The sequence below is a fragment of the Balaenoptera ricei genome, chromosome X (genome assembly GCF_028023285.1).
Source record: "Balaenoptera ricei isolate mBalRic1 chromosome X, mBalRic1.hap2, whole genome shotgun sequence".
NCBI classification, from domain to species: domain Eukaryota; kingdom Metazoa; phylum Chordata; class Mammalia; order Artiodactyla; family Balaenopteridae; genus Balaenoptera; species Balaenoptera ricei.
Genome location: NC_082660.1, coordinates 10,318,279 through 10,462,457, shown reverse-complemented (window position 1 = coordinate 10,462,457; position 144,179 = coordinate 10,318,279). Strand labels below are relative to the sequence as shown.

Genomic DNA, 144,179 nt, shown 5'->3' with positions numbered 1-144,179 from the left:
AATTTTTATTTCCAGGGTCCTACGTTTGGCCAATATTCAGAGATACAGTCTAAAGTCTACAAACAGGGATGCCCATTACAGTGTTGTTATCCTGGAGAAAAACTGTAGACCTTTGAAGCGTCCCTCCATAGTAATTTTTAAATATATATGGCATGTTCTTACAATGAACATAGCCATTAATAAACCACGTTGTAGGAGAATGGGGGTAATGTAGCTAAATTACCACATAACATGAAAAAAGAAAGGAAACAAAATTGAATATCCAGAATGACCTAGGTTTGTAAAAAAAAAAAAAAAAAAAAAAGGGACATGTGTTTATGAAAATATGCAGAGGTAGAGAGAAAACCACTACAAGGAAAGACATCAAAATATTAACAGCAACTGCAGCTTGGCTGAGGATGAAATTCATAAGGGCTTTTTGGTTTTGTTTTCACCATCGTGCTCTTCTGTATGTTTCAAATTCCCTACAGGTCTCAAGTATTGTTTAAAAATCCATTTAGGAAAAGAATATCGTTCGTTAATTAATTAATAACAGGAAAATGAGAGAAAAGCAAGGTGCTAATAGTCCGGTGGACATGACGGAGGTCCTGAGGCCACGTGTACTCGCCACTCTGCTGCTTACAACAGGGTCATCCTGATTCCACAGAACCTGTGCGGGGGGGACGGGGGGAGGCCCTCCTTTCACACTCAGATACGGAGACTGAAAGCTCGCCCAGGCCTGTGGAGCAGGAGGCAGCTGCTGTTGCATGTGAACTGAGGGACAATGGGACGTAAGCATCCTCCCAGCTGACTGAGAACAGGCAGGAGTTCCAAGCCGACTAGCAGAGAGGGCTGAGAAACAAGGCCAGGGCAGCTGGTATCCGGCTGAGACAGTCTTCTGTTTCCTTGAGTTCACACAGGCGAAGAGGAAGCCTTCATCAACCGCAGAGCACAGTTAAGCAAACTCTGTGCAGAGCGCAAGGAGGGGCCCCAGAGGCCCCAGAGAACCCCGATTTGGGGACCCGTAGCCGTGGCTACAGCGCTCTCTTATCTTCAGGAAACTGCTCACGCTGCGCTCAGAACTCTGACACCACTGGTCACTGGTCGCCAGATGCTTGTCCTTAACGGCACTGAATACGTGTCCGTTGTCGTTTACAAGAAGAGAAGTCTCTGCCATTCCTTGGGGGATATGCTGAGCTGACTTGGGAGGTCTGATGTGAACGTTACACAAAGCCATGCTCTCCTCCGTGCTCTCAAGTAGTCTTTGGTGGGTACCGGACTCAGCAGGAGAAGCTGCCAGCCTCCTTGCCTCACAAACCAACCTGCCCATGCCAGTCCCATCGACTCCATCTTGGAGAACTATCTCGCCATCGGTCAATCATGTTCCCTTATCTCAGCCCCATGCTTCCTTGGAGGTCCCCCTGCCAAAGTGCACTGCTTTTAGCCCCAGAGATGTCCCAACTCCTCCCTAAGGCCTCGATGGAATGGCTACGCTGGATCTACAATTTCCTCTGTATTGTCTTGTGGTATCTGTGTGCTGATGGGGAGACTGATTGGTGGAAAGTATTCATAAATATCTTAAAATACAAAGTACAAGTTCTTCTTTCTCCTAGCTTGGAAACAACACACAGGCAGTGCAACTTGTACTGTACTATGCAATCCTTCTCAGGAGACACATGAAACAGGAAGCTTCTGTGGGTTCCTGCAAACATGTGATAGATGGTCGTAGTTTGAGGGCAACAGTCAGGTAGATCTTGCAGCCGGAAACGTTCACACCAGACACCCTTTCTGGCTTCTGTCTAACTCTAGTGTTAAGATAGACACTGTCCTTTTGCCACTTGGACAGAAGTCGTTTGATTTCTCACACTGTATTTATTTTTTCTGATTGCAGCCATGAAAAGGACGGCAAACTGGATCCAGCTGAGGAGAGGCCTGGGTCTGGGGCCTTTTCTCAGCTTCTCTTAAAGAATTCCTCAGATTGAGTCATTTTTCCTTGAACCACAATCCCTCAAAAACTTCTAAAGAGACCACTTAGAGAAGGAAGAGCCCCGCTCTACTAAGGCAGCTGAGTGAGCCCTCCTGGGAAATGAAGCTAAAAGAGAATACCTTTTAGCTGCCTTCTCTTAGGAATCTGGTCTCAGTGCCAATCGTTGTTATTTATCACTACTGAAGACGCATTAATGGTGAGCCTGAGAGGCCCAAAGATGATCAGACTCCTAGGAACCACATGTTCAGATCCCAGTGGCATCTGGTCAAGTTTTCCCCTTCCGAGGAAGATGAAGTCCATAATTTAGGAGGCAGGCTCACAAGCTTTGCAAGCAGGTTACACTTCCATTACGAAGAAAAAAAACCAACCAAACAAAAAAACCCCTCTTGCACCACTGATTTTAAATACAACCACACTGCAAGACTGCAAGATGATGGACCTTGCACAAGGGTACCGAAGATAGAGGGGAGACTTTGTAAATATTTATATATTTCTCCATTGAGGGTTTTTGTTTTTTTCCTAAACTTTAGACAGAGTTAGCAAAGGAAACAGCTGGTTCACAAAATCTCAAATGGAGGATGGTTTCTCTCCCTCCCCTTCTGATTTCTCCACTCCTCACTCTAAAAGTCACACACCTTGATAAGCAACCCAAGAGACATTTGTAAATTGATAATGCTCAGTTTTTAACAATTGCCCTAAACAGCCAATGCTCTATTGTCTAGTTAACAGTCGCCGTGGTGGCCTGCTTTCTTAAATGTCACTGATGGTTTTCTAAACCCACATTTCTGTCCTCCTAGTAACCTTCTTTCTTGCTCAACTGTTGCTGAAATGAAAATAAACAAATAAATGAATGAATACATCAAATGGGATGTGGGTTTGGGATTCAGTGCCTTTTGCCCTCATGTCTCATCTAAATTCAAGCCCCAAAACGAAGGAAAAGGCAAGACAAAGTCCTGAGTAAAAGAGAGACTGTGAAACTATTCCTGAAATCATTGAAAGCAGCTGCAGAAGGAGTAACCTAGATAGCCAAGTGTTCTGGGTGGGAGGGTGTGGGCCGGGGAGTGAAACTGATGGAGAAACAAACCAACCCCGCTTTCCCCAGGGGTCCTGCAGGCCCCCCCTCCCCCAGCCCAGGTGGGTTGCTTCGCTCCCTACAGGCTGACTTCCGGTGAGAGACTTCCTGTCGAGGAAAAAGCCCGTGGTGGTTTCTGAGCTCTTGCCCTGTGTATTCTCCTGTTTTCAGCTTTCAAGAGCCTGTCATAGAGAAGGCACTAGACGCTGAAACACTACTCTATTTTGCATACAGATTTGCTTGGAAAATTCTAAATTCATTAACATTCAGACTGATATGAAGATAGACACATTACTGTCTGACCAGGGTCTGCAAGGCCTACTTCGACCTAGAAGTAGCCTACAGTTAGATAAATGCCCAATCCCAACCATTTCAGAATAACAAATAGGTTTAGATGCTGGAGGAATAATCAGTTCTCCATCACAGATGTCCTGGTTTCATTTATCTGGTGAAGGAAAGAAGGTCTTAATTATTATTATTATTATTATTATTATTATTTTAACTCCAAAGCTTGGGATGGGACCTAAGCATGAGTTTTTTTTTTTTTAATTAATTTATTTATTTATTTATTTATTTTTGGCTGTGTTGGGTCTTTGTTTCTGTGCGAGGGCTTTCTCTAGTTGCGGCGAGCGGGGGCCACTCTTCATCGTGGTGCGCGGGCCTCTAACTGTCGCGGCCTCTCTTGTTGAGGAGCACAGGCTCCAGACTCGCAGGCTCAGTAGTTGTGGCTCACGGGCTTAGTTGCTCCGCGGCATGTGGGATCTTCCCAGACCAGGGCTCGAACCCGTGTCCCCTGCATTGGCAGGCGGATTCTCAACCACTGCGCCACCAGGGAAGCCCGGTCTTAATTATTTACAATCTTTCTACAGCAGATACTGATTCCTTTCTCTGTTGGATTAAAGAGTAAATCCAAGAGTTCATGAGCTGTCACTTGACTACTTCTAACTTGGTAAAAATAATTAAATAGAGACTTCTGGTGGTATGGTGAAAATCTCAAGGTCAGGCTGTACTAAACTATTTTTGTCCTATTGTTTCTGTAGTTTAACGTGACCTTGGAGGTCATAACCTTTGTTTTACAGAAGAGAAAACGGAAGACCAAGGTCACACAGATAAATGGTGGCCCCAATTGTCTTAAAAGCCCCAATCTCCCAATTACCGCTCTTTGTACAAAACTCCCCAAACCATGGGCAGGTCTTTCTGTATTCACATTCTCAAAGGATCTTGGGCTTCATATTTCAGTAACAGTCATCAAGTTTCCTAACTGGGAAGAACAACCCACATAGCCAAGTGTTCTGGGTGGGAGGGTGTGGGCCGGGAGTGAAACTGGCGGAGAAACAAACAAACCTCGCTTTCCCCGGGGTCCTGCAGGGCCCCCACCGCCCCCACCAGCCCAGGTGGCTTGCTTCGCTCCCTGCAGGCTGACTTCCGGACAGAGACTTCCTGTCGAGGAAAAACCCATAGTGGTTTCCCTCTTATGGCCAACAAATCAGAAGAACCAAGGGTTCAGGCCGACAGAAGCAGGCAGTGCTTTGTTGGACTTGCATGTATATATATGTCACTTATTGCCCTGCATCTAAAAACAGTTTTAGCATAAATTTCAGTCTTTCTCCTTAAACTGGGGAGCAATGATCAAACAAGCTAGATTTCTTTTTAAAGAATCTTTTTAATGTTTCACCCTCACTTGCCATTTCAACAAGTTTAGCCAGGAGATGCTAATGCAGTTATAAATGTTTATTATTCCAGCGGTTTCGATCATTTTATTGGGAACATAATAGCCTCTAGAGAACGGCGGAAATTGCAGCGAGACATATTTAAGGAGATTGCTTACAGAGTTGTTTTTTCAAAAAGGTCAGGCTTACATTTATTCAATGATTTTCTGTGGGGTGGGAAAGAGGAAGGAGGAAATATTACTAAGTAAGTTGCTTGGTTTTTTGTTTTATCAGACTGTTGTTCTGGTTGATTCCACCAACTGGGGGATGTTTCAAACGGGTTTATATTTAGGATGTGGGCTGGGATGGGGGTTTCTCAACCTTGGAACTAGTGACATTTTGAGTCGGGTCATTATTCGTTCCGGGGCTGCCCTGTGTTTGACAAAACGTTGGCCTGGCCTCTGTCTATTCGATGACAGTAGCAAGGCCCACCTCCACGTGTTATGACAACCGAAAATGTTTCCAGATGTTGTCAAAGGCGCCCCTGCCGATTTGCCCCTGGTTGAGAACCACTGAGTTGGGCAAGTTTTGGAGTCTCCCAGGCAGCTTTCGCTGGACATCATAAGAGCTCTAAGAGGAATTGGCTTCTCTGGATATTTTTCGCTTGGTTTATGCTCCAAGGACACATGAAAAATTCTAAGTGATGATGTCTGCCTCACAGCGTCACTAATCACCCATCCCACTCTCCCTGTGAAAACAGACGCCCGCTATTATTTGAGGAGGCTTCAGCTAATCAGGGAACGCATTCCTATCAACTTGCTTTACATCAAATTAAGAAAAGTCATTTTTCTTTCACCATCAGGCAAGTTTCTGCTCTTGGTTACCAGATGTGGGTTTGCATGTGGTTTTTAGCTCCTGCGTCTTTGCTGGTCTCTGAACTGGCCAGTTCTGCCTCAGAAATGCAGCGTTTCCTACGTGGCTATGGTCAGAGCCCTCTGCAGTACAGGAGTCACTAATATTGGGTCATGCTATTTTTGCATTCTCTGAAATTACAACATTCACAAAAAAATCCCACCTCCCCTCTGCTTCTTGAGCTTTCCCCCCCCCCCCCCTCAAATGGAATCCATATGGGTGGTGTGTCCAAGTCAGTGCCAGGACAATGGAATGTGGATTGGTGAAGCATCCCCCTAAGCCCAATGAGAGTATGGTAACTGATGAGGAGAAATCCTCCCGTGTCCAAAGTTGAAACTTTGCGTTCAAGAGCTCTCCTATCAGAATTCCGCACTAAGTCTTATCTACCTGACACATTCTGGTACTCTGATCCTCAATTTTGTTATGCTTGAGATAAACAGATGCACATAAAAATATGTTTCGGCTTCAATGTCAGTACTGAGAGAAGGAGAGGTAGAATTTCTTGTTTGCTTTTGCATCAGACAGCAGCAATACCAGCCACGATACAGATCCAAATTCATAGAGACGTCCCAGCTGTAAAATGTAATCGCTGTAAGCTCACGATGCTATTTTCTAATCATAGATCTCCTTGTGCAAGGTCTGTGTGCACGAGTCTGCGACCTGGCTTTCCAAAAGCAACTTCCTGCTCAGGGACAAAAATATTTCAGACAGAGATCTATTTCTAAATTCTTGTCCTTTCTTTTCTCTCTGTTCCTTTTTTTTTTTTTTTTTTTTTGTCTTTCTCAAATTTTCACTCCCCTTGTGACAAATCCAGTTGTCTGACTTGAAATGCTAATATGCGTGTTCTTTGGACCTCCCACAATCACCCAGGCCTGGCACAAATGTGATAAATAAATGCAAACACAAAGAGGTTTTATATTCTCCCCTGCCCCTCCCCCCCCCATATAAGCTGTAACAACCCCAATCGGCCCTGAGAAAGAGGATAATGCTATTTGTTGAAAGATGCTATTTGTTAACCTCACCCAGTAGAAAATGTCTTCCAGTTCTACCACCTTCTATAATTAATAACTTTTAATCCAAAGGACCTCCTTCAGGTTCAAAACTCAAGTGGCTTGTGACAAAAGAGAGAAGAGAATAGAGGGAAAGAGGAGCTTCTGGAAGTTTTCACTTCAACCGAAATGCTTTTATGCCTTCATGAAGTAGAAATACCGGCAGAGAAGAAAAAGCCATAAGCGCGCTTTACCATTAGATTTGATGCTTCATTTTCTGTGGATGTTTCCTTCAGAATCCACCTAACTGCATCTGTTTGAACATGTAATTCTTGGTTATTTGATTCTGTGGACCTTTTTAAAAACATCAACACAATGTGAGCCCAGAATGCAGAAGCAGGCTAAAATCCTTAGTGGAGCTACATCCAAATGGTGGGGGGAGGAGGGGGACAGAGAAGAAGCCATAAACCGAATCAATCAGTAATAGTCCATAGTTTGTTCGAAGGCAGTGAGTGGAGCAGAATAAAGGCAAGGGCACTTGGTGCTGGTGTAACTGGAAATAGGATGGTCAGGACAGGCCTCCCTGAGACATCTGAGCAGAGACATGAAGGGGGTGAGGGAGGGAGCGCCGTGGGTGCCGGGAAGAAGCGCCTTCCAGGCCGAGGGAACAGCCAGCGCCAAGGGTGGCAGACGGCCGACACAGAGACGCAGCGTGCGCTGAGGCCAGTGCACGCAGCAGGCGGGGAGGAGACCAGGGGGCAGCAGATCCTGCAGGACTCGGCAGGCCGCTGTAAAGACGTGGCCTCTGCTCTCGAGGAAATAAGGAGCCATTGCAGGTTTTAATGAACAGTTCTTTCTTTTTTCCTCACTGAGGCGAAATTCACATAAGAGAAAGTGACCCACTCAGTGGCATTTAGTACATTCGAAATGCTGTTGCCTAACCCCACCTCTATCTAGTTCCAGGACGTCTTCATCATCTCAAATGGAAACCCCCCTCCCCATTAGCAGTCATTCCCCACTTGATCCTCCCCCTCAGCCCCTAGCAACCACCAATCTGTATTGTATCTCTATGGATTTGCCTCTTCTGGGTGTTTTACATAAATGGAATCGTACAATACATGGTCTTTAGTGACCGGCTTCTTTCACCTGGCATGACGTTTTGGAGGTTCATCCATATTGTAGTATATACGTCAGTACTTCATCCTTTTTTTTATGGCTGAGTAACATTCCATTGTACGGGGAGACTACAATTTGTTTAGCCACTCATCAGCCAATAGACATTTGGGCCATTTCCACCTTTTGGCTATTGTGAGTACGCTGCTATAAACATTGTAGGTTGCTAAGTAACAAAGGGACATGATCTCACTTCCATTTTTATACAGTACATGCAAGGCTATTTTATTCGTAAATTCTATTTTAAATGGCAAAAGTAAATAAGTGAATAAGTGTTTCTCCCACCAGATTCATTAGATCCATCCCTCTGCCATGTGCTACCACCCGCTTGGCTTCTTAAAATGTCATCTAATCCCTCCAGGACCATATTTTTAAAAATAATTTTTCCCTACCATTGGCAATTAAAGGCCGACTGACTGTTAAATACAAGAATCCTCTCATTATCCAAAGAATTAATGTTTTCCAAAATTGACAGGGATTTTTAAGAAGGGCAAACAATGATGATGAAAAATGAAAATTCTCCAGCCGAAAGGGGAAATCATTCTTGCTTGAAAATAAAAATGAACCAAATGCATCATGGTGTCTGGAAATGGGTCCTGAAACGGGAAAAAAAAGGACAGCCTTGGTGTCCCTGAGCTCCTGAGGGCAAGGCAGCGCCTGACTCAGAGGAAGTCTTCATCAGTCGGGCTCACTTTCCCTCCTCCACCAAATAGTTCATGTGTCTATGACCTGCCAGACATTGCTAGGTGGCAGAGAGCAAAGAACAATGACACATTTTCCCCCTCTGTCACAAAGCAGCTGTGAAAACACAATGGGGCCAAGAGGCAAGTACCTGGGGCCCCGGGAAGCCAAGCCCCAGGCATCAAGTCTCTTCCCGAGTTTAGAAGGCGCTTCCGGCTCCCTGGCTCTCCATCTGCCAACCTGTTTTGAGTCACAGAAATCATTCTGATAAGGAAAATGAGCGGTGTTCCGGTGACACCATCTTCCCACTGTGTGTGCGCCTTGGTGTGGCTGGAAAGGCAGTGGTGGGCCTGGCTGATCTCTGAAGTAAAAGCCCAGATTGGAAGCTCTTCCCTTTTCCCGCAGGGAGCCTCCCCCAGATTCCGCCCCGTGAGTGTTGTGAAGAAGCCGAGGCTGGAATAGAAAGAGTCTGCGGCATTTATTGCGCCCAGCGGCGCCTCTCCATCAGCCCCAGAGAAGCAGCGTGTGCCTGTGTGATTCCCAGAACAGGTTGGGCCAGGGGCGAGAGGGATAGTGGGGGGCAGAGAGAGAGAGAACGCCCCCCAACGTTTTTAGCCAGGCACAGTCAGGTTAAAAGCATCCAGCCTTGAAGAAGAAAGAACACCCCTAAACACAATTTCCAGACTCTGCACCGGCTTGGCTGGGGGGAGGGCGGAGGGGGAGGGGGGAGGCAGGAGAAACAGGCCAACGTGAGGTTTAGGGCATCCCTGGCTTCTGACTCCGTCCACATAACCTCTGATGGAAAAAGTGACTCTCAGAGGAATTGGAAATCATCCAGCGCTTGCTTCAGGGGTCCCCTCCCTAATTTCCCCAATTTGGAAGGGGAAGGGCTGCTTAAGAAAGGATTCTTTTCTAAGGATGTGCTGAAAGTTTGCAAAATATAGCAGTCTGCACCATCCTGTATTCTGGGGTCCCCTGTACCACGCCCAGGCCACTTGTTGGGGGAAACGCGGCGCTGAGAAGTCCAAATGCATTGACCCCACTGACAAATAAAGACTCCGGTTTTCTCATGCCTCCCAGCCTTGGCCCCTGCCGTGTCCTGTGCCTGGAACAGTGTCACCTACCCACGCTCCATCCTGGCTTCCAGCAGCACAGCCAGTGCTGGCCGGCAAGTCTCAGCTTTTAAATCAGTTCCTCTTCCCTGTTCCCCCCCATCCACAAACAAACAAAGCCTGCTAATTAGATTAGGCACCCATTCTGAGCCCCCTGCAATCGCCTTTCTCGGAAACTTGATCACAGTCTATTCTAGTGTTATAGCTCCACCAGTGACATAGTACCTGGCGAGAAGTGGGCAGGTAGTCAATAAATGTTTTTTGAATGAATGGATGAATGGAGTTATAAACAATAAGTATCTCAGTGGGCACAATACATATCCCCTTACAAAACAAAGAGCTATATAGATGATAGATAGGTCGAGTTAAATAGACCTCTGATTGGAGTTCATGATCTCCCTCAGAACAAGTATTTAAAGTTTTCATTTTACCAGCAGGCCTCACACCTGTAAATGATTTTCCCAAGTCACAAGCGATAAAGTCAAGTTCTAATTCATGGAGATAATACTCTGTATATTACTATATGTATATTTATAATTTTCAGGTTCATTTTACTTGAAATAAATATTATGCTGCTAGCCTTGGAATTAATTACATTAATCCTATGGAGAATATATATTGAATATAAAAATACAGAATTGTAAAGTCAGAAGAAGCTTGCATGCTCATCTGGGCCAACTCCGTTATTTTACAAATGAGGAAATTGAAGGCCAAAGAGGTTAAGTGACTTGCCCAAAGTCACAGAGCTGCTAGATAAGAGGTGGGAATGGAATCTAGATTTTTCAGATGCTAAATTCAGTATTTTTCCTACCATACAACAAAGACGATTGGTTAGGAACAAATTCTTTGAACACAGCGTATTTATACTTGGGCCTGCTTGTGTTTAGAAAACCACACATACCCAGGCCTCCCAGAATGATTCCTGTTGCAGAAATCCTATGCCAGTTTCAGAGCACAGGGTCCAGTGTGGTGACAGAGTTAAGAGTTAGGTCTGAGGTTGGGGCTTCCCTGGTGGCGCAGTGGTTGAGAATCTGCCTGCCAATGCAGGGGACACGGGTTCGAGCCCTGGTCTGGGAAGATCCCACATGCCGCGGAGCAACTGGGCCCGTGAGCCACAACTACTGAGCCTGCGCGTCTGGAGCCTGTGCTCCGCAACAAGAGAGGCCACGACAGTGAGAGGCCCGCGCACCGCGATGAAGAGTGGCCCCCGCTTGCCACAGCTAGAGAAAGCCCTCGCACAGAAACGAAGACCCAACACAGCCAAAAATTAATTAATTAATTAATTAATTAATTAATAAAAATATCTGTTTCTATTAAAAAAAAAAAAAGAGTTAGCTCTGAGGTCAGAGTACCTGGGTTCAAATTCTAGCTGTGTGACCTCTGACAAATCACTTAGCCTCTCTGTACTTATTTATCACCTGTAAAATGAGTATAATGGTTCTCATCAGAGAGGTTGCTGTGAAGATTAAATTATTTACTACATGTAAAGTGATTAGGGGAGTGCCTGACTCATACTAAGTGCTGGTAAATGTCAGCTTAAATCATCTTGGTTTAGAAAACAACTCACTGCATATACATGAAGTCACTGGTAGTTCACCTGAGCTGAGGAGAGTAGTGATGGGAAACGGTCATGAGAAGGCCTTCTGGGTGCTGATATTATCTTTCCTGATCTGGTAACTGGTTCCATGGTTATGTACAGTATGTAAAAATCTATCAAGTTGATCCCGTATGATTACCAAGAACTGTGAATGGTCTGATTTGCCTCTACTTGCAAGTTGACAAGGTGGCCTGCAGATTCTGATTCTGCATTTAGATCTGGGGTGAGGCCCGAGCCTCTGTATCTCTGGGAGACTCCCAGGAGATGTGGGTGATTCAGCTCATGGAAGACCACACCTTGAGTCATGAGGGGCTGGGAAACTCTCTTTTTCAGGAACTTCTCACAAGACTGGATTCCACCAAACATGCTGTAGCTCTGCTATTGTGTCCTATCTAATATGGGTGGGGGGAACCCACATAAAATTCTCAAAAGCAACCTCTCAGTGATCTGTAATTCTGGTCACTCGAAGCTGAATAAATGTAAAATGTAAAAATACTAGAATTCCTAGGAAGGCCTAAAATGACAGAAGTATTTCCTACATTGTAGGTAAAAATCATGAGTGAGGGCTGAAGAGCAATGAAGTGCTAATTTTGCCATAAATGATAACCAACAAACACTAAAACCAAGTGAATGTGATTTTGCAAAACAGATGAGACCTAAGCTAATGAAGGCCTGACCTGACAGAGGCTAAGTTGCTGGTAGGAAGATTTCCTGAGCTTCAAATGACATGGGGAACTTGAGCCACCCTAATCCTAACTGGGCATTCCCCATAGATGAGCTCCGTGGACAGAAGGCTGTTTCTGGCTTCCACACGGCCCTGGGCAACAGGGCATCAGTAGTGGAGCAGAAATGACTCAGCTGCACTCCCTCCCATGCTTATCTTCCTTAAGAATCCAGTTTCAACCTTGGTTACACTTTAGAATCAATGGAGAAGCTGTGAAAATACTCTTGATTGCCCGGGCTCTTCCAGACCAGTAGACTAGGAATCCCTTGGGGCAGGGCCCACGCATCAGTAGTTGTAAAAATTCCCCCAGTGATTCTGATGGGAACTGTTACCCTTAAGCCTCCGACAGACCTCAGTGAAGGAAGCGAAAGGCATCGCGGAGTGTAGACAGAGCATAAGTCACCCAAGTACACACACTTTCCCCTCTTCCACACCTCTGATTCTGCTACTAAGAACCAGCAGGTTTTGAGAAGAGAGACCAACAGAAGCATGGTTCACTTCCTTCTAGAAATCACCACGTCTCATCTCTCTAGAGCTCATGTTGGCACCAATGTTTGGTCTCATTTTTAGGGAATCTGAGCACAAAATTCCCTATAGGGGACTTTGGAGGATACTTGACTGGGGTGAACTTAATGATAGCTCATATTTATGACAACTTGAGGATGACGTTATCTCCATTATTATGAATGATAAAGGAATTCTGCAGGATCATGCTGTTCGGTGAAGATGTCTGGGTTTGGGTCACAGCTTTCTGTATTTACCAGCTGTGTGACCAATTTGAGCAAGTTACTTCACCCCACAAATCCTAATTTGTTCACACATAGGACTTTGTAAAGTTCATAGAGTCGTGAGGAACATGAATAGAAGGAAATTCGTGAAAAGGACTGTTCACAGTGTCCAGGGCCTAGTAAGCCCTCCATAAATGCCAGCTATTTTTATAAGTTGATTTGATCTCATTCAAATGCATGAGTCATAGACTGGTGCAGGTCTGGGGATTATTTATTACCCTCCTCAATTAGATATGTAAATTGAGAGTAGATGTTGAGAAACTTTCATACTAATTTGGCAGAGAAATTATATGTCTATTAAATCTAATAATGAAACTCTTAGGCTTGTATTTTGTATATCCTTTTATTGAATGTTTGTAAATCATTTTTATTTCACTTTAGGAAAGTATTGCTCTGTGGGCTGGTATTTTGTATGTCTTTTGATTTAATTTTTCTAGTCATTCATTTTTATTTCATTTTATGAAAGTATTTTTCCGTAGATAGACTGGAGATTAAAACACTGCTTCTTCACAGAGAGTTTGAGAATAATTGGTTTAAAAATAAATTTATAAATACTGTGTCATAGAAATTAATGGAAAACCCACTGCATTTGTTTTCTATACTGTATAACAAACTATCACAACTTTACTGGCTCAAAATAACACCCACTTATTAGCTCACAGTTTTCTTGGGTCAGGAACCTGGCCTCAGCATGCCTGGGCTCTCGGCTCAGGGTCTCACAAGGCTGCAATAAAGGTGACAGCTGGCCTTCAGTCAGAGTTTGGTTCCTTGAAGCTATAGGACTGGGATCGCTGTTTTCCTCCTAGTGGTCAGCCAGGGGCTGCTCTCAGCTCCTAGAGGCTGCCCACAGTTCCTCGCCACATGGCCTTCTCACAGACCCTCTCCCGACATGGCAGCTTACTTCTTCAAGACCAGCAAGGGAGAGTCTCTCCCTTCAGTCCCCTAACACAGAGTCTCATGCAATGTAATCAAGAGAGTGCCATCCCCATATATCCGGAAAAGATGAAAACCCTAATTTGAAAAGACACATGCACCCCAACATTCATAGCAGCACTATTTAAAATAGCCAGGGGGCTTCCCTGGTGGCGCAGTGGTTGAGAGTCTGCCTGCCAATGCAGGGGATACGGGTTCGAGCCCTGGTCTGGGAAGATCCCACGTGCTGCGGAGCGACTGGGCCTGTGAGCCGCAATTGCTGGGCCTGCGCGTCTGGAGCCTGTGCTCTGCAACGGGAGGCCGCGGCAGTGAGAGGCCCGCGCGCCGCGATGAGGAGTGGCCCCCGCTTGCCGCAACTGGAGAAAGCCCTTGCACAGAAACGAAGACCCAACACAGCCATAAATAAATAAATAAATAAAATTAAAATAGCCAGGACATGGAAGCAGCCTAAATGGCCATCGACAGATGAATGGATAAAGAAGATGTGGTACATATATACAATGGAATACTACTCAGGCATAAAGAAGAAAGAAATAATGCCATTTGCAGCAACATGGATGGACCTAGAGATTATCATACTAAGTGAAGTAAGTCAGATGGAGAAAGACAAATATCATATGACATCACTTACATGTGGAACCTAAAAAAATGATACAAATGAACTGTTTACAAAACAGAAATAGACCCACAGCCATAGAAAACAAACTTACGGTTATCAAACGGGAAAGGGGGGGAGGGATAAATTAGGAGTTTGGGATTAACATATGCACACTACCATATATAAAATAGATAAACAATAAGGATTTACTATATAGCACATAGCACAGGGAACAATATTCAATATCTTATAATAACCTATAATGGAAAAGAATTTTAAAAAATAACATAGATATATACGTATAACCGAATCACTTTGCTGTACACCTGACACTAACACAATATTGTAAATCAACTACATGCCAAGTAAAAAAAAGAGAGTGAATGCCATCCCATCACCTTTACCATATGCTATTGGCTGGAAGCGGATCACAGTTTTCCCTGGCACTCAAGGGGAGAGGATTATATAAGAATATAACTCATTGGAGGTCACCTTAGGGTGTGTGCACTGCACCCATCTACAGATCATCCTATTTTAATGGGTTGAGGCTTCCAACAGTAAGCCACCAATTACCATATATATGTATATACATATGGCAGCAAGAAGCATGCATCCATTTACGAGGAATAGATTAAACGAATCATAGAGAAGTTGGATAATTTGATACTCAAATAACATTAGACATAAATAAGCCAATCTAAGACTTAGTCCTGCCAACCTGCATGGCACAATTTTCAAATACTACATAAAAAAAGAAATGCTACTTTTGATTTCCACCTTTTATAATGCTGATGCCTCCAAAAAAAAAATTGGCATGTATGGCACATTTTTCTGCAATTATTTTCTGATGAGTATGGAGTTCAACGTAATTGCCCTTGAAATGGGGTATTTAAGAACGTGAAAGCTAATGACCATGTTAATAATGGTGATTCCCAATAAAGATCTACCTATCCTCATAAACTCCCTGAAATATAATGCTGTAGCTGGGGAAATTACTTAAAAAACCTCTTTTAGTCTCGGCTAATTTTTATAGACTATGGGTTAATTGACGGGGACCTTTTTTTTAAAAGCCCAGTCCCCTACCTGAATCTACTTGAAAAATCCAGAAAGGGCCTGCCCTGCTATTTGTTCGCAGCAGGACTGATGTGCTCGTGGAATTACTTTCCTTCAGGAGAAGTCCCAGTTTGACAGAACAACAGCGGGGAGAGCCCGTTTGTATACCTACGAAAGGTACCTCGCAACTTCAAGAACTTTGGGGATGGGCTCGTATATAAATACACAATGAGTGCATGAGAAACACATCCCTCCAAAGGAGAGCGAGCCATCAATAATGGACCACAGCTAAAAACATCGGATGGATGGTTGTGCAACAGAAGTGATCAGGTCAGTAACGGCTCCTTCTGAATTTAAAAAATTTTTAATAGTGGAAGAGGATATGGGGCCAGGGGTGGAGGGGCTGATATGGAAACAGGTAGGGATTGTTTTAGGGGACGTCAGTTTGAGCCATATAATATTGTTTGGAAGACTCCCAACTCTGCCTTCAGCAGAGAGAAGGTTAATCTATTTACAGAATAGCTGTGCATCGCCAAAGCTTGGTTTCAATACACTACTCCCAAATACCTCCCTCCTGACTTTTGGAAATACATCTTTTTACTGGGACACTTTGCCAGAAGTTTTCCCACTGGAGCGCTTCATGATCTCACCTCTAGCGGGGTAATGGAGAGACTGTCTTTTACACTCTCGTGGGAAAGTTTTGAAAGCCCCCATTCTGCTTAACTGTGTGAGATCCCTAGGCTGAGGCGGTGTTAGTTTGGGGGAGATGAAAAAGAAAAAGAATAATGAGCAGCTGCAGAGCTCAGGGAGATGTCTTGGGAAGGGCATTGCTGAGATACTTAAGAACAGCAAATAGTGTCCAGGAGCTGAGAGAGGCACCAAGGAAGGCATCAAAGAACGCACCCCAGTTCTTCCATTCTTGCTCTAGTTCTTAAAGCCCCTGAGGCGAGACACTGTAGAGATTTAATGTTACCAGCTGATGAAACTCACAAAAAGCTGAAGTCAACTCTATAGAATAGTGCTCTCCATTGGAAATATAACGTGAGCCACAAAAGTGAACCATATATATAATTTAAAATTTTCCAGGAGCCACATTTTTTAAAAGTATAAAGAAACAGGTGACATTAATACACTACATTTTCTTTAACTCAATATATCTAAAATATTATCATTTCAACATGAAATCAACAAAAATTACTAGACGTTTTATATTCTTTTTTGTACTAAATCTTCAAAGTTAGGTACGTATGTTACACCTACGGAATATCTGAACTTGGATTTGACACATTTCAGTTACTTAATAGCCACATGTGTATACCGTATAGAAAAGGGCAGCTATAGAGAATGGTTCTAACAGATCTCCGGCTTGATGCGGCATGTTTAAGACCACACATTGGCAAGGTTGCTGGACATCTAAAACACTAGAGAGTAAATCTGGAACATTCTTCATGGTCTTTCATGGAAAAATACAATCATCAAGTAATTTATTCAGGAAGAAAATTGCCGGGACTTCCATCGTGGTCCAGTGGTAAAGAAACCGCCTTTCAATGCAGAGGACACGGGTTCAATCCCTGGTCGGGGAACTAACATCCCACATGCTGCAGGGCAACTCAGCCCGTGTGCCACAACTACTGAGCCCGCGCGCCTCATCTAGAGAGAGAAAGCCCGCACACCGCAAGGAAAGATCCCGCATGCCGCAATGAAGATCCCACATGCCACAGCTAAGACCCGACGCAACCAAGAATAAAATAAATTTTTAAAAAAAGAAGAAAATTGCCTACAAATAAATTAACTATCTTCAACATATGAGGTACATCTGTGCATGCTTATATAAAATAGTTTCTGGGCGCTTACCCTAGAAATACCATATTAATTATGGATATATATGTACATACACACAATGTTCAGATGTCCTGAATTTCACAAACCATAACTGATTTTGGAAAACTGAAGCAATAATCTTCGTCATAGCTTCAGTGTACTAAAGTGACAATTTTTTTTTTTTTCCTTTTGGACAGTTTTGCTTTATGCGTTCAGACAAAGGTGACAATTATTAATGTCCCCATTCTACAAGTGGGTAAGTTGGTACTATTCTCTCCGGGACTCATATGGTTTTTGGCCTCTGCTATGGACTGAATTATGTTCCCCCAAAATTCATACGTTGAAGTCCTAACTCCCCATGTGACTGTATTTGGAGATAGGGCTTTTAGGAAGAAATTAAGGTTAAATGAGGTATAAAGGGTGGGGCCCTAATCCAATAGCATTGGTAGCCTTATAAGGAGAAGAAGAGAGATCTCTCCCATCCCCCACAAATTTGAGGAGAGTGAGAAGGGATCTCACCAGGAACCAAATTGACTGGCACCTTGATGTTGGACTTCCCATCCTCTAGAACCATGAGAAAACACATTTCTGTTTTTTAAGTTGAAACAAGTATTTGTTATGGTAGCTCAAACAGACTAATATAGCTTCTATGCCTTTTTGAGTCAGAATTCAGCACCAGAAGTGGATCTTAACAGTGGACATCTATAGATAAACTGTACATCCATCACTAGAATTACTCTGCACAAGCTGTCTGTGAATTACTCAATTCCAAGTTGGAAAGCTGACTCATCATCAGGGAACTGAAGTCTGCAAAGGCAACTGCATCCTCCAGAAAAGAAGGTCTCCCTGCCTCTCCCAGAGGATATTCCCTTTTGCATTTCTTCAGAAACCATCAGCCTCATTCAAAAGTCATTTGGTTGTAGGGAACCAAAGTCTCTCAAAGTGGTTTAAGAGTAAATGAAGAATTTATTAGAAACAAATGTTCAAGTATTTCATGGAACACAGAGGGTTGCACACAAGGGTTAGAACTAGAATACCAACAGACTCTGGGGAGACTCCCTGTGGGCTGCAGTGTCTCCTTTTGCTCTTCTCTCCCTGTGCCTGCTTCTTCCTTCTTTGTCTCTATAACTGATTTTCTCTTTCTGTTTGCACAGTGTCCAAATGTGGCTACCCTAGTCACAAACATTGACCAGAATCACTTTGTCCCAATTCTACCTTCCTAGGAGGGGGGATCTGATTGGCCCATGTGATAATACGTCCCCACAATCAAATATAGTTATTAAACACAGTCATAGCATTTCGATAAAATGAGAAAATTCATGTTCTACGATGTGAAGTGAAAAGTGCTAAAAACCAATTGTATTGATCGTATGAGTGTGACTCTACTAAAAACACTTTGAAAAAGGATACTAAAAAAACATTCTAAGATATAAAGGGGTTATTGCTTGTCGCCTAAAAACAAACTCAGCAAAATTTAGTGTCATAAAGCAATAATTATTTATTATTTCTCATGATTCTGTGGGTAGGCTGGTCTTGGGTGGTTTTCTGCTCCATGTGACATCAGCTGAGGTCACAAATTCAACTGCACTGAACTGGTGGCTAGGCTAGGCTAGGCTGGAAGGTTCGAGAAGGCTTTCCTCACAGGTCAGACACCTTGGCTCTCCTCTGTGTGGCCTTTCCACATTACTAGCTTGGGCTTCCTCACAGCATAGAGTCTCTACATAGTCAGACTTTTTACACGGCAGCTAGTTTCTAGAGGGAAAGTGAAATTTGCTAGGCCTCTTGAAGTCTGAGCACAGCAGTACCTTTTTAGACTTCTGGTGGTCAGAGCAATGCAGGACATCAGCCCAGATTCCAGGGGAGATAGACGCCACCTCTTGAAAGGCAGAAGAGCATGTGCATACACGGAGAGAAGGAACTGATGGCAGACATCTTGGGAGACCACCAGAGAGGGATCAGAATCTTGGTGTTTGGCATTATAAGTGAGGGGATATTTTCCTGCTTCATTTTGTTTTTCTGTACTTTCAAATTCTTCAATGAGCACCATTTTAATAATAATAGTAGTAGTTTTTCAATGGTGTTAAGTTCGTAATAATAATTTATTAAATGGTGCCACGCTGAATGTCTGGAATAAATAGATCAAGGGGAAGATGTTTCCATGCATTTGAAGACATGACACTTGCTGGGAAATAATGTCTACAAGAAATTCTTGGCTTTGCCTCTCTCCGGAGTAATAAAAACTAGCCACAATGGCAGCTGAAACACAAAAAGGAAAAATGTATTTCTTGCTGTCACCTAAAAATAAATCTCTGCCTTAAGTACTCTGACTCCTAGTCATGTAGCTTCTCTTGTGTTTGTACGAGGACTATGGCCTACGTCCTTGAGAATAAATAGATCTACCCCCCCAGTGGCTGTGAGCATCTTTTACATAAGACCTTGCTCTGATACAACCAGTCTGACAGCCAGTCCGGGGCCAGAAGTTTCCCGAATGTGATGTCTGTTGGCTGCTGCTCAGCAAAAGCAGTTTCATCTCCTCTAAAAGGTCTGGATATTCATTCCCTGCCCTGAGCCTGCATCAGTATTACTGACCGTCCAATTGCTCTGGAACTCACAGGGGGCGAGATCAGATGAGCTCCCTTCATCCAAGGAGCTGTGACTTCTGTACACAGGTGACACTGTGCCCTCTCTCACCTTCCCAGCTTTGTCTTCCACCAGCCCCTTTTCCACAGACCCTCCGACCACATCTATCACTTCACTCTTTCTCCAGGAGATGCCCCTGCCCAGGCTCCGACTTACCCAAATCACAGGATTGCCCTTCCCTCCCCGCTGCCTCCAGACCAGGTCCAATCCCCCTTCTCCAGGAACTTTCCCTCCATCTTCAGGTCAAATTTTTCTCCTCCATCCCCATGTTCCCTAGCACTTTGCTCTGCAACTCTGCCCTCAATGCTGGAAATGGGAAGAGGACAAAATTCTAAACCCCTGCTCCTGGAGAGTGCTCAGTCAGGGGTAGCGAGATGTGATGTAATGTGGTGATGGTCACCATGGAGCTCTATTTGGGGAGCTATGAGCCCAGAAGACGGGGGCACTTGGTCCAGCCTGGGCCTCCAGAAAGCTGCCTGAAGGAAAACAGCATGCTGGGAAGAGGGCACAGCAAGAACACAGGCACAGAGGCAGGAAAGCACACGGACTGGTTTTATGGTCTGTGCCAGGTTAGAGGAGGACGCATCGTTGCTCACCTCTGCAGCATGAAGGCCTCCCGGCCAGCACAGGCTCATTTTTGTGACTCTCAACCCATGCCAGGGCTCACGCAGAAAGGGAGTGACCTACGGTCCCAACTATACCCAGGGGGAGCCCTGGGGATGGCTGAAACCCAAGGTACCGTGTGCCTTATTCTCTCTCATTCTCTTCCAAGCGAACAGCGGAGTTTCCCAGAGGCTCCACGGTGTATGTCAACAGACTGAACGCAGAGCTGATGAGGAGCGAATCCAGCGTCTGCTATGAAGTCAGTCATTAAAGAGATTTGCAGCAGTGTAAAACATGGCCACTCTTCTCATTACATGTTTTTGTGTTTAGGAAAATAGAGCTGGTTTTTTAAAAATAAGAACACGTCACGTTAACACACAATGAGCTTATTGTTATATTTAAATATATTAATAAATAAATATTTTAACATTTCTCAGGTTTAATTTCTACTATGGTCCATTTGGAGAGATTTGGCCCACATAAAGAGAGGCTCTTTGAGGTCCTTGATAAATTGTAAGAGTACAAAGGGGGGGGGCTGAGACCAAAACTTGGGGAATTGCTAGTATGGTCAGCCCTGGAGCCAGATTCCTTTGGTTCCAATCCTGGCTCCTCTAATGACTAGCTGTGTGACCTTGGATTAGGTTCCGAACTTCTCTGTGCCTGTTTCTCCATCTGTAAAGCTGAAATAACAGTAATAATGCCGCTGCGAGGATTAAAGGGTTCATCAGGGAAAGTGCTTTGGAAAGGTGCATGGCGCCTGGTTAGTGCTCAGGAAGCGTTAGAAAACATTAACCTACACTTGCAGGAGCACTAGTGGGCCCTGGGCACCGTGCTAGCCTCCAGTGACATAAAGATGACTAATTCAAGGTCAGCGTCCTCAAGGGACCCACAGCAGGGAGAAAGAGCCCAATGAAACAGATCATATGTGTGCAGACTTCGCCATGACCTTCATAAAAGGAATTTAAACATCTTGCTCCAGCAAGAGATGCTGCTGAGACAAATCCCTCCCTGAGTCCAGAATGTTCTGAACTGACATATTTGTCAAGAACGTTTACAAAGCTGAGATTTAATGAAAGAAGGGCTGCCTGGGAGTCTGGTTACCAGGGACACTCCTTTTATGACTTGCTTTAGCAACTTATTTCATAAACAGCAAACATCTGCTGTGTTCTTGGCACTCTGCTAGGACAGAGGGACATCAAGATGATTAAGATACACCTCTTGCCTTGCAGCAACTCCCAGAACTGAGAGGAACACAACCTGACCATTATTATGCACCACAGAAAGTACATGAAAAGAGGCGGCGAAGACACTTCACCTCGCTGATCCCCGTCCTTCACCTAACGGTCGAGAACAGCACTGCATAACCGAAGTTTCTTCCTGATCTAAGACCCCAGTCCTCCATGCAACCATCATCGATCATCTCAGAAACCACGTTTGGAGTTTGAGGGTCATTTGTCAACATCATTAATTTTGGGGGGAGCTGTGTTCCATGAGTAATAATATTCCCAGTTTATCAATGGAGCGATTGGGACCAGGGCAGGTTAGAATGTTGCCCAAGGTGAGTCTACATGTTTCCTCCTTTGTATATTTCCCCTCCTTGTACATTTCCCCCCTTGTATATTTTATGTGACAAAAATCAGAGGGAGGCACTCCTCCATCTAACACAATGTTACTGCCTTACTTATTTAGTTCATTTCCTCAGATAACCACAAACACTAAGTTTTTTCTTTTAACATAACCTGATATATAAGGGTTACACAATTAGGCAAAATACTACTCAATTTTATTTTAGAATTTGGACTGTTACCTCCTGTATTTTGTAATGGTACTATTGGAAATGTCTGAAATTAGCTAATATTTACAGAAGGATGCCAGAACTTGACTTTATTTCTTTCCTGGATGCAGAGAAACACCTGAGCTATCACTTATTCTTGTATAGAGAACACTGATTCTAATCACTTGAGTATTGTATTTCCAGCTTAAATGTCCCTACACTCACAGGAAGCATTTTGCTAATGTAATGCTTTGGTAATCAGCTAAGGCTAAAAGAAATTTAGGACAATCAAATGGAAGAGAGGCTCAATAGCGGTTTTTAGGCTGTCATTTTTTTTTTTTTTTTAATCAAACAAAATGTATAAATTTGGGGAGACCTGTTTGGGACCTAGTCCCAGCCCCTGGATCATTACTGACTCAATTCCATGACCTGTATAAGGCCTTTTACCTGTCCTTATTCCTATTTCTCCATCACTAAGTAGTCAACATTATATGCGATCACCAATGGCCCACCTTTTTTTTAAGTACTGGAAGATTCTTAAGGTAAAGTCTTCAAGTTGGGAGTACTCAATTTTTACAAGTATCATTGTATTCCCACCTAACATATATCACAATCATGGAATGATGAGCCTCACATAACCAAATTTTCCAGAATTCTAAAGTCTGTCAGTTTTGCCTCTTGCCAAAGTACCTGTGTCTGCTTACTCCCCTTGTTCTTGCAAGTTGCTTTTAATCAGCAGCTTGCCATTTCCAGAGGCCTAAGCAATGTGATAATCCATCTTCTTGGAATTATGCATGACACAAGAGCAATGAGGTCTGAGTCAGGACCAAGCCCCATTCACCTCGGAGGATACACAGGCTATTTTACCGTAATGAGTGGAATCTCAGGGTCAGACAGTGTCCACAGGTAGATAATCAAAGTGCCAGTCTCACCACATCCCTATCAGTAAATCATCGGTTTCATTCTGTCAGTCTTTACTGACCCAAGAGCATGGTTTCACATAGTCAGATTCACAAGGCTGTCTCTCTATCAGCTCAGGCTAGCAGACCTTTTCAACTTTTCCTTGGATGACTCATCCTGTTTACATTTTCTGTCTGAGGCTCAAGATACAAACTCTGAGCTTTAGATAAAAACTGTTTTCTCCCCTCCTCACCACAAAGCTCATATCAAGAGCCTACCTTCCTAGGAAAGCAAACTTGATGATACATGTCTGGGAAGGGAGCTCCCTGGGTGGATAAGACAGAAGATAAGGATGCTGGGGAATTTGCTAGGGGGGAGGTGGGCAGACTCGGGGTTGAAGGTATCAGGCCACAGTTCCCAAACATCAGTACGTCTCAGAATCCCTTGGGACGTTTCGTAGAAATACAGTTTCCTGAACCCCACTCAGAAATTCAAATTCGGAAGATCTGGGGTTCAGCCAGGAAACAGCAATTTTAATTCATACTCTGGGGTTTTTTCTGATGGGAGAGATCTGAGGACGACCCTGGGAATGGAGTACAGAGAGCAAGCAAACAAAATCAGACAATGCTTGGGTCACCCTTGGAAGGAGGTGAGAAGCCCTCGTTCTGACTTGGAGCAGTATTTAGACAAAAGCCGGAAAAATTTGTTGGCTGAAAAGAAAAACATCAAAGGCAGAATAAAGAGCACCTAAATCTGGAGTATTCGAATTTCTTGTAACCTCATTTAATAATAAAATTCTGGCAACAAAGGTAGCTACCAGATTCACTCCCAGATTTGAAATGACACCAAAAAGGGTCTGCATGCCATCTGGGAGATGGCGTTTAAACACACACACACACACACACACACACACGCGCGCGCGCACACACACACACACACACGTATCTCAAAGGGACAAAGTTTTTGTGAGTCTTTAATACATGAATAGCACAAATAGCACCCGAATGGATAGTTTGATCCTTTTGATATGGGGCACATTCAATTTAGCACACTTACTTTAAGTCAGGAGGTTCTTAGCTCAGAAATCATTTTAAAACAGCATATTGGGGACCCCTCACCCGTCTCCCAGCATCCCTGGCCTCTGTCTTATAAATCTCAGTCCCTCCAGGAGCCCCATAACCCAGATTCCCCCTTACTTCTCCTACCTTCACCTCGTCCAGATTCCCATCCCCTGAGAACTGCTCTGCTGTCAGGGAAACAGAATTTAATAAACATCCCCCCACACTACGTGCTAACCCTCCCCAAAATGGGAAAAGCAAGAAATTTGTTAATCCAAAGGAATGACCCATAATGATCACTGCATTTTATGGAAGGGGTCTTTTCTGCCAGACTCTCAAATTGTCTGGCCTAGATGACATTTGCTCTGTCTGGCCAGAAAAGGCTAGTTCTAGCTGAAAGTAACCATCGCCTATTTCAACTCTGTGCCAGGCACCATTCTAAACCCTTTAGTGTACTAACTCATGTAACCCTCACAACAGTTCTAAGAGATGAGCACAATTATTGTCCTGGATTTACAGATGAGGAAACAGAGGTGTAGTGGGGTTCAGTAACCTGCCTTACTAAGGTTAGCATGCCTCCAAAGGGGTGGAATTACATCTCTTAGCTCCACCTTCTACTGTCTTCAAGATTGGAAGTAGCCCTGGACTCTACTAAATCAGTTATAGCTGCATTTTTTTCTCTGCAGGTGAGAATTATGAATTGCCAGTTTCTCTAGACATCACTGATTATTTCCCTTAAATATGAAAAAGAATCACTTTGATATTCTACTGCTCGCCTGCCCAAACTCATCTCTACCACCCGCCCCACATCGTCATCCCCAAAGGACTCCTTAATGGCTCCTGCTCTGTTCTGGATCTCCGCAGTTCTCAGCCTCAAAATAAAGGTTCTGGAAGCTGCTCTGCCTGGTCTCAAGCAAAGTTCCAGTTACGCTTCCCAGGCTGAAAAAAATATCTCAGGCCTAATGGTAATTATGCATTATTAATTGGATCCCCGCTGATATTCCTCGATTTCCAGTCAGGCTAAACCTTCCCCTGCCTCTTTCTCACTGGGCATGGCCATGCCCATGAGACTTATTAATAAGGGAAACCTGTCTCTAAGCAACAGCCCTGAAGGCGGCAGGGCTGAGACACAGCTGCACTGATGCAGACGGCCTACATGAGGAGTGTGCTGGCCACCGGGAGGTCAGAAGTCTTCCACGAGTCATGGAGTTCCAGTCTTCAATTTGGCAAGATGACCAGGGAACAAACAATCATGGTGGCCCGACACCGGCAAGGCTGGTTAAGGAGCTCAGAGTAACCATTCAAAACCCAGTATGTCTCCAGAATGGTCAACATCAGTCAGTCAAGAGTGTGAGTGATATTCCATCTCCTCTATCTTCAGCTCTTAATATTCTCTCCAAAGCAAGACACTCTGCAGGCTAATGGATTTTAAATTGATGCCACTGATGTCTCAAAGCAATGTTTTTGTGTGCTTTTCTTTTAGAGAATTTCTAACATACAAAAGAGTAGTCGTCAAAATAATACAGTGAAGCCCCAGAACTCATCACTCAGCCCAAACAACCATCAGCCCTTGGCCAATCCTACCACATCCACGGCCACATCCTCCACCACCCCCTACCAGACATCCTAGTATCATATCCAAAAATATTTCGGTATGTATCTCTAAAATAGTGGCTCTCAGTTGGGGGTGAAGTTGCCTTCCCCCCTACCCTGGGGACATTTGGCAATGTCTGGAGACATGTTTGGTTGTCACAACTGGGAAAGGGGTCCCACTGGCATCTAGTGGGCGGAGGCCAGGGATGCCACTAAACATCCTACGATGCACAGGACAGCCTCCCCCCTCCCCCAACAAAGAATAATCCCCAAATGTCGGTAGTGCTCAGCTTGAGAAATCCTATTCTAAAAGATAAAAACTTTTTAAAAAGCCTAAACACAATGCCATTCTCACACCTCAAAATAATAATTACTAATATGTTTTAATAAAGCATGGGGTGCCCAAAACAAGAACTGAGCCTTTCATGCTTATGGTTTTTATTGCAAAAAGATCCCCAGGAGATGTATATGAAGGTCTTAAAGTAGCTTACAATGAACTCATGTGGCGTCAACGAACTCATCTACCCACAAGCTACTCCAAAAATATCAATTATGGTTCTCATTTTCAGATAAAGTGAGTAAAATGAGGAGTGCTACTCTATAATGTTGCTTCAAGTCCCCTCCTCTGTCAGCCCCCACTTCTGTTCATGGACTTTTGAAAATTCATGGAAGAGTACAGTTGAAGAAAAAATCGGAAATCATCTGGCCCAACATTCAGCCTTTCAGATGAGACCCAGAGAGCTTCTCTACTTGCCCAAAAAACACACAGCTGGTTGCGTGTAAGTTTTTACAGAATTCACTGAAATATTTTTATTCCATTTCAGCTTTTTTCACAAAAGTTCCTAGAAGAAATATGCAAAATATAAAATATAGGAAATAATTTGCTACTTGCACATTTCTGGAATACTAAAAATTAAAAATAGTACAAATATGGGTATTTTATTCCACTCAAAATGCAGGGTCTTATTTCCGTTTAGGGCAATGGGTAATGTATGCATAAGGACCCCGGATTGGGCAGGAGGGACCCCTCTGGCTGGATGAATGATTTGAGCTGGTGAGCAGTGGTTTGATGGGCAGGAAAAAGTGGGATCAATGAGGGCCCGGAAATATACGGACAAAAGCCCAGTCTTCAGTGCAGTGACTAAAATGGAGCTCTTGAATGTTGCTGAGGACGCAAGTGGGAATGGCAGGTTAGTGTTTGGATAGGGAGAGGGTTTTTAAAAAAAAAACAGGTATGTCAAAAAAAGTAAACATGGGGAGGAATTATTCCTACTACATAGAGGCTAGTTAATTAAATGCCACCCTACATGGAACCTACATTGAGAAAACCACAAGCGCTAGGTGACGATGAAGCATTATTGCTATTGCTGGGAATCATTAAGAAGAATAACAACATACGCCAAGGGATGGAGGTTAGACAAGGTTATAAGGAGCTAACCTGCTGCTTTTAAGGAGGCACCAATAAAGAGAATCATAAATCCTTATAATGTCATTCCAGAAACAGAACTGGAAAACTCACAGTGGCCATCAATTCTCATTACTTGTTTATTTGGCTATGGGGCCTTGAACTCTCTCTCTATTGAGGGACAGTTCCCCATTGTGTGGGTCTTGGTAGATTTCCCAAGCGGAAAGGCAAAGGGTGTCAGATAATTGCCTCTCCCAGAGTCCTCTGTGACTGGCACTTGAGCACGTGACCTAGGCTCAGCCAATCAGAAAGTCCCACCTAGGACTTTGAGTCTTGAGGGAGGCACGCATGAGATGATTCTTGGTGGCAGCGGTGAAGTCGGGAGCCTAAAGGTGCGGGGAGGTCCAGGAGTAGTGGAGTCAGCAGTGAGGCCCTAACCGGAGCACAGCATGACCTTGGCCTTGGCCATCAGGTCCACTGTTGGTTGTTGTTTATTTTCTGTACCTGACCTCTCATTTTCTGGTGATTATAATGAACTACCCATGTCCTTCATCAATTCCTTTTTTGCTTGAGTTATCCAGAGTTGGATTCGATATTTTATAAACAACACTTCTTACAGCCTGTGTCACTGTAGAAAGACCATCCAATGGACATTTAGAATGGCCTGAGTCCTGAGGAATAATCAATAATTTAGGGCAAAGGCTTGCCTGAGTATTTGTAATACTAGTAACAAGACTTATTATTCCATATCTACATACCAAATAAGCAAATTCACGATAGTTTTCGAAATAGCAATCGTTAGCATTTATCTTGTCTCCTCTACGTCCCTGAAATCACCAAGCCCCATCTTCACAATGAAAGTTCAGTGTGTCTGTGAAGAGCTTCCCATAATCAAGGATGGGGATAATAAAATCCAGTAGAATTATAACATGTCGTTTGCCAGCGGGTGCTATAAACACAAAATGTCTGTGAATCAGCTCACACACTGTAGAAGAGCAAAGGCTCTATTCTAAACTATTCCAGGGACACCTCCCCTGATACAGGTACCTTCCCTTCCTAAACATTAGCGCTGGCTTTCACGCCAGTGTGAAACATGCAACAGATCACTAGATTTAAAAATACACGCCAGTTGATCCAGTTTTTTTTACCTCAAGGATTTGCACAACTAAACAATAATATAAAAATACCACATGTTTATACCAGCAAAGGAACAAACAACATAAATAGCCACCAGGAGGGAAATGATGAAAAAATGCTATCTCCATACAATGGAATAGTGTGCAACCATGAAATAAAGCAAATATGCATGTAATCATACATGAGAACACCCAAGGTTCAGCATTAGCTTAAATAAAAGGCAAGTGCAGATGTGCAGTGTGATGCTATTTATTTGAAAACAAAGAAATATCAGGTGGTATGCTTCCATTCACAAGATTGTCGAGGAGGAAACTAACTGATGTCAATCAACTGATGTCATTTACATATAAATTCAGTAAAAAAATAATCTGAATGCTTATAAAAGGCAGTGTTAATATCCCTCTGAAGAATGGGACTAAAAAAGGGTGAACTGTCATTTCTTTATCCTAAGTCCATATTATTTTTAGAATTAAAAAAAAAAAAGATCCCAAATGCCATGATTGTACTAAATAGAAAACATTGATTCAAGGCTGTGGACTATTCAAGAAACTCTTCCAAATGAGTAATTATTATGCATAGGTAGTGTGATGAATGGATTATACTGATTTAGAGCAATACTGATTTGAAGTACACTGTAATTCTGATTATTTACGTAATTATTACTCATAATTAGTGTGATGAATGGATTATGCTGATTTAGAGCAATACTGATTTGAAGTACACTGTAATTCTGATTTTATGGGACTAAGCTAGAAACTCTTGGTTTTTATGATTTTTTTTAACATCTATATTAGAGTATAATTGCTTTACAATGGTGTGTTAGTTTCTGCTTTATAACAAAGCGAATCAGCTATACATATGCATATATCCCCATATCTCCTCCCTCTTGCGTCTCCCTCCCACCCTCCCTATCCCACCCCTCTAGGTGGTCACAAAGCACCGAGCTGATCTCCCTGTGCTATGCGGCTACTTCCCACTAGCTATCTATTTTACATTTGGTAGTGTAGATATGTCCATGCCGCTCTCTCACTTTGTCCCAGCTTACCCTTCCCCCTCCCCGTGTCCTCAAGTCCATTATCTACGTCTGGGTCTCCATTCCCGCCCTACCCCTAGGTTCTTCAGAACCAATTTTTTTTTTTAGATTCCATATATATGTGTTAGCATACAGGATCCGTTTTTCTCTTCCTGACTCACCCCACTCTGCATGACAGACTCCAGGCCCATCCACCTCACTACAAATAACTCAATTTCGTTTCTTTTTATGGCTGAGTAACATTCCATTGTATATATGTGCCACATCTTCTTTATCCCTTCATCTGTCGATGGACACTTAGGTTGCTTCCATGTCCTGGCTATTGTAAATAGAGCTGCAGTGAACACTGGGGAACATGACTCCTTCTGAACTATGGTTTTCTCAGGGAAAATGCCCGGCTGTGGGACTGCTGGGTCACATGGTAGTTCCATTTCTAGTTTTCTAAGGAACCTCCACACTGTTCCCCACAGTGGCTGCACCAATCCACACTCCCACCAACAGTGCAAGAGCCCCCCGCAACACCCTCTCCAGGATTCACCACCTGCAGACCTTTCGATGATGGCCACTCTGACCGGTGTGAGGTGACACCCCACTGCAGCCCTGATCTGCACCTCTCCAACGACCAGCAATGCTGAACATCCCTTCAGGCGTTTGTTGGCAATCTGTGTATCCTCTCTGGAGAAATGTCCATCCAGGTCTTCCGCCCATCCCTGGATTGGGTCGTCCATTCCTTTGACATTGAGCTGCATGAGCTGCCCGTACATTCTGGGGACTAAATCATCTGTCAGCTGCTTCGCCCGCAAATATTTTCTCCCATTCTGAGGGTTGCCTTTTCGTCTTGTTTATGGTTTCTTTTGCTGTGCAAAAGCTTTTAAGTTTCATTAGGTCCCACTGGTTTATTTTTGTTTTTATTTCCATTACTCTAGGAGGTGGGTCAAAAAGGATCTTGCTGCGATTTATGTCATAGAGTGTTCTGCCTATGTTTTCCTCTAAGTGTTTGATAGTGTCTGGATTTACATTTAGGTCTTTGATCCGTTTTGAGTTTATTTTTGTGTATGGTGTTAGGGAGTGTTCTAATTTCATTCTGTTACATGTAGCTGTCCAGTTTTCCCAGCACCACTTACTGAAGAGGCTGTCTTTTCTCCATTGTATATTCTTGCCTCCTTTATCAAAAATAAGGTGACCATATGTGTGTGGGTTTATCTCTGGGCTTTCTATCCTGTTCCATTAATCTATGTTTCTGTTTTTGTGGCAGTACCATACTGTCTTGATTACTGTAGCTTTATAGTAGAGTCTGAAGTCAGGGAGCCTGATTCCTCCAGCTCCGTTTCTCTTTCTCAAGATTGCTTTGGCTATTCGGGGTCTTTTGTGTTTCCATAAAAATTGTGAAATTTTTTGTTCTAGTTCTGTGAAAAATGCCAGTGGTAATTTGATAGGGATTGCATTGAATCTGTAGATTGCTTTCGGTAGTATAGTCATTTTCACAATGTTGATTCTTCCAGTCCAAGAACATGGTATGTCTCTCCATCTGTTTGTATCGTCTTTAATGTCTTTCATCAGTGTCTTATAGTTTTCTGCATACAGGTCTTTTGTCTCCTTGGGTAGGTTTATTCCTAGGCATTTTATTCTTTTTGTTGTAGTGGTAAATGGGAGTGTTTCCTTAACTTCACTTTCAGATTTTTCATCATTAGTGTACAGGAATGCAAGAGATTTCTGTGCATTAATTTTGTATCCTGCTACTTTACCAAATTCATTGATTAGCTCTAGTAGTTTTCTGGTAGCCTCTTTAGGATTCTCTATGTACAGTATCATGTCATCTGCAAACAGTGACAGTTTTACTTCTTCTTTTCCTATTTGGATTCCTTTTATTTCTTTTTCTTCTCTGATTGCTGTGGCTAAAACTTCCAAAACTATGTTAAATAATAGCAGTGGAAGTGGGTAACCTTGTCTTCTTACTGATTGTAGTGGAAATGGTTTCAGTTTTTCACCATTGAGAATGATGTTGGCTGTGGGTTTGTCATATATGGACTTTATTATGTGGAGGTCATTTCCCTCTATGCCTACTTTCTGGAGGGTTTTTATCATAAATAAAAGGTGTTGAATTTTGTCAAAAGCTTTTTCTGCATCTACTGAGAGGATCATATGGTTTTTATCCTTCAATTTGTTAATATGGTGTATCACATTGATTGATTTGTGTATATTGAACAGTCCTTGCATTCCTGGGATAAACCCCACTTGATCATGGTGTATGATCCTTTTAATGTGCTGCTGGATTCTATTTGCTAGTATTTTGTTGAGGATTTTTGCATCTATGTTCATCAGTGATATTGGCCTGAGAGTTTTCTTTCTTTGTGACATCTTTGTCTGGTTTTGGTATCAGGGTGATGGTGGCCTCGTAGAATGAGTTGGGGACTGTTCCTCCCTCTGCAATATTTTGGAAGAGTTTGAGAAGGATAGGTGTTAGCTCTTCTCTAAATGTTTGATGGAATTCGCCTGTGAAGCCATCTGGTCCTGGGCTTTTGTTTGTTGGAAGATTTTTAATCACAGTCTCAATTTCAGTGCTTGTGATTGGTCTGTTTATATTTTCTATTTCTTCCTGGTTCAGTCTCGGAAGGTTGCGTTTTTCTAAGAATTTGTCCATTTCTTCCAGGTTGTCCATTTTATTGGCATAAAGTTGCTTGTAGTAATCTCTCATGATCCTTTGTATTTCTGCTGTGTCAGTTGTTACTTCTCCTTTTTTATTTCTAATTCTGTTGATTTGAATCTTCTCCCTTTTTTTCTTGATGAGTCTGGCTAATGGTTTATCAATTTTGTTTATCTTCTCAAAGAACCAGCTTTTAGTTTTATTGATCTTTGCAATTGTTTCCTTCATTTCTTTTTCATTTATTTCTGCTCTGATCTTTGTGATTTCTTTCCTTCTGCTAACTTTGGGGTTTTTTTGTTCTTCTTTCTCTAATTGCTTTAGGTGTAAGGTTAGGTTGTTTGAGATTTTTCTTGTTTCTTGAGGTAGGACTGTATTGCTATAAACTTCCCTCTTAGAACTGCTTTTGCTGCATTCCATAGGTTTTGGGTCGTTGTGTTTTCATTATCATTTGTTTCTAGGTATTTTTTGATTTCCTCTTTGATTTCTTCAGTGATCTCTTGGTTATTTAGCAGTGTATTGTTTAGCCTCCATGTGTTTGTATTTTTTACAGTTTTTTTTCTGTAATTGATATCTAGTCTCAGAGCACTGTGGTTGGAAAAGATACTTGATATGATTTCAATTTTCTTAAATTTTCCAAGGCTTGATTTATGACCCAAGATATGATCTATCCTGGAGAATGTTCAATGAGCACTTGAGAAGAAAGTGTATTGTTGTTTTTGGATGGAATGTCCTATAAATATCAATTAAGTCCATCTGGTCTAATGTAGGTCTTTTCCTTCTCTTGTGTTTCCTGCCTAGAGAAGTTCTTTTAGCATTTGTTGTAAAGCTGGTTTGGTGGTGCTGAATTCTCTTAGCTTTTGCTTGTCTGTAAAGGTTTTAATTTCTCCATCAAATCTGAATGAGATCCTTGCTGGGTAGAGTAATCTTGGTTGTAGGTTTTTCCCTTTCATCACTTTAAATATGTCCTGCCACTCCCTTCTGGCTTGCAGAGTTTCTGCTGAAAGATCAGCTGTTAACCTTATGGAGATTCCCTTGTACATTATTTGTTGCTTTTCCCTTGCTGCTTTTAATATTTTTTCTTTGTATTTAATTTTTGATAGTTTGATTAATGTGTCTTGGCATGTTTCTCCTTGGATTTATCCTGTATGGAACTCTCTGTGCTTCCTGGACTTGATTGACTATTTCCTTTCCCACATTAGGGAAGTTTTCAACTATAATCTCTTCAAATATTTTCTCAGTCCCTTTCTTTTTCTCTTCTTCTCAGACCCCTATAATTCGAATGTTGGTGCGTTTAATGTTGTCCCAGAGGTCTCTGAGATGGTCTGCAATTCTTTTCATTCTTTTTTCTTTATTCTGCTCTGCAGTAGTTATTTCCACTATTTTATCTTCCAGGTCACTTATCCATTCTTCTGCCTCAGTTATTCTGCTATTGATTCCTTCTAGAGAATTTTTAATTTCATTTATTGTGTTGTTCATCATTGTTTGTTTGCTCTTTCGTTCTTCTAGGTCCTTGTTAAACGTTTCTTGTATTTTCTCCATTCTATTTCCAAGATTTTGGATCATCTTTACTCTCATTACTCTGAATTATTTTTCAGGTAGACTGCCTGTTTCCTCTTCACTTGTTTGGTCTGGTGGGTTTTTACCCTGCTCCTTCATGTGCTGTGTATTTCTCTGTCTTCTCATTTTGCTTAACTTACTGTGCTTGGGGTCTCCTTTTTGTAGGCTGCAGGTTCGTAGTTCCCGTTGTTTTTGCTGTCTCTCCCCAGTGGGTGAGGTTGGTTCAGTGGGTTGTGTAGGCTTCCTGGTGGAGGGGACTAGTGCCTGTGTTCTGGTGGATGAGGCTGCATCTTTTCTTTCTGGTGGGCAGGACTGTGTCCGGTGGTGTGTTTTGGAGTGTCTGTGAACTTATTATGATTTTAGGCAGCCTCTCTGCTCATGGGTGGGGTTGTGTTTTTGTCTTGCTAGTTGTTTGGCATAGGGTGTCCAGCACTGGAGCTTGCTGGTCATTGAGTGGAGCTAGGTCTTAGCATTGAGACGGAGGTCTCTGGGAGAGCTTTCGCCGATTGATATTACGTGGGGCTGGGAGGTCTCTGGTGGTCCAGTGTCCTGAACTTGGCTCTCCCACCTCAGAGTCTCAGGCCTGACACCCGGCCAGAGCACCAAGACCCTGTCAGCCACACGGCTCAGAAGAAAAGGCAGAATAAAAAGAGAGAAAGAAAAATAAAATGAAATAAATTTATTAAATTAAAAAATATATTATTAAAAAAATTTTTAAGTAATAAAAAATAAAATGAAGAGAGCAACCAAACCAATAAACAAATCCACCAATGATAACAAGCGCTAAAAACTATACTGAGATAAACACAAAAATCAGAAACTAGTCAGTCGCATACAGCAAACCGCAAGTCTGCAGTTGCCCCCAAAGTCCACCGCCTCAGTTTTGGGATGATTCGTTGTCTATTCAGGTATTCCACAGACACAGGGTACATCGAGTTGATTGTGGAGATTTAATCCGAGGCTCCTGAGGCTGCATGGAGGAATTTCCCTTTGTCTTCTTTGTTCGCACAGCTCCTGGGGTTCAGTTTTGGATTCGGCCCCTCCTCTACATGTAGGTCACCCTCTGGTGTCTGTTCTTCACCCAGACAGGAGGGGGTTAAAGTAGCAGCTGATTAGGGGGCTCTGGCTCACTCAGGCTAGGGGGAGGGAGGGGTATGGAATGCTGGGTGAGCCTGTAGCGGCAGAGGCCAGTGTGACATTGCAACAGCCTGAGGCGTGCCATGTGTTCTCCTGGGGAAATTTTCCCTGGATCACGGGACCCTGGCAGCGGTGGGCTGCACAGCCTCCCGGGAGGGGAGGTGTGGATAGTGACCTGTGCTTGCACACAGGCTTCTTGGTGGCTGCAGCAGCAGCCTTAGCATTTTATGCCCATCCCTGGTGTCTGTGCTCATCTCTGAAGCTCATTTAGGCGGTGTTCTGAATCTCCTCTCCTAGCGCACGCCAAAACAATGGTCTCTTGACTCTTAGGCAGTTCCAGATATTTTCCTGGACTCCCTCCTGGTTAGCTGTGGTGCACTAGCCCCCTTCAGGCTGTGTTCATGCAGCCAACCCCAGTCCTCTCCCTGGGATCTGAACTCTGAAGCCTGAGCCTCAGCTCCCAGCCACCACCCGCCCCAGCAGGTGAGCAGACAAGCCTCTTGGCCTGGTGAGTGCCGGTCGGCACTGATCCTCTGTGCGGGAATCTCTCCGCTTTGCCCTCCGCACCTGGGTTGCTGTGCTCTCCTCTGTGGCTCCGAAGCTTCCCCCCCACCACCCCCGGTCTCCGCCAGTGAAGGGGCTTCCTACTGTGTGGAAACTTTTCCTCCTTCTCAGCTCCCTCTCAGAGGTGCAGGTCCCGTCCCTATTCTTTTGTCTCTGTTGTTTCTTTTTTCTTTTGTCCTACCCAGTTATGTGGGGAGTTTTTTGCCTTTTGGGAAGTCTGAGGTCTTCTGCTAGCGTTCAGCAGCTGTTCTGTAGGAGTTGTTCCACATGTAGATGTATTTTTTATGTATTTTCGGGGAGGAAGGTGATCTCCATGTCTTACTCCTCTGCCATCTTGAAGGTCCTCTCTATGATGTTTTAAGATTATCACATACCAGCTGACAGGGGATTAATCTCCAGGATTTACAGGCAGCTCATGCAGCTCAATAACAAAAAAACAAACAACCCAATCCAAAGATGGGCAGGGGACCTGAATGGACATTTCTCCAAAGAAGATATACAGATGGCCAACGGACACATGAAAGAATGCTCAACATCATTAGTCATTAGAGAAATGCAAATCAAGGCTACAATGAGGTGTCATCTCGCACCGGTCAGAATGGCCATCATCAAAAAATCTAGAAACAATAAGTGCTGGAGAGGGTGTGGAGAAAAGGGAACACTCTTGTACTGTTGGTGGGAATGTAAATTGATACAGCCACTGTGGAGAACAGTGTGGAGGTTCCTTAAAAAACTGAAAATAGAACTACCATACGACCCAGCAATCCCACTACTGGGCATATACCCTGAGAAAACCATAATTCAAAAAGAGTCATGTACCAAAGTGTTCACTGCAGCTCTATTTGCGGTGGCCAGGACATGGAAGCAACCTAAGTGTCCGTCATCGGATGAATGGATAGAGAAGATGTGGCACATATATACGGTGGAATATTACTCAGCCATAAAAAGAAATGAAATGGAGGTATTTGTAACGAGGTGGATGGAGTTAGAGTCTGTCATACAGAGTGAAGTAAGTCAGAAAGAGAAAAACAAATACAGTATGCTAACACATATATATGGAATCTAAGGAAAAGAAAAAAAAGGCCATGAAGGACCTAGTGGCAAGATGGGAATAAAGACACAGACCTACTAAAGAATGGACTTGAGGATATGGGGAGGGGGAGGGGTGAGATGTGACAGGGTGAGAGAGTGTCATGGACATATATACACTACCAAATGTAAAATAGATAGCTAGTGGGAAGCAGCTGCATAGCACAGGGAGATCAGCTCAGTGCTTTGTGACCGCCTGGGGGGGTGGGATGGGGAGGGTGGGAGGGAGGGAGATGCAGGAGGGAGGAGATGTGGGAACGTGTGTATATGTGTAGCTGATTCACTTTGTTATAAAGCAGAAACTAACACACCATTGTGAAGCAATTATACTTCAATAAAGATGTTTAAAAAAAAAAAAGAAACAGGGAAAAATAAACTTGCAGATTATGATCACATTTATATAAAATTATATATTGCATCTATATGTATAACATATAAAATTATATAAAGACATTAACAAATCAAAATAAATTTAATTTTGAAAAAAAAAAAAAAAAGATTATCACATACCAAAGGGGAAAGGTGGGGGGGAGGGATAAATTAGAAATTTGGGATTAACATATACACACTAGTATATATAAAAGAGATAATCAACAAGGATCTACTGTATAGCACAGGGAACTCTACTCAATATTCTGTAATAACCTATATGGGAAAATAATCTGAAAAAGAATGGATATATGTACATATGTATAACTGAATCACTTTGCTGTACACCTGAAACTAACACAACATTGTAAATCAACTATAATACAAAATAAAAATTAAATTAATAAAGAAAGATTATCCCAGTAATTGCTATGGTGAACGCTAATGGCTGAAGATTATCTCTGCGTCACAGTTCCTTTTGCATTCATGAACTCATATAGGTTCAAAGTTCAAGTGTGTTGATGAATCCTGACTCACCTGAAATTTGAACAGAGAACACTGGTGCTTCAGAGACGGTTCAATACTAAACACTGATTAAGTCTAAATGACTAATGATCAATTATTTTAAATCATAAAGAGGACAGCAAATGTCTATGAATAAAGCACTTTTCAAAAACCATTTCTGGGATGGCCTTAGGTAAACACAGAAAAATTTTCTTAACTAAAATGTCACTGGGGGCCGATAAATGATTACTTATATTCTGGTTGATGGATATTTAGCAAGGAACGAGGAGGCTGAGCCATAACTCTGGCAATCATTCTATTTCAGCTCAAGCTCAATGACTTTCAGATAGGAGGCCACTTCATTGCAGTACGGGGGTTGCATGCCTTTACCCTAGAGCGAGATGGCTAGGGCACTCTGTCCTCCCCTTGAGGCCACCTGTGTGACATCACAGACCCTGGATCTTGTTTCTGAGGTGCATGGATCTTGATCGTCAACCTAGACTGGGATGACCAGGCCCAAGAAAACACTCCTCTCATAGGAGACTTGAGAGTGACAAATTACAGAAATGCCATGTAGCCTGGAAAAAGTCATCTTGGTTTGGAGGCAATAGTGCTTCAGATACTCTACGGATATTTGTTCATGTCTATGGATATTTGTTCATGCCTCCTGCATTTAATTCAGACAATGTGGTCACCATATGCAAAATGGTGCCCAAGGGAAACCTTCAAGGCACTGGATCCAGGCCTAAAGTCCCTACTTCCCAAAGAGACTCTAGAACCTCTTAACCTTCTTCGAGTCTGATTTTCATTTGCGGTGGTCAGAGGTCCAACCATTCAAGTCTATCATGGTCCCATGGATCTGAACCCAAAGCTCAGGACACTGGGACAATTTCATCGTTTCTTTAGCAGTTTGAATTCACATAAAGTAATCTTGGGGGCCCCTCTGGTCAGCGAGTCTTCCAATCCTTCCATGGCTGCCCTACGCACATTCTGTACTGAAAGATGTCATCAAAAATCTACCGTGTCCCTCTGGGTTGGTATAGCAGCCTCACCCCAGAAAAAAAAAAAAAAACTGTCCCTCTTACACATTACTTGGAAGAATTTTCAACCATGCCAAAGCTGAAGCTGTGAGTGTAGATGGCAATGACATGCTAGGTAGCCTGGGAGCATGGCTTTGGCCTTGGAGCCTCCATGACAGGGCCTACATGGGTCCAGTACCATAATTTTAAAATAGTGTGGGGGATGTGTGGGGATGAGCAGGGAGGAAGATGATGGAAGAAGTAGATTACAGCGCCAAGAAGAGGCACCTTTCCCTGTTCAAATGGGGTGAATGGGAGGAATTGTGATGCCAAGATATGTAAATATTGATTGAAAAATCAGTATAAATATCCTTCCTGGGCTTCCCTGGTGGTGCAGTGGTTAAGAATCCGCCTGCCAATGTAGGGGACGCGGGTTCGAGCCCTGGTCCAGGAAGATCCCACATGCCGCGGAGCAACTAAGCCCGTGCGCCACAAGTACTGAGCCTGCACTCTAGAGCCCGCGAGCCACAACTACTGAGCCTGCGTGCTACAACTAATGAAGCCCGCACGCCTAGAGCCCATGCTCTGCAACAAGAGAAGCCACCGCAATGAGAAGTCCGTGCAAGCAACGAAGAGTAGCCCCCGCTCACCACAACTACAGAAAGCCCGCGCGCAGCCACAAAGACCCAACGCAGCCAAAAATAAATAAATAAATTTATTTAAAAAAAAAAAAAAATCTTTCCTTTTTCAAAACTACTGTTCCACCATCTTTGTGTATAGCCAATTGCAAGCTCAAAAAATCCCTGAGTGTCTCAAATCGTTTCTAATTTCTCTATAATCTGTTGCTTGGATCAACAAAGAGGAAATTGGGAAATTTAATTTTCAGCAGGAAATTTAATGCATAACAAAAAAATAGTGGGGGTGGGGAGCAGACAGAGGAACACAATGATGCGGGTGCGTTGACCCATCAAACAATAATGCAAACAAAGGCCATTGGAGCTGGTCTGGCTCTGGCAAACAGCCACTGTTGTCTTTGAAACCCTCAGTGACATTGTTGAAATCATCTTCAGAAACAGGAAACTGTGTGATTTTGATTTTCTGGCAACCTCATCCTTTCTTGTGAACTGGCAACCTGACTGTGAGCTGTTAACTCTGATTCACACTAAATGATGGAGGCAGAAACAAAAGTATTTCCTTTTCACTTAAATCTCCACGTTTTCAGAAACAGCTCTGAAGCTAAGACACTTCTGCTCATTAATGTACCCAAGAAACATTCCTGAAATGAGGCCCATACAGAGGCCAGACATGGCTTTGGCTCTAGTTTCCATTTGTCGCTAGAATGGGAAGGAAAATCTGCCTCAGTGAGAGTGGAAATTCAGTGGATGATGAGGGCTGTACTAGGTAATCAATCACTCCAGGAGGCATTTCTGCTTTGTCAGAACAAGACAGCAGATGGGTATAGAAATATAATGGAGGGTCTGTTTCTTCATCTTTACATCGAGGAAGTTGACCTAGAACAGGGGTTGACGAACTTTCTGTAAAGGGCCTGATGGTAAACATTTTCAGTTTTGCGGGCCAGACGGCCTCTGTCGCAACTACTCCACTCTGCCCTGGTACCACAAAAGCAGCCACAGACAATACATAAACAAATGGGCATGGCTGTGTTCCAATAAAACTTTATTTACAAACATAGGTGGCGGCAGGCTGGAGTTGGTCTCTGAGCCATAGCTTGCTGACCCCTGATCTAGATGATTACATTGATACTTCATTCTCTCTGTTAAAGTGTACTTTTGAGAGACAGAAGTTAAAACACCAGCAATGCTCTCTTCCTCCCTGGCACTGGCTTCTTTTCCAAACTGTCCTGGCCCTAGAGGGAGGAACTCTCTTCCCCTCTCTTTCTCGGTATCATCTATCCACTGCAATCTGACTACTACCTACACAGCCCTTCAGAAACTACCAAGCAAAGACCTCTGGTGACCTCCGGATGGTCAAAGCTGGGGGTGGCCATCCAAGCCTCAACCTCCTTGACCTCTCTGAGGTCTTTGAATTGACTGACCTCTCTGTAACTCTTAGAACTCAGTCCTCTCTAGAACTCTGGACCCAGCTCTCTGGCTTGTCCTCCCGCCTCTGGCTGCTGCGTCATGATCTGTAGTGCTGCTTCCTTTTCCTCCATCTCTGCCAGGGTCAGCCTTAGCCATTTTCCAGCTCATTCTCCCTGACATCTATCAACCATCTCCTCTCTCATGGTATTTGAGATCTCTTAGATAACTGCACCTTCATCTACCCCCATCCCCGAGCTGAGAATCATGGAGTCATCTTTGACCCCTCACCTTTGCCCTGCAAGCTGGTATATGCGACGGTCCAGCCACCGCAGGGGGTCTTCCAGGTCCCGATGGAGAGGGGTAAGGGACTGAATAGCCCCGTGAGTATGGGGTCAGAAGGACCAAGACAACTGATGGTTGCAAGGCACTTTATTTAGAATCTGCTGAATCTTATACAGACAGAAGAGGAACTCATTATTAGACAATGAACCCACAGAATTGCTTATCGACTCAGTTCATTCACCACCATGGACGTCAACATGTTTACAACGACTATCCTTGAACATTATCTTCCCCTAACCAGACACACACACAGCCCCCAAGCCATAAGGAAAAACCAGGACTCTCAGGTCCCTGAGGTCTCCTGGCTTGAGATAGCTTTGCTAATCTCTTTTACATTCCTCAGGCCTGGGAAAAAGAGTGCATTCCAAGGTAAGGGCTTTGCTTTTTGTGAGAGACATACTGTCTCCTCCAGGAGTTACCTCCGGCTAAGACTGCATGCTTCCCACAGGTATATTCCCACTTCATATATTGCCTCTTCCCTCCCCCACTCCCTGAGCCAGTCCATGGATGTAAATATCCTCAGCTGTCAATCACATGGATGTAAATGTCCTCAGCTGTCAATCACCCTCCACTGAAAGACCCAGATAGTCATTCAGACAATCGAATGAAACTCTCTGAAAAACGGAAATCAGAAGCTAGTGAGAAAAACAACGTTTTACTTGAAAAGAGTAGAGTACTGGAGTGTAGGGAGGTGATATCCCAGACCACCGGACAACTTTCATGGGCTGTAGGCACGTGGCCCTTCACAAACTCCTTCCTCAACAAAAAAAATATTAAAAATTATATTTTATGACTACGTTGGTATGAAGGCAAGTACAATCCAGGCTGGATTATATTAATTTTTTTCCTTCTGATTTTTAGAAGAAACTGAAATTATTTTGTGGGCCCTCAGCTCTGTGCCTAATGGAAAAATCGCTCCTGGGGATGTTTGTCAGATGTTCATAAAAGCACAAAAGTTCTTTTAAAAAAACCTAATCATGTCAGATATTTCCTGTTTTAAACTGTTTATCCTTCTTTTAAAGAAAAATGTAATGAATGTCTGCCAAAAGGAAATGTTAATATGAATATCAGGATTATATTCATTCACATCATATAATATTTGGTGACACTGAGATACTGATATCAGGATGAGAAAATCATTTTTTAATATATTAAAATAATTTATTAATGACAGAAGTAAATCAGCATTCTGATGATGCTGTAAGTCATTTCTTTTTTTTCCAGCTTTATAACTGACAAATAAAAATTGTATATATTAAGGAATACAATATGATGTTTTGATATACATATACAGTGTGAAATGATTGCCACATCAAGCTAATTAATATTTCCATCACCTCACAGTTACTACTGTGGTTTTTTTTTCTTTGTTTTTTGTGTTGAAAACAATTGAGATCTACGCAGCAAGTTATAAGTATACAATACAGTATTATTAACTATGGTCACCAAGCTGTACATTAGATCCTCAGAACTTATTCATCCTACATAACTGAAACTTTGCACCCTTTGACCTACATCTCCTCCTTTCTCCTAACACCCATCCCCTGGCAGCTACCATTCTACTCTCTGCTTCTATAAGTTTAACTTTTTTAGATTCCATATGTAAGTGAGATCATGCAGTATTTATCTTTCTGTGTCTGGCTTATCTCACTTAACATTATGTCCTCTAGTTTCATCCACGTTGTCGCAAATGGCACGATTTCCTTCTTTTTTAAGGCTGAATAATATTCATATATATATTCATATATATGAATATATATACATCACATTTTTTGTTTATCCATTTGTCCATCAATGGACATTTAGATTGTTTCCACTTCTCGGCTATTCTGAATTGCGCTGCAATGAACATGGGGTGCAGATATCTCTTCCAGAGTCTTATTTCATTTCCTTTGGCTAAACAGCCAGAAACGGGATTGCTGGATCATATGTTAGTTCTATGTTTAATTTTTTGAGGAATCTCTAGACTGTTTCCATAATGGATGCACCAACTTACATTCCCACCAACAATGCTAAGGGTTCCCTGAGAAAATTAATATTGATATGCTTTATTCATGCTTTAATAATAAAATGAAAGCCAGCTATCACCTCTTTCTGCAACCACTAGAGAAGGCATCAATCTCAAACAAAAACTCTGGCTATTCCATTCTATACATCACTTGAACTTGTTGCGTCTGTTTCATTCAATTACTTCACTGTTTCATCCAGCCAACACTTATTAAGCGTAAACCTTATGTCAGGAATTGTGCTAGGTCCGGCGATACAGCCGTAAGTACTGTACCTTCTATTTTAACTGTGACATTTAACACTGTATTAATAGACCTCTCATCAGATTATTCAGAAGTTGCCATTAGCACAGTCACCTCAATTGTCCATGATAGTAAAGACAAGAAGTGGCTCCGAAAATGCAAAAGTGATTTAGACTTTGCCCTAAAAGGCATTTTTTGGATTCCTAGTGGGATGGAGGAGGGTGGGATTACAAGGAAGGGGCATCAGTGTGCCTTGCTGACGATTAGGCTTATATGGCACCTCAATTCCATTCCGCGAGAGCAGGGAAGATGAAGAATGTTTTAGGCCCGAGTTTCTCAAACAAAGGGGTTTTTGAAACACGGCAGATTATTCATTTTATACTAAGACAACACAGACCTACTGGGGAGCGGAGGCAACTTGTTGTCTTTAAAACGTGGAGCTCACACCCTTCATTAAACGTGTGACGTGTGGAATGAATTGAGCTTTTGCATTTAGAACCTCTGGCTCCCAGGAGAAGCAGATGGCCCTGGGAGGAAGGGCCTGGCACAAAGGGCACACGCGTCACGTGTCAGCTCGCTCATTCGCTGGAGACAATCCCACCTGTAACATCAACAGTTGACTCAGACATACTTTGGAACCAACAGCTGCGCAGTTGTCTGTCTTATCTGGGGCAGGGGCACGGCGTGAGCGGAGGAGTAACAGCAAAGACATGAGTCGAAGATGCCTGAGCTGGACGCAGGTTACCATAGACCAGCGTGGTTCCATCTCAGCCCCTAGTGGCATCTGGGCCGGGTCATCCTTAGAGGGGGACGGTCCTGTGTACTGTAGGATGCTTAGCAGCGTCCCTGGGCTCTACCCGCTAGGTGCCCTCACTCGCAGATGTGACACCCAAAGAAGCCTCCAGACACTGACATCTGTCCGCTGGAGGGCAAAATCGGCCCCAGTTGGGAACCACTGCCCTGGTGACCTGTTAGACCGTCCCGAGAATCAAACGACAGAGAGTAAGTGAAACTATCTGGTAGCCCCAAAAGCCCCAACCCAGGGGTTCTCGGTGCAGCCGGCCCATTTCTGTCCCTGGGGAGATTTTAACGTCCTGAGGCCCAGGAAACATGCCAGCTCAGTTAATCAGAAACTCAGCAGGTAGGACGGAGGCAGCAGTGTGATGTGGCATTCCCCCAGCGATTCCAGGGGACAGCGACGTGGGGACCCTCTGCTCTAAGCAGACGTGTCATTCTCAGGACTGGGTGAGTTAACTCTGCCATTTGATGGGAAAGCCTGGGCCTGCGCCCCTATATGAATACACAGCACTCATCCGCCTACAGACAAAGGCAGCATTTGCTGATGGCCCACGATGGGCCAGCCGTGCACTGAGTGCTGGAGAAGCAAAGTTGACCAAGACTGTTCTTGCCCTCCAGGGAATTCTAATCTACTAGCTGGAGAGACTCCTGAAAAGCCCACTGAGAAGGGCCCTGGCAGAGCTTGCACAAAGGAGCACACAGAAGAGGGGCATCAGTCGGGGAGGGGTGTCAGGGAGAGGAGGCTTTCTGAAAGAGATGAATGCAGACATTTACCCTTAAACAGCCAGAGCCTAAAATGTGCTGTGGCATTCCAGTAAAAACTTTTGCCAAGGTGGGGAGGGATAAATTAGGAGTTTGAGATGAACAGATACACACTACTATACATAAAATAAACAAGGACCTGCTTATAGCACAGGGAACTATATTTAGTATCTTGTAATAACCTATAATGGAAAAGAATCAGAAAAAGAACACACACACACACTATATTGACGCAGGTATACGTATATATGTATAACTGAACCAATTTGCTGTACACCTGAAACTAACACAACATTGTAAATCAACTCTACTTCAATAAAAAGTTTTGCTTTCGGGGGGAAAAAAGAAAGACTTGGTAAAAACAAACAAACAAACAAAAAACACAACTTTTGCCAAGAGTCTAAGAATTGGAGAAAATGCGGAAATTTAAATGAACATGAAACACTCAAGCACCAAGAGGATTATTGGGAGTGAGACCTCCATCTCCTGCACTACCAGCCCCGTAAGATAAATCGGCAATGCTTGCTTAGCCATCAGAGCTTAAATCACTAATTCAGGCTACAGAGCACGGATGTTCCCAGCCTTTAGCCCCACAGGCACATCTAAGACTTCTAGATGTTCTCAAAATGAGCGGTAGGTTTTTTCTAACATTTCTTATTAAAAATTTCAAACATAATACCAGGTGGAAAGAATTTTATAGGGAATACCCATGTTCCCACCACCCAGATTCCACCGTTGACATTTTGCTATACTGGCTTATCCATCCATCCGTCTGTCCCTCTGTCCGTCTACTAATCCAAGTTGTACATTTTTTAAAGTTCATTCTCAATGAGTGCGATAAAAGAGTGAACATGTTAAAAAGCCATTCCTAACTTGTTAGCCAGCATTATTATTATCTGTTGGCCAATTGACATAACCATGTGGAGAACGATGTTGGGCGTGGGAGGAGTCAGGCCTTGAGTTGTTAGAAACCAAGTCACTAAATTACTGTACTTATTCTAATAACTCTTGAGAAATAGCCTTTAAATTTGCTTAAACATTTCCTGTGGTCTTTGCAGATAACCTCTAGTGGAAAAAAAAAAATTGAAGTGACCATGTGCGTCCTAAACGCTTTGGTTAGTTCACAAAACCTATGTGAAAAATGCATTTTCAAGTGTTTTAGCTTCCTTAAGCCAGCGTTGCCTCAAATACACTTCCTCCCTTTACAAAGGCTTAAAGATTTTCATATTGAGTTGTTTCTTTCTGAGAGACAGCTCACAAATACTCCAGCTGAGAAAAGAGATAAATTGCCCCAGCCGAGAAATGAGAATTTCTTCAGGGTTTTCTAGCTTGGACACTTGGAGTTCTTAAAAAAAAGGCTTTGCGCCTGTCAAACACTGCAGAATCCTTCTTTTGGTTGTTTCTAGGTGGTTGTGCCGGAGAAGTAGCTCTGTAATCCTCATTTGTCTCCACCTGACATCTCATCCTGCTTTGTGGCAGAGAATTCTTCCTTGATGTGACATTCCTTTAAAGAAAAAATGAGCTGGCATTGAATTCTTAGCTGAATACCGCTCGTTGGTGTGTGTGCGTGTTTTTCTGATTACAGAACAGGCCTGGAATACCATTTTCAGCCAAACTCCTTGATGAGGCATTTGTAAATTGTATTTCTCCATATGGGCTATAAAATAGTAAGAATGGTTGCACAAAGCAATCAGCAAGATTTTTCTTCTTTCTTAACTGTTCCACATCTGTAGCTTGAAACAGAGGGAAACCTGAGGCCATTATGGCTTAAAATTGTCCAAGATGTCTCAATGGCTAATTGGGGCGTCAAGTGGATGGTGGGGAAATGGGACGAGCTGGTGGGGTTTAGTGTCAGGAGGCTGGGCTTCCCTTCGGGTTACTGAGAACTCCCGCATATAAACGTGGGCTGACTTGAAGGGGGAAGATGGCTTCCAACCCAGCAATGGAAATGATCCTGTCGAGACAAATCTTGACACAAAAGTGTAGAGGTTGAGTTTCAGGTTGGGGCAGAACTTCGCAGGGTGTCACTGTGCCTGTGCTTAGGGCTGGAACCTATGTTGCCACGGGAGTGGGGCTTTTCTGGCATGAGCAAGGGGTTCCGAGTGCTAGGAGCAGACAGTGACAAAGGAGGCACAGGCGCAGTCTTGGGGACCCACATGGAGATGGGGAAAGAGCCGTAGACATGATCGTTCCTGACCTCTGGGGCTAGGCACTCTCACATTTCCGAGCCCATCATTTCAGGCAGAACAGACACTTTGCCCAGTGGAGTACAAAAGGCCTGGATAGATTCAAATCCATCCTTAGCATTGCTGGTCTAGAAGGTGGAAAAGGATTTTGAGAGTTTCTTAGCAGAAGAAATGGGTTTACGTCTGCAGCTAAGGGGCCTCAGGCTGGTTGCTTCTTCCTGCATGACATGAGATGCGGTGGGGGGGGGGGGGGGGGGGGCACCCTCAGCCACCAGAGCCCTGCGGCTGTGCTCTCCGGGCTCCAGTGAGGGTGCAGGCAGAGGTTCAGCACGGGTTGGGGAAGGGCGCCTCAGTGGCAGAGCAGGTGAAGGAGACGTGCCCAGGAGACAGGCAGGGCGAAAGGTGAGCTCTGGGTGCCCCTGTTGTGGTTTCCTGTTCTTTGTTTCCTCCTGAAGCGATGCAGTTCATATCATGGTAAACTCATCACCAGGCTGAAGCAAACCCGAGTTGCAAACAGACAGAGAGCACGTCTCCTAGAACATTCTGCCTGCTCCAAGCCCCTGCAAGCCATTGGTTGGGCAAGTCTTCAGCTTCGCAGATTCACTAGAGAATCATGTCACGCCCGGAATGAGTGAACGAAGTCGGAAAGGACAAAATGAAGCGCCCTGAGTCTGTGTCAGGTCCTCCAACCTGGTACTCAAGCCCTCCCAAGATTTGTGAATCATTTCTAGAAGTAGAGAATTTCTAAAAGCAGAGAATTAATATATCCTTAAAGATACCTTAAAGCAACCAGGCCTCAAACCAGGTGATTATTTTCATTCATCCCACTGTCATGCTGAACACCCTTCATAATCTTTTGACCCCTCTTTTCATGAACTTGAATGTCCAGAAATTGTTGCCTAAGACATCCCTGGAACATATCTTTTTTTTTTTTTTTTTCCTGGAACATATCTTGATCCTGTGTTTATTTATTTATTTATTTAATATTTATTTATTTATTTATTTGGCTGCACCGGGTCTTAATTGCAGCATGCGGGATCTTTGTTGTGGCATGTGGGATCTTTTAGTTGTGGCATGTGGGACCTAGTTCCCTGACCAGGGATTGAACCCGGGCCCCCTGCATTGGGAGCGCAGAGCCTTAACCACTGGACCACCAGGGACGTCCCGATCCTGTGTTTAAAGAAGCCATCTAACATGCAAAAACGCCCACAGAGCAAAGTGGAGATGAGAAAGGCTAAAGCAGCAGAAAAGAGAAAACAAATGAACAATTCTTAAAAGAGACTGGAGAGCTATTGAATAGGTATCATCAAATACACAGCAATTTCCAAAAGGGAAATACAGAAGTTGTGGAAGCCATCCGCTCAGCTATTGCAGTACTGGCTGGGAGTGGAGGTCGGTTCAGAGTGCTGGGGAGCAAAAAGATTCAGCCCCCAGAAAGCCAAGACTTATAGCCGATAAAAACCAGAACTCTAGGAAGGATCAAAATTAATTGATCCTGACCAGCAAGCCTATGCTCTCAAAGGAAAAATTTGCTATCTTGAATTTAATATCATTTTAACCACCCGAGCCAAATTCATCAAGAATGTTCATAAGGGGGACTTCCCTGGTGGCACAGTGGTTAAGACTCCGAGCTCCCAATGCAGGGGGCCCAGGTTCGATCCCTGGTCAGGGAACTAGATCCCACATGCAGGCCGCAACTAAGAGTTCGCATGCCACAACTAAGGAGCCTGCGTGCTGCAACCGAGGAGCCCACGTGCCACAACTAAGGATCTGGTGAGCGACAACTAAGGAGCCCTCAAGCCACAACCAAGGAGCCCGGCTGCCACAAATGAGACCCAGCACAACCAAAATAAATAAATATTTTTTAAAAAAAGTGTTCATAAGGAACAAAACAAAATTTTATGTTGACCTTCCTAAAGAATGTTATCAAAGAACGTTTTCTGTTACCATTCAAAGTTAAAAAGCTTTATTGTCTCTATCTGTTCTCCTCTTGTTCCTAACTCCTCTTACATACATTATTTGTATTGCATGTTTACTTGTTTACTATGGATGTTAAGAAGGAGACTACCATTCATTCTATCACCTCGTTTGAGAAATGGTTCTCAGTAACAAATCCTTGAGGTTTAAAAAGCAGCTACGGTTAGTTTAAGAGCTCTCGGTCCCACCTGATTTCAGCCTGTGCTGCTTTTCCAATTTACTGGGATGTCTATTTCCTTTGTAAATTAGGATGCTTTTCCCTCTGGTGATTATTGGGGCTGACTGGTTTTGCTCTGCATTTCCCTGGAGGACCCTGTCTTTTCTTTGGCTCACCTTCTGTTGCCCTTCCTTATTTGTAGATCACTGAGGGAGACAGGTTTCCTTTGAATGTCATTAACACTTTGTAATTGACCAGGAAGCGAACAAGAATACCCAATGTTCCTTTCCCATCATGCGGCCAGCCCTGTTTTGTTTTTCTATCCTGAACCCCAAGCAGGGAGTGGCCCGGATATAAGGGCCCCTCTAGGCGAAGACTGATTAATATCATGGGGAAGTGAAATTCACACAGTGCTCTAGCAGCTCTTGACCTGTCCGGCTCAGGACTCAGCAAGCTTATCTTGCGAATTGCCATGGTTAATGCCTTCGTCCTGTATATCCCCGTCAATCATCAGCTTCCTCCTCAAACAAAAACCCCAAAAGGATTGTAGGTTCACTGCAGTGACAGCAATGCTACTGAGAGGCAAAACGCAGGAACACGCAGGCTCTGGGTCAAACAGACTCAGGTTCGAGGGGAGGCCTGGATAACATACACTTCTTTTTTTTTTTTTTAAGTCAGGTGGTGACGTATAACTTACATATGGTAAAACTCACCAAGGCCTCCTATTTGGAATCGCACTTTTCTATAATCCTTGGAGGAAACTGCAGCACTTTCAGAGTCAGGAAGCCTAGAACCTGTTCCCATTCCCCTCCGCCCCCCACCAATGTCACTTAATAGCTCTCACCTCTGCGTGGCTTTTTTTTTGTAAAATATGAGTTGAGCCAGGTGCTGGTAAGGCCCCCTGTAGATTTTAAGAAGTCGATAGTTTTATGTTTTACAGTCTTCCCCAAAGATCTTTAAGAATCGCGTGAGTGAAGTTTGCTGTTGAAAGAACGAAGCTTCTAGAGCTCAAACTTTCATTTTTACAGTTGCTGCCGGGAGACTTGCTAAGCGTGTCGGAGCAGAGTTCCCACCTCCTGCTTTGAAACTAACCTGCAGCCCTACTCCCCACCTTAGTCACCCCAGTTCTCCAGTCCGCAGAGGTGGTGGGAACAGGAAGTCAAGTTTCTCAGAAAGTTCAGGTTGCCTTGGATGGGTGCCAGATGGCGCTGGAATCAAAGTGCTGCTGGGAGACATAGAAGGTTCTCCTCCTCTGGTTACAGAAACGCTCTCCTTACATTCCTCCCTTAAACCTTCCTAAGCTTAAATGCGAAAACCTTTCTGCAGCTGGGGAAAGAGTCCAGCATTCTTTGGTTATGGGTTTGGGGCCCTGTTCTACCCATTTCTGAGCAAGACATTCTGGCTTGGCCGAACTTTGTTTGCTCTGCCTTGTCTCTCCTCCCCCCAAACCAAATAAACGAAGCACACACATTCCTGGGTCCAGGTTTACATCCGGAACTGAAATGGGACATTTACTAACACAGCGTGACCAACTTTGAGTTTTTGGAGAGTGTTCCCCCCATTTAAAATGCTCTGGCTTGATTCCCACAGTTGGGGAAGGAGACAACGGCCCCCGTCTCTCCTCTCTCCTCCAGGTGGACACAAATGCTGCATACGTGCCGGCAGTTCCACTGCAGAGATCACATTCTCTGACTCCTGGCCATTTAAGGCAGCCTTAGTTTGGTTTGGTTTGGTTTGCTTTTTACGTCCTATTGGAAAGTTGATTTCCATGGAATCTTGTGAGACTGACGGAGAAAATCACACCAAAGCCTACATTCCGTGCAGTTTATGGAAGCCGGTCCCAATCTGTGCTGCATCGTTAGGATGGTGTCTGATGACATTTTACCTTGTTCTATTATTTCCAATTTGCACGTGTGAACTTCTAACATACTATAAAAATTTTGATTGTGCTTATAAAAAAGGAAATTGAGAATCAAAATGAGGAGACTCAATAACTCCTCAGTAAAGCTGAAAAGTGCAAAATGTCCATCTCCTCTCATTAGAATATAAGGGCGTGAGAGCTGGATTCATGTCTGTTTCCTTTATTTCTATATCACCAGTGCCTAGAACAGTGCCTGAGACCTAGTGTTGAACTGATTAAACAAGGAGGCCCTTAGATGGAGGTGGCTTTAATGCCCTGGTGGCCTACATAAGCAAAACAAAATCTAAGCCTGTAAAGGCCTCAAGGTCACCAAGTTGAAACCTAAGGACAACCAATCCCAAACAGCCAACTAGGCCTGAAGCTACAACCAATCAATCATTTCCTTATTTTGCGTCTGCCTTTTCACTATAAAAGTCTCTCCCTAAGCTGCCGTCAGTGGAGAGCTCCTGACCACTTCTGTTTTGGTGCTGCCCCATCAAATCAATTTTTGCTCAGTTAAACTCAGTTTATCTTTTAACACTAGTAAAGGCTCAGTCGATCTTTGCTGAATGATTGAATACGTGAATGAATTAATAACCTCTCATAGAATCTTCTGGAAGAGATTTTTTTCACCAAATCCTTAAATAATACAAGTATTTATTGAGTCTGTGAGGTGACTCAAACGAACAAAAAAATAGAGTAAACAAACAGAGTAAGAATGTGTCAACTGACTTATCTATCCAGGGAAGTAACAACTAAGTTTCAAAAAATAAATTATATGAAATACCACTCAGGAACAAAGAGAAATGAAATACTGACACTTGAAACATCATGGCTTTCAAAATAATCATGCTGAGTAAAACAGGCTGGGTTTAAAAGAGTATCTACTGTATGATTTAATGTATATAAAATTAGTCTATAAAATACAATTGATAGTAACAGAAAACAGGTCAGTGGTTGCCTGGATACTGAGAGTGGAAGGGGAGGGATTACAGACAGGTATCAGGAAATATTTAGGGATTATGGCAATGTTCATTATCTTGATTGCGGAGATGGTTTTACAGGTGTGTGTATAAATCACAACTTATCATATTGCACATTTTAAATACATGCAGTTTGTTTTATGTCCATTACTCCTCAATAAAGCTGGAAATGCAAAAAGAGTACATTCTAATGTACCAATCAAGAACTACCCACTGAGTAAGTAATTAATTAACTCAACAGAATTAATCCAATAGGCACTCAATGAACCGGTGTAAACGAAGTACGTTTATGCTTGTCATGATACATCTGAGGTGTCTATTTCAGAAGCAAAGGTGCCATAACTATGATCCACAGACCTTTTGCTTTATAACCTGCCTCTCCATCTCCACCTCCACCAGAAGAACTGCCTTGCATTTTAATACTCATTCAACAAGTATCTGTTGTACTGTTTTATTTATGAATTCATTTTCAATATCCTCTGATCTGTTTTGAACCCTTGGCCTGTCTTCCAAGCTGTTAGGTACCCACCTTCACGCCCATCCTCCTCTCCAGAAAGCTTACCTTAAAATCTAGTGATTTTAAAATCTAGGGTTTTCTCTTCCAACCTCCAAATCATTGACAAAACTATGAAGAACACCAGGAAGATGAGGAAGAATTTCCCAGGTTGTTTACTAAGAAAGCAATCTCTGTCACTGAAATCCCGCAGCTTCGCCCCCAAGCTGGAGTCTCACCAGGAGAGGCTCAATCTAAAAAGAATGTCTGTTCCCAACTGGCTCTCCCCTTGTTTTGCACTCAATCAATAAACTTGCGTCAGCTCAGGGAGAAGGGATATGGCGTAAGTAGGAATAACTACTTAAAGTGAAAAGAAACATGAGACGTTGATCTTTGCTTGACACAAACCTCTATCACTTTTCCGCTCAGCATTGCACGTGTTGCTAACCTTGCTAGGCTCCCCCACTTTTCCAGATGGTGCAGCCAGTTGCATCTGGGCCGTTCCCATATGCATTGTGGTTTACTAGTTCACGTTCACGCCCTGGTCATCTCATGACCTGGCATACCAGTGAGCTGGTTTCTCTTTCAGATACTCTTGGGCCACATTTTCATCCCCCCGACATCCTCACTTTTAAAAAATTCCATGTGAAATCATCTTTCCCCAGTGGGGTTAGTTAAGGGGTGACTGCTAAGGACACAACAAATGTTCTAGAGTCCCGGGTCCTGGGTTTGAGTCCTGGCCTTGTAACCTTTGACACTTCAGGATTGCTAATGACCCTCGGAGCCTCCGTTTCTTTATCTGTAAAATGAGGCCATGATACTAACCTGCATTGTATTAAAATACAAGGATTTTACAGCTACCAACCCATGTTTTAGTAAAACAGCAAGAATGAATTGTGCCCAACACTGAGTAAAGGCTGACTAATGGGTTCCTTTCAGTCTCACTGGTGGTGTGGATTCAGCCATTTGCCTTCAGGAAAATCCTAGGTTCATCAGTAGTTTGTTTTTGTTTGGTTTCTTGGGGTTTCTCCCACTTCTTTCCGCTTGGACAGTTACTAAGCCTAAGGGGGTCTTGGTTGGAGAGACAGATAAATCTCAGATGCTAATGGCTTTTACTGCTACTGATGTAATTACACAAAAGCCTCTGGGGCCTGCCAGGCACTTCATTACTTGTGTTATATCTAAGACAGTGGGGAAGTCTGGTGGTTTCCTTGGAAATACCCAAGTTCAGAGATTTAGGTCATGGGTTTTCTGCAACTTTCCTATTGGGAATCAAACATGTCCAAGTGACTGAAGTTCTTGCATTCAAGTCCACTTTTGCCTCGCTCTAATCACTTACTAGTAGCCTAACTAGTGCTTTGTGGCTGTGGTCCAGATTCAATTGCTTTGTGGATAAAATGGTTTCTCATATGTATTTTTTAAATGTATTTTTTAATTGAAGTATAGTTGAATTACAATGTTGTATTACTCCTGTACAGCAAAGTGACTCAGTTATACATATACATACCTTTTGTTTTCATATTCTTTTCCATTATGGTTTATCACAGGATGTTGAATATTTTTCCCTGTGCTCTACAGTAGGACCTTGCTGTTTATCCATTCTCTACATAATAGCTTACATCTGCTAATCCCAACCTCCCACTCTGTCCCTCCCCCACCCTCCCTCCTCCTTGGCAACCACCAGTCTATTCTCTATGTTCCTATATGTATTCTTACATCAAAATCAATCTCTCTCTTTCTGTCTCTTTCTCTCTCTCTTTTTTTTTTTTTTAATAAAATGGCCCACATTCATGATCTGCAGAAGATGGCAAAGGTGACTCTTTTGACCTGCTGTACTATATAATCTGTGCACCTTTCCACTATTAAAAAAGAAGATTCTTGAAAAGACCAAAGAGAGAGGTTGGAACCAACTCCCTTTCCTGCCAACCCAGGCTCTCTCCTAACTATGGCCAGTCAAGACCCTTATTTGGCGCCCAGACCCACTCCCAGCACCCGTGGTTTCACGTCAATAAGGTTTTCTTTTTACACACACAGAATTTTAAATTATTTTTGCAATCTAATCAAACCTTCATAAACAACCATCCATGTACAAGTTCTGAAAGTCTTCTTTGGCAGCGGAAGTATACTCAACCACTTTACATTTGCAAACGCCCACCAGTGGACACAAGAGCCGAGCTCGGAGAGATGGGAAGGAATGGAAAACTCATTAGCTGCCTATTGAATTCAAAGGAAAACAGGCATTTCCCCCAGATGCACGGGCTGAGGAGTGCTATTCCTTTTCATGTGTCAGCACCCAATACTCTTGCTCATTATAAGACTGGAAACACACGGGGTATCCTCCTATTCTCCTCTGGAGGGGAGGAAAAGAGAACAGGTGGGATGAAACGTGGGAGAGGAAAAAGGAAGGACGCCCACAGTGAACTGGAAGGGACCCGCTACACCCCTTGAAGATAAGGTCCCACATTGAGAATGGTGAGTGTGAAGCTGGGAATCTGCTGACTTGGTAAACAGCTGACTCATCCCCCCCCCCCACCCCGAATTGAATAGATTTGATATTTGCTTTTGCCTAGTTGCCCAGCACTGTTCAGCAAACCGTGGAGACCCAAGGGGCATTATCAGTCACTTCCTGTCACCCCACAATCTTCACACCCTCTCTCCATATGGGTCCCACAGGCCCATCCTTTATCAGTGATAGGGTGAGAAAGCTGTTTGACAGAAGTACTCCAGACTCCCCTTTGCTCTGATTTTCCGCAATTCCAACATCTCACATGGGTTGTGGCACGGAGCCAGTGAACACAGCACGGATGAGCCCGCGGAGCAATCCAGAAGGAGAAGAGAGAGGGGTTCTTGGAGAAAGAGGAAAATCCTGCCTGGGCAGGCTGAGCTCTGTCTACACAACAAAGCGACTGGCTAGAAAGGGAAAGATGCGTTCAGTTAAAAGCCTGTTACTCCCAATGCTCACTGCAGCACTATTCACTATAGCCAAGACGTGGAAGCAACCTAAATGTCCATCGACAGATGAAGGGATGAAGAGGGGGTACATATATACAATGGAATATTACTCGGCCATAAAAAAGAATGAAATAATGCCATTTGCAGCAACACGGATGGACCTAGAGGTGATCATACTCAGTGAAGTAAGTCAGACAGAGAAAGACAAATGTCATATGATAGCACGTATATGTGGAATCTAAAATAAAAACCAAAAAAAAGGTACAAATGAACTTACTTACAAAACAGAAATAGACCCACAGACATAGAAAACAAACTTATGGTTACCAAAGGGGAAAGGGGTAGGGAGGGATAAATTAGGAGTTTGAGATTAACATATACACACTACTATATATAAAATAGATAAACAACAAGGATCTACGGTATAGCACAGGGAGCTATACTCAGTATTTTGTAATAACCTATATGGGAAAAGAATCTGAAAAAGTGTGTGTGTGTATATTTATATATATATATACACACACACACACATATACATACACACATATATATGTATATCTGAATCACTGTGCTGTACACCTGAAACTAACACAACATTGTAAATCAACTATACTCCAATAAAACACAGCAACCAAAAAAACCTGTTGCTGTGTTTATTTGACACCAAATCCCTGATTTGACTGGCTTCCGTTCCCTTCTATGGAGCAGTTTTTGACTCAATCGATCCACTGTGGTTTTGCTGTAGAAACAGCTTCATAGCAGAATTTGTGTAGGTAGTCAGGTCGTGGAAATTTGATCCCCAAACCATTACGGAATCATGAGATGAGAAGAACAAGAGCTGCAACAGTTTACAGAAGCTCTAAAGCAAAACTGGAAAGAATCAACACTGAAAATAGGAGCCTTAACTGGCACCCGAGTCTCAGTTTATCCTGATCTTGCTCAGGTTAAAACGCAGGTTGACCTCACAACTTGAGAATCCCTGGGAATCAGTCCTGTTCCAAGGAATTTTCCATTTCAGGTAAACAAGTTGTTGTTCAGGGAGGGGTGAGGGTGCTGTTTCCTTTCAAGTTACTCTTATCTTTTATCAAGGCCAAGGGCAGAGCAGTGGTGACTGTAAAGCAAAGCAAACACAAGAGCGTGCTATCAGAACATGTTCTCACCCAGCAGGCCAGGCCTGCGGTATCTGTGGTCTTCAATCCCCACCCTCCCTTGCTAATCCCATCACCTCTACCTGCTCCCAGCTTGTCTCCCAGTGTAGACATCCAGCCCAAGGCCTCTTTCCCAAACTTATTAGAAGGATGGTATCTCAAAAATGATCCTAATCGTTACACTGTAATATTCTTATTACGAAGCATCAGATCACCCCACACCCTGCTGTTGGCCATCCACTGCCTGAGAATCAGACGGCGCCAGGACAAGGCCCATGGGCTTCTCCCCTGTTGTTCGCACCCCATGCGCCCCCAGCTGTTCACATAGGTCTTCTCTCCTTCCCTGCAGGGCACTGAGCAGTTTCTTGCCCTCCTCCCACTTCCAGGGCCTTTGCACTTGCTGCCCTTCAGTCTGGGACACTTTGGCCCCCAATTTTTCTCATGGCTGGATCACTCCAGTCATCTTGTCCCAGCACAAGCTTTCCTTCTCGAAGCAGGGCTTTCCCAGACTACTCGAAACAAATCTACCGCTCCTCTAATTCCTTCCTTCTCCATCTATTTATCACATTCATTGATATCATCTTCATTCCTTGGTTGACCTGCTGATTGTCTGTCTTAGAATTTATTCTCCTAAGGGCAGAGATCTTGCCTGGCTTTTTCAAGCTATATTTATTGAATGAATAAATATCAACACACACAGGCCGGCCGTCTCCCACTGACTCCCTAACCCAGGATTCAACTTAGAGGTTTTCCATTTCTAGAAACTTCCAACCCACCCCGCCCCCCGCCACCGTTTCCCCCCACACACACATCTCTCACACCACCTCACCCTGCCCCATCGTCCCACTCTCTAGGAGCCCTGGATATACCTAGCTTCGCACTTAGCACAAGGAATTGCAGTCTCTCTCCCCAAATTCCTTGAGCTTCCTTTGAATGTCTGATGCATATGTGAATCTCTGGCATATGCTAGGCCCACATGCTCAATAAACACTTGTCAGATGTACAAATAAACTAATGAATTACTCAAAGGGGCTTATGAGCACAGCTGAGGGCTTATTTTTATGCAGGGTTTTACCGGGAATCAGCAAACTTTTTCCGGGAAGGCCTAGACGGTGAATGTTTGAGGGTTTGCTGTCCGTACAATGTCTGCTGCAGCTACTGCTCTCTGCCCTTGCAGCAGGAAAGCAACCACAGGCACCATGGAAACGGATGAGCAGGGCTGTGTTCCAAGAAAGCTTCACTTACAAAAACAGGTGGTGCGTTGGATTTGGCACCTACCTGGTTGAGACCCTTAAATGTATTGCCTTGCTTAGCCCTACAACACCTTGAGGTAGATTTTAGAATTCTTTCCCTCTTGGAGAGGAAGAAATTGAGATGCAGAGGGGTTGAATAACTTGCTCCAAGTGGTAGAGCTGACCTGTCCTCTCCAGAGCCTATACAAAAAGACCCAAGGAATAATCTAGAAAGAAGGAGGTGCTCATCATCTGGAGAAGACTGAGGAATCAAAGATGATCAGCAAACTGCTATTTTTTTTTTTAACATCTTTATTGGAGTATAATTGCTTTACAATGGTGTGTTAGTTTCTGCTGTATAACAAAGTGAATCAGCTATACGTATACATACATCCCCATATCCCCTCCCTCTTGCATCTCCCTCCCTCCCACCCCTCTAGGTGGTCACAAAGCACCGAGCTGATCTCCCTGTGCTATGCGGCTGCTTCCCACTAGCTAGCTATTTTACATTTGTTAGTGTATATATGTCAATGCTACTCTCACTTCGTCCCAGCTTACCCTTCCCCCTCCCCATATCCTCAAGTCCATTCTCTACATCTGTGTCTTTATTCCTGTCCTGCCCCTAGGTTCTTCAGAACCATTTTCTTTTCTATAGATTCCATATATATGTGTTAGCACATGGTATTTGTTTTTCTCTTTCTGACTTACTTCACTCTGTATGACAGACTCTAGGTCCCTCCACCTCACTACAAATAACTCAATTTCGTTTCTTTTCATGGCTGAGTAATATTCCATTGTATATATGTGCCACATCTTCTTTATCCATTCATCTGTCGATGGACACTTAGGTTGCTTCAATGTCCTGGCTATTGTAAATACTGCTGCAATGAACATTTTGGTACATGACTCTTTTTGAATTATGGTTTTCTCAGGGTATATGCCCAGTAGTGGGATTGCTGGGTCGTATGGTAGTTCTATGTTTAGTTTTTTAAGGAACCTCCATACTGTTCTCCATAGTGGCTGTATCAATTTACATTCCCAACAACAGTGCAAGAGGGTTCCCTTTTCTCCACACCCTCTCCAGCATTTATTGTTTCTAGATTTTTTGATGATGGCCTTTCTGACCGGCGTGAGGTGATAGATACCTCATTGTAGTTTTGATTTGCATTTCTCTAATAATTAGTGATGTTGAGCATTCTTTCATGCGGCTGTTGGCAATCCGTATGTCTTCTTTGGAGAAATGTCTATTTAGGTCTTCTGCCCATTTTTGGATTGGGTTGTTTGTTTTATTGATATTGAGCTGCATGAGCCGCTTGCATATTTTGGAGGTTAATCCTTTGTCAGTTGCTTCGTTTGCAAATATTTTCTCCCATTCTCAAAGTGCTTTATTAAGAACACTTAGGGTCAGCAAGAAAGAAAGTTTAAAATGAAAGATTTGTTGTTGTTGTTGTTGTTTTGGTTTTTTTTTTGATATTTGGAGATGTGGAACATTCAAATGATTTGGAGGAAAAAAACATTTCCAACATCATGTAGATTTGGAGAGAGTCTTAGGCTCTTGCCTGGCACAAAATGCTAAGATGTCCTGAGCCGTCTGTGCCTGGAAGCCTGGAGGGACTGCGGGTGCAGGGAAAGCCAGTGGCCAGCATGTACTGAGACCCCGCCCTGCACACTTAGTCTCACCTGATTCTCAACATTTCCCCACATTCACATCAGCGACGGCCCTTCATTAACAAGAAAAGGGAACCAGTACAGACTTCTCTGTGGACCACGGCAACCTGCCTGTGCGAGCATATTAATTTGGATCTGCCAGAGAGAGTGACTGGATTTGACTTTAAAGAGAGTTCCCTCGTGATTCTTTTCTGCCTTTATTTCGGCATCCTGTAAAAATTATGACATAAAAATAAAAAACATGAAAAGTCTCTTAATCTTAAAGCATAAAGAAGCTAAGCCAAGTTTGGATTTATACATTCAATTGGGTATAACTTGAGAATCTTCTCCCTTGGAACACGAAAATAAACACTGTCTATCTAAGCCAGGGCATGCAATGGTAACAATTCCATAGGGTCTACTTTGACATTGGTTTCTATCTGTTGACTAGAGGGAGGGAAGGGAGGGAAGGAGAAAGAACTTGGCTCTGCTACCCATGGCTCTGTGGCCTCAGGCAAGTTACTTGACCTTTCTGTGCTTCGGTTTCCTCTTTGTAAAATGGATACAATGATATTTAGATTTCAAAAGGCTTTTATGAAGATTAAACAGAACCTGTAATCCAAGATGTCATTCTTATGAGAGCGGCAGTTCTCCTGGTCACTACAATCAGTTGATGAGAGGAACTGTGAAATCATAAAATCGTTAGAGCTACAATGGACCTCAGATTCTAACCCCTCTTTTTAAAAATAAGGAAACTGGGGCCAGAACACATTCGTGACACATAGCATTCAGACACAAAGCTGAACTATCTTTACATAGACCAAACCCTTTAGGATGTTTAAAAAAATGTTTTCAACTCTGTATTGAAACGGCTGTACTTTTGATTAATTCAGTAGCATAATATGCTTTGCATGAATAACTTTACAGATAGCTTCTCCACACATCTTTCCAGTAAAATGATACACATTTGAGTGAAAAGACCAGTTGGTGTTTTAGAGTTTCCTGTAGAGCATTCCAGCTTGTTCCTAGACCAAGACAGATGGATTAAAAATGATCCCTTGGAAAACTCTCATCCAACTGATTATTGCTGTGTGATTATACGTTTGTACAATCTTTTTGAAGTTGTTTTCTTTCCCCCTCCGCAATATCTATTAAATAAAAAATGAGTAAACTTTTTGAACGAGCGATTTCACTCCAGAAAATATATCCTACAGAATTTCTTGCCTAAGTGCACATAATCCAGTACAAGGATGTTTACTGTAGCATTATCAACTTTCCATAACACTAAAATATCCTTCAGACGCCACATTTCAAAATGATGGTTCCTCTCCCATTTTGTCATGCTATCATTGATCTGACTAAGGTCCTTTGCTTGGGCGTTCAGGTTATTTCAAACTTTCTCTTGTTACAGTTGGATACTACAAATATTCTTGTGGGGAATCTTCATGCAGAACAGCTTCTCTGAAGAGAGAAAGATGGTGAGGAGATGAATATCTTATGCTAGAACACACAGCACATCATTCAGAGAATGGAAGAGACAGCACGATTAGTGAGTTAATTAAAACCCACTGCCCACTGCATGGTGTCCTCTGATAACAGAGAGGGTAGCCCCGGGGCATAGAAAGCCACTCCTGAGGAAGAAAGGAATAATCCCAGCACTGGCTGGGAGTCCCACCAGCTGCAGATCTGCCAGAGGCTGATTCTGTGATGATTTATGGAGAGAAAAAAAATGTGCCCGCGGCTCTGATTTTTAAACTACCCAGGGTTAAGCACATATGGAGCTTTTACTGCGCAGAAAACCTCCTATGTTCTTTTTCCAGGGTACAGAAGGAGGAAACGGAGAGGGGAGATCACCTGGTGGTAACTGTCACACAACATCCCAACTGAAGGACTGTGAAGAGGCGAGTGGAAGTGAGGATGAAATCAAATGAAGCCTCTCTTTCCGCCTTGTAAACAAGTTCATGTCCCTCAGAATTGAATCTATGAGTCGACCTTGGTAATGGCATTGCTGGGAACTGAACCACGTGTAGCAAAATAAATGTAAAATTCATTTCAGAACAGAGCCATCCATTGTAATCACTGACGTCATAGTGTAAGTTATTTTTAGGGGGAAACCAGAAATAGATGGATCATTTTTACCTACACCATATCAACTACACCCTCACTGTGCCATTAAGAGCTATGTCAGCCCTGATAGCCCCACTGGGGGAAACGAATACAGGTTATTGGAAGACCAAGTGTGTGGAAAAAGTCAAACTAATTATTGACAATACAGAGTAGGTAGTTAAGTCAACTTTATTGAGTCAATTCATCAATTCATTCATTGGAGAGAGAGAGTTTATACTAATATCTCTGTACCAGTTTAGAGGTAAAATAGAGAAAGGTGAAGAAAGAACTTTTAAACTCAATGTCATTCTGTCTGTCAGTCATAAAAATGACAAAATTTTCAACAGAAATTATATGGTACTCCAGTTTTTAGCAGAGAGGAATTACGGTGGGTGGCTTTAAGATAGTGAGTTTCTCATTCCTTTTCTTTTTTTTTCTTTGGTTGTCATGGAAGTCTGTGTTTGTGGGGCAATTCTGAGAGTATTTGCTCCAAGGAGCTGTGTCTGACTTCTCAGCCCAATATTCTTCCAAGTAGCAAGAGCAGGGAGGGGTGACTTTACTGAATGTGAATTAAGCAAAAGCACATTTCTTAAAATGAGATTCCATCGGAAAGAGATGTATTGGAGATGAACCCCAAGCACTGGGTAAGGCATCAGGTGGCATATTTTCATTCTCTTCAAATGAATCTTTGAAATTGAAAGCCTACCTCAAGCCTTATCATTTTGGAAAGCATGCCATGAATGACTTTTTGACCCACCCAGGGAGGCTAGAGGGAGACGAAAATATGAGCGAAAGCTGTCGTCCAATGGTCTGAGACGGCTCAGAGAGGAGTGATTTATACAGAAGACGAAGCGTACTTTCTGAGCAAGCAATGCTTCCTGCACTTGACTCTGAGACAGCTACTTCATTTTTCCGTATGTGAGTTTCCTCATTAAAATGGAAGACAAAAATTCCTGCCTGAAGGATGGCTGTGTGTGTGGCCAGTGTCGGCTCCGTGATGTCTGCCCAATAAGGGGGACCTACTTCTTTCTGCTCCATCCCTCTGTGCCTCTTCAGGCCCAGCTCCCAGCAGCCCCCAAATGGCTTTGTTCCTGTCCGTGTAGCCCCGAAAGCTCTCCTCAGTATTGTCAATGGAAAACTTGGGGGAGCGGCTCAGTGTGAACACACCTCGATGGCTTATCAGATCACTCTGATAAGGGGTCAGAGTGGTGGAAACTGTCCTCCTGATTATTTCGCATAGGAGACAGTTTGGTTAAATAAAAAATGATCCATTCAGGATGCTATATATTTTCTAACACACGACCATGCATACAGCCGTTTGTCAGACTCTGTGGAATACGTGTCAAAGTGCAATATGGTGGAAACCAGACCAAAAAAACCCAAAATTATGCAGTAACAATGGGATATAATTTGGGCCCCAAAATGGAAGGAGAAAGATGGTGGATTGATGGCAGAGAACGGCATTTACTCTTTCCTAGTGTTTTAACATAACATTGTAAGGATTCACCCAACCAGTTCTTTTTATTTGAAATCCCATAAAAGACACTAATGTTATTAATACAGTAATAATAATGATAATAGCTAAATGCATTCAGTCCTCTGTGTGTGCCAAGCAACGTCCTAGATGCTTTGCCTGCATGACCTCCTTAACGCTCTCTCAACAGCACTTTGAGACTGCCCTTATCATTCCCATTCTAGAGATGAGGAAACTGAGCCTCGGAGAAATAAACTCACTTAACTCCACACAGCCAGGAAGCAGGATCGCTGCCACTGGGACCCAAATCTGATGCCAAATCCAGCTTTCTTTTCCCTGTACCACATCACACCAGAGAAAGGAGATGCATAGGGCTTCGGAACTGATAGGTGTTTGCCACTGAGTCCAACTTTCTCTCTCTAAAGGGATGGGAGGAGATAATATTTCTGATTATATCGTGAGTGTGCCCCTCCTACCATCTCGTTGTGGTTTCTTCTTTATGTCTTCAGTGGTAGAAGATGTTTTTCGGTAGGTTCCAGTCTTTTTTTATCACTGGTTGTTCAGCAGTTAGCTGTGATTTTGTTTTATCACTGGTTGTTCAGCAGTTCGCTGTGATTTTGTTTCATCAATGGTTGTTCAGCAGTTAGTTGTGCTTGTGAGAGGAGATGAGCTCAAGGTCCTTCTATTCTGCCATCTTGCTTGGATGAGGAAATAATATTTCTGAGCTGAGATGGAAAGTGGGACCTGACTTAGCTGGTGAAAGGCTATGAATGGTGGTGGAGAGCCATTCCAAGAAGGCCTGGCTGTGGTTTTCCCCCTTGAAACTGGTGACAACGGCAGAACAATAGTCCCAAGGTATCTGGAATCTGTCAAAGACCAGTCAATATAAATGATGTGACAAGAGTGATATTTAATTCTACCATGAGCGTGCATCAGAGAGAAGGCCCCGAAGGTTTAGATTCCAGTCTGTGAAAGGCAAGTATCATGTGCAACTAATTGAGGCAATAGAGGGAACTTTCCCTCAACAAATGGACCTCTTACGTCTTCAGCGTGAACTTCCTCCAGAAGTAACTGAGACATGGGAAGATACTGTGCTAGTTGCCCCTGCCTGGGCCCTGCACCCCATCATACCAGAGGAGGATCCTGCCTTCCTTACATTTCCGAGACAAGATGCCGAAAGGTGAAACTGTCCTACATTTCCCTACAAAAAGAACTCGGTAGCCACGTTCCCTGGAGTCTACAGAGGAGGCGACATGGTATAATTTGCTGGCCTCCAAAGCCTGCCCCCAATTCTGCAACCCTCCAAACCTGAGGTTAAAGGGAACAAAGCAGGTCTGTTCTCTTTTTGCCTTTTTTTACTTCCTTATCCACTGAATCCCAGCGTGAAAAACGAGCCTACGGTTTCCTTTCCAGTGTGGTCAGTGGGCAGAACGCTAAGGAAAGGGCTTTGTGATGGAGCCAAAGTCTCGGGGAAGAGCCCAGAATGCCACCTGCTGTGATGAAAACAGCCAGAGGTCACAAGAGTCAGGGGCCACTCGAGATTGGTGCACTTTGCAGGGAGGGGAAAAGAGCCCACCGCTTACAGACGTTTGCACTGGAAGAGAATAAGCCACCTCATGGCTGAGTCAATGCAAATGTCAAGAAGGACTTTTCATAAAGATTCTCAACATTTTCAAGGATCTGAACTTTGAAAGATATCCTTGGGAATACAAGGCTTACAACTGATGTCTGGCCTGGAGCAAGCACTTAGATTCCAAAAGAGAAATAAGAAACCAAATCCTGAAGTTTACAGAGGAAAGAAGCTAGCAGGGCAGACTTTGATTGCTAGGAGAGTGGTCCCCTCAATATTTTGTATGACCCGGTGGTTAAGGGAGTTGAAAACCTGGGATTTTGTCCACAGCCCATATCTTCCAAGTACAGAGGTAGAAACTGCCAACCATGCAACTTTTTTGGTCCAGATTTTTTTTTTTTTTTATTTAACATCTTTATTGGAGTATAATTGCTTTACAATGTTGTATTAGTTTCTGCTGTATAACAAAGTGAATCAGCTATATGTATACATATATCCCCATATCTCCTCCCTCTTGGGTCTCCCTCCCACCCTCCCTATCCCACCCCTCTAGGTGGTCACAAAGCACTGAGCTGATCTCCCCGTGCTATGCGACTGCTTCCCACTAGCTATCTATTTCACATTTGGTAGTGTATATATATCCATGCCACTTTCTCACTTCGTCCCAGCTTACCCTTCCCCCTCCCTGTGTCCTCAAGTCCATTCTCTACGTAAGCATCTTTATTCCTGTCCTGCTCCTAGGTTCTTCAGAACCTTTTTATTTTTTTTTAGATTCCATATATATGTGTTAGCATACAGTATTTGTTTTTCTCTTTCTGACTTACTTCACTCTGTATGACAGACTCTAGGTCCATCCACCTCACTACAACTAACTCAATTTCGTTTCTTTTTATGGCTGAGTAATATTCCATTGTATATATGTGCCACATCTTCTTTATCCATTCATCTGTCGATGGACACTTAGGTTGCTTCAATGTCCTGGCTATTGTAAATACTGCTGCAATGAACATTTTGGTACATGACTCTTTTTGAATTATGGTTTTCTCAGGGTATATGCCCAGTAGTGGGATTGCTGGGTCGTATGGTAGTTCTATTTTTAGTTTTTTAAGGAACCTCCATACTGTTCTCCATAGTGGCTGTATCAATTTACATTCCCACCAACAGTGCAAGAGGGTTCCCTTTTCTCCACACCCTCTCCAGCATTTATTGTTTGTAGTTTTTTTGATGATGGCCATTCTGATCAGTGATACCTCACTGTAGTTTTGATTTGCATTTCTCTAATGATTAGTGATGTTGAGCATCCTTTCATGTGTTTGTTGGCAATCTGTATACCTTCTTCGGAGAAATGTCTATTTAGGTCTTCTGCCCATTTTTGGATTGAGTTGTTTGTTTTTTTGATATTGAGCTGCATGAGGTGCTTGTATATTTTGGAGATTAAGCCTTTGCCAGTTGCTTCGTTTGCAAATATTTCTCCCATTCTAAGGGTTGTCTTTTCGTCTTGTTTATGGTTTCCTTTGCTGTGCAAAAGCTTTTAAGTTTCAGTAGGTCCCATTTGTCTATTTTTCTTTTTATTTCCATTTCTCTAGGAGGTGGGTCAAAACTGATCTTACTGTGATTTATGTCATAGAGTGTTCTGCCTATGTTTTCCTCTAAGTGTTTGATAGTGTCTGGCCTTACATTTAGGTCTTTGATCCGTTTTGAGTTTATTTTTGTGTATGGTGTTAGGAAGTGTTCTAATTTCATTCTGTTACATGTAGCTGTCCAGTTTTCCCAGCACCACTTATTGAAGAGGCTGTCTTTTCTCCATTGTATATTCTTGCCTCCTTTATCAAAAATAAGGTGACCATATGTGTGTGGGTTTATCTCTGGGCTTTCTATCCTGTTCCACTGATCTATGTTTCTGTTTTTGTGCCAGTACCATACTGTCTAGATGACTGTAGTTTGTAGTAGGGTCTGAAGGCAGGGAGACTGATTCCTCCAGCTCCGTTTCTCTTTCTCAAGGTTGCTTCAGCTATTTGGGGTCTTTTGTGTTTCCATACAAATCGTGAAACTTTTTGTTCTAGTTCTGTGAAAAATGCCATTGGTAGTTTGATAGGGATTGCGCTGAATCTGTAGATTGCTTTGGGTAGTATAGTCATTTTCACAATGTTGATTATTCCAACCCAAGAACATGGTATCTCTCTCCATCTGTTTGTATCATCTTTAATTTCTTTCATCAGTGTCTTATAGTTTTCTGCATACAGCTCTTTTGTCTCCTTAGGTAGGTTTATTCCTAGGCATTTTATTCTTTTTGTTGCAATGGTAAATGGGAGTGTTTCCTTAAATTCTCTTTCAGATTTTTCATCATTAGTGTACAGGAATGCAAGAGATTTCTGTGCATTAATTTTGTATCCTGCTACTTTACCAAATTCATTGATCAGCTCTAGTAGTTTTCTGGTAGCCTCTTTAGGATTCTCTATGTACAGTATCATGTCATCTGCAAACAGTGACAGCTTTACTTCTTCTTTTCCAATTTGGATTCCTTTTATTTCTTTTTCGTCTCTGATTGCTGTGGCTAAAACTTCCAAAACTATGTTTAATAGCAGTGAGAGTGGGCAACCTTGTCTTCTTCCTGATCTTAGCAGAAATGGTTTCAGTTTTTCACCATTGAGAACGATGTTGGCTGTGGGTCTGTCATATATGGCCTTTATTATGTTGAGGTAAATTCCCTCTATGCCTACTTTCTGGAGAGCTTTTATCATAAATGGGTGTTGAATTTTGTCAAAAGCTTTTTCTGCATCTATTGAGAGGATCATATGGTTTTTATCCTTCAATTTGTTAATATGGTGTATCACATTGATTGATTTGCATATATTGAACAATCCTTGCATTCCTGGGATAAACCCCACTTGATCATGGTGTATGATCCTTTCAATGTGCTGCTGGATTCTGTTTGCTAGTATTTTGTTGAGGATTTTTGCATCTATGTTCATCAGTGATATTGGCCTGAGAGTTTTCTTTTCTTGTGACATCTTTGTCTGGTTTTGGTATCAGGGTGATGGTGGCCTCATAGAATGAGTTTGGGAGTGTTCCTCCCTCTGCTATATTTTGGAAGAGTTTGAGAAGGATAGGTGTTAGCTCTTCTTGAAATGTTTGACAGAATTCGCCTGTGAAGCCATCTGGTCCTGGGTTTTTGTTTGTTGGAAGATTTTTAGTCCCAGTTTCAATTCCAGCGCTTGTGATTGGTCTGTTTATATTTTCTATTTCTTCCTGATTCAGTCTCGGAAGGTTGTGCTTTTCTAAGAATTTGTCCATTTCTTCCAGGTTGTCCATTTTATTGGCATAAAGTTGCTTGTAGTAATCTCTCATGATCCTTTGTATTTCTGCAGTGTCACTTGTTACTTCTCCTTTTTTATATCTAATTCTGTTGATTTGAGTCTTCTCCCTTTTTTTCTTGATGAGTCTAGCTAATGGTTTATCAATTTTGTTTATGTTCTCAAAGAACCAGCTTTTAGTTTTATTGATCTTTGCGATCATTTCCTTCATTTCTTTTTCATTTATTTCTGCTCTGATCTTTATGATTTCTTTCCTTCTGCTAACTTTGGGGATTTTTTGTTCTTCTTTCTCTAATTGCTTTAGGTGTAGGTTAGGTTGTTTATTTGAGATGTTCCTTGTTTCTTGAGGTAGGATTGTATTGCTGTAAACTTCCCTCAGAACTGCTTTTGCTGCATCCCATAGGTTTTGGGTTGTCGTGTTTTCATTGTCATTTGTTTCTAGGTATTTTTTGATTTCCTCTTTGATTTCTTCAGTGATCTCTTGGTTATTTAGAAATGTATTGTTTAGCCTCCACGTATTCGTATTTTTTACAGTTTTTTTTTCTGTAATTGCTATCTAGTTTCATAGCGCTGTGGTCGGAAAAGATACTTGATACGATTTCAATTTTCTTAAATTTACCAAGGCTTGATTTGTGACCCAAGATATGATCTATCCTGGAGAATGTTCCATGAGCACTTGAGAAGAAAGTGTATTCTGTTGTTTTTGGATGGAATGTCCTATAAATAACAATTAAGTCCATCTTGTTTAATGTGTCATTTAAAGCTTGTGTTTCTTTATTTATTTTCTTTTTGGATGATCTGTCCATTGGTGAAAGTGGGGTGTTAAAATCCCCTACTATGATTGTGATACTGTCAATTTCCCCTTTATGGCTGTTAGCATTTGCCTTATGTATTGAGGTGCTCCTATGTTGGGTGCATAAATATTTACAATTGTTGTATCTTCTTCTTGGATTGATCCCTTGATCATTATGTAGTGTCCTTCTTTGTCTCTTGTAATAGTCTTTATTTTAAAGGCTATTTTCTCTGATATGAGAATTGCTACTCCAGCTTTCTTTTGACTTCCGTTTGCATGGAGTATCTTTTTCCAGCCCCTCACTTTCAGTCTGTATGTGTCCCTAGGTCTGAAGTGGGTCTCTTGAAGACGGCATATATACGGGTCTTGTTTTTGAATCCATTCAGCAAGCCTGTGCCTTTTGCTTGGAGCATTGAATCCATTCACATTTAAGGTAGTTATCAATATGTATGTCCCTATTACCATTTTCTTAATTGTTCTGGGTTTGTTATTGTAGGTCTTTTCTTTCTCTTGTGTTTCCTGACCAGAGAAGTTCCTTTAGCATTTGTTGTAAAGCTGGTTTGGTGGTGCTGAATTCTCTTAGCTTTCGCTTGTCTGTAAAGGTTTTAATTTCTGGGTCGAATCTGAATGAGATCCTTGCTGGATAGTTATCTTGGCTGAAGGTTTTTCCCTTTCATCACTTTAAGTATGTCCTACCACTCCCTTCTGGCTTGCAGAGTTTCTGCTGAGAGATCAGCTGTTAACCTTATGGGGATTCACTTGTATGTTATTTGTTGCTTTTCCTTTGCTTCTTTTAGTATTTTTTTCTTTGTACTTAATTTCTGATAGTTTGATTATTACGTGTCTTGGCGTGTTTCTCCTTGGATTTATCCTGTATGGGACTCTCTGCACTTCCTGGACTTGACTGACTATTTCCTTTCCCACATTAGGGAAGTTTTCAACTATAATCTCTTCAAATATTTTCTCGGTCCCTTTGTTTTTCTCTTCTTCTTCTGGGACCCCTATAATTCGAAGGTTGGTGTGTTTAATGTTGTCCCAGAGGTCTCTGAGACTGGCCTCAATTCTTTTTTCTTTAAAAAGACTGTCCTCTTTTCATTCTTTTTTCTTTATTCTGCTCTGCAGCAGTTATTTCCACTATTTTGTCTTCCAGGTCACTTATCCGTACTCCTGCCTCAGTTATTCTGCTATTGATTCCTTCTAGAGAATTTTTAATTTCATTTATTGTGCTGTTCATCATTGTTTGTTTGCTCTTTAGTTCTTCTAGGTCCTTGTTAAACATTTCTTGTATTTTCTCCATTCTATTTCCAAGATTTTGGATCATCTTTACTCTCATTACTCTGAATTCTTTTTCAGGTGGACTGCCTATTTCCTCTTCATTTGTTTGGTGTGGTGGGTTTTTACCTTGCTCCTTCATCTGCTGTGTATTTCTCTGTTCTCTCATGTTGCTTAACTTACTGTGTTTGGGGTCTCCTTTTTGTAGGCTGCAGGTTCGTAGTTCCTGTTGTTTTTGGTGTCTGCCCTCAGTGGGTGAGGTTGGTTCAGTGGGTTGTGTAGGTTTCCTGGTGGAGGGGACTGGTGCCTGTGTTCTGGTGGATGAGGCTGGATCTTGTCTTTCTGGTGGGCAGGGCCATGTCCGGTGGTGTGTTTTGGGTGTCAGTGACCTTAGTATGATTTTAGGCAGCCTCTCTGCTCATGGGTGGGGTTGTGTTTTTGTCTTGCTAGTTGTTTGGCATGGGGTGTCCAGCACTGGAGCTTGCTCGTCCTTGAGTGGAGCTGGGTCTTAGCGTTGAGATGGAGATCTCTGGGAGAGCTCTTGCTGATTGATATTACGTGGAGCCGGGAGGTCTCTGGTGGTCCAGTGTCCTGAACTCGGCTCTCCCACCTCAGAGGCTCAGGCCTGACACCCGGCCAGAGCACCAAGACCCTGTCAGCCACACGGCTCCTGTTGCGAGAGGATCCACATTTCATCTGGAAAGGACATAAATCTGGCAATCTCACTTCAGGCCTAGCCCATCCACCTTTTTTCCCTTTGTGCTTAGTCTGTTTCACTTGCTCATAGCAGGCCCCATGCAGAGGCCTTGCCCCCAGCCCTTCAGACCAGAGTTCCTCGTGAAACGGCTGAGCTGACACCTCAGCTTGGGACATGCGCTGAAGCTCTGTGGTCCAGATTTTTAAATGTATAACGTGAGCAAGACATCTGAAGTCCCTTCAAATAATTTTCTTTGAAAAAGCCTTTTGACTTTTAGTTGTGTCAGCTCAAAGGAGGGAGAGTTCAAAGGGAAAGAGAGGAACTCTCAGTAGAATTGATGGGCAGAGGTATGGATATGAGGGGGGAAAAATGTCTGAGTTCAGGAAAGGAGATGGGCCAGTCCTGGAGACCAGGGTGGTTGGTGCAGAAGCTTCCTGAAGGATGATCGCGGGGAAGCAGACTGGAAAATATGCTGGGCGGAGACTGTGCAGAGCCCTGAACACGGACACAAATGGTACTGCGTGTCATGGTGACGTGCAGCATTTCCAGGGCTTCCAGTGCTTTCCTTCCCTGTAGTAACTTACTGTTTTTGTACTTTTATTCTGCCATCGTGAATATATATCCATATTGTCTAAGCAAAATAGTTACCATTGGTTAAGCAATTTATAGCACCAGGCACCGTTCCACTGGCCTCATATATTGCCTTCCTTAATTTTCACAATGACCATATGGCATACACTGTACTACTCCTCTCATTCAAGATGAGAAAACTGAGGCACAGAGATGTGAATTAATGTAGTCAAGGTCACACAGCTAGTAAGTGGTCCAACCCGAACTTGACACCACACTGTGTGATGATAGAGCCCCGCCTCTATCCTCTAACCTGAAAGATCCTTTTGCTGAAAAAAATCTAGATTTTGGAGTATTCATCCAATGAGATATCCAGGAAGTCTCTGTGGTTTGTCATTGCATTTTACACGTGCAAACCTAACCACAGTAGCCCTCATCCTCAGAAGGATACAATACAGGCAGGTGAAAATGTCTCCCATCAGGCTTGAAATGTTGTTTCCCAATTCCTTGGCTGACCTGCCAGGCAAATCCGCAAAAACAATTTTCACGGCGTTTGTGACAGAGTTATATGATAAGAAAGACATAAATTGAATTCCTTCTTTCACGGACCACACTGGCTTTTGTAGCTCCTGGCTGTGTAGTGACCACTCATAACGTGCCACAGGGCCGCCCCGGTGGGTGCTTATCCCTTTCAGCCCTTTTCATCCCCAGACAAGCAAAGAGCATTCATAAGAACAAAGGAGATGCTGCATATTCGATCATATTATATATAAAATATATTTCTGCAATTAAAAAAAAAAAAAAAAAGCTTGGGCTTCCCTGGTGGCGCAGTGGTTGAGAATCTGCCTGCCAATGCAGGGGACATGGGTTCGAGCCCTGGTCTGGGAAGATCCCACATGCCGCGGAGCGACTAGGCCCGTGAGCTACAATTGCTGAGCCTGCGCGTCTGGAGCCTGTGCTCCGCAACAAGAGAGGCCGCGACGGTGAGGGGCCCGCGCACCGCGATGAAGAGTGGCCCCCGCTTGCCGCAACTAGAGAAAGCCCTCGCACAGAAACGAAGACCCAACACAGCCATAAAGAAATAAATAATTAATTAATTAATTAATTTAAAAAAAAAAAAGCTTGATCATGTCTGCAAGAGCCAGTGCAAGTGTTCCGTTCTTTTCCCTACATCTGTGTCACTGCACGGTAGAGGTCATTCACTTGTGTAATGTGGAGGAACCAAGAGTGCTGCTTCCTCATTGTGCCACAAGGTACTGGCAGCCTCCCAGCTGTTATGAAACAGCGTTGAGCGTCACAACAGGAAGTACAGTCCATGACCAGTAAATAAAGCCCTTCCTTCCCTTTTAGCAGGCCTCAGAACTCCCTTATCCTCAGTTCCAAATCCTTTTACAGATGTTGACTTAGGAGTTTAGATTTTCCTCTCCCTTTCTGAGCTCCTTTAGGGGTCAAACAGCATGAATCAGGCTTCTGTCATTTACCCCTCCTTTTAGGTTAGAAGTAAGCAAAGGGACAAGCAATATTATCTGCATTGTTCCCACGGAAAGCTTGACATCATAGAGAAAAAGCCCACTTGACCGTACCCATCTTTCTTCTGTAAATATTTTGAGTAGGACTTTATCAACATCACCTTGCCCTTGAGTTGGAATTTCCCTTTTAATTTACCCCCGGCACTCCCTGTTCAAAATCAAACCAGGGAAGCTGAAGCAGGCAAGAGTATTTTGTATATAAATCTTTGCAAACATAATAGAAAGTGTAAAAAGAGCTCTGTAAATAGCTGTTCAAGCTCAGCAACTACAATTCATGCCAGGCAAACGGGGGAAAAATACTAATGTGTCAGTGATTATACACGAGAAGAAGGAAAGAGGTTCCTGAAAAAGCGTTCAGCTAATAAACATCTCATTCCTATATCCAAGAATGTGCCATTGTTCCAGAATTTCTATATAGGTGCATTCGATTTCTATCGCTGCTGTAACAAATGACCACAAACTTAGTGGCTTAAAATAACACAAATTTTTAATCACACGGTTCTATAGATCAGATGTCTGGCATGGACCTCACTGGGCTAAGATCAAGGTGTTGGCCATGTTATGTTACATTCTGGAGGCTCTCCGCGAGAGTCCACTTCCTTGCCTCTTCCACCTTCTAAAGCTGCCTGCATTCCTTGGTTCACGACCCCCTTCCTCCGTCTTCAAAGCTGACCCTGCCAGGCCAAGTCCTTTTCATGCTACCACCTCTCTGGTTCTCTCTTCCATAGTCACATCTTCCTTTTTCACTTTTGAGGACCCTTGTGATTACATTGGGCACCCCCAAGTACTGCAGGATCATCAGGTCATTTCAAGTTCATCTGATTAGCAATCTTAATTCCACCTGCAGCCTAAATTCCCCTTTGCCTTGTCACGTAACATGTTCACAGGTTCCAGGGTTTAGAACGTGGACATCTTTGCAGAGCCATCATTTTCTCTACCACAACAGGCAATATATATTGTTTTATATGGTTTTTTCTTAGTAGCATAACGTTAGTTCTCTTTTCACTGAGCCAAGACCCCATATTTCTAGGAATTCAAAAGCAGGAAAAGTGTTCTTTTAAGATACATGAAGTAGTGAAAATAATAGCCACTCGATTACTCATTATATCAGGTAATATACTCACTGTACATTCATCTGCTCTCTGAATTCTTACTAGAGCCCCGTAAAATAGACAGTGCACATGAGAATATTCTCATGTATGGTTGAAAAAACTCTGAGGTTCAGAAAGATTCAGGTTCACTCAGCTCTTGAAGTCACACTGGCTTCCAATCAGCCGTGAAAGACACACTTTACCCCGCCTTTTCAATCTCCAGGGCCTCACCCAGGGAGGCCTGCCCTACCACCCCCCGCCCCCGACCTCCACATCTCGGCCTCTCCACATCAAGAAAGCAAATTCTCATGAGAGAACAGACGTTAACCTTTGAACATGGAAAGCAGAACTTGGGAACACTTTGGTTGAACCCGACCTGAAATCCCGTAGGTTTTCAACACTGCAATTTCTTCTGACATCAGTGGACACCCTGCTTTTGGAGAGCACTGCTTTCAACACTGTGTCGGGTCTCTCTCCCTGAGACACCCCATGATCATCTCTGGGGACCAAACTGAGGCCGTGTGTCAGTCAGCCGGCCCCGTTTCCCTGCAGTCATTTGGTTTCAATGGAGGAAGTGTGTCCTCGCCCCACCAGTCAAGCCTCTGCCTGGATAAGAGCCAGCACCGCTAGTGTGAGAGAAGAGGGGAGGTGATCACCACCAACAAAACGAATAACCAACACTGAAAATGAACGATTTTCTATCTGGGCGCTGACATGGTACAGGTTTTGGGGTGTTTTCTTGTGCTTTCAGCCTGGGGATAAAGGCACTTTTTTTGTGACTTCTTTGCTGTAAAATCAAATAGCTCAACCAGCTACCATGTAGCTAAAGAAAAGAAAGATTGGTGAAGTTTCTTCCTAATGAGCCCTGCTTGAAATCATACACACACACACACACACACACACACACACACACACACACACACACACACACATATTCTCCCAGAATTAGGGTACTTCCTTTCATTGTTTTTGGAGACCAGGACATTGGCAATATAGATGCTTAGAACCGGGCAATGATTGGCTCAGCACCCCGCAGTATTTTCTCTTTCCTATTGAAGTCAAATTGGGCAGAGCCCTGTTTATCACCTTCCCAGGCCTCCCTCCCAGCCCACTCGCTAGCTAGGCATGACTTCTGATGTCCCCGGGCTCACAGTACATTTATCCTCACCAATACCTCTGCTCTGCAACCCAGAGGCTCTGTTTGCAAAGCACGCTGGCTGTGAGCATCCCATGGTGGTGTTTGAACATCAGCCTCGACAGCTACACAGCGACTGTTTGAGGACATTTCATCTCTGCCTCTCAGAAGCCAGCCAGGGTCCTGCACAGAACGGGTGCTCAGGGAGGCTGGTGAAAAGATCAGCTAGATTTGTGCAAGTGGAGGTTTGCTAGAAAAAAGCTGCCAAATGCAGTATCATACCCTGGATTGACTCCTGGGATAGAAAAAGCACATTAATGGGAAAGCTGATGAAACCCCAATAAAGTCTGGTGTTTAGTTAATAGCATTGCCCCAATGTCAGTTTGTTTTGACAAACAGTTGGAAATGTCAAATGTTAACATTAGGGGAAGCTGGGTGAGGGGTATATGGGAACTCTCTGTACTATCTTTGCAACTTTTCTGCAAATTTAATCCCAGAGCAAAAAGTTTACTCAAACAAAAACAAGTATGCTAATTGGCTTTAAGGACATGGCGACGTTGTAAGATCAGTGGTACAGTAAGAAAAATGGGGCTTCCCTGGTGGCTCAGTGATTGGGAGTCCTCCTGCCAATGCAGGGGACACGGGTTCGAGCCCTGGTCCGGGAAGATCCCACATGCCGTGGAGCGGCTGGGCCCGTGCACCACAACTACTGAGCCTGAGCCCTAGAGCCCGTGAGCCACAACTACTGAGGCCCGCGCGCCTGGAGCCCGTGCTCCGCAACAAGAGAGGCCACGGCAATGAGAGGCCCGCGCACCTCAACGAAGAGCGGCCCCCCCCCCTCGCCACAGCTGGAGAAAGCCCGCGCATAGCAATGAAGACCCAACACAGCCTAAAATAAATAAATAAAATTAATTAATTAAAAAAAAAGAAAAGAAAAGAAAAATGGACTGAACTTTTCCTGGCCCCTCCCCGCTTCATCCCCCTCCTGGGGCCTGGCTCACTGGGTAGAGGTATAGAATGGCCCTGTCAGTGGGTGTCCACTCAATATGCCACATCTGAAAGTGTGGACAATTCAAAGTACAAAAGACTTAGCCATTCAAAGTGATGGTGAGAAGGGCCGTTGGAACTAAAAGGGTTTTTTTCCTTTGATTTCCCAGAATCTCCCTCTGGAAACAGTTGGCATTTGCCAAGCCGAGATCACAGTCTCACGCAGAAAATCCAGGCCTGCGATAGCTGGGTTGCCTCACAGCCTCAACCTTGAGACACTGCAATGGACTGAGATTTGGTGACAGAGAAAAGGTCGTTTGCCTTCACTATTCCCTTCCCCAAGGCTGGGAGGCTGTCACAGACTGGACCTGACATTGACCAGGAAACTAGCCTTTGTTTGCCTGGGTGGCTTATCCAGCTGGTAGAAAACATTCTAGTAACTGATAAGAGAAGTGCACCTCTACTTGCCACCCCTTTAGCTCAACTTCAAACAAAACAGACCAGTGAAAATTCCCAGAGTGAAGTCCAACCTTCTGGGCCATTGCTTGGGGACTCAGAGCATTCCACGTGTCTTTACTGAGAGTGTCAGGGAGAGTCCAACTGTCCTCTGGGGAACGATCATCATCTCCAGTGAAACCAGTCTTAACTATAGAAGGAGTAAGGCAGCCTCCAAGATTCTGGCAAATGCCGAGAAATCCAAAGTCAGCTATCTATCACCCACTCGCCACTCCTCCATCCTCACATCCCCCGCCAGATCTTACTGAACACAGACCAAATGGTCCAAAGTCTCAGACTGAGATGAAGCCCCACGGAGCTGTGAAACCCTAGGCGCACCAGAACTGCTTTTGCCTCCCCAAGAATAATGGGAACTGTTTAGCCTTTGCCCACTTAGAGATGTGAATTTAATTTTTTCTTATCATCACTGTTACCATTTTCCTCTGAGAAGAAACTGAGCTCGCGAAAAGACTTGGGGGCTTAGTTCTCCCCAGCTCAGCCAGATCACGGTGGGGGGACGGGGGGCTGGCTTTTCCCTCCTGAGCTGCCCTCTGGGGCCCCAGGACACGTGTTCATACGTGCAGGGCCAGCCCAGGTGGTGGACAAAAGACTTTGCGATGGCGGGTAGCAAGTAGGTGCAAATGTAAAGAGCCACAGAAGGCGGGATTTGCAAGAATCCTGCTCTCACACTATTGACGATAGCCAGGACACGGAAGCAACCTAAATGCCCATCGACAGACGAATGGATAAAGAAGATGTGGCACATATATACAATGGAATATTACTCAGCCATAGAAAGGAAGGAAACTGAGTTATTTGTAGTGAGGTGGATGGACCCAGAGTCTGTCATACAGAGTGAAGTAAGTCAGAAAGAGAAAACAAATACCGTATGCTAACACATATATATGGAATCTAAAAAAAAAAAAAAAAAAAAGGTTCCAATGAACCTAGAAGCAGGACAGGAATAAAGACGCAGACGTAGAGAATGGACTTGAGGACACGGGGAGGGGGAAGGGTAAGCTGGGACGAAGTGAGAGAGTGGCATGGACATATATACACTACCAAATGTCAAATAGACAGCTAGTGGGAAGCAGCCGCATAGCACAGGGAGATCAGCTCGGTGCTTTGTGACCACCTAGAGGGGTGGGATAGGGAGGGTGGGAGGGAGATGCAAGAGGGAGGGGCTATGGGGATATATGTATACGTATAGCTGATTCACTCTGTTATACAGCAGAAACTAACACAACATTATAAAGCAATTATACTCCAATAAAGATGTTTTAAAAAATTTTTTTAATTAAAAAAATAAAGAATCGTGCTCTCTACAGACTGTTTCCGCCACCTATCCCAAACCAAGTCCCGGTTCACGCTTGCCCCTTCCTTCAGGATGGCTCAAGCAAAGGATCGTAACAGTGGATGGCGGCGGCCCCTCACAGAGGAAAAGCTCCAGCGTGGGGCAGGCTTTTTCCTATTTTTATTTCCCAGCCAAGGATGCAAGTTTTCATCTGCAGACGCAGACTGAGTCACCCTTGCAGCCGAGATTAGCTCGCAGGAGTCTCAGCTTGCAATCTGGCGGGGAGACGCTTCCAATATTATTTATGCAAACGGTAACCCTTGCTCACTTCTCCCCTCCCTGAGTTTCAGACACATGCACCCCTTTTTCTCTTGGCATAAACCGTGTGGCCTTGGTTGGCTCTTCCATCAAGCGACTTTATCATGTGGCCCCGGCAGCGGGCTGAGCTAACCCCGAGTCTGAGACATCTGTTTTTCGCCCAGATAATTACGTGCCTAACACTGTAATTCAGGCTTGGCACTGGTGTTTCATAACGTTTTCTTTTTTTAAGCTGGATTCTTCCAAAGGAGGGGAGTAGGGCAATAGGGAAGGGAAGAAAGGAAATGCCAGCTTTGACTCTGAGGTTTCTCTTGCAGTTGTGCTGAGCAAAGCGGAGCAGAGGCGCCTGGATCCTCGCTACTCAAAGTGTGGTCCACGGACCAGCAATATCAGCGTCACTGGACTGCTTGTTGGAAATGCAGAATCTCGGTCCCCAGCGAGACATCTTGAATCGGAACCTGCATTTTCACAAGATTCCCAGCTGACTCTCGTGCACATTAAAGTAGGCAGTGTCCTGAGTGCTTAAGGCCCACACAGTTGGTGAGGTCAACTCTAGACCACTCCGAAGTCACCAACTGGTAAATTAACCCTTTCTACTTCTTAGGTGCCATTACTGCTGGCACAAGTTGGTACAGGAATAGTGTTGAACAATTTATTTTGTACTCGTAAGAAAAACAATACAAATTGATCGCAAAGGGAAGAAACGATAGACTTCAAAATCGGATGGCAGCAGCTCATTTCCAACTGGGGGCAAGCCGAGGATGGAGGCAAAAGGGAAGAGCATTGGTCTTGGGTCATGAGAGCTGGGTCTTATTCCCAGGGGGCACTAGCCAGCTGGGGGCCCTTGGGCCATCTCTCAGTGCCCCCGTTTCTTCATCTGTGCAGAGGAAGAATGGTGACTAGACTTAATGATTCTTACAATCATAATGTGTCTAAAATAGCACGGATCCCCACACTCCCATGCTCTCTCCATCTCCTTTACATTATTTTACTTTTCTCCAAAGCATTTATCAACATGCCTAGCACATTATATATTCTTTTTTTTTTTTTTTTTTTTTTTTGGTCCGTGTCTCCTTGCTAGAATGCAAGTTCCCTTGGGGCAGGAACTCTGTATTTTAGTCGCTGTTTCACTCCAAAAGTTGGAAAAGCCCCAAACATACAGCAAGCTGTAGGAATTAACCTTTCCCATCTCTAACGCACCAAGAAGAATCATGAATATTTGTTATTAAATGGTTCCCCAAACTTTCTAAGCCCAAGAGAAAAACCAACATTACTTTCAGTTCTTATTTCATGATTATCTAGCTACATCTCTTCATTCATCTCTGCACACCATCACATTATGTTACTTTCTGCATGAGGTCTGACTTCCCTTGAACCCTTACTCACAAATCTGTATGTCATATTTTCTTTAGGTACCTTTGCAAAACTGACGATGTTTTAAAACTTCGTTGAACACACCAGTCAGAATGGCCATCATCAAAAAGTCTACAAATAGGGTTTCCCTGGTGGCGCAGTGGTTGAGAATCTGCCTGCTAATGCAGGGGACACGGGTTCGAGCCCTGGTCTGGGAAGATCCCACATGCCGCGGAGCAACTGGGCCCGTGAGCCACAATTACTGAGCCTGCGCTTCTGGAGCCTGTGCTCCGCAACAAGAAAGGCCGCGATACTGAGAGGCCCACGCACCGCGATGAAGAGTGGCCCCCACTTGCCGCAACTAGAGAAAGCCCTCGCACAGAAACGAAGACCCAACACAGCCATAAATAAATAAATAAATAAATAAATAAATAAATAAATATCAAAAGTAATTGTTTAAAAAAAAAAAAAAAACAGTCTACAAATAATAAATGCTGGAGAGGGTGTAGAGAAAAGGGAACCCTCCTACATTGTTGGTGGGAATGTAAATTGGTGCAGCCACTATAGAAAACAGTATGGAGGTTCCTTAAAAAACTAAAAATAGAGTTACCATATGATCCAGCAATCCCACTCCTGGCCACATATCAGGAGAAAACCATAATTCGAAAGGATACATCCACCCCTATGTTCACTACAGCACTGTTTACAATAGCCAAGACATGGAAGCAAACCTAAATGTCCACGGACAGATGAATGGATAAAGAAGATGTGGTACATATATACAATGGAATATTACTCAGCCATAAAAAAGAATGAAATAATGCCATTCGCAGCAACATGGATAGACCTAGAGATGATCATACTCAGTGAAGTAAGTCAGACAAAGACAAATATCATATGATATCGCTTATATGTGGAATCTAAATAAATGATGCAAATGAACTTATATACAAAACAGAAAGAGACCCACAGATGTAGAAAACAAAATTATGGTTACCAAAGGGGAAGGGGGGAAGGGGGGAAGGGGGGAAGGGGTAAATCAGGAGTTTGGGATTAGCATATACACACTACTATATATAAAATAGATAACCAACAAAGACCTACTATATAGCACTGGAAACTATACTCAATATTTTGTAATAACCTATAGGAGAAAAGAATCTGAAAAAGAATATACATATGTGTATATCTGTATATCTATATAGATATGTATTTAAAACTGAATCACTTTGCTGTATACCTGAAACTAACACAACATTGTAAATCACTTCACTGTAAATCACACTTCAACACTGTAAATCACTTCATTGTAAATCACACTTCAATTAAAAAAAAAATTTTGTTGAATACATCATATCCACTCTCCTTATTTATCACTCACTGAGAAAGAGGTCTTCTCCTTGGGGTCCAGTATTTCAACAGGAAAACTAATTTTCCCTTCCCACGAAAAATCCAATGAAAGCTTGGAAAGGCACTCATGGGCAGATCAGTAACATCTTTCAAAAAGCCAGTTACAAACACGCCAGGCCTACAAGATGTTGTCTTTTATAGACTCTTCATTTTTCTAAGATGCAAAAATATCAGAGGGCTAGCTTGAGATGAATGGTGACAACTATGGAAAGTCAGGAATGGCTAAAAGAGGAAAAATTCCCCTGTAGTAGTGTCATATGTTTTTCCTCATTAGTTCTTCCTGTTTAAACACTTAGCATTCCTCTCCATCTTCCCTTCACACCCCCAAGCACATTTCAGACCTCCCTCACTCCCTGATCGGTTTGTGTATTTCATTTACGGGCTGGTGTGACAAAATCCTGTGGAAAATCATGCAGACAATCACTTGCCTCGAACACATTTGTCGGTCTGGACTCAAATGAATTTAAAAGTTGCCAAACATACTATTTGCAGGCCGTGTGCTCAGACCCCTTAATGACAGGGATCTCTGCCTTGGTCGGAGGCGGTAGGAAGCAATGGTGACGCACCATCGCCCACCATTCTTGGTCCCAGCATCGTCACACTGCCCAACCCAAGTGTTACTCATCCCACAGAGCTACCTGGAAGATGCTATTGCGTGTAACATCGGTCCCGACAGTTTTCCCTTTTAGCACTGTTTTTTTAAAATTTGTTTGTTTTGTTTTATGTTTTCAAATCTTGAGATCCAGAACTCATCCTGATACAGGCAGATGTGGCAGCATTAGAAGTAGGTAGGTTGTAAATGTCCACCAACAGGTGAATGGATAAAGAAGATGTGGTACATATATACAATAGAATATTACTCAGCCATAAAAAAGAATGAAATAATGCCATTTGCAGCAACATGGATGGACCTAGAGATTATCATACTAAGTGAAGTAAGCCAGACAAAGACAGATAGCATATGCTATTGCTTATATGTGGAATCTAAAATAAAATGATACAAATGAACTTATATACAAAACAGAAATAGACCCACAGACATAGAGAACAAACTTATAGTTACCAAAGGGGAAAGGTGGGAAGGGGTAAATTAGGAGTTTGAGATTAACAGATACACACTACTATATATAAAATAGGTAACCAACAAGGACCCACTGAATAGCACAGGGAACTACACTCAATATTTTACAATAACCTATAAGGGAAAAGAATCTGAAAGAGAATATATATATGTACATATGTATAACTGAATCACTTTGCTGTACACTTGAAACTAACACAACACTGTAAATCATCTACAATTCAATTTTTTAAAAAAGGTACAAAAAGAAAGGGAATATGACAAAGCAAAAAAAAAAAAAAAAAAAAAATAGAAGTAGGTAGGTTTGCCAAGAGCCTACGTGGATACACATGCCACCATGTTCTATTTCTCTTTGTTCAACAATGCCTCCGCTTCTTCTTATTTCTTCTCTTCTGGCTTTGAGCAGTGATGTGTTTTGTTCCAAAAGAGAACCACCATAGAAAGGAGTTGTGCATTGCTCATCCAACCTCAGGGCGCTCTTTTTGTAGGATTCTTCTGCCCACTCACTGTTTCATATGCGAAAGCATTTAAATTCAAAACTCACTAAGTCAGAACTGAAACTACGTGGGTTTCAGGTCTCCTTTTCCATTTGCCCTTCTTTAAAAACCAGGGAGTCCTATAGGGAGATGTGCGCGTGTGCCAGGAAGGATGAGCAAGGCGGCTCTGGGATGTTGTGCTGGACCCTTGAGGGTGTGGCTCGCCTATTCAACACAGACCTTTAGAGGTGGAAAGACCCTGATCCAATTCCATCGTTTTACAAATGAGAAAATCAAAGCCAGAGAGGGTGACCCGCCCAAAGTCACATGGCTAATTAGAAGCCAAGAGCAGACGCATACATCTTGGCTGCACTTGGGTGCCCTAATCTAGATCTATTTGGTCTCCTATTCCCCAACAAGATCAGAGAACCATGCAATTAAAAAAAAAAACTTGGAGCCAATGGCAAGTCCCCACACATTATTTAATATGAAAGAGCATCTCTACCTATTTTTAGAGAAGGCAACATAAGCCAGGATCTAGACCTAGTGAAGAGTTCTTAGTAGTCCTTATACAGAGAGATATGTGTAACTCCCAACCAATGCTATGCAACCACAGTTAAGGTGACTTACGTTCAACATCAAGCAACCTAGAGAAGTGAAGTATTGATGAGGTTTGGGAGCTGAGTTAACTGGGACATTTTTTTGGTAGAGGTAAGGCTCTGGGGTCACTGCCAATTAGATGAAGAAGTCCCTAGAAACCAGCCCATGAGGAAGGCATCGGTGACTCTAGTGGGTCAGGATTTTCAAAACAAGTTCATACCAGCCACATGTTAAGAGCCAAACAACAGTCACAAAGGAATCCAAAGGGGAGTTTCTGTGCTGAGAACGAATGGGGCCTTTTCAACAATTTCTAGGATAACTTGTTGACAAGATGATTGTAAAAATTATGATGAAAAGACATTAGAAACAAACAATTTTCAAGCAAGACTAAAGAACAGGTGGAAAAAGTGGTTAATGGGGCCTTTTTTTTTTTCACATGACTATTCCAGCAGCCCACGGGTCAGGCCTGGACCCTTTATCCATCCAGCCAAGTAGCTCTGATGGTCCTTTCAGGAGGGAATAGGTCTCTGCAACCTTTATGCTCATAAGAAAACTGAAAGACTCTGCAACAGTAAGAAAAGAAAGCAAAACAAGCTTCAAAGGCCAAAGTCTGCAAAGATGGAAACTGTTAATTCACAAACATTTGGTCAGATTCTTACTAGATGGAGGTCAGAGGTCCTTTACTTTGTACTAAAACATAAAATTAGTTGCAGCAACCAGAGATTTGTTTGAAAGGTCAGTGCAGTGACTCTTCCCAGGCAGAAGAGGATCAAGAGTATGGACCAAGCAATGCATGAACAGCTGGTCTCTGCCTGTGAGAGGAAAAGACGGCTTAATTCCCATCCCCTGAAATGAGATGCTGAGAAGCAATTAGAAAACAAGGCGGGGAAGCATCCAAATGGCTGAGTGAAAACAAGCAGAGATTCTCTACTAGGGGTCTCAGATTCCTGCAGGCTCACAGTTATAACAGGGACTGAGAGATTCAGTATCAAATATGTATTTTCCCACTCAAAAGAATGCAATGCCCTAGCGAGAAGATTCTTTTTAAATAAATTTCAAAATTGTAAAAATAATCATAGTACCTTATGGCAGGCCACAAAAATTTGAGGATGCCAAAAAGGGGTCGCTTTTTTAAAAAAGTACAGAACTGCTGATAGAGCAATATAAATGGAAAATAGAAATGAAATATATCAATATAAATGAAAAATATATATGGACAAAGAGAGATCAAGGGATTGTCATAGAGGAGAATGATGGTGAAAGTCCTGGAAAAGGAGAATTTGAATTCTTCAGCGAATTTCTTTGTGGTCTCCCCCATCCCAAAGGTAGAGGGTTCTATTGGTTTTATAAGGATGGTTTGGTTAGCAGAATGTGTGAATAAGGCTAAGGTTTGGAGGAAGAATCATCAAAGTCTCTGAAAAGGGCTTTTGTTTCCAACCCAAAGGGAAAAAATCTGAAACTTTTTTACAGTACTAAATGATTTATTCATATACTGCATATATACACACAATGACAAGAGAGAAAAATCTTTGCAACTTTGGGGCCTTAATTTTCCGGTTCTGAAATGACCCAAACATTGTCATATTCATTCCAGAGACAGAGAAGTACAGTTTAATGAAATGAATCATTACATTTTACGGTTCTTTGAAACGTTTAGCTTAAAGGCCATAGAAATGCAAATGATTCACAGGAAGTCAGGGCTGCCAAACCACTGAGGTAGCTGAAGGCAGATTTTCTCACTAAATCTCCAGACACATGGAAAAAAGGAAAAGGAAGGCTCTAGAGATGCACGGTTTTGTAAACTTCTCCTCAATGTAATCTCAGGAGTACAAACAGTACTACGGACCCAGGAACTCGCGATTCAAATCTAACGTTATCCAAAATAGAAGAATTCGAAGGATAGATTAGATAGATTAGAAAAATAAGCAGAGATTCTCTACTCTGGGTCTCAGATTCCTGCAGGCTCACAGTTATAAAAGGGACTTATCCCTGTTATGGGAGGGAGAAGATTCCTGAGTTCAACAAACACAAACCCCATCGTCTCTGGTTGTCTGGGACACAAAGGTGAATAAAATGCACCTTCTCCCTCAGAGCTCACACCTGGCTTACATTTTTAAATCATTAAGGTTTATTAATAAAGGAAAAAAGAAAAAGAAAACCTTCAAAATCAGGGAAAGGAAATCTGAAAGCATTTTCTATTTTCTCGTGCTATGCTAGTTCTTTTTTTCCCCAGCTTTATTAAGACGTAAAAGCTAGATTTTTAAAAAGTCACTCTATTTTATGTTGTCTTTAAAAAAAAAAAAAATCACACTCTGGTATGAATACAAGAGAGAATTCTAAAAATGTAGGTTTGTGTATTTAACCTCATATTCTATTAAAGAGCTAGAACAAATGGATTTAAATCAGTGATACGGGAGCTGAAGGCTTGAAGTTCATTATCAGCCTGTCTGGAAATGATTTGCTTGCTCTCTGAGGTTCTTGATTTTTATTTGCATGTGTTTCTGCCCAGCGGCTGAAAGGTCGGCAAGAGGAAACACTGCTGCAGGGCCCCACTCCGTCTCATTCTTGAGAAACGGCTGAGCCGGCTCCTGGGAGAGGCTCATGCTTCTAGAATATTGTGGGCTTGTCAAGCCAGTCATCGTAGCCACAACAGCACTGCCATTTCAAACACCAGATTCAATGTCATTTTTTTGGTTTTTATTCCATAGCCAAAGAACAGACAGCAAACACACACACTTTTTGCCTGCTATTTTCAAGCCTTTCTTAGCAAGTCCTTGGAAGAATGTATGAGCAGGCATTCCTGCTCTGCCTGAAAAAAAAAAACCCAAAAAACAGCAGTGCAGAGAGTACAAAAGGTTTCACTTCCTTTTTAATCTTTACTGAGCAGAAAAGAGCAGCTTGAAAGTGGTGTCTCTGGGGAGGAGAGAGTCACTTCCTGGCGGCCTTTGTCAACAGAGACCCTGCCACGTGACCCATCTTCAGACAGTATAGAGAAGCACGGTTTATTATATCTTTCATGGAAACACCCAATTAAGTAATGTGGAGTGTTGACTTAGCATCCTTTCCCGAACATTCCAGGCACTCTGACAGCCAAATGGTGCAGCCTTGGGTAAAACGTACCTCTCTGTAAGGTTTTCAAATGTGCTCTAAGGAGTCCACCCACGGGCCAGCTGCTTAAATGGTTCCAAAAGTCCAGAAATATAAGACTGAAATTGCATCAGTACCACGTGGATTATTCCTCTTAACAATAATGCTGCAGGTGGTACAAATTACATATCTATATCTGTATCTATTTGGTCATTACTTAAGAAAAATGCCACAAATGTCTAGAAGGAAAAGAAGGCACTCATAAAACAGTAGTCATCAAATTTGAGAAGCTAATAACACAAGATATTCACTCTCAGATTTTCTTAGTATAATTTGCAATACCCATTGGCAGTATGAACCCCTAGTCACATCCACCGCTTCTCTGCTTCTGATAAATGCAATGGCTTCCTAGTTTTTACAGAGATAAATCCTAGGTGTAATGCTGAGCTTCAGATAATAATAATAAAGGTGTTTTATCCTGTTTTGTCACTGATTAAAAAGAAAGTGAGATGAGCTGAATGGGAAAAAATACAGCTGGGGATCACTGAATGAGAAACTCACGCTAGAGGAAATGTGTGGGTGAAACTGAACACTTGGTTCAGAGGTGAAAACTGCATCTAACTGGCTGCTTGCAATTTTGCCTTCCAGATGGCAGTTGGACCGGTTGTTTTTCCCTCCAAGAGACACGGAAGAGATTGACAGAAAGCTGGCTTACTCCTACTAGAAGCCTTTGGTTTGGCTGTTGCTAAACTGGAAATCGAGTTAACCACATCTGCTGAATGACCAGTCAATTCAACCTCACTCTTGTTCTCTTGTAGAATTCGGCAACCCGTTGAATGGTTTTGACCAGCTTTTCCAGAAGATGAGTTAGGCGTATGGATGTGAATACAACTTTGAACAATGCTTGTCACAAGATTTCTAGTCCCTGGGATAGGACTGCAAATCTCTTATGGCCCAAGTCCCTCTGTGTTTCATTTGTGTGTCTTTCAGTGTCTTACACATAATAGATGCTTCCTAAGTGTGTGCTGAATGAATGAAACCTGCTCATGTCCCACCCACCCCACCCCTCCAAATACATACATATAAATAAGCAAATAAATCAAAAGGATAAACAATGAGTCCATGGAAAGCCCAGATACTTTGTGTCTACATAGACTTCCACACTGTCAAACACCTGGATGCTTGGAAACATCTGGATGGTTGCCTCCATTATTCTATGTTCCTCCAGTGATTTAATGATAAAAATAGATTATATACAGAGATAGATTCTGAAGTAAGACCAGAAATGATCTACCAATCCTATAGTCCTTTTGTTCCTACGGTCTAAAATAATTCCTATTTTATGAAAATTTTAGCAAGATCTGGATCTGCTACTTAGGGTGGTTTGCTAGTACTTGACAATGAGGCTCAGAATGTTGCTGTACGTTGATGTCATTTCCCTCCCTCTCTCCCTCCTGCCTTTTCTATAAAATTTTAGAACAGTTAGCTCTTCGGCTCACTCTGATAAGAAGTCCAAGGATCCCAAAGCACCAGGCATGTCGAGAATCGCAGGATGGCTGAGTTACTGGGCCCTACAGCACAGCCCCGGCTCCCAGGAATTTTCCTTTCCCAGGCTCCCCAGTCACCACCCACAGCCATACCAGCCACTCTGCAGAGCGTTCCTCAGCCAGCAGGCCCTCTCCCTGTTACCAGGCCAGAAGCCATTCCGGAGAATAAGAAGCCAATATAAGGAGAAGACAAAAGCCCGCACTGTGTGATTTCTGTCTGCCCATTGTTGTAAGCACGAGGTAACGTGGGGTTGTGGATTTTCCACAGATCAGCAAGTCTGTAATCAAGGGAATCTCTTTGTCATTACTTCCAAGGACACGAGCAAATTTAGAGTGGTGTTTTTTTGGGGGGGTCATCTCGATTGGGGGGTTTTGTTTTTGTTTTCTCTCTCCTTCCCTTCAGAGAGGAAGGGCTTAATACAGGCCTTTAGCTTGTGACTAGGAGGTAGGTGAGAATTATCGCTCAGTACAGAAACTACAGGTCCTGGGTTGGATATTTGTATTTCTCCATTTGCTACACAATACTTTATCAAGATCTTTGGCAAACGTTCTTACACTCTGACTTTCTCTATTGGTTTCATATTAACAGACCTTACCTTAGATCGGGGAAGAAGGCAGGGGCCACGTGGACAGATTAAATGTTTGTCAGGTTCAAACAGTTCTGTGGGTAACAATAAACAGAAAAAAATAATTTGGTTAAGCAGTGATTTGACTTTAAAAAGAAGATAATCACATCAATTAATCCACAGACAATTATGAAGCGTGTACTTTTGTCCAGATTTAAATTCAACCAATATTTATTCGGTGCAGACGCTTTCACAGACTTATCTCACTTTGCGTTCAAGCACCATTTACTGAACTAGCTTGCTCTCAGTAAGCCCTTTCTATTATAAAACCAGGATTCATTTGCATTCCTAATTCCTTCCTCTTGTCCTGCTTTCTTGAAGATCCTGTGATGCACATTCTGGCAATGTCCAGTATCATTTTTCCGTTGGATGAATAAAACGTCTGTATGTATAAAAATGAATATCTAATGAAAATATCTGACACCTATTCACCACTTGCTATTTGCCAGTCACAGTACCAGACCCTTTGTAAGTATTATCTTATTGAATTCTGGCACCAGCCTAAAGTGGTAGGTGCTGGAATGCTAAAATGATGCTAGAATGATCTCCAATTTACAGTTGAAAGCACTGAGGCATGGAGAAGTTAAATTACTTGCACATTCACACAGCTAGTTAGTGGAAGAGGTAAGATTCAAAGTTGGCTCCCTCTGACTCTTGGAGTCATGCTTCCCTTGCCCGGTGTGAGAGCCAAAATTCTAACATGATATCTATGATCTCAGCCCCCTGGTGTTATGCCATGATTAGGTTATGTTATATGACAAAGGCAATGGATGTCACTCCGTTGATTGTGTGACATCATATGGCAAGGTAGAAGGGACTTTGCAAATGTAATTGAGGTCCCAAATCAGTGAACTCTAAGTAATCAAAAGAGTGATTATCCTGGGTGGGCCTGACTTAATCAGTTGGGCATCCTCTAAAAGAGGGCTTAGGCCTTCTCTGAGTCAGAGACTCTTTCCTGATGACCTTGAAGAAGCAAGCCACCATGTGTTTTATAGCTTCAAGGAAAAGAATTCTGCCCCCAAACCACTTGAACTTGGAAGGGGACACGAGCTTCCAGATGAGACCACAGCCCCAGCCGACACCTTGATTGCACCTTTGTGACATCCTGAGCCAAAGATCTAGCTGAACCATTCCCAGACTCCTAATGGATAAAAACTGTGAGATGATAAATGTGTTGCTTTAAGCCATTAAATTTGTGGTAATTTGTTATACAACAGTAGAAAATTAAGTAAAAAACAAGTATGTGAACTATCTGATGACACAAATAAAACTATCAATAAAAAGTTTGGGGCTTCCCTGGCAGTCCAGTGGTTTGGACTCCACACTTCCACTGCAGGGGGCACAGGTTCAATCCCTGGTCGGGGAGCTAAGATTCCCCCATGCCACGCGGCAAGGCCCCCCCCCCCCCCCACAAAAAAGTTTGATAACCTATAAGGGAAAAGAATCCAAAAAGAATATATATATATACATATATGTATAACTGAATCACTTTGCTGTACACCTGAAACACAACATTGTAAATCAACTATATTTCAATAAAAATTTTTTTTAAAAGTTTGAGCGCACAAATATGTAAAGAATGTATTATGTATTTATAAACTATATACACGAGATTACCCCCAAATAAAACATTAGATAGCCACATACACACACGAACCAGAAATTACAAAGTATAACCATTGTTCTCAGCCACATCCGTCCTCCACTGCTGACAAGGTTATAACAAGTACTGAAATTCTAATCTTCATTATCCCCTCACAAACGGACCAAAACCTGACCAAAATAAAAAGAAGAGGCAGGCTTTTGAGAACCTGACTACAGCACTTCTAGGGGGCCATTCATGGAAGGACACAGACTCAGCCTTTTTATGGGCCCCCCCCCCCAAAGTATGTGTGCTTTGAGACCCTAAACATTCAAAGGTCACCCTGATCACTGCCTACACCGACCAAAGTCAGAGCCACGTGACCCTCATCCAGCAGTCAATCAGCAAGGGTTTGTGATGGCCTAGGCCTGCGTGGCCCTGCTTTCGGGAAGGGAAGCATGCTCTTCCAGAAAAGGCACATTTTGGCAATAGATAAAATATGCCCTCGATCCTTGGGCTCTATTCTTCAAACATTCCCACTATGCAAAATTTAGATTTTTGATTTTTGTTTTCTACTTTCATCTCCAGATTTTAATTTCCCCCACTTATGCAAGATGCTTCGCTAGAAATTGTATCACGTGAGAAGTTTGGTTTACATCCCAGACCAGTTCATTGCAGTGATTTTGCGATGTCTACCCACTTCATGCTGGGCCTCAGCTCTCTTTCCAAAAATAGCTTTGTCTGGAACAGGAAGCAGCAAACTTTTTCTGAAATGGGCCACATAGTAAATATTTTCTGTTTTGCAGGCCATGTAGTCTCTGTCAGAGCTACCCAACTCTGCCATTGAACATGAAAGCCAGAAGCAAGCTGCAAATGAATGAGGGTGCCAATCAAACTTGATTTATGAACACTGAAATGTGAATTTCATATAATTTTTACATGCCAAGAAATAGTACTCTTCTTTTGATTTCTTTTCCAGTCCTTTACAAATACAAATACCAGCCTTAGCATTCAGGCTGTAGAAAAACTGGTAGCTGGCCATATCTGGCCCTCAGGCCAGAGTTTGCTGACTCTGGTATGTAGAGAGATATTATCAGAGTTAATGAATTAATCATTATAGAAGATTTTTCTCTTTTTGGAATGAAAAATTTACGGATGAAAAAGCAGAAGTATGTAGATATGTATTAAATTAGCAAAGATGTCCTTATAGTGGTCAGGTTTACAAATCATGCCAGATCTTCAAAGAGGAGGCTGATTTTACTTTTGCTAAGGGAACTTGTTGTGCATTTCATTCATTCAAGAAACTCAGTCAACCGGGATGTACCTTGTGGTTCTTACAACTAAAGGTCCAGGTAGTAGGTTAAAATTACCATGGAGTCCTTTGCACTGTTTGACATACACACATCAGCATGTATGAAAAATGAACCATGTGATGGCAGAATCTTTAAATGTGATTGGTGGCAATCAGCCGAGATAATCAAACCAGAAGTGACTCAACCAAATCCAGATCTCTGCCACCTTCAGATAATCATGGACAAAATTCATATGTCCAAGTTTTCCAATGTCCTCATTCATCACATTGAGATATACACTTTTAGTCTCAGATACAGCTGACTGTAGTGCCACGCTGGCATTATGTTATAAAACAAACAAGTATAACTTTAAAGATGTAAAGACTGGACTAGACAGTTTGCATATTCTTAGGAAAAGCATCTCTTTAGCCAATGGGAAACATGGAGAGTGGCAATCCCATTTTCCAGAGTTCAAATTTTTAGGCACCGAATTACTATATATATATATAAGTTTGCCTTTTTACAAACCTCAAAAGGAAGAAGAAAGGAAAGAAAGAAGGAAGGAAGGGAGGAAAAGTATGAATCATTTTTCTAGAACTAGATAGAAAACTATTCTCATGATTTTGTGTTGTCCTGTTTGCATATCAGAGTTTTGCTGGACTACACCAATTTTATGCCACTGTATCCTCTACAGTGTAATATGTTGATGGATAATGAAAAATCAGGAGTATCCACTTGGACGGTCTGGCAAAACTCAGTTTAGAGTAAATATAAGCTCTCTGGAGATATCTACCATGAGGAGTGTTCTTTTTAAAGCTCATTGTTTGTTTTAATCCAATGGAAAAAAAAGATAAAAACTGAGGAATAAGATCTATAAAGAGAAAGCACAAATATTAAGACTGGCAAATGGAAAAAGGCAGTCAGGGGATGAACTGAAGGCCAAGTTCAACTTTCAGATTGTCCTGGCAAAACTGTCATTAAAGTGAAGGATTAAGGCCCACCTGAGCACCATATCTTAGTTAAACTCAGTAAGTCTTAATGAAAAATCTACTAGTATATGTCCTTATAGTGTTTTCAAATACAGTTTTCTGTTTATATGACTATAGATACACACATCTGAAAAATATAGAAAAGTACAAAGAAGAATATACAATTAATAACTGAATCCACCACCTATTACTAACGCCTTCTGTTTTTAAGGAGAAGGGCTATTATTTTCACTATTGCAACAAAAATTTCAAACTTTTTGAACTATAACAGTCAAATAAAATTAATAACCCAACATCTAACTATAGAACTATGGAAACTCTAATCTAGAAAAGTCATGACATGACCAAGACCACCCAGATTCTCATATGTCCAATCAGGATAAGAAATTAGTATTCTCTAACTTATAGCCTAGTTCTTAAAGGGCAAAATCTTTCAGGCAGTAATCCCAAGCAAGAACCAAAATTTGTCCTCAGCCCTGGAAGACCTGTGATTTACAAAATACCAGCTTCTTTGTAAGATGAGACCTTGATGCCAAAAAGAATTAGTGTTCCTTAAGTTTTGTAGCTCTCTAATTAAAGAGGAGTTTTAGACTTACCCCCCAGAGGTTTTAATATTGTTACTTTAATTTATAGCTGTTCTTTAATTTTAATAGTCAAATGAAAGTTTTAATTATAGTCAACCAGGTCTTCGTATGGAAAGATAGCACTGCTGGCTCACCTTCAAGAGACCACGTGTTTTCAGTTATTTTCTGGGGGTGGAGGTAACCACACTGAATATTTACCCACCCTGATTCAGACAGTGTACATTTGCCCAAGATCTCTCTAGACAAAGCTAGGACTGAGACCACATCTACAGAAATACACAGAATTAAGCTGCCATGTCAAATCAAGAGCCTTGATTTTAGCTGCTTCATACACCAAGCAGCCTGCCATAAGCTGTTACAAACAGAACACTTCATTATGTTAACAGATGGTCTGTGTACTAACAAGATATGAGGAGTATTGAAATATTAAAAACAAATCTAGGGCTTCCCTGGTGGCGTAGTGGTTAAGAATCTGCCTGCCAAGGCAGGGGACAAGGGTTCGAGCCCGGGAAGGTCCCACATGCCGTGGAGAAACTAAGCCCGTGCGCCACAACTACTGCGCCTGTGCTCTAGAGCCCACGAGCCACAACTACTGAGCCCACATGCCACATCTACTGAAGCCCCCGCACTCTGGAGCCCGTGCTCAGCAACAAGAGAAGCCACCGCAACGAGAAGCCCGCGCACTGCAACGAAGAGTAGCCCCTGCTCGCCGCAACTAGAGAAAGCCCGCGCGCAGCAACAAAGACCCAACACAACCAAAAATAAAAAATAAATAAAAATAAATTTTAAAAAAAATCTAGGTTGAATACTTGGTACCCAATTAAAAGATGTTATCTTTTGTTGTTTTTGTTCACTTTCTTTCAATAAACTTTATATTGTTTGTCACAACTAAGAAACTAACAAGGCCACGTTACTGTTAACTAAACGCAAGACTTCATTCCAATTTCACCTGTTTTTCCATTCAATGTCCTCTTTCTGTTTGAGAATTCAATCCAGGATTCCACACTGCGTTTAATCATCATGTATTCTTAGTCTCCTCTGGGCTGACAGTTTCTGCATCTTTCCATATTTTTTCATGAACTTGACATTTTCCAGTAGTGTCAGCCAGGAATTTTATACAATGTCCGTTCATTTGGGTTTGCGTGATGTTTTTCTCATTAGACTGGGGTTATGTTATGCATTTTGGGAAAGTGCCAAAGTTCCCTTCTCTTCATAACATGTCGGAAGGTACCTGATATCTACATGACATCACTGGCGATGTTACCCTTCATCACTTGGTTAAGGTGCTGTCTGCCAGGTTTCTCCACTATAATATTGCTGTTTTTCCCTTCCCTGTCCATACTCTATTCTTTGGAAGGAGTCACTAAATCTAGCCCAGTGTGGGTGGGAGCTGGGGAGGGATTAATCTTGCCCTCTTGGATGGAGAGTATCTAGATACATCACTTGGAATTATTCTGTAAGGAAGATGTGTCTCTTCTCCCCTACGATGTAATCTCTTCATGCCCAAAGCATGGTGACCAGGCAAATTTTCATTCAGAGAAAACTTCTTTTGAAACTCAACAGTTCATTAGAGAGCCATTATAACGAAAGTCAATTATTGCCAGACACTGAATGCTCTGTTTTCAGGAAAATTTCACCTCACCATCTAGGAGAAATGAGACATTTCACTGTCTAACAGTGAACTTGAGGTAGAATAAGAAACAAAAGAGTAGGGCAAAAAGGAGGGAAGAGGGTGGAAAGGAGAAGAAAAAGGGTCAGGTCAGCTGAAGTGCCCACCCACTGGGGTAATGAGTTATTCCCTGCCACATCTGCCCACTCAGGGGGAGGGAATTCCTCCCAGGTCACTAGCTGTTCAGGTCAACTTACCTAGAGACAGGTTTTTGCCTGGTTATTAGTCCACTAATCAATAGCCATCATGCCTTATGCATTTGAGGCAAATGTATGCACCTCTGACTTGTAACAAAAACGGTTTTACTTGGGCATCAGTCTAACACTATGGATAAACTCTACCTGAAATGATTAAGTGGTTTAAATAATTATAATCAACTACACGTATTACCATGGATGCACAATTTTAGCTTTGTTCACCAAGCCCTTTCATTGATTGGGAAAATGTTTTCTGATATATGACAGGTCAACATCTTGGTTCTCTTGTCTAGATTCCTTTTTTTTCCTCTTTCTCATTTTGTTGGTTTTGCTGTTCTCCCTTTCTTATGTATTTTTCCAGGGGATTTTACAGATTTCTTAATAGATTTTTCGCCAGAGCTTTACTATCCTGGGGAATCTCTCTGCAAATCCTGTTTTCTTTTACCCCTTTGTACCCCCATGGAAGACACGGGTCACTTGCCTTTAGAACTCTTCTGACTTTTGGCACCTGCAGAGTTACACACACACCCCCAGCCTCCAGCCCCTCCCCCATGTGGGAAGTGGCTCTAGACTTCTCTTTTAAACTAGTAGGTGCCGTGGTCAGAGGAAAGCCTGTCATCTGGTGAGGGAAAGACTAGTGACTTGGTTGCATCCCACCTGGTGAACCATCTGGCTGAAAAGGAAACAAATCAGTCTCTGGGAGGATGCCTGGTTTTGTCCCTTTAAAGCATCCCTACGTGGCCCACGTTAGAGGATCCAAGGAGCCACAACACCCAACGTTTATGGTCAGCAATGTGATAATTATGAAGACTTTGATTCTATTAGATCAGAATACATCTCCATCCTCCCAACATGGAAAGTGGCAAAGAAGTTGATTGACTATTCACAGTCAGGGCAAAGTAAGTAGAGAGAGAAACAAACAAGGAGATAGAGCAAGGTAGAGGATGCAGAGATAAGCTGCTGCCAATGGATGACATTCGCAATTGAAAACAATGTTTTAATTAATGAACAAGTTGCGGATCTAGATGCCAAAGTACGGGAAGTGCAGACCACACGATGAGCTGCACCATTCAGTAAGCAAATCCAGACTCTGAGAAAATTTACAAGTCAAATACCCAGGTACTTCAACCAAAAAAAATTGCAAGGAAAGGGAAACGCCGGAGGGGGGACCTGCAGATGAAAGACACAAGTTTTAAAAAATGACTCAGACTCAATTTGCGTTAAGTTAGAGTATAGAACCTAGGGGTGCACACCCAAATGATAAAACCATAAGAAAATGAAAGCAAATTATTAGTATGAATGTAGAGAAGGGGTTCATTTGGGGGTGTTGAGACTGGAATGGAGCCCAGGTAGGTTCCTGGGGTAGGTGGCCAAGTTCTATTTCTTGACCTGAGTTTCCATTAGGAGAGTTGGATGTTTGCCTCATAATAACGCATTAAACTATATGTTGGTGGGTTTTTGTAGTTTCCTTTTTTCAATTTTACAATAAAAGGTTAAAATGTCTCTAATTGGGCTTCCCTGGTGGTGCAGTGGTTGGGAGTCTGCCTGCTAATGCAGGGGACACGGGTTCGAGCCCTGGTCTGGGAGGATCCCACATGCTGCGGAGCGGCTGGGCCCGTGAGCCACAACTACTGAGCCTGCGCATCTGGAGCCTGTGCTCCGCAACAGGAGAGGCTGCGATAGTGAGAGGCCCGCGCACCGCGATGAAGAGTGGCCCCCGCTTGCCACAACTAGAGAAGGCCCTGGCACAGAGACGAGGACCCAACACAGTCATAAATAAGTAGATAAATAAATAAAAATTAAAAAAAAAAAAAGTATAAAGAATAAAATAAAATTAGAAAAATAAAAGATTTATAAAAAAAAAAAAAAATGTCTCTAATTAGTTACCAGTAATTATAACTTGGGAGATTGCACATTTAAAGATCCCTATTTCTGCCTTCTCTTGAATAACTGGAAGACTTGGCAGCACTGGATCCGTGTTTCCTTATGGTAATTGGCTGGAGCTGAGAAGGGGCTGCTTCCTCTCTCGACAGAGCTTGACCTCTCCAGTCATTTATGTGACCTGTGCTGGGCACCTGTAAACATATGAATTTGTGACCCCTGGGGTGAGTAAAACTAGCTCTTTCCTACACATTTCACTGGCAAGATTCCTATACGTTGTGCATAAATTCAATAGAAAACCATTCAACTCACATTTCTCAAGCACGTACTCCACAGAGCTCCATGCTAGGATCTCTTCTGTCCCTCTCCAGCCCAGGAGCCTCCAATCTGGGGGAGGAAATCGAGATTTAGGTAATTACCCTACTCCAGAGAGGTGTAGACTCTAAGTCTTCATAGAAAGTACCAGCAGAATGCAGTGGGGATTGCAGGAAGGCAGAATCAATCTGAGCGAGGATCTAGGGAGACTTCTTGGAGGATGTGAAAGGACTTGGGCCTTGGAAGATCACTGGGATGAGGCTGGGGCATGTAGGGAAGAAAGAGTCTGATGGAAGGGAAAATCTGAACCCAGGGACATGGCTGGAGGTTGTAGAGCAATGTTTGGATTAGATTCCCAGTGCTGGTGAGTGATGGATGTGACTGGTGAGTCACAAGATACAGCTGACTTGTCAAGTTACTTGAACGATAATGATGCCATTGACCAAGTGGGGAGGACAAGTTTTGTAGACAGGATAACTTTAAGCAATGATCATGTGGCGATGTCTAGCCAGATGGAGCAAGAGAGAGAGTCAGATGGAATCCAAAGGAATCCTAGAGTCATCAGGTTAAAGAAACTTACTAGGTAAAGCCATGGGGAAAGGAAGAGCATAGACAAGGAAGAATGCAGATGAGGAAGAGTGTAAGGTCAAGGTTGGCTCCTTGCACAAACCAATAATTAAGGGATAGTAGAAGAAGTATAGCCAGAGAAAAAAATGAGTGAAGAGAAGCAGGAGAATTTAGGACCGGGGAAGACACTGGAATGACCACCCAAATAGTGACAGGTGGATGAGAGATGAAATTTTCCAGGATGAGGGAGGACAGATCTTGTCTACCTGGCCATTTAGATTAAAAAAAAGGGAAAGGCTATTTGGACATCCATGAGAAGTAGCCATTTATTTTTCCTACTAAGCAATGTCATTTATTCTCATGCCGATTTTCTTTAAATTTAAAAGTAACTGTGTTGACAGGTTTGTTGCATCTTTACATTTCCTAAGTTGATATTTTTGATTCATTTCAATGAATCATCTTCTACATTCTATGTCAATAGAGGTGTAAAGCCCTCAAGAAGAGTTGAGAAGAGATGACCAGTAGCCATCATTTTCTTTTTTCTTTTTTTAATTGAAGTATAGTTGACTTACAATGTTGTATATGCCATCATTTTATAATATTTCCACCATAAAGATGGTACCTGTAACATAATCAACCTCGAGAGCATAGATTGTAGTAAAATGTAGTAAAATAATTAGGCAGTGATGAGTTACGAGTATCTATGACCTTTACTTTTAATATCATTTATTTTGTTGTAAGTTTATATCATTTAATTTTTAATAGTGGCTGTGTTTAGCAAGCAGCTCTCAAGTTTCTAAAAAATTTGTAACATCTGGAATGGCTCACAAAAAACTGGTAACAGTAGCTACCTCTGGAACATGGGCTGGAGGTTAGGAGAACTTTTTCATTCACTCTATTCTATACTGTGTGATTTATTTTAAATAAACAGATGTGTATTACTCTATACTAATTTTTAAAGTTTAAGAATACCATATTAAATACCAGTTGTGTAAAGAGAGGAGAGTTAAAAATATATATTTGCTTTCACGTATACATTGGAGGCTAAACAAGAAACTAGTAAAGAGAGCAAGGGGAATCTGTTGAAGGGGAATATACTTCTCATATTGTTTTAATATTTGAACCAGATAAATGTGTTCTGTGTTCAAACAATTTTAATAATTAAAAATACTTTTAGCAGTGGGGGAGGGATGGATTGGGAGTTTGGGATTAGCAGATGCAAACTATTACATAGAGAATGGATAAACAACAAGGACGAACTGTATAGCACAGGGAACTGTATTCAATATCCTGTGATAAACCATAATGGAAAAGAATAAGAAACAGAATGTATACATATGTATAACTGACTCACTTTGCTGTACAGCGGAAATTAACACAACATTGTAAATCAACTATACTTCAATAAAATAAATTTTAAAAATAAAAATGACAAATAAAAATACTTTTAAAAGGTCAACTTCGATCCCCCATGTCCCCAAAATGGGAGAAAATTTGTACTATTTATGATTACATACTGGAGACTCTGCCTCTCTTGAGGATATGCTCCCACTGAAATCAGAGACTTTGTCCCGGTTTCCATGACAAACATGTGGCCAGGGCATCTTGAAAAAGAACCTGGGAGTGAGTCACCATCCAGGTAGGCAGCTGCATCAGCACCGGCCTCAAGACTCAGACAGGTAGGGCGCCACGGTTATAAGCAAACAGCAGTATTCAGGTGAAGACATTGTTTTCCAGGTAGAAAGTGGAAGAGGGCCAGACATTCTTGAAGCTCTATCCATCCATTATTCCTCTCATACTAGTGTTGGAAATGTGTGCTTGACTAATCAACAGGTGATGTTTGTTCGAGGCTTGCTGAAAGGCAGGCGCCTGACCCAATTCAAAGCCAAAATTCTGAAGCCACTTCCTGGTTCTCAAAGAGCAGAAACCTTCTTCCTGCGGTGCAGAAGCAGAAGTGACAGTGCTGAAGGCCGCGCCCAGTGATTCCAGCGGTGCACAGTTTTATCACACCAACGTCTGTTGTCCATCAGGAACCCGAAAAGCATCTGCCTCTCCCGTCCTTCTACAAGCCTTTGCTGGAGCCACTAATGACGAGCAATTTCTCTGCCAATCATGGGAACTCCATGAGATTTGCGGTTGATCAAAATTAATGTTAAAGATCTAGTTTGAATTGAATGGGAATGCGATTTACACATATGCCTCTGTATTCTTTTGAAAAAGCACAGCCGTGACATGTGAGAGTGTTGATTGCAAACAAGCCCTAAGATGACTCTTAAAGATGAAATGACAGCACAGGCCTGCATCAGCCATAACTTTTTTTTTTTTTTTAAGATTATTTTACGGGGCTTCCCTGGGGGCACAGTGGTTGAGAATCTGCCTGCCAATGCAGGGGACACGGGTTCGAGCCCTGGTCTGGGAAGATCCCACATGCCGCGGAGCAACTGGGCCCGTGAGCCACAATTACTGAGCCTGCGCGTCTGGAGCCTGTGCTCCGCAACAAGAGAGGCCGCGATGGTGAGGGGCCCGCGCACCGCGATGAAGAGGGGCCCCCGCTTGCCGCAACTAGAGAGAGCCCTCGCACAGAAACGAAGACCCAACACAGCCAAAAATAAATAAATAAATAAATAAATAAAAAATAAAAATAAAGGAATTGCTTTAAAAACATAAAAAAGATTATTTTACTTTTTAAAATTAATTAATTTATTTATTTTTGGCCACTCCTGCGGCATGTGGGGCCTTAGTTCCCCGACCAGGGATCAAATCCACGTCCTCTGCATTGGAATCGCGGAGTCCCAGCCACTGGACCGCCAGGGAAGTCCAGCTGTATCTTTTTTTCTTTTTTTTTTTTAATTTTTATTTTAAGGAGTTCCCTGATGGTCTAGTGGTTAGGATTCGGTGCTCTCACTGCAGAGGCCCGGGTTCAATCCCTGGTTGGGGAACTGAGATTCCACAAGCCGCGCAGTGCAGCCCCCAAAAAATTTTCTAAAATATCATATTGGAGTATAGTTGATTTACATGCATCAGCCGTATGTTGACAGGGCCTTTGAAAAGATTCCCTATAACATGGCATCTCTACAATGTTGAGTCTCGTCAAGCAGAACAAGCCCACAGGCCTACATAAATAAGTTGCTTTTATCTTCCATATTGTTGGCATATAAATTTCGAAGTGGCATTCATTGGTTTAGACGTCTAAGGTGGAACACGTAAAAATCATGTTCACGTTAGAAGGAATGACAGAGTTAGAAATTCGCCTTTTTGCTGACATCATAGATAGCATTGATTCAGGCAAGCATCACCCATAAATGCTGAAACCACGTGGTAAAAGTTTGATGAGATACAGGAGACCTGAGTCTCAAAGTATCTCCCCACAGGTTATTAATGACAAAGGGAAAACGCTAGTTTCACAGTAGAGAAAGCTGGTGGCAACCCTGGAAACAAGCGGTCCTCCTCACCATCAGCGATGGCACAACTGGACATCACGTGCCTCTTCTGTGAAAAACCGAGAAGGACACGACATCCCTCACCGGGCCCTCCTACCAAAATGATCTGATTCTACCCGTGAAAAAACAGGAGGCAAACCCAACTGAGAGAAAGTTGCCAAACCAGCTGGTCTGTATTCTTCTGAAATGTGACAGACAAAGAACAGCTGAAGGATGGTTTCAGATTAAAGAGGCACGAGAACTAAACGCGTCTCGTGAGCCTGTATTGGATCCCGGTGAGGAGGAAGAAAAAGGCTGTCAAAGACATTAATGGAGCAACTGGCAAAATTCAAATCCGGACTTTAGCTTCGATGATAAGAGCAGTACACTGGATGGTCCATTTCCTGAATTCAATCTTGGCACTGTGGTTCTGTAGGAGAACGTCCTTATTATAAAAGCCACCATCTATTGAACACCTTTAACGTACGAGGTGCACGTATTTCTTTCAACCCTCAGGAGAAGCCCACACGTTGGGACCATTCCCCTTCTCCACTTTGCAGAGGAGAAAAGCGAGGCTCAGAGCAGTTATGAAGCATATGCGAGGCTGCACAGCTAATAGGGAGCTGACCAGGAACAAGAGACAAGTTCAGTGGTGATGGCGTGGAAAAGTGTATCTTGTGTCTATCAGCACCTGGGAGCCTGGACAAAGGAATGGAAAACAGAGGCTCTTGGAGGAGGTCAGGACTGGGGTGTACAGGGCGACTTGGGAAGGGCCTGGGGAGGTGAGGGTTTTAAATCAATGCCAAGTGATTGACTAGGAGTGGGAGCTAGAGTGAGAAAAGACAGGAGGCTGGGGGATGGATGTCTTGATAAATGTGCCTCTGACTCACACTGAGAAAACATCTTACGTCACAGACTGGTTAAACACACATACACACTCTCACATAAATAACTGAAACAAAGTTTGATTAAACAGTAACCTACCTTTACCACGCAGGAGAGCCTGGTCCTTCCCGTGCTGTTTCTCTTGAGTGATTTGTTTTGGCTTGTTCATTTTTTTTTTTTCTTTGCTTTGTTTTTCATGCTGGCAAGGATCAACTAAACTGATTTCCTGAAATTGGAAGGGGACGGGGCGGCCTGTGGTTTGAAAACCAGGCTCTAGGGTGTGGCCCAAGCTTGTGGGGGCGCTGGGTTGGGGGAGTCAAGGTTAGAATGGCAGTCAGCTCTCTAGTTTGGAGACCTCCCTTTCGGCCTTCTTTCCGCAGCTAAGCCTAAGCCCCTCACAGCTCTGTTTGCCTGGTCCCGTGATCCAAAGCCTTAACCACGCCTGCACCCTAATGAAGCCCTAATTGGAAACACCTGTAGTACCAAGCATGGCAGCAGGGGCCCAAGTCACAACTGGCCTTGGTCAAGCCAAATATCTGAGAAATTCTAAACATACATAGACATCAACATACATAGGCGTCAGCTTCCAGGAGAAGAGGAAAGAAAATACATCATAGCTGTTTCAAGGGGATACGCTCAAAAGTGTTGCCTTCCTTGGGGCAGGCAGTCCTTAATGTCTGCGTTAGCGTCAGTTGACCTCACCTCTTTCTAATCTGAAGAATTAATTCCTTGCTACTTGGGTTGAGGACCTAAACAGACGGACTTTTTCGTATCCATCTCTCCTGATGGGAAACTTCATAAACTATTTCAGAAAAGCAGGCCTGAGTAGATGAAAGTTCAAAACATTAGTTGCCAGTATGTTTGTTCTTGGTACATGTATGTATTCATGCATCTCTGTGATAACATGGGGCTTTTAAAGAGAAAGTCAGTGGAATCTTTGAGGAATACTTTAGGCATATCTGTATGGCTTCAAGAATTTATGTTTGGATATAAGAACTCACGGTGCTTTTGTCTTCCTAGCTCAAGTTAAACAATAATTTTTGAAATGACAACGTCAGGGTTATATACTACAATCCTTTCTTCAAATAACCCAGTTTATATTCTTTTTACTTTGTTGTTTTCTTTTTAATTTTCATGACTGGCCTCTCCAATTACTTCTACTACTATATTTACTTATTTTCCCAGATGGCATTTTGCATTTGCCTGGTGGGCATTTCCAATTACTGTACCAGAACAGTTGTTTTCTCCTATGACCACCTGTGTTCCTCATCTCTGTCATCAGAGTAAACATACAACCAATCCCACACCTTTGATGTTCCTTCCATTCTATTCCCCTTGGTCCCCACTCACTCACAGCTCCTAGAAGTTTCTTCTTAGGACTCCTTATACCATGGAGTAAGTTTCTGATGAATATGAAAAAACTGCAATTATCCTCTCTCCTCCCACAAACCCACTTCTTCAGTAAAATGTCTCTGCCCACAGAGCTGATCACCAGTTTACCACTTCAACCATTGTGGTGTAACTAGATCTATGGGTCATGATTCCTAGTGGGTTAGATGGTGGCCCCCCCCAAGAGCTCTATCCACGTCAAATCCCTGGAACTTGTGAGTATTGACTTATTTGGAAAAGGAGTTTTTGCAGATTTAAGGATCTTGTGATGAGACCATCCCGGATTGCCTGGGTGGGCCCTAAATCCAATGGCAAGTGTCCTTAGAAGAGAAAAGAAGAGGAGAAGACACGGAGAAACTCATACATGATTGAAGACTAGCTTTTAATGTACAAACTCTAGGATAAGGCACTGCAAACCTCAGAGGTCCCACCAAAAAAAAAAAAAAAAAGTCATTTTAACCATTTCAAATATATTAACCCCCTGTCCACACCAGTATAAAAATTGGAAGCAAATCAACATGAAAAGCGTTTCCAATATGGAGGTGTGACAGCCTGTCTTGTTGAAATGTAGACTGGGAAATACCAATCAAAGTCTGATTTATTACCTTCTCGTACTCAGTTAATGTCACACTGATAATCTGCTTTGTCGATGACAAGTACGGGTAGCCACTTCTTTGCCCTACCCTCCATGTAGCTTCATTCCGAACAGGAAGAATCTACAAACTGTCTTAAGTGCGCTAAGGGATTTTACTTCTGATAGCTCCTAGTTGCCAAAGGGCAGTTAATAAACTCCTTAGCCAAGCAGGAGGGCCCTTTACAATCTGCTTGCTGTGGATCTCCCAGCCCAAAGTATTACCTGGCAAACATGGAGCTCGGTGAATTTTTTGGGTAAACGAACCGATCTATGATTCATGCTGTATATGGCTGTTCGCTCACACGGGTCTGCCTCTCCCATCAGGCCCGGCTCTGATTCAGATTCCTATCCCCAGCAGCTAGGAAAGAGCTGGGTACACAGGAGGTGCTCAATACATGTTTGCTGAATAAATAATGATTTTTTTCCACCCTCCATGCAAGCCATGACATTTGGTTGAAATAAATGGATGACAGTCGATATATATAATATTATGTATATATAAATAGTATATATATTTAATCTTTTGAAATATTTTTGTTTCTAGATTGGGAAAACACTATCACAAAGTCTCTGTGTAGCCAAAGGGTATCCAAAGGGTATCAGCCACGTACAGAGCTCAGTATGGTAATGAGGAAAGGCATAATTTCCTGTGGCTTGACAATAATGGGACAGGAATAGCTCCAACTGCTTTGAATAGATCATGAACGTAACTTGTCCCTCTCTGTTGAGGCTCAAAGCTCTGGAGTCCTACTAAACAGAAGTGACCCAGCCGTCCGTCAGCCAGGTGCTAGGCTTACAGATATCCTCACGTGGTCGCCATTTTGCTACATTCTCTGAGGATTTCAAAATTTGAATGACTGTTTTTGCCCCTGACAATCTTAGTCAAATTGGAGAAGGAAGGTTGACAGAGGAAAGGTAAGGATTTAGCAATAAGAAATGTTTCTCTGGACAGACGTAAGAAACAAACTATGGTTACCAAAGGAGAAAGCTGGGGGGAAGGGAGGGGATAAATTAGGAGTTTGGGATGAACAGATACACACTACTATATATAAAAGAGATAACCAACAAGGACCTACTGTATAGCACAGGGAACTCTACTCAATGTTTTGTAATAACCTATAAGGGAAAAAAATCTGAAAAAGAATAGATATATATGTATATATAACTGAATCGCTTTGCTGTACACCTGAAACTAACACAACATTGTAAATCAACTATACTTCAATAAAATAAAGTTCGAAAAAAAGAGAAGTGTTTCTCTGGAAATTCAGCATCTAAATGATAAAATCCTAGGAAAAGATAGATTTTAAAATAATACCCAGTCAGTCCATTCCTAAGTCTTGGGCATTCCTCATAAAGGATTGTCAAAAGATAAGAGGCAGGAGTTATTATGCCCAATCTTTCTATGCTGATAAAATTTTTGATTGTGATGCAACGAATCAGCTGGTTTCCATCAAATGTCACTCACCGTTGAGCTTTCGAAGAGATTTGAATGGAATCATTATAGAGACATTTGGAAGAAAGTCCACACCAAAGCAGAGCAGAGATCTTCACACTCATTTGAAAATACAAAGCCCTTAGGTTCGACATTCACCCTAAAAATGGAAAAGAATAACTTCTTAGCATTTTCCACTCAAGTTTAGATGAAAAGGGCATCTTGAGCCAAGGGAAGACATGCAAGGGCAGGGACTACATTTTATTTACGACTCTCTCTGTGGCAAATAAAATACCTGGCATGTACCGGGCAGGCAATAAACACCCGTGGAGTGAACGAATGACCCAGTGCTCTGGCTTATTAATATGTAGTTGACTATAAGCATTGATTCAAAATCAGCACATCAAGGATGGTGGCAAATTAGCATTCAAAGCTATTTAAATACATTTGTAAAAGAATTCTTAAATTTCACAAATGGAGATTCCACATTACCTGTGAATTTCCTTTCATTATATTTAGGTGGGTATTAGCAATAAGTATGGAGAAGAATGTCCCTGTATAGTCTCCTTGATTAAAATATATATATATATTAAATATATATATTTTAAAAATTGTGCTATCGAGCATGATATTCACATACTCAAAAGTATGTTCAAAAACATGTTAAATGAGGTCCCCATCAATTAAGAGGGGAAGAGGGTCTGTTGAAGCCCTAATATTTGTCCACTACTATGCAAGGCATACTATTGGATGTAGAAGAAAAAATACACAAATGTGAACACAGACTGCAGGGACCCTGCCCACAGAAGCCTCAGAAGCTAAGAGCTGGGCTGGTACCAGCACGAGAATATGATTAGAAAGATCAAAAACTATACAAGTATCCAAGAAAAAAATAAGCCAGGTAAATATAGGTCTTAGAAACGTTATCTTCTTCTTAGCTTACTTCATGGCACATCTGTGTCTTAAATTTCTAATTTAGGCCCTTCTCCTTACATGCAAATAAAATATAGTTGAACTTCAAATTGATGTATTTCATTTTCTTAGATTGGTGTGTAAGCCACTCTCAAAGTGTGAAGCGCTTTCGATGCTATGAAACAATGTTTTCAGTTTGCATTATTGAACTAAAAAAAGGCTCAAGATTTCTTTTTTTTTTTGGCCATAATGTTGTTTCCAAAACGTGCTGTTCTTTCTAGTAAGCACAAAATTGGCCCCATTATGTTTAGAAAGAATAGAAAATTCTTTCATTTTGGTGTCTTGAGGTGTTAAGATGCTTCTTTAGGGAAATAAAGAGATCTTCCCGGTGCATTTCAAGGAGATATTATCTAACTCACAGGACTGTGGGAGGGGATGCAATGATTATCAGGGGTGGAAGAGACCCTGCACAGGGGAGAGTTTGTTAAGACTTCGCATGCCTCCCCCCAGCTCCCCCGTATGCACAATCCTCGGAGATACAGCCCCAAAGCTATGCTGTTCTCCTGGAAGAATAAAGTAGCTTGAAAATTCCATCCATCGGAAGACTGAAAAGTGTGGCTGTGATGGTTGAGGAATTTGCGAGATTTAGAAATGAAAAGACTGTCCCAAACAAGCCTCTTTTACTTCCTCTCTTTTTGCTTTATTCTTCCTGCTCAATTCAAAGTTTGCGTAAGTCTCAGCCCAGACCGGACTGTATGACCTTCGGCTTGTACATAAAAGCTCCCTTGGCCTGTTTCCTCCTGGGGGTTTGCAGGGGGAGAGGGTTGAAGATGCGGTGGCTAGGGTCTCCTACAATTGGAAGGATCCCTCATTCTAACGGTGACCCTCAGGTCCCCTTCATGTTTGTGAAAAATTGTCCACTCCAAGGTCCTCAATAGCAGGGGTATAAATTCCCATACTGATTCATAAATACCCCAGCCATCTGGGAAGACCCTCTCTTGGGAAGAAAACAGAACTCTCTTACCCCATCAAAAAAAAAAAAAAAAAAAGCAGCCTCTCCTCCCCACTCCCACCCTGCACCCGTTCTCCATGTGCAGCAGCTAAGTGTACAGTGTGATACTTGCAGAAGCTTGTCAATTTCCCCATCCCACACACCAAGCAGCCAATCCTTACCAGATTTTTCATTTTACTTTTTTTTTCGGGGGGGGGGGGGGGAGCTACGTTTGAGCTTTGTCCTCCCAGGAGAGAAAGGTCTTCTCTCCCATCACTTTATTTCATGATTCACCCTTTTCCCCTTAATGCTCATTTTTATTTAAAAACTGAGGAACACTTGAGTTGTGTGCATTCCTCACAATCTGATTTCATCTCGGCGTTGTTTGAAAAACGCACAGAGCAAACAGCTACGTGGGCTTGGTTTATCTTTGTGCCATGGACATTTTCATTTTGCCCACACCCTTCCTTACAGGCAGGAAGAGAAAATGCAGGGCTGAAGGGCCAGACTCCATCTTGAGAAGGCTCACCGCTCTTCTCGATGGATCCAGCAGGCTGAGGCCTCTCAGGTTTGGCAGTTGCCTGCACACATCCCTTCCCTTGCAATGCAGATAGTCTTCTAGGTGATTGTCTGGTTGATGGTCTAAACCACAGATAAATGGTTTCCTGCGCATTTCTCAAAATAAGTGTCGAGCCAAGGAAATGAAATCAACCGGCTTAATAATCATCAGCAATTTGCCCTCCACCCCCTCTCCTTAAAAATGGGTATTTTTGTAAGTCAGTTGTGTGTGGGGGGGGGGGGGGCAGCGAGTTGTTTAACGTCTTGGACATTTGCATTGTAAATCTTAGCTAGCTTTGCTGAGCTATTAGATCAACTATCACTAAATGCTGTTTCCACTTAATAAAATTAAGTTATTCTTGAAAAATTTGCACCCTTCCTTATATAAGGCAAGAATCCATTAAAGACGTTAAGAAAGACATCCCTTTTACTTTAAAAACTTGGTACCCTTATTTCCCTCTTTCTGCACATTAAACGCCCCCCCAAGCAAGGGCTTGGCTTTTAGCCACCGGTTAAAATAGGAATTTCAAATGATTGAAAAGTTATCAAGGACTCAACAAAGGTAAGGCCTGGAGGTGAGCCAATTAAATCCTATCAGATTTAAACAGCACAAATTCCATCCTTGTCCGGTTGGTGTCCTTTAGGCTGGTGTCCTTTAAATCCAAAGACTTTTTTCATTATCCAAGTTGAGAATTAAGTCATATTCATTAACCATTAAGTGCACTTATAAAAGCAATTTTAAATATTGAATTTGAATTGGAACCAGCCGTTAGACAAAGAGGAAGCACATTACCTTCAATCCTTTTATAAAGCAGCTGTTAAAAATGTCATTTTTTCCTTATCTGACAGGACTGATAATTGTCTAAATAACTCAGGTTTGACACCTGAAACAGTGTGCTGTGAATTACCACCACCTTCACTTTCTTGATCAGATGCAATAAATTCAGTGTCAGCTTAACAAACAAACCCTTCAACAGTTAAGCACTGCAAATATGTTTCTATCAAAGTTTTCGTTCAACGCTAGATACTAGCAATTCAATGAGCCTAAGAAAATGATCTCCTAATTACCTAGTGTAGACAAGGTAATTTCACATACCTGGATGAAACCCATTTCTGTGTCGTTTTACCCAAATGACCAGATGTTTGTCATCTATCGTCCCCAGGGCACCCACCTTTGACCCTTTTGCAAAGGTTTCATCTGAATAAGCCGCTCCTTTCAGAGACCATACCGTCACACCAGCCAGGTTTTAAAACTTTTTATTTGCATATTAAAAAAATTGTGCATTCCAATAATTAAAATCATTTGAACAACAACAACAACAAAAAAAATGGCACTCTGATTAAACTGCATTTTACAGCCCGCAGGACACCTTGGACCAGCTTGCTCTTTACTCTAGATTTCCCTGTCGTCCCACCCAGCCTCCTTCCTTCTTCACCAACATGCAAGTTCTTTTCCTTCCCTGCCAGCCAGACAGGCGGGTGGGAGGCAGGCGCGGCCTTCGTGGTCAGTAGTTCTCCATTCTTTGATGTGAAAAGGGACAGCACAGTCATTTAAACTTGATCCAACCTCTTTGCATCTTACAAAGTTAAACAGCTAAAAGAAGTAAAATAAGAAGGCAATGCTCGTGGAATGTACAGTGCGAACTGGCGGCGCGCGCCTCATTACGACTCGCCTGCTTGCTTCTCCTGTTCAATCGCTGCGACCGGAAAAGAAAAAGACAAAAGGAAAAAAGATGGAGGGGACTGGAGATGCGAATTCAGTATAGCCGAGCCTAGGATTTCAGTACTTTCGTTTAAAGACATCTCTCCTCCCTCCTCAGACAAATTTCTACAAGCACAAATAGGCATTCCATCATGAAATATTTATGTGAAATACAACATTCGAACAGAGAAAAGGATAAAGGTATTTGCATATTGATACGGGATGTTAAACATTCAACTGTTAAATTATTAAAGCCCTGTGTTTCTTGGCCGCAAGGCAATTTTCAATTAACCTTTCCATGCCGCGTGAATCAAAGAAACTGTCAGCTCCTCCCCCGCTCTCCCTGCACCCACCCAATTCTTCTCCCAGCCCCTCCCATCCTCTCCCACCCACCCCGCCACTCCCGCTCGGCCTTTTCTAAAGAAGGGGGCTGGGAGGGAGGCTTACTTTCTTGTGAAGGCAGTGGATTTTTCTCTCTCGTTTCTGTTTTCTTCAGTTTCGACTTATCGAATTTCTCAATCTCAGCCATATCGGGTTTGTCAGACATGGCTGCAGAAGAAGCTGCAGGTGCAAAGCCAAGAGGGACATTGAGGGCGGGCCACCTACCCTCGTCTCGCCCGACTCAGAAATGCGCCTCTGCCCTGCCGTCTCCTGCCGGAAAACCCACTTTGCCCCCTTCCGCTTTCATTCAGGGCTAAAGATCATCCTCTTTCTACAGGAGAAAAAGAGAGCCCCTCTCCCCGCCTTTAGTATTTCAAAACGCGGGGGGGTCAAATTGGGAAGATCGCCCACACTAGGAAGCCGAATCTTTCGGAACAGTGAAATTAACCACTGTGGGTTCGTTACTTGCAGCGTTTCAACATTAGAGAAAAGTGAAACCATTTCAAGTTTAAGGGGAAGAAAATCGAGTTAGATTTCTTAAAATGAAGCCACGGCTGCACAAAACGTTTCCGTTTTCTATACGTGGCCTCTTCCCCAAAGATGCGAGCCGTCCTGCTTTCTTCTCTGCTCACAAAGGCAGCAGCTGCTGCCGGGCGCCACCGACCACCGCCCTACCCGCTTCCTTCCTTTTGCTCAACAATGCAGCCAGCCGCACACAAAGCGGCCCCCCACACCCTCTAGATCAACCCTGATCTGCATTTAGGAGCAACTCCGCAGCTCTGCACACATTCCCCTGCAAGAAGGGCGTTTTAAACATTTCATAATATAGCCCAGCCGCCTTAAACCTGAACAGATACAGCCCACGAAGCCATCGGAGGCGAGAGAAAAAATGTGATCGTGAAGCTCCGGGCTTGGGTGGGTGTGAGCTGGAACAAAGGATCTTTCTGTTCCTGATTCATCACCACCTGAGGCGATGCAGAATGCTTTTTTTTTGGAGGGGGGAGAGAAAAGAAAAAAAATGTTCTCTTCGAAGCTGCCATAGCAAAACGCGAAATTTTTAAGTATTTAAAAAACAAACAAACAAAAAAAATCACCGAGTTCCCGACCCCGTTACCCAGCATCTGGAAGGGCCTAGCATCCCCAAGCTCCCCTTTCCCCCAAGCTCAGCCTTTCCCGGGAGGACCGCTCGCGCTCGGCTTCAGGGATGCGGGCGCGGGGCGGGAAGGGGAGCAAAGGGCAGGAGGCAGGGGCCCCGGGGCTCACCGGAGCGAGTTGCGAGCCAGCAAAGTAAGGTCTGCTCAGTGGTCGCCGCCGAGTGCCGGGCGGGGCGCGGCGGGCGCCGCTATATGCGCGCTCCTATGCAAATGAGGTGACGTCACCGCCGGCGCGCTTAACTCCTTCGCGCCGCGTCTCCGGAACGGCGTCCGGGGCCTGCCCGGCGTTGGGGGCCCACCCCCGCGTCCACCCACGCACCTAGCCGCAGCGAGGGCGGAAAAACAAAACGCGCAAAGCGCACCCTGCAACACTTCCTTCATAATGCATCCCCCCAGCCCTTTATGTCTGTTCTGTCATCATGGATTTTTGCAGCAGCCGCGCAAACCTGTTCTTGGGGACCGGAGCGTGATAACTAAGGGCCTGGGGGGTACCTAGGGGGACTGGCATTCCTTTACTGCGAAGCTGCCTTTGTCCGTTGCAGAGATCCCCAAGCCTGGGTGCGGTGTCCCTCGCCCCAGGGCCTCGCCCACTGCAGCGGTGCGATTCCCGTGATTTCAGCTTTCAGGCCAGTGGAAGCCCTACGCCCCACCCCGGCCCTCTTTGTCTCCTCGCTGGCATTCTCCTAGACTTGGGTGGGAAGTAAAGCACCCTTAAGTGACCTAAAAAAAAAAAAAAAGTTTTCTCACTGTAACATGCATATTTTTTTAAACGCTGTAAGTTTGGTTAGCACCCAAATCAAATAACCGGAATATTTGCGGGTTGGCGGTGAATTTATCGGGAGTTTATAGAGTACATCGCCTGCCTCTTAGGAAAATAAGTCAAGTTCAAGGTCTGCTATTGATTTGCTGCCGGACAAGGAGGAAGTTCTTTTACTTTGCTGTTCCTGATTTTCCTAAATTACAAAAGTGATTGCTAAGGAGGCCCGAGTGGAAGGCCAGAGACTGCAATCCCATTATCTCTAAAATCTGAAGATTCAATTTAAAAATCGAACTCCGTATTTTGAAAGGAGTCTTTTTGAGCAGGATTCCATTTTGAAGTGCGTTTCTGAGTTACATCCGGAAATATGGGAGCTCTAGGTAGAGAGGAGCAGTTTTCAAAATGGCACCTGACTCTGTGAATAGTAGGGACCCCTCCCCTCGCGGCTGAAATTAGTCACAAATACTATGGGGGGAGGGGAGCTGCACATGGCCTGTGAAGGGAAAAAGAGCCAGGTTGTGCGAGTTTTCAGATAAAGCTGTACGCACAAAACTCCTTCCCCCTCCCTGCGTCCTCAGAAAATGTTTCCAGAGACCCCTTGCTAATCTTGTTTATGGCCGAGGCTTTTGTCTCACTGGGGATTAGAGTCAATTGTTATATAGACCCATGAAAGCCACTGCAGGAGCACCTCCGACTTCCCCATTTCTGCGTCCACTAGACTTCCTTGTTCCTGGGGAGGGAGGGGGACACGGTGGGCAGGGGCAGGTGACCGTCTGGTTCCCCAGTTCACGCTCTGCTGGGCGGCTGTCATTCTGCTCCCGAATGAGGGCACTGGACTTTTTCATGCAGGCACAGTATGTCATCTCTCTGGTGACATGTCCCCCTGACCCTCCCCTAGTCGACTGGCCCGAGAGTCCACTTCATCGTGGCAACTCAGGAAGGAGCGTGCAGGGTGGATTTTTTGGCCCTTTTCAGCCGGCAGGTGCTTCGTGCTGACACCATGTCTGTCGGGTTCTGGGAGTCCATTTCCCCTCACCCAGCTGCTGTCAAAAAATCACTCCTTTCCTCCCCGAGTCTCCGGATGACAAAGGTACGACACTAAGGCTCCCTGCTTCTCCCCAAGGCCTTCTCCTCAGGCCTTGCAGAGCAATGTCTCCGAAGGCAGTGGAGGAGTAGAAATTTGTAAACCCTGGAGCATTTTTCTAGTTAGGTAACAAGCAGCCTTCCTTCTGCCTGTCTCTTTAGAAATGGATAGAGAGGAAGGGAAAGAGAAGGAGGCAACTCCCTGAAAGGAAGAGTGGCTGCCATGTTAGGCTTGACTTGCTGACATTCCGGGGGTTCTAGGAAGAATGGAACGGGCAGCGGGAGGCAGATGGAAGCAAATGCGAACTCAAGGAATATTCCTGAGAGTTGTGTGACCCTGGCCTGTGAATTAATTTTTCTGTGTATTTTCTCATCTGTGAAATGGGATCATTCAGTACTTAACCTTCCAGGATTGCTGGGAGGCTGAAATGCTTCGGTGTGTGACAGTGTTGTTATTGTTTTGCTTTGTATTATTATTATTATTATTTAGGATGGAGGGTTGAGAAAAAAATCCTCAGTGTTTGGAATTAATTGCACATTTTAGATGTCTTTATATTAGTTCTTTCTCTTTTAAAGTAGCAGTTTACTGAGATTTTCATGAGATCTTTTGCTAATTTTTCAGCCAATAAAATTTCAGTCTGGCATTGTAATAGGGGCTTTATGTTTGTTTTCGCCTTTCGTGCCCAGGGCCTTTCCATGAGGAGAGGTTTACAGATGCGGAAACTGAGGCTTAGAGATCCAGCGTTGTGATAACTCGGCCAGTAGCCACTCTGTATTATTGACGCTGAGAAAATTCTTCACCCCTGGGGCCCCGGGTCTGCGCCTGAGACTCACCAGGAAGAGCGGGAGGCAGGCTGCCTTGTGTCTCACAATGCCTGGTACATAGTAGTTGCTCAGTTAGCAGTGAAGGATGGCATGGAACTGACTGGCTTCGGTGAGGAAGGTCCTTGCACCTGGCTCAGCCCCACTCTGCACCTGTGACTCTAGCCACCTTGCTTTCTTCTCTTCAGTCCTTCCAGTATTGATGCTTCAGACGTCAGGGATAATTCCTGCCTCCTGGAAGCTACCGTCTATAATGCTTTAGCATGTGCTGGGTCACCAGTAGAGGTGGGAGTTCTCAATCCGAAGAAAAGACAGAGGCTTGGAGGGACAAAAGAACGGCAGCGTGTGCCCCAGGGCTCAGGACTCTCCAGCGAAAGCTGACTAGACAGCCCACCTGAGCCAGGCCCTGCCTTCCTCTCCTCGGGAGGCCACGGACCCCGTGAAAACCGTGCCAAGAGAGCCTGCGCTGGAAGGTGGCCATGTCGAAGCCCGTGCCCAGTGGAACCAGGAAGCGGTGTCAGGGCACACTGTGTTTTATGTTGCTTTCCAGGGCGGGCCGGGGACAGATTTGTAGCTATTTCCAAAGCTGGGGAAACAGCCCTTGAAATCCGAGTTCAGGAAAATTCATCCTATTATTTTTAACCTATTACATTTTACGCAGAGCACTGACCAGAGAAGGGGAGGGGGAACGGGGACTAAGCAAGGCTCCCGACTCTTTGCTTTCTCAGGCCCAGGTCCCTTTGTCCACTTTTCAGGGCCTCCTGCCATCTGCCCCCACCTGCCTCAAGCCACTTTCCCCTGGGACCCCACAAGCTCCATCTGTTCATCTAAATCTCCTTAAAGACCCAGCCCGAGTCCCCCCTTGATGACAGGGAGGTGATATTTAGTGGCCTAGCTGTATGTCAGACCCTCTGTTAAAGCCCTTTGTGTACAACATCTGATTCAGTTCTCACCCTGTGCAGTGGCTACTAATACGCCCATTTTACTGCTGAAGAAACTGAGGCTCAGAGAATTGAAGCAACTTGCTCGACATCTAACTACCAAGCCTACGTGCTCTCACGGAGGCCCGTCTCTACCAGGATTCCCAGCTCGGGGGGCTCCACGTTGTACTCCACGCAGTGGAACATAAGGCTCCCTCAGCTAGGGGGCTGAAAAGGAGGGGGCAGTACCAGGAGAGCAGGGAGGGTCAAAGAACACTCTCGAGAATGTCGGACCCTGGGCTGCTAACTTTCCTGTGCACTTTGTTGATCTGATGGAATCTTAGAGCCAAGGGGAACTTTACAGGGGATCTCATTCAACCCGGTTCCCTTCTGTGGCTTGAATTCACCTCTACAACATCCCCTCAAGTGGTTACTCAGCCTCCTCACAGCAATGGCAACAATAAGAAGGCAGAGAACCTTTGAGTACATGCAGGGGGCGAGGAGTAGCTTCGTTTCCCCCCCCCCCCCCCCGGGGCTTGCATCCAATGAGAGAAACTGACATGAAATAATGAGGAGAGGCAGGCAGGGGCCAGATGGTGTAATAACAATAATAGCACCAAGAACCACCACAACAAAAGCAACAGCAGCAGCAATCATGACCATAATAATAGCAAACATTTTCTGAGGGCTTACCATAAAGGGGGGAGCTTTCCATGTGTCATCTCCCCAAATCCTTGCACGCATCTCTGACAGAGGCACCCTAAGGTCCCCCATTTTGCAGATGAGGGAGTCTTGGAGAATCAGGTAACTTACCCCAAACCACATAGTGAAAGCCTGAGGCAGTGTCTGAACCCAGACTGGCCGGCCTAGAAGCTGCCTCATTTAAACACTACACTTTTCTAGAATCCTACCCTAAGGCCTTTAGACTTTTGTTCTGTAGGCCACATCAGGGTAAAGTTATATTCCATCTCAAGAAACCATCCAAAGTTTCCATCATTAAAACTTTTAAGCGTAGATATCATAGTAATAGATCGTATCAGTTAAAAATTTGCCATGGGCTTTCCTGGTGGCGCAGTGGTTGAGAATCTGCCTGCCAATGCAGGGGACACGGGTTCGAGCCCTGGTCTGGGAAGATCCCACATGCCGCGGAGCAACTGGGCCCGTGAGCCACAACTACTGAGCCTGCGTGTCTGGAGCCTGTGCTCCGCAACAAGAGAGGCCGCGACAGTGAGAGGCCCGCGCACCGCGATGAAGAGTGGCCCCCGCTCGCCGCAACTAGAGGAAGCCCTCGCACAGAAACGAAGACCCAACACAGCCAAAAATAAATAAATAAATTTAAAAACAAAAACAACAAAAAAACATGTTTAAAAAATTTGCCTGCTCCAATTTTCAAATGATTTCATTACAGAAACCCAATCTGCTCGTTGCCTTTTCCTACATAGCCTGGCACGCTCGCAATAAAGGGGATTCTTTATCTTGAACATTGGCAGTTTCACACAGCTTTTCACTACTTTAATATTCTTCCCAGCAGTCGTTCATATTACAGTGGTGAAAACAAAATTAGTAGGTCAAACAACGTATCGGAAGGGGAGGCATTACATACGCCCAACAGCCTCCTGGGTTAAAAATGAAACTTTTTATTCCACTGTGAAGCAGAATTATCATTAGCAAGTAATAAGTGTTCATATATTGTAATGTGCTTCTTCGGTGGACGTCAAAGCTTTTTTGTAGCATATAGTTCCCAGGTCATCAGCAGACGGTGGTTAATGGCTTTACGGGGAGAAAAATGAAGCTCAGGTGGGCAATGGACAAGTGGCCCAAATTTGGGGGGACACCTCACGTGGGCCCTAATCAGCCTTCTTGGCTGACCCTGACCATTTCCCCTCCCCGAGGCTGGTTTCTTGGGCCTGTGACCCGTGTTGTCGCACAAGGCCCCACCCTCATAGAGGCCCTGTGCTTGACTTAATGCTCTGCTGCTGCCGTCTTGAAATTCTTCATAATTCTGAACAAAGGGCCCCATGTTTTCATTTTGCCCTGTGTCCCCAAGTTATGAAGCCAGTCCTGCCCCTTTCATTCTCATTCCCTCTGTGCCCCCAGTGCCCCTGGCTCTTCCTAGGACCCAGGAATGGATCCATCGACTCATCCGTCTCTTCCTCTGCCTAGCACGCCCTCTCTCGTCGTTCCCACCCAGCTGCCCAAGTGTGGAAAGTTTGAGCGTGTGCACGGGACAGTTCAGCCTCTCCACCCTCTGCTAAGCTTCAATCTGAGCCTAGTTGTCCTTGGAGCTGGTGACCCGGGGCGGTCACCACCTTTTCCTAGGTGGGTGCACAGACCAGCTCTCTTCCCTTCCTTTCTGCCACGTTATTCTTTCCTGTCTGACGGATGTCTGCAGTGATCAGCTTACTTGCGCATCAGAACTGACTGGCACGTACCGAGGCCAATGAAGGAGCAAGCCTTTACCAGCGTGTCCACCCACTTCCCCAATTCTCTCTGATGCCCACCCTCCCTGGAGCCTTCCCAGGGAAAGAATCCCATAGACATAATTTCCATCAAAGCAAGAAGAAGAGGAGGATGTCATCTTTTCACACAAAGGCCAAACATGGGGCAAATGAAAGCACCAGGAAAAAGAGAGTTGAGTTCTAGGTTTATACTGTGCAATTTATAGCCAGGAATGAATTGTCTGAGTTGGTCAAGACGATATGGACAACTGGGATTCACAGACACTACAATGACCAAATCTCACTTTAGCAAATAGATTTAACTAAAGATGTAAAAGCTGATCATATTCTTCACAAAGTTAAACATTGAATATCCATACGACCCAGCAATTCCACTCCTAGGTGTATGCCCAAAAGAATCGAAAGCATGTACTCAAATACTTGTACTCTTGTTCATAGCAGCACTATTCCAATACTCAAAAAGTGAGAATGATCCAAATGTCCCTCAGTGGACGAATGGATAAATGAAATGTGGTCTAACCATACAATGGAATATTATTTAGCCATCAAAAGGAATGAAGCACTGAAGCATGCTGCCACGTGGAAGGACCTTGAAAACCTGCTAAGTAAAGAAGTCAGATACGAAAGACCACATATTCTGGATTCCATTCATGTGAATCATCCAGAATAGGCAAATCCATAGAGACAGAAAGGAGATTAGAGGCTGCCAAGGAATTGGGGAGGGAGGAAAAGGGAGTGAAGCCTTAACAGGTCCAAGGTTTCTTTTACGGTGATGAAAATGTTTGGGAACTAGTTAGAGGTGGTGATTGCACCAGACTGTGAATGTACTAAATGCCACTGAATCGTTCACATTAAAATGGTTAATTTTATGTTATATGAATCTTAACTCAATTTTTTAAATGAAAAAAAAAAGGAAAAGAAAAGAAAAGAAAAGTGAATCAGAGTCCTGTTTCCTCACAACCCAGGGTCTGGTTATGAGGAAACGGGAGGCGAGTCAGGGTGGAGTGAGCTTTGGGGTTCTTAACTCTTTTTGTGCCAGGGCGATCTGAGGAAGCCTCTAGACCCTTTCTCAGAATTACATAAATGCAGAAAATAAAAAACCTGGGATCACGAATGAAAGCAATTCTATTTCCATACAGTTACCAAAAGAGTTGTAAACACTGTGGTGCAGTAATATACATGCTTCCTTATGCATTAAATAACACAATCTACGAGGAGGTCTCATACCCAGCATAAATTCAAAATAGTGGTGAGTGTGTAGTGCAAAACGTGAACAGATATAAAAATATCTGTGATTTCTGTTGTTGATGCAGTCACAGGAACTGCTAATAACAGAGGTTCCTTGCTGTTACGGACTGAACGTTTATCTGAATGAAGGCGAGTGTCTACGAGCCAGGAAGTGGGCCCTCACCAGACACTGAATCTGCCAGCACCTTGATCTTGGACTCCCCAGCTTCCAAAATTGTGAGAAATAAATGTCTGTTGTTGAAGCCACCCAATCTACGGTACTTTGTTACAGCAGCCCGTGCTGACTAAGAGATGCGCCTACGTGCATACTTGAAGGAAATGCTTACACTCAGGTAGAGGTTAATGAAAATAAAGATGTAATTTTTGTCTAAATACATGGATTCTCTCCAAAGACCACTTGGATGACTGTGGACCCCAGTCTGTCTAAAAGAGAGGTCTCTTGAACTACAGGAAGTCACCAACAGGGTTTCTAAGAGAGAATGGAAGAGATGGTATGGCTACCAATAAACCGGATAAACCACTGAAGAACTCTGCTTTGGAAATTTAATTTACTATTTCCCCCTGCACACTCTCTGCCTGGCCTAAATTCCACAGTCGAGAGCAGCAGATTACCTAAAAAGGTTTAGGCACCGGCTCAGGGGAACCAGCAAATTGGACAACAGTTGGGAAAAAAATTAAATTAAATTAAAAAGACCAGCTTACAGCTTACAGGTGTCACCTTACATTCCGGGCTTCAGTAATTCTTCTGTAATACATCTCACATGTATCTGGTGTTTCTCAACTTTATCAATGCATTTTCTCATTTTGGGTGTCATTTTATCCCTCAAGCATCCTTATGCAGATAAAGGGGCTAGGTGCTGGTATCAATCTTTCGCAGAGGATGAAACTCAGCACAGAGAGGTTTGGTGACCTGCCCAAGGGTATTCAGCTGGTTAGCAGAGCCATGACCATAAACCCAAACTCCTCACTTGCAACTGTGGGCCCCTAGTCCTTTAGGCATGATTTTAGGTGCTAGAGCTCAGATAAGGCATACTTCAGGAGAAAGATTCTAGATCTAGGATGAGAAGGAGCCAAATTCAGTCATGGATGAAACTCAGTCATCTCAGGGCAGTATTTTAACTAACTGTGGGATGATTGATTGGTAATGGAATTGTTCCCAACGCTAAGCAAACGAAAGCACACCGGCTTTTGTTGCGGTGGTGTGTTTTGTTTGTTCGTTTTTGTCCTCCAATAATCATTTCTCAGATTTGAACCTGCATGTGCATGCTTGGCTTCCAAAGACCTAAAATTCCTCATTCATGAAAATGGCTTGCCCGACATATTTACACACACGCTCTCCCCCCTTATTTTTACTACTTATGGTCCTTGGCACAAACAGTAAGCATACATTTGGACTTCAGTCTTTCTATTTTTCTATCTACATCCAGACAGGGACATAATTTTAGTTTGGGCCAGGAGGAGGTATTTTAATGTCTGAATTTTCTATTTTGTACTCTATGGCTATGTTTGCAGAAATGCCTTACTTTTTTAGCTAGAATACTTGATCTGGTTTTGCATAAGAAAGAATGTGGCTGGCCTTGGTCCCCCGTTCCTGGGAGGGAGCCTCTAAACTTTTGGAATTTCCCAAGTTTTTGGAGTGTCTTTGTTATTCCTGATGGGTCCCTTGGACCACACCTGATTGTTTATGATAACAAGATGACTTTCAGAAAAGCTGCAAAAACACAATGAAGATTCATCAATTGGTAATATTTTGCCACATTTGCTTTATCATTCTCTCTCACTCTTTATCTATCTATCTATCTATCTATCTATCTATCTATCTATCTATCTATCTATCATCTATCTTGTAAACGCTTTGCAAATCTGACAGCTTTTACCTCCAAATAGTTGGTGCGCATTTACTAAGAGCAAGAACCTTTTCCAGCATAGCCACTGCACATTTATCCGTGCTAAGAAATTTCACATTGCTCCAACACTGCTATCTTAGCTACAGACCTAATTCACATTTTGCCTATTAGCCTGATAATATCCTTATAACAATTTCTCTTTTTCTGATTCAGGTTTCAGTCCAGGAGCATGTATCACACTGAGTTGTCATGTCCCATTAGTGTATTTTCATTTAGAACTTCCTCAGCCTCTCTCGGTGTTCCATGACACGAATATTTTTGAAGACGACAAGCCAGTTGTTTTGTGGAATTTCCCTTGAATTAGGTTTGCCTGATGTTTCCTCGTGATTAGATTGGGGCTTTGCCTTTTTGGCAGGAATACTACACAAGGGATGCTGTGACCTTCTCGGTGTCTCGCATCAGGAGGCACGTGGTCTTGGTTTGTTCCATTGTTGGGGATGTTAACTTTGATCACTTGACTAAGGTGTTCTCTGGCAGGTTCCTCCACAGTGAAGCCATTATGCTTTGAGATGTGCTTTTGATTGTATCTCTGTTCCTTACATGGTGTGGCTCTTTCAGCGGTCTTTGAAAAGAACTCTTAGCTCAGTAATACCACAGAGTGGGTGGCTTACAAACAACAGATATTCCTCACAGTTCTGCAGGCTGGATGTTGAGATCAGAGTGCCAGCATGGTCGGGTGAAGGCCCTCTTCAGGGCCACAGACTTCTCACTGTATCCTCACATGGCAGAAGGGCTAGGGAGCTCTGTGGGGTCTCTTTTATAAGGGCACTAATCCCATTTGTGAAGGCCCCACCTCCTGATACCATCACATTGAGGGGTAGGATTTCAACACATGAATTTTGGAGAGGACGCAAACATTCAGACCACAGCACTCACTCATGGTGGGATTAATTGTAACCTCAAAGCAGGCGAATTACTCTCCCCACCATGCACAAACCCAGGTGAGATTCTGTACAGCATTGAAGGACATGGAGAAACCTGTCTCAAAGGGAAGACCAGAAAGTTGGAGGATTCCCTTCCACCAGTGCCCTACGCAGTGCTTAGAGTCTCACAGGGTCTTCAAGTAGCCTGGCATCTAATAGGTGTTTGTGAATCGTCTATTAGTTGAGGGGAATTTACTCTCCACCTGTCCTGCTGGGGGACGTGGGCTGAGCCCCTGGAGGGATTCGTGGCTGACAGTAGCAATAATGAGGCTCATCCGTGGGGGGCTTGCCAGAGCCAGGCGCTTCTGCATTCCCCATACGACCTGGTTGGGTAGGTAGAGTGAACACCTGTTTTACAGAGGAAGAAACCAAGGCTCAGAGATGTAACACGCCCAAGGTTGCTCAGCGAGGGAGACCAACCATTTAATGTGACAGTTTAAGTTTTCTTTTTCAGCATTTGATTTGCATTTTCCACCCTCAAGCAGGGGTGGCGAGTAAGGAGAAGGCGAGATTTCAGATACCGCAAAAATTGTTAATTGGCCTTTGACTAGGTCAGTCGAAATCGGTTTTTTATTTTGGGGGGTGTTTGTTTTTTGTTTTTTTGCTTTGATGGGAAACACACTAACATTTGTAACACTAGATACTCTGTATTGCTCTGTTGGATCCTCTCAATAACCCCATGAACTTGGTCTAAGGATGGATGCTCATTTTACAGATGGAAAAACCGAGGCTGTAGAGTTTGGCAAGTGGCTCATCTGGTTCCAGAGTCTGGTCTCTAAGCCCCTCTCACTGAGCCAAAATTGATGTAGGGAGAGATTCCCCCCCCCCCCCAGATGCAAATCAAACAAGGAACCCTAGTCTGTCCCTTTCAGACTGACAAACTGAGAAGGTTGGATGATGCCTCAGGTTGGTCAGAATGCAGGGGAAGGAGAGCGAAAGCAGCTCTCACAGGCCCTGGTGGGAAGTATAAATCCAACTTTTCAGAGGTACCAATGGCTCTCCCAGCATTTCCAGCATGATCCAGCGATTCTACTGTTAGAATTGTTTTCAACTGCCGTATTTGGACACACTCAAAGATAGATATCTACGTCTGCATCCACATACATATATATATAATACATACCTAAGTATATATTAATTAGATCAGTTAAATGTAGGATAGAATACCCAAACAATGGAAAATGATGCAGCCATTAGAAAAAGATTGGGGCAGGTTTATTCATGATGCCATGAAGGGATGTCCAAAGTATACTCTTGAGCGGAAAAAAGAGAACCTCAGAAAGAGTGTACGATCTCCTCTGTGCAATAAAAAAGTGAGGGGTATTGAGACAATTTCCAGAAGGGAGTTTTAAGAACTATGAATAGAGGTTACCTCTGGGGAAGGGAAATGGACAATCCTCTATTATTTACGTTTTTCCCCGAAGCATGTACTACTTTTATATTTTAAAATATTTTAAATATCATTTTATGTTTTACTTTCATCTTTTGTACATTTAAAAAAACATTACTTATGTTGACGGTGGGGAAGGCTATTACGTGGGGGGCAGGGGGCATATGGGAAACCTCCATACCTTTCACCCAGTTATGCTGTGAACCTAAAACCGCTCTCAAAAATAAAGTCTATTAAAAAATATAAAACAAAAAACTATATATTATTTGTATCCTTTCCTGCCAAAAAACTTCATAAAACCAACACAAAGGGAGTTGAGCATGCATTTGAAAGAAATCGAATGTGACCTTGGACTTGGGGTTTCTTCAGTAAGAAAACACCTTTGAAAGGAAGTGAAACAGGCAGTCAGGACTGAGTAGGGGCCCTTCCTGCTTATCTGCACTTGAAGGAACTTGTGTTCTTAAAGGGGCAGGAGGACAGTTATTGTCAAGACTATGGTTCTTATAATCCGAAATCAAATTGGCTGTAGACAGGTCCCCAGCAGACCTCTGTTCTAGAAGGCAACTCAAGTACAGTTTAGTCAGCCAGCCCACCACAGGCCCAGTTCAGAGGCATCCTTCATGAGAGCAGCTGTGCCTTGGAGGCTTTCCTGTAAAATGTGAGCAAAACATTACATTTTGGTGAACTGAACTATATATTGAGGTTGGGAAGCTGCTCCTGGGATCATATAATGATGTATGTGTGTGTCTGAATATCCACGGATTGGATTTCTTTAAGTGGAGGCACCCGTGGCCAGATTGGACCACTATAAAAGCATACATTTGTACAGAGCCTTCATTTTTAGATGTTGCCGTTATTTTGCATCTGCTAGCTCATTCTTGCCTCCTGACAGCCCAGTGAGGGTGTGATAGGGAAGCTGGCTTCCCATTTAGAAGGGAAGAAATGGGACACGTGGTAAATGACATGCCCAAGGTCTCTGGGTGTGTAGCAAGGCCAGAAGCGGGTCCCAAGCCAGAAGGTTGGCTTCTGGCCTGGCGCCCCTGCAGGGGAGGAGCCGTGGTTTCCTGGGGTTTCATCATCCATCCGTCCGTTTATGTGCAAGTAACTTTCCACTGACTTCTCCTGTGCCTACCTCGAGGGTTAAGTGCCCAAGGGGCACTGCGGTGGGAGTTCTGACCAGGGAGGGATCCACATGAGTAGTGGATGGGGGAAGCCTGGAAAAACAGGCGAGGCCGGCGGGGATGGGAGTGGCATCTTGCCACCTCTCTCCGCCTCGAATCCATGCCCGTAATCCCCAGGGACTCCCACTTGGCTAGCTTGGGGGCTCCAGATCCTGGGAGACGAAGAAGAGTGGCACAGAGGAGGTGGGGCCTGGGAGACGGAATGCAGCGTCTTCACAGCCCCTGTTCCTTCTCACGTCTGCCAACTGCCGCTTTCCCACGTGAATTATCGGACAATCGCCTCCAAGGAAGCCGAGCAGAGAGGCTGCACACACCCGCCCTGCAATCGCCGTTCTTACTGCCGTTATTGACATGATTCTGATGCCCTGGTGAAGACTGTGTAGCTGGGCCGTGCTCGTTCCCTGGAGAGTTCCCTGTGCAGGCTTAAAGGAAGGCTGTCTTCTCCCTCTTGCCACCGTTTCCCATCACACCCCAGCAGGGATGCTAGATTTAGCTGGTAGAAAAGCAGAATGGCGCAAGATTGGAATTTCAGATAAATAACAAATAGCTTTTGAGTATAAGTTATCGCATGCAATAGTTTAAATGATTAGTTATTTATCTGAAAGTCCAGTTTAACTGGGCATCCTAGAGTTGATCTGGCAATCGTACCTTGAGGGGGGGAACTTAGACCCGTTCACAGGTTGATCCCTACTTCAGTTGTCTGTCCATCCAGATGCACCCAAACACAGACAGACAGACAGACAGACAGACAGACACACACACACACACACACACACACACACACACACACACACACACACAGAGAACAGCCCTTAGTAAGTAAGTTTCAGGCCTCTCAGTTCTCCCTCTAGGGCCTCCTGCCAGCCCTGCCCCGCTGGGTCCTGTGAAAGAGGAGAGAGGGGGAGGGGAAGGAGAGGGAGGAGAAGGGAGGGGGAGGGAGGAGGAGGGGAGAGAGAGCTTCAGCATCAGGAGAGGTAGCTGAGAGCTCAGACAGCCGAGCAGATGGGAGCCACCCACAGGATAAACAGGCCTGCGAGGCTTGGAGCCGATCCACCAATCACGCCCGTGTTCAGACCCAGAGAGCCTGTGTGTGAAGAGAAACGAGCCAAAAGACTTCCCCGCGCTCCCTAAGGCCTGGATAGGCCTGGCTGGATCCGTGCGGTTAGCCGAGGCCCCTCCCCCGCAGAGGCTGGCTTCCGCCGGGGCTTCTGGTGGCCACACAAAGGCGGGATTCAGAACCAGCCGCCAGGGAGAGGCGGCTCCTGGGCACACAGAAAGTTTCAGTACCCTCGCCCCTCTGTGCCTTCCTGGTCTCGCTGGGCAGAGAACGACTGGAGTCCACCAAGGGCCAGGCAGTGTGCTAACGGGACAAGAGGACGCCTGCCCTTGCAGTCTCTCTTTCTAATCAACTCGATCGATGTTTAATTTACATCAAATAAAATGCACTCATGTTAAGTTACCGTCCATGAATGTGGACGACCATGTATGCCAGTGTCACCATCATCTTGGTCGAGATACAAAACATTTCCATCACCCTAGACAGTTCCTTGTCTCTCAGCCATTTTAGAGACCTGGCCTTAAATGGCACCCTACTGGGTGAAGCTTTGACTTCCTGAAGCAGAGTGAAGTCCGCACACCCCTGCCCCGGAAAGTCTTCTGTTGTGACAGTTGTTCCCCTTGCTGCCATTTGTTTGTTCCCTGTCAGGCTGGCTGGGTCTCGTCGGTGGGCCTAGGTTTCATTTCTCTTTGTATCTCCGGCACACAGACACGTCAGCCCTGAAGGAATAATGCTTGCTGAACGCTTCCTGGGGCAGAGAAGTCCAACCCTGCAAGCAGGGGGTTATTGTCATTAATGCGAGAGCTCTTCTTCCAAGACAGGTACTGATGGGGTCTGCTTCCCCTCTCTCCTGTGGCCTGGCTCAACACAGGCTTCTGATATTCTGTTCATGAGCCTACGGACAAAGATTGTCACCTGCCATATCGATAAACAAAGGAAGTTGCAGCCATCAAGCCCTCAGCCACTGCAGCCGCCCTGACTGTGCACCCTGAGGGGATTCAGGATGGAGAAAAGCAGGATATTGACCCTTGATAGCTACGGTACATATCAAAGGAATGATCTCAATGAGCCCAGATTCTTGCATCTTCCCATATAAAGAAAACTGCTAAATTCATTAACCTGAGATGTCCGGTTTTCTTTAACAGTGATCTTTTAATGTTCTGACTACCCGGTATTTTTGGAAAAACTCCTATATATCCCGGCTACCCCCTTAACTTTTTGGAGCAGTCCCTCAGAGCTTTCTGAGAGGTTGTCTCCTGGGTTCAAGTCCTCAGTTTGTGTGCCGAATGAAACATAATTCTCAACTTTTAGGTTGTGCTTTTTCTTTTTTCAGTCGACAAGGCTATGTGGGAGGACCAGCCCACAAGTCCTTCTTTCCAGGCCTCCAGGGCAGGCGGAAGGCTTAACCCAACCTCATGACCATAGTGTCAGCTGATGGTACTTTCATTCCCATTGGCGATAGAGAAGTAATAATAAAGATAATATGATAACTTATACAGATGCTTCTGATCTTCAGTGTCATTCAGGATCATCATAGAAAATCTGGAGACTATGATGATGACTGACATTTATGGCCTGCTTATCAGGCATGCCAGGGACCAGTCTAAGCATTGCTCATTTAATCTTCAGAACAAGGTAATATGTTAGGAATGAGGTAAGAACTAGTATTGTTACCCCCCTTTACAGAGGGAACCAGGTTACCTAACTTGTCCAAAGTCCCATCGCTAATAAGTGGGAGTTGGGATTTGAACCCAGGCAGTCGGGCTTGAGGTGGGTCACTCCTCGGGCCCTTACCCTGTGTAAAAGAAGAATCTGGGAGAGAGTTGGAAGAGGATTTCTTTTTCTCTTTTTCTGGTTTTGTTTTATTCTAATTGCATAGTTTGTTTCCTCTGAAATTTACAATTATTGTTATACAATTATACGCAAGGAACACAATCAAAGAACTGATAATGCCTCTGAAAACTGGACTGGAATATTTGGGGGGAAAATCCAAACTGAGAAATGACTGAATGTATGGCCAGTGACAGCTGGTCTTTTTAGGAAGTGAAATCAATTTTTGTCTTCTCAAAACTTTCTTCTTCCCGAAGAAATGTATCCTGTTTGCTGCATGCTCAGAAGCAAAGTTGGTGTAGGTGACGGCACCCCAAGACAGGCCTCATGTCCCCCAAACGAAAGGCCAGGTCATCAGGCATCAGAAGCTTTTCCTTTTCCCCCCATATGCGGATTGTAACCCAAACTCGTCATTTTGACTTACGTCGAAATTGTCCATTTCTCCCCATTTCCCGGCCTCTGCTCCAGGAGCCCCTCATCATTGTGCCCCTGGCGTGTCATCAAAACAACCTCCTCTAGGCTGTGCTCCTGCCCCGGCCCTCCCTGCTCCACACTGCCCCCTAGGGTTCGCTCCCGGACCTGTGTCCACATCACCTCCTGCTTCTAAGCCTTCCAGCAAGCACTTCCTATCACCGGCAGCCTAGAGGGCAAGGGCCCCTGGTTGGCCTGCAGAGTACGTCTGGAACGTGTACTATCTGCCAGCACGCTTCTGCTGCCTCCAAGTCACCAAAGCTGTAGCCACAAGGGTTTATCACCCCTTATGTGTATTCCTCTCCATGCCTCTACTTCCAGACCACTGTGCACACCGTTCCTGCTGCTAAGAATGCATGAGTCTCACTTCCAACCTCACGACAACCTGAGGAGACAGCCATCATGGCACAGATGTTAAGATAGAAGGCTCTGGAGTCAGACTGCCCAGGGTCACAGAGGAGCCTGGCGCTTAGAAGGGCCCTGTGCTTGGTCTAACGTTCTGCTGCTGCCATCTTGAAATTCTTAGCCATTTTGAAGAAAGTCACTGGGCTCACAAATTACGTAATTGTCCTGACGCTGACACTGACAAGCTGTGTAACTATAAAATAAAGATAACAGTGAAGAACTTAGAACAGGGTGCACGACACTGGGAGTGATCAAAAAATGAGACACATCATTATCCCCATCTCACACATGAGGAAACAGAGTCTCAGTGAGTTCATCAGCGCCGCAAGGCTGTCACGTGATAGAAAGTGACACAATTCACTTTCACTTCTCTGCGACTGTGAACTTTCCTATGTAGCCCTGGCTCTTCTTAGCACGTGATCGCATCTGCTCTCAGTGTATTAACTATGTGACAGTAGTCAAGGCCTGTCCATACCTCTTCTACTCCTTTTTCTAAAGCCTTGAAAGTTAGCTGAGCACAGAACTGGTAATGCTCACATTTGATAAATGAGGACAGAGTAAATAAGTGACTGGCCTAAAAGCTCAAATCCAATTACCAGCTTTGCTGAAACAAAGATGGTGGCATCAGAGTCTGGGGCTCCTGGAACCCGTTCATCAGGCTGTCTTGAGCCAGACCCTGCTTCCTCTGCGAAGAGGCTAACAAACACACGATGGTCCCGGGGGGAAAGGCTACTTCTGGGGCCAATGGGAAGACAGGGAGTCTTGATCTTTCCTGCAGCTCCCAGACTGCACTGCGGGCAGTGGGGTGGGTAGCTCCAGATGCTACCAAGAGATGCTTTTAATTGTCCTGCAGCCGTGAGAGCTCAGCACCACGATTTCTGGCAATGCTGAGGTGCAGTACTGTTGCTAATGTCAGCATTCACTCCCACATTCATACGTTCTGAATCTAGTTGTTACACCCTGGTCTCGGGGAAGGTACCACGCTGGCAGAAAGTGACACAAAAGTGAGGAGAAAACTCTCTTGCCTTTAGGGATTAGAGAAAAGGCTGACAGGGATGCCGAGACTTACAACCATATGGTAAACCCTAAAAGCCAGGTACTACGGGAACTCAGGGGCGAAAGCAGAGGCCTACAAGGGCAAGGAAGAAAAGACTCCCTCAGCAGGTGGAATGTGACCTGCGACTTGAGGGGTGAGGAGGCCTAATGGCCAGTCCACTGTACTCCTTTCCTACGGCTGCTGTAACAAATGACCACAAACTTAGCAGCTTAAACAACACGAATGTATCATCTTACAGCTCTGGAGATCAGAAGTCCCTCACAGGTCTCACGGGGCCAAAATCAAGGTGCTGGAGGGCTGTGTCCCTTTCTGGAGGCTCTAGGGAAGAAGCTGCTTTCTTGCCTTTTGCAGCCTCTAGAAGCCGTCCACATTCCTTGGCTTGTGGCCCCTTCTTCCATCTTCAAATACAGCAACATTGCATCTCTTTGACTCTTCCCCCGTAGCTACATTTCCTCTGGTTCTGCCTCCCTCTTCCCCTTGTAAGGACCCTTGGGATTACATGGGCCCCCACCTGGATAATTCAGGACTCTCTCCCTGTTTTCAGGTCAGCTGACTAGCAACCTTCGCTCCAGCTGCAGCTAAATTCCCTTCTGCCATGTGACCTTCATATTCATAGGTCTCAGACAGTAGGATGCAAACATCTTTGGGGGCCATGATTCTGCCTACTGCCCCCATTTTATAGATTACTTACTGTGTGGCCTTGAGCAGTTTGTTCTAGACTCTCTGAGCCTGAGGCTTCTCATCTGTAAAACGTAGAAATAACACCTGCTCTGCCCGTCTCACAATGTTGCCCTGAGAATTTAATGAGATAGTGTATGTGAAAGGGCTTTAAAAATAGTAAAGCCCTATGTTGGCATATATGTTCCTATGGGGGGATGGGATGCCAAGGATGTAACCTCTCGTGAGCATCTGCTACATTCTAGGCAGGTACTACAAGATGGTTTATCCAAGATGGTACACATCTCTTCCCAGTTCCACATTCAGTGACGTCACACTGGTATCTTGAAATCAGCCATGGTGGGAGCATTTACACTACGGAAATAGGCAAACACTACAAATCGGGGTGCTTCCCATGCCCCTCCCTGCCCCGAACCAGTTGTTAAACATTCCTAGCACATCACAGCTTTATCCCATTTATTTAAGACAAACCATCCGACATGGTTATGATTGCCTTAGAGTACAGATGAGCAAGGTGAAGTCTGAAGCCAGTGATAAACCTGCGTAAGATCACGCTCATGGCGAGAGGCTGGTGAGGCCAGCTCGTCACATGCTCCAAGGCTCCGGTCCCTCCACCACACCCCGTGACCATGCTACACCCACCCCCCCAACTCTGCCTGCCCTTGAGAGGGCAGTTAGTCTAACTGTCCAAGAGAATCATGGGACTTAACAGCATGTTTAAAAATGTAACCATCGGGCTTCCCTGGTGGCGCAGTGGTTAAGAATCCGCCTGCCAATGCAGGGGACATGGGTTCGAGCCCTGGTCTGGGAAGATCCCACATGCCGCGGAGCAACTAAGCCCGTGCGCCACAACTACTGAGCCTGTGCTCTAGAGCCCATGAGCCACAACTACTGAAGCCCGCGCGCCTAGAGTCCGTGCTCTGCAACAAGAGAAGCCACCGCAGTGAGAAGCCCGCGCACCGCAACAAAGAGTAGCCCCCGCTCGCCGCAACTAGAGAAAGCCCGCGCAGCAACAAAGACCCAACGCAGCCAAAAATAAATAAATTTATTTTTTAAAAAAATGTAACCATCAACCTAAGGTGGTAGGCTTCACCGTCCAATGCAAAGGTTCAAAGGGATGTGATGCAAAAAAAATTGCCAGATCACTCAAAAGTCGAAGTGCAACATGGCTTCCTCTTAGACAACCTGGAAGTGTTTGAAGGTCAGCAAATACAATCCCTTCATTCAGAGATGGATAAAGTAAATAGCAGGCTGGTATTCTTTGGGAGCAGTTAATGGAGGCGATTTGAGAGAGAAAAAAACTGACTTTGCTTTATGCTCCATTTAAATCAGGTTCCCATTTCTCTGACCCTGTGCTAACTGTTCCTTCCTAAGGTTGGGGTTTTATTTTAAACGTGCTCAAGGCAGTAGGAATCTAGTTCGTGGACGTGAGGATTTAATTAACACAGGAGCAAAGGCTCCCATCTAACAATGGCTCCCAGTCTTGGCTGAACACTAGAATCACCTGGGGATCTTTGAAAACTCCAACTACCCACGTTGCATTCAGACCAGTTGATCAGAAGCTCTGGGGTGGGAAACTCCCAGCTGATCCCCATGTGCAGCCCAGGAGAGACCCGCTGCAGCCCAGTTTATTTTCCTCGCTCCCACTTTACATTTCTATTTCTGGGGTTTCCTGCTGTTTATAAAGTGTCTGTTTGAGAAAAGCTTAGCATCCAGTTACAGTTGGAGGCCCTGGCTGGGCAGCAGGTGAAAGGCCTCAGAACATTTTCTAGAACATGTTTCAGGGAATAAAGAAGCCCCACACTTAGAAAACCAGTTCTCCCAGCCTCGTGTGACTTCACCAGGAGCCAATAAAAAACTGGCACTTGAGTTTACCGATTCCCGTCTAGATTGATGAAACCTAGAAATTGCTGGACAAACCATGTACGGTTTTACGAGAGAGAGCCCATTCTCTGATGTGCACTGATCCAGACTTTTATCAGCTCTCTTAGTCTCAACACATTTGCTCTGAGGCTGTGGTAGTATTGGCTGGAGGAGGATTTGAGTCCTCAGGCAGGTGAGAAGCTAGGTCTCAGAGTAAACAATACGGATTCCACACCCTGAGATCCTTGTGAAGCGAAAACCAAGGCTTTAGGCAGACCGCGGCTGCCACCTGTCGGCGGCGACTGGTGTTGACTCCTGTGGCAGAGCGAGTCGCACGGCCCCTGGTGGAGGTCAGTCCCAGCTGGACCCAGCTCACGCTGTCGCTCCGTATTCACCAGCAATGCTGCAGGCAGAAAGGACTTTTCCTTAAACGTATCAGACGGGGTAATGCGAATGGGGAGACACACGCATCTAGTAGTTTACATTATCTTTGCACCACGTTCACTTGCCACTTAAATGAGCCTTCCTTTCGTAATGTTTCATGTTCTGTGATCAGAAAATCGTGATCATGTGTCCAGATTAGGGCCTAACTTGAAACTTCTAGCCATTGGAGGCTGGGAAGGTATGCAAAGCCATCCTGTTGAGTTGGAGGAGCAGGGAGACCAGAAAAAGCCAACCTGTCACAGTAGCTGTTTGCTCAAACTATATCCCTTCAACACTGTTCAAAGGGACGTCATTAGAAATGCATTCGTTTGGTTTTAAGATACTGCCCTCCGTTAACAAACCATGGAAATCTCTGGAAAGGTTAGCGTGTGCATCATTTATATAACAAACATATTCATCAGATTACTTTCCAGAATTTCACTCCACATGTATTAAAAAACTGCTCTAAGACGCCCTGTGCTTGGCACTCAGGTGTGAGGAAACTGTGGTCCCGACCTTCAACTTACAGTCTTGTCCGGGAGGGAGATGAAGCGACTAAGTGAGCAAGACAGAACAAGGAGGTGCCATGTTACCGGAGCAAATTGCCGTCGAACGTGGAGGCAGAGATGGTTGAGTCTGAGTGCAGTTCTTGGGTGATGCTTGGACCAGTGCTTCTCAAAGTGCGGTTCCCAACCAGCAGCATCAGAAGCACCTGGGAACGTGTTAGAGAAGCGAATTCTTGGGCTTGCCCCAGACTGTGTGTTCACAACTCCTCCAGGTGATGCCTGCCAAAGCTTAAGAACCACTGCTTCAAAGAGAAGGTGACGTGGGCTGGAAAGAGGCCTCAAAAGACACATAGGACTTTTATAATTAAGGTAAGAGGGCATTTATCATCCTCATCTCTTACGTTTGTATCGTGATTTACACCCTATTGTCTCATCTGACCTTTACAACAACAGGACTGGAGACAGAGAAGGAAGCAGAGAAAGCTTAGGTTTCAAAGAAAATATCAATAAAATTGGGTATGTCATCACTCTGACATGTGACCTGGATCAACTCCCTTATCCTTTCAGAAACTGCTTTCTCATCTGTAAACGGTTACAGGAATATTCTCTTTGGAGACTTTTGGCGAGGATTAGATGTAATAGATACAATACAGAGAGTTGTTACTCACTAAAAAGGCTATTTCTATATATTGTTTTTATAAGTCCCTATTGCTGGTGAGAAAACCCAAGCTTGATGGTGGATGTGAACCTGCCCCTTAGGTTCCTGACTCACTTCTGGGCTGGTTTCCTTACCCCATAGTTTTCACGACAGCTGGGGCCTCTGCAAAGGCCTTCTCACTATTTATAGATTTGTCAGCATTTCTGGGTTTATCGTATGTGGAACTATGGAGGGCTCCACTGCTTCAGTGAAAATGGCAGCCACTGAGGCAGGGCTGGAAGAGAAGTAATGGAATATCAAGAAGTATCGAGAAGGCTGAGTCGCACATAAAGTGAACGTATCACTTTCTCCACCAAACTAGCCACTTTTAGGCCATGTGCATCATTTATACAATAAACATATTTACCAGTTCACTTTCCAGAATTTTATTCCACATTTATTAAACAAATGCTCTAAACTGTGCTTGGCACTTGGGAGGATACAGGTGTGAGTACATTGTGGTATAAATGTGGAATAAACCCTCTCCTGTTTTTTCCAAGTTTAATGACAAAAGTGGGCAACTTTTTATAATCCAATGGATAGGGACTTGGACTCTAAGAATTTAGTAAGTTTTTTTCTTGATAGGTGTAGCATATAAACTGTGGGAGGGGGTGCTACTGGCATGTAGAGGGTAGAGGCCAGGAATGCTGCTAAACATCCTACAATGTACAGGAGACCCGTCCCCCAACAAAGAATAATCTAGTCCAAAGTGCCAGCAGTGCCAAGGTTGAGAAGCCCTGCCCTAAAGGTTCCCACCATCACCCAAAGTCAACAAGTCAAAACTGAAAACCAGTTCTCCCCAAAGTGGCCAGATTCTACAACTGATTTCTCATTCTCCGCCCAAATCTGTCAGCCTAAAGCCTGGAAACCTTCCTGGGCTTCACTCCATAAATCCATTTAGTCTCCAAGGTGTGTGGATTTTTGCCTTAGAACCTGTTTCTGACTCATGTCTTCCCATACTCCTGAGTCTAGTCAAGTATTACTCTGCAGTATCATTTGTCCAGGATCATCTCTACTGGATTTGTACTCCTGGAGTTCAGGAATCCTGTACTTGCATCTTTAAGTCCTCCGTGTCCAGCACCATGCCCAGTGGGTGGAATATTTAGGGAGAAATATATAGGAATATATAAGGAGAAAGATTTCTGGATCAATAAAAACAAATTTCTAACAATTAAAGAAAAATGTATACATAAAAGTTAAATGCATCTTTGAATGTGTATGTTATGATGGCAAATTAAATGTGCTTCATAAAGGAATGATCAATATTCGGACATAAATTTTAAACTTTCTTTGGGAAGCTCCACTCAATCATCGTTGTTACGTGCTCCTTATCTCTTAATTTGCTTATATACGTGTCAAACAGGAAGTTCTAGAGATCATAGGTAATATGTGGGTTATTACAGCCTGTGAAGCAGTTTATTTTCTGCTCCTTCCCTCAAATGCCTCTGAACTGTGGCTTTTCCCACTCACCCCATCCTTCCTGTTCTCTTTTCCCCTCCACCACTGAACACAGCTAATACCTGTTCACCTTTAGCTACCTTTTAGCCTATGTGCTGAACCAGGAGAAGGAACTCCCTCTGAGGAAATCTTCAGGATTTTGTCTTTTTTGTGTTTTTTTTATGAGGTGACGCTTTTCAGTGGCCCTGCCATTATAAAATGGAGAGTAGGAAAAAACATTTAAACAGAAATAGAGAAATTGCTGTGTCATGCTCTCATTTTCCTCACAATTTCCTTGTTTTAAATTTTATTAACTAAATTTCTTAATATCTACTAAGCAGTCAATAATGACCATCTTTATGTCTTTACATACATGTACACATTTCATATTGGTTTCCAATGTAAGCAATATTGCTAGAGTGTCCAACCTTGGTTAGATCTGGTTGGCTGATTCAAAGGTGGAAATTCTTCCAAGATTAGAGACTAACTGCTTTAGTCATTCCCACTGGATCTGACATCTTTGAAAGCACAATATTCCTTAATAAGTCCCTAGAGAGCTCGTTCAGCCACAGCAAAGTTTAGCCCAATCAATGGAAGTATCATGTCTGTTTTCAGTTTATGTCAAGTACTAAAATTATCCTTTACATGGCCAATGATGCTTTAGAAATGAATATTAACCTCTTTATCCTATACCAAAGAAGATTCTATCATTTTTACAGTTTCATTATTTATTACTTCTCAATTATAATCTGCTTTGTTGTCACTTCTCTCTTTAGAAGCCATAATGTCCCCTCTGGAAACCCGGTAGGGCCAGTTCAAGGAGGCAATCAGCTGGATATAAAGGCCTCAAGGCACGTGGCCCAGACTATTATTTTGGGGGCTTTTAAAACAGAACAATCCATGTCAGAATAGTGACTGTCGCCATGTACCTGGGAACATTTCCAGGGGCTCACTACGTTGGATGACTCTCTAGCAGGCCTTCAAATCCCTCTTGGAGATGGAAATGCCTATTAGGAATAGTCTGATAGCCAAGCAGTTCCCAAAGCTATCTGACCTCAGGAGAATGTTTGGTGGAGAACGGACTCACTGTTATTATGTATTTGTTTACGGACCATCACATGATCTCTATACTGTTGCACTCAACTGACGTCTTCCATTTCGTGACATCTCCCCTTGCCTTCTTCTTCGTCTATGCCGCACTTGCTCTGAACCACAGCCCAACAGTCAGAGAAGAGTGCAAATGATTCTTGCACAACCTCATGGACCCAGCGTCACGGCATCCAAGATGGTTGGCGCTATATAGGACCCAACTGACAACCAGCATGCTTGCTACTGGGAGTGGGAAAGGGGGAAATGGAGGGTTAAGAAGCTCCCCACCCCCCCGCCACAGGCACTGCAGTGTGCTATGTGACAGTGTGACCTCCTGCTCATACCACATCTGTCCTGGCGTGCAGCTGGAGAAGTCTATCTGAACCTTCATTCATGCATTCATTCATTCACTTGAAAAGTATTTATTGGGAATTTTATTGTGTATCAAGCACGGTAATGAATACTGGGGACAGAACGATGGACCAAAAGCCACCTTCCCTCGTCCCTGGAAGCCACAGTCTAATGGAAGACCCATGTGTTAATAGCACTCTATCCACTTCTCTATCATCTACACAATAAAACTAGTGATCAATGCTAAGATGATAGTATAAGTGAGATTTGGAGGTTAGGGAATAGCCTCTCTAAGTGATGTCTAACCTCTCCCTGTAGGATGAGGAGGAGTTAGGTAAGTGAAGCCTGGAGGAAGAGGTGCCTCAGGGCAATAGCATGTGTGGAGGCCCTGACGCAAGAGGGTTTGGTGCGTTCTCAGCATGAACCAAGGCTAGTGATGGAGATACTTAGAGAGGAGGCTGGTGGCGCAGGCGAATGGGAGGTTACAGAGAGCGTTGTGTGCCTTGTTTAGGAATTAAGATTTTAAAGTTAATTCAGTACTCACACCTTTTACACGAATCACTGGCTATTACTGAATTGGAGGGACCAGAGTGGATACCAGGAAGCCAATGAGAGATGCTCGTAGCTTGGATAAGGCATGTTGATGATGGAGATGAAGACGGAGGATGGATGGGAGAGAAATTTAAGAGGTGAAGTCAAGACTGCTAGATGAATGGTTGGGTGAGGGAGTGAGATGGAGGGGTCGACAGTGGGCCTCGGGTTTCTGGCTTGGGCACCTGCATCTGAGCTTTTCCTGCAAATCCAGACATCGCTCTTGGTCATCTCTGAGCTTCTGGTGTCATCATTACTGAGATAACTAGAGACTTATCCCTAAAATAGTCCAAGTATAATGTCAAAGGAGAGGAAGACTGGGAAGATAAGACAGAGGGGTCTTTTTTCTCTACTAGAAGTGCATTTCTCACTAGAAATTAAAAGGCTCAAAAAATAAACAGCTTCCCAATGGCAATATTCTACTATCATAAGTGGGGTTTTTGTTTTTCTGTTGGAACCTCTAGTCTGTTCCCTTTGCACACTGAAGGGACATTTATAAAAACCATTTTCCATTTTGAGTCTTTGGCAGAGGAAGTCCTGAGATGCCTCCTGCAGGTTCAAAATACAGTTATCCCTTGCCTTGTTCCTCTAAGACTACAATGTGATTGCTGAGTAAGACATGGGGCTTTACCAATTTCCCCATTCCCTGAAAGCACTCAAGGGCAGAAAGGAAGAGAACACAATTGTGCAAACTTCTTTTGTACTCACGGGAAATAATGGATACTATTATGGTTTTAAGTTCAAGGATAGTGACGGTGGAAACCTGGCCATATCAGTATAATAGCTCTATTAATAGCTGAGAGGGAAATTGCCTTTATTCTTCCAATATTCATAGATGACTTTCCCTTTCACAAGGGCGTTTTCAACTTTTGTGGAGTTCTGAGTGATTTCTGAAGAAGAAAAGCCATGGGTGTTGTTATGAGTTGAACTGTGTCCCCCCGCCCCCAATTTTATGTTGAAGTCCTTCCTAACTCCCAGTACCTCAGAATGTGACCTCGTGGGGCTTCCCTGGTGGCGCAGTGGTTGAGAATCCGCCTGCCAATGCAGGGGACACGGGTTCGAGCTCTGGTCCGGGAAGATCCCACATGCTGCGGAGTAACTAAGCCTATGCACCAGAACTACTGAGCCTGCGCTCTAGAGCCTCCGTGCCACAACTACTGAGCCCACGTGCTGCAACTACCAAAGCCCACGTGCCTAGAGCCCGTGCTCTGCAACAAGAGAAGCCACCGCAGGCTTCCCTGGTGGCACAGTGGTTAAGAATCCGCCTGCCAATGCAAGAGACACGGGTTCGAGCCCTGGTCCGGGAAGATCCCACATGCCGCGGAGCAACTAAGTCCATGCGCCACAGCTACTGAGCCTGCGCTCTCAAGCCCGCAAGCTACAACTACTGAAGCCCGTGAGCCACAACTGCTGAGCCCGCGAGCCACAACTACTGAAGCCTGTGCTCCTGGAGCCCGTGCTCCGCAACAAGAGAAGCAACTGCAATGAGAAGCCCGCGCACCGCAGTGAAGAGTAGTCCCTGCTCGCCGCAACTAGAGAAAACCCGCGCGCAGCAACGAAGACCCAACGCAGCCAAAAATAAATACATTTTTAAAAAAAGAATGTGACCTCGTTTGGCAATAGGGCTGTTGCAGATCACATTAGTCAAAATGAAGCCATGCTGGAGTAGGGGTGGACCCTTAATCCAACATGACTGGCGTCCTTATAAGAAGAGGAGCGACACATAGAGGGAAGGCAGCCATGTAACAATGGAGACAGAGATTGAAGTGATGCGTCTACAGCCAAGAAACGCCAAGGACTGCCAGCAAGTACCAGGAGCTAGAAGAGGCAAGGAAGGATCCTCCCCTACACGTTCCGGAGGGATCATGGCCCGGTAGACACCTTGATTTCAGACTTCTAGCCTCTGGAACTGTGAGACAATAAACTTGTTTTTAAGCCACCCAGTTTGTGGTACTTTGTTATGGTGACCCTAGGAAACTAATACAGTTGTAATGTTAGAAAATAACGTAGAGATCATGTAGTCCATTCTACAAATGAGGAATCATGCTCAGAAAGGTGGAATGATTTGCTATGACCAGACCTGGGCATTTTACAGAGGCCAACAATCAGAGATCAGTGCCAAAGAGGGATCTGGCAAATCTTGACCAGCTCCAACAAAAAAGCAGAGGACCAAAGTGAGCTGAAAGAGAGGACTTCAAGAGTGAAGAGTAGAAATGCCAGGAGCTTCAGACATGGTGGGGCGATGCTAGAAAAGCCACCCAAAAAAGGGCAAAGCAGAGAAATAAGGTTGTCAGTAGATCTACAGAGTTGTGCAACCATCACTATAATGAATTTCAGAACATTTGCCTCACTCCAACAAGAAATCCTGTTACCATTTGCAGTCACTTCCCATCTTTTCACAATCCCCCAGCCCCCAGGGAACCACTCACCTAATTTCTGTCTCTATGGATTTGCCTATTCTGGACATTTCCTATAAATGGCATCACACAATATGTGGTCTCCTGTGACTGGCTTCCCTCACTGAGCATCAGGTTCCCAAGGCACATCCATGTCGTAGTGTGTGTCAGTACTTCCTTCCTTTTTAAGGCTGAATAATATTCCATTGTACGGCTATATCCCATTTTATTTATCCATTGATTAGCTGATAGATTTTGGCCATTTTGGAACCAACACGTATAAGTTGTTCAAAAAAGCATTTGTCCATTAAGTAGAAATTGTGAATTGAAGAAGATAGATGAGATAAAAGGTGAGATATCCCAGGCCCGATACTTTTGTATTCTCACCACCAAAGATGGTAATAGGGGAGGATGGAGCGTTGAAAAAGATAGAAGAGGTTTGGAATGTGTGAGGCCTATTCTATCTCAGTAGAAGGGGGTCTGAGGATCTAATTATAGCTAAAGTGTTAATGCTCGAACTCTTGGCTCCGTTAGCATGTAGCAATGAGCATCGTGTGGATGGTTTCCAGTACCATGGCAGGACCAGCTGGAGCATGGAGGCCTGGTAGACCTCCCAGAGAGTCCTTCACACACACAGATGTTGACTGCTGGAACACAGCTGCTCCTTCCCACGGCCCTCTCTTCCTTCCCCTCTTTCACCCCGAGGAAACATGCTCACCTGAGGCCCGCACTTGGGAGAGGGGAGGGCAGACCAGTCACCATTGGTCCAACGACTCCCCACAAGTGCGCTCTGACACAGTGACATCCGGTGCACACAGTAGGTGCTCACTCAATTTTTGTTGCATGAACAGTGTAGAATATTTGAGTAGGAACCAGCTGCATCCAAAGAATGGAGACTGCCCTCTGGGACGGAGTCTCCACGTGGCAGGCAATGGTACTGAGAGTGCGGAGGAGGTTCTGTCTGGGTGTGGCCCCCCAGGGCACAACTCAGCATCAGTCTGCAGACCGCTCCGAGTACCACTGTACTAAACTTATTTCGTCTATAAAGATAGGCATACGTGAACACGAAGACGTAAGTACTTTAGAATTATTTGTAATACCAAAAGACTGGAAGCAATCCAAATGTTCAGCAATAAAGGATGGGGAAAATACCTTCTGGTACATTCGTATAAGTCAGTACCATGCAGCCGTTAAAAAGAAAAATATACACTCTGAGAAATTTTAAGTGAAAAGAGCAAAATGTAGAACACTAGTATAGAGTCTGCTCCTTTATAGTAAAAGAGCAATTAAAGGCTTAGATATGCAAACTGAAAGCTTCTAGAAGTTGTGGCAGAGACTGCTAGCTGTCTCCCAAATCCCTTCTCTTGCTTCCATAGTTATATTTGAAATATATATATTTCCCAACATACCTTGCAGTTATGTGGCGTCAAATAGGTCCTCACTAATGGAAGGCGAGCAGATGTTTGCCGCTGTTGAGTCTAGGCCTTAAGACACTGGTCTGAGTATTCTTCCTTGTTATTTTTCCCCCTGCCCACAGTTGGAACCCACCCTTACCAGTGACCCCGCCTGGACCATGCAGGTGATGCCAATTCCCTGGGGGACAGCAGAGCAACAAGAGAAAGGAACATGGGATCTTGAATGGCCATGTAGAACAGAGCTGCCCTGCCAACCCAAACTATTCTCATTGGAACTGTTATGGGTGTCTCAGTCCGTCCAGGGTGCTATCACAAAATACCAGAGATCGGGTGGCTTATAAACAACAAACATTTATTTCTCAAAATTCTGGAGGCTGGGAAGTCCAAGATCATGGCACTGGCAGATTCGGTGTCTGGTGAGAGCACGCTTCCTAGGTAGCGTAAGCTTTTTTTTTTTTTTTTTTTAAACTTTGGGTGTGTTTGTTTGTTTGTTTGTTTGTTTATTTATTTATGGCTGTGTTGGGTCTTCGTTTCTGTGCGAGGGCTTTCTCCAGTTGCGGCAAGTGGGGGCCACTCTTCATCGCGGTGTGCGGGCCTCTCACTATCACGGCCTCTTCCGTTGCGGAGCACAGGCTCCAGACGCGCAGGCTCAGTAGTTGTGGCTCACGGGCCCAGTTGCTCCGTGGCATGTGGGATCTTCCCAGCCCAGGGCTCGAACCCGTGTCCCCTGCACTGGCAGGCAGATTCTCAACCACTGCGCCACCAGGGAAGCCCTCTTGGGCCACTTTTATAAGGGCACTAATCACATTCATGACGGATCTGCTCTCATGACCTAATCGCCTCCCAAAGGTCCAACCTCCTAACACCATTACCTTGGGGGTTAGGTTTCAACATGTGAATTTTGGGAGGACACAAACATTCAGGCCATAGCGTATGGGATAAAGAAATAAACTTCAGTATTGTTGGATCTCTTGGTTACAGCAACTGAGCCTTTACACTTATAATACAAAATAATACATAAGAACTTTTAACAGTGATTGTCTCTAGGAAGTGAAGTTGTGTTGGGAGGGAGACTGAAATTTAATCATACATCCCTTTGTAAAATTTGAATTTTTAAAAGCTTGTATATGGGTATTATCATATATTCATTTTAAAATAACAGAAAACAAAACAATGCTTTCTCTTTAACAAATCAGAGGTCTGGGAGACACCGCTTCGGCAAAGATCCCCGGTGTTCTCCTTACTTGCAGCAAGTAATAATCCTTCCTTCTCCCGCAAAAACATAACAAAACAAACCAACCAACCAACAAAATTACAGTTCTGATTTTTCCATAATGGTATCTTAAATGAGGAATGAGTGAGTTTCAAGAACAAATGTTTTTATTAACCATTGATTTCACTACCTTCACTTTATGAAGATATTTGCTAAGGAAAAGGTAAAATTGTTTGTGACTTTCATTAACTTGTCATTCTGTCAACAGGACACTGCCAAAGTATGTGAGCTTAACATAGACCTGTAATCACTACCACTGAAAAAATGTACATTTTTATTTTACCAAAACAATCAGAGAACACAGGAATGAGCTTCTACCAGACAACAAGTTAATGTGGCATCCACAGGAACGAGCTGTAACTGCACCCCACCATGAATGGTCCTGCTTTCAGATATTTGTCTTCACGCCTCAACAAATGCAAGCATAAATACCTTTCTATTAACATCATGGTCACAGAACAGGGTTCAACGTGACAAAGCTAAAATTGTCCTTGACTGATTTCCACTTTGTCCATGTTACACTAAGACACATCATTTCGTTCAGTTCCTTAGAAACTCATATTTAAAGATAACTCATGCTGCAAGATTAATTAAGAGACTGTACTTAAGGAAGTATGGCGCACTGGAGATTTTTCTTCTTTTCATTCTAAAGGGACTTTACTTTCTTACGCTCGAATAATTTCCAGTTATTTTCAGGTCAAGTTCATAAGGTACCTCTTCAAGATTCATACTACACTGGATAGAAGATGCTATGGACAGATGCAGAGAAACCAAGGGGTAGCAGAGGTGGTAGGGAATGCCAACATTGTTACATTTGGCAGAACTGCATAAAGGGTACCGACAGGTAGGCATTCTGACATTACGTCTTCTGCGTAGGAACTAAAGATAGAATTAATTTCTCTGTTAATAATTATCTTAATGTACAAACTTTATGAAAACTGTTCCCCCTTTGACTTCTACCAAAGCTTTTTCTTCCTAAGTATTCTCCCAAAACCCAGTGTTGATGGTATTTTATTTTATTTTTTAATCCCCCGGGCTTTTATTTATTTTTTAAATTATAGTTGATTTGCAATGTTGTGTTAATTTCTGCTGTACAGCAAAGTGACAGTTATATATACATTCTTTTTTAATATTCTTTTCCATTATGGTTTATCCCAGGACACTGAATATAGTTCTCTGTGCTCTACAGTGGGACCTTGTGGTCCATCTATTCTCTATGTAATAGTTTGCATCTACTAACCCCAAACTCCCAATTCACCCCCTTCCCCCTTGGCAACCAAGTCTGTTCTCTGTCCATGAGTCTGTCTCTGCTTCGTAGATAGGTTCCTTTGTGTCATATTTTAGATTCCACATATAAGTGATATCATATGGTATTTATCTTTCTCTTTCTGACTTACTTCACTTAGTATGATAATCTCCAGGTGCGTCCATGTTGCTGCAAATGGCGTTATTTTGTTCTTTTTTATGGCTGAGTAGTATTCCATTGTATATATGTACCCCATCTTCTTTATCCATTCATCTGTCGATGGACATTTAGGTAACTTATTTTATATTATAGATCTGTTTCCCTACTGTGTATTTATTATATGCTCATGATGTGAAATGAAGCATTTTAATCATTAATTTCATGATTTACAGCAATGGCAATTGACAGATACTCCAAATGCTTCTAATTTAGCTGCACACTTTTAAAAAATGGTTAAGAAGTAAAAAAAAAAAAAACAAAAAACAAAAGCAAAACACTTTAAATACCATCCACCTTAGCCTTTAAATGGCATCTAAACCTTAGAAGTGAAATATTATAGCCAGTATTTATAAAAGTAATTGTAAAAGAAGGACTAATGCAAACACAGCATAATATAACCACATAGCCATGGATATATGATAAATCTACATAGCAACTTAACATCAGAAGTGTCATAGTTGCAAAAGTTCTGAGATATTGAAATGAAGGTATAGTAGGCCAACTGCTAAGATGGCCACAATGGTCCCCTCTCCTGGTATTCACCATTTATGACCAAGATGGCAGGCTGAGTGAGGCTATCACAACCGCCCATCTCGGTCACGGACTACTTTTCCAGGACTGAGGTGATCACTCCCATGGAGCTGGCAGGGCCAGTGATTTAATTCTAACAAGCAGAATATGGCCAAAGTGACGGGTTATCACTTCCCTGATTAGACTACAAAGATGGCGACTTCCACTGTGTCAGCAATCTCTCTCTCTTGTTGGCTCTGATGAAGCAAGCTGCCACAGCAAGGGGTCCACGTGGCTGGGAACTGAGGGCAGCCTTGGGCCAACAGCCCAGGAAGAACTCAACCCTGAAAACCACCACATGAGTGTGAGCTCAGCACACACTGGGATGCTAGCCCTAGCAGATGCCTGTGGCCCTGGCTGGCCCGGAGATCACAGCCTTTGAGAGGCCCTGAGCAGAGGACCCAGCGATAAGCCACGCCTGGACTCCTGATCCACAGAGACTATGAGATAACAAATTGTATCATTTTAAGCCATTAAGTTTGGGGGTAATTTGTTACACACCAAGTGATAGCTAAGACAGAAGGGTCATTGCTGTGCATTCTTAGTATGTTGGTGAACCCCGACTTAACAACAGTTAGTACTGCTTAATGGAATTGACATACAAATCGTTATACCGTGAGTCATTCGCAGTTAAGACGACATTTTTCAGACTCTGCCAAAACAAGCCTTCCGCCTTGGGGTTGTCAGGCCACTGGAGGATGGAGCTCTTGCAGATCCTCTGCCGCAGCCTCAAATACTGCGAGTGCTGCAACACTGGCTCCAGCAGAATAAAGACAATCACATCCATATTCTCATCTATTAGCCTCTGCAAAGCCAAGTAGAATGCTGTTTTAAAGTTCCAGTTTTTGGCATACTTTTTGGTTAGAACAAATATTGTTTTCTTGCTTTGGTTGATGCTCTGCATGAGGTTGTCGATGATGGCGAGTCCCGGGTCCCAATCCCTTTCCTCTAAACAGAGGAGCACATTTTTGTCCTCACTCTCTTCCAGGTGGAAGCGCAGCTCATTAATCACCCAGTCTGTGACAGAGGCATCTTTGGTGTCATAAGAAACGTAAGCATCGTAGAAAGTCTGGGATGTGGAAAGAGACCTGTAGCCTTTTACCTTAGCCAAGCACACATGATAGAGAAACCAAGCATCCCAGTAAAACCAGTGATGAGCCAGGGCAGCCAGCATAACTGAGATGGTGACAAAAAAGGTGAAGAAGCAGAATACTGCCGCAATGGTATCTGAAACACAAGTTGTGAGCTCTAGACTCACAATGCTCTTGCCTTGTTGATCCCCAGGACTGGCGCAAATGACATCTGTCAATCTGGGAATTGTGACGTTCAGATTTTCATCCATCCATTCTCGAAAATCTCCAATGTCACAGGTACAGTCAAAAGGGTTTCTACCTAGTTCCAAAATGGCTAACTTGGTGGCGGTCTTAGTTGCAAACGTGGATTTGTTGATCGTCTTGAGCTGGTTGGCACTTAAATCGAGGTGTGTCAGACTGCTGGCTTCGGAAAGAAAGCCGGACGGCAGGTGGGAAATCCTGTTTTGACCCAGCAGCAGTGTCTCAAGAGAAGATGTGAATTTCGATAGGCTATCAGTT

General features: G+C 43.6%; 2 protein-coding genes and 1 long non-coding RNA gene across 6 annotated transcripts in view; all 3 read right to left on the bottom strand.

Annotated features, from left to right (window-relative positions):
- Nucleotides 1–37,018: 37,018 nt before the first annotated feature.
- Nucleotides 37,019–104,772, bottom strand: LOC132357746 (uncharacterized). Of its 4 annotated transcripts, none has more exons than XR_009500295.1 (4): nt 104,659–104,772; nt 96,294–96,368; nt 87,758–87,822; nt 37,019–37,108 (listed from the first exon to the last, which is right to left on the bottom strand). It is a non-coding gene; the product is annotated as an uncharacterized LOC132357746 (long non-coding RNA). The 4 variants fall into 4 exon arrangements; XR_009500296.1 differs by lacking the exon at nt 104,659–104,772 and adding an exon at nt 101,267–101,388; XR_009500298.1 differs by lacking the exon at nt 37,019–37,108 and adding an exon at nt 55,977–56,046.
- A 3,555-nt stretch (nt 104,773–108,327) lies between these two features.
- On the bottom strand, nt 108,328–109,349 carry TMSB4X (thymosin beta 4 X-linked). The gene is made up of 2 exons (XM_059910032.1): nt 109,236–109,349; nt 108,328–108,783 (listed from the first exon to the last, which is right to left on the bottom strand). Exons 1-2 carry the CDS (start codon nt 109,333–109,335, stop codon nt 108,749–108,751), a joined length of 135 nt encoding a protein of 44 aa, XP_059766015.1. The 5' UTR covers nt 109,336–109,349; the 3' UTR covers nt 108,328–108,748.
- Nucleotides 109,350–143,161: 33,812 nt separating this feature from the next.
- The window catches only part of TLR8 (toll like receptor 8), a 3,108-nt gene continuing 2,090 nt past the window's right edge, over nt 143,162–144,179 (bottom strand). The window contains exon 1 of the mRNA XM_059910517.1: nt 143,162–144,179. This exon is cut by the window's right edge and continues 2,090 nt beyond it. Coding sequence (XP_059766500.1) covers nt 143,162–144,179 — 1,018 coding nt within the window.

Bases quoted from the DNA above. Each gene is read 5' to 3' on its own strand.
- TMSB4X (XM_059910032.1), bottom strand. From the start codon at position 109,335: ATGTCTGACAAACCCGATATGGCTGAGATTGAGAAATTCGATAAGTCG. The intron at 108,784-109,235 runs GTAAGCCTCCCT...TTCCGGTCGCAG, and splicing joins TCCACTGCCTTCACAAGAAA to CGATTGAACAGGAGAAGCAA.